This window comes from Cyprinodon tularosa, unplaced genomic scaffold (genome assembly GCF_016077235.1).
Source record: "Cyprinodon tularosa strain WSP-4 unplaced genomic scaffold, ASM1607723v1 ctg1017, whole genome shotgun sequence".
Taxonomy (NCBI): Eukaryota; Metazoa; Chordata; class Actinopteri; order Cyprinodontiformes; family Cyprinodontidae; genus Cyprinodon; species Cyprinodon tularosa.
The window spans coordinates 63,033-173,135 of record NW_024037802.1 but is presented as its reverse complement, the minus strand read 5'-3'; the positions used below and the strand labels follow the sequence as shown (position 1 = coordinate 173,135).

Genomic DNA, 110,103 nt, shown 5'->3' with positions numbered 1-110,103 from the left:
ATAGTTCAGGAATTTTTAGGATACGTAACAAAACACACAATCTGAAAATTAAAAGAAAACTATTTAGAAAACTCTCAATATAACATAACGACCAATTTCAAACGACCTTTTTCATAGTGATGCCAGAAGCTTTTTATTCCTTCTAAATACATAAAACTTTCCTTAAAATTATGAGCAAAGTAACAAAAAAATGATACAATGGCTGAAGATAAATAGATATAATTTGCAGGGAAGAGATAAAGTTATTGCATTAGCGGTCTCATGATAACGAATTTGCAGCTGAAATAAACAAAACCAACATTTATTATTTGGAGAATTAACAGTATGAAACCTTTTTTTTCATACTGTAAATATATTCACAATGGGAAAATAAGAATATTTCCGTTATAATTTCTTCAGATTTCTTTCTTTCTCTTTAAACTTAACAACACCTTCTTTTTAAAAGGCCACTTTGAAGATTTTTTCATATTTTAATATTCAAGGTCTTAATTAATATGAAGATTATAAAGGGATCTTGAGACATTTTAAAAAGTAAGCCCAGATTATGAAGCAATGATGGCAAAGAGAAGAAAATAATTTCTATTGGAGGACATTCGTTGAAATGATTGCTCCTTTCAGAGGAAAATTACCAGTTCCTATACATTGAGAAGCTTTAGCTGGAAGAGCCTCAGTAGATATTTTATTTCTCCAGCACAGAGTTCACTACTCTGTTTTAGCTGTGATGCACAGGGAGCAAAACAGGTTTATTTGTTCGCTTCTAGTCATGCCCAGCAAAACAAAGATTCTGGAACTTGGTGCAAATTGAACTGAAAATAAAATAGAATTTGCAGATTATTTTGGGTTGTACTTCATATGGGGCGCACCCAAATAATGTTGCTTACGGGCCTACTGTAAGCCTACTGTTGTGTCGTTACGCCATTGATTTCATAGCAGACTTGAAATGGAAAATGCCAGTAAAATTTGTGAGCAATGGAGAGATATTTTTCCCAGAAGACCATAATATGTCTAATTCCCATGTATGATTATTTTATTCTCAACACCACAGGAGAGGAGTTGCCATTAGGCAAAACTTGGTAGCTGCATATGGCTCCAAGATTCTGAGGGCCCCATAAAACTTCTCATACACGTATTGCTAATATAGTTATTACTGACTAGACAAGAGAGAAAAGAAAAGAAAAATAAAAAGAAGCTAGCCCTGTAAAAAAGAAAAAGAGAGAGAAGGAAAGCAGAAAGCTGCACTCAAGGTTACTAAAAGGGACTTGCTTCTCCTCGCACTGCACCTAAAGCTAGGTCCATCTATAAAATGTTATCTTACAAAGGAGATATGTTTTCCACATATGCATTTCATTGTATCCTCTTCCGCCCTGCATAAAAAAAAAATCTAACACTTTTAGATCAGTTCAACAATATACTGTGGACTCTGTCTTCCAAGACATTTATATCCTTGAGTATTTGTCCACATTTTGTCCCACAGCAACCACAAACTTTGCATTTTTTTTTAAAGATGATCAACTCCAATTGCACATGAATGTGAAGAAGAAAATAGATTAATTAAACTAAATAAAAAAAAAACCATTTTGTTAGCACTTTTTGCACCTTATTTGCTAAATAAATGTATTTATTTCCTAAATAAATGTGCAATCTACCTCTTACAGTAGTGAGTGTATTAATAATTACTGTTCTATCAATATCTTTGATAAATACAGAACATGGCATGACTAAAAATCCACCAAGACTCGGTCCTCCTCCACTTTAACTGATAGGTAAGGTGGCAGATCCCCATGGAAAGAGTGTGAGGGATTATGCGTGGGTACTGGTGGCAACATGTGACAGCAGTGACAGCATTTATGGCATCGAGCTGGAAGCTGAAGCTGGGTATGTGGTCCTGAAGGATCAGATTGTGCAAGTTATAAAGGAAGAATTTAAGCAATGTCATTCAGACCTATCTATGGTTGAAACTGGAGTTTTGTATTTAAGCATAACATGAATAATCGAAAAATCTCATGTGTATGCATGAGTGTGTGTTTGTGTATAGCGTTTATAAGGCTTCTTCAGCAGGAAGAAATGCTTAATAGAAGGTGTGAGGGGGCCCAGACCTGCCCAAAAGAGCCCAATCTTGACCTGAGACTTGAATTATTTTAGGCTGGAGTGATGAAGTCTTCAGACTTACTTGAGATTTGCATAGCAATCAGTTCCACCTCTGCAGGAGGCTAGAGGGACCTACAGTATTTGCAAAGTTCAGAGGTGTCAAAAGCCTGGTGGAAAGGAATGAATTACCAAGTTTTTAGAAGTGCTTTTTATATGCATTGCTAGCAATGTTGAATTCAGTCACAAAGTAAACAGCTAAATAAAAATTACAACACTTTAAAAGCATTGTGATTTAAATTAGACTGTAGATTTTATTTCAGTCTGGGTTACAGCAAATTAATCTTAAGCTTCATTTCAGCAAAACTTAAGTGAAAAGTCTTATCAGCTTCACCTGAACCAACTGCGATGTCACTTGTTCAGCTTAAGCCATTCAACTCAGGGTTGCACACCTCCTCTGAGGTTCCTCTGACTCCCCTTCATCCAGCTCCTGGCCTAGCTTCACTATCCCACACATATGGAAACTTTCCCCCACTTCAACACCATCTCCTCCCTCACTCTTAGACTCATCTAGACTCATCTTAGACTCATCCCGGGGGGAAGACCTCTCCGATCCCTTTTTTTTAGGTTACTCATCCAAATGAATGTTGATTCACAGCATTAAAGTCTTCTGCAGGGGCATGAGCGCTAAAGAACTGATTTCATCAATGTTGTTATCTGCTTCCATCACCTCAAACCCCACTCGGCCTTGGCAGATGGCCACTCAAACTGTGAGCCTCATTCTGTTGGTTTCTTCCTGTTAAAAGGGAATTTTTCTTTCCCCTGTCGCTACAAGCATGCTTTGTGTGAGTGATTGCAGAAGTTTTGTAACTCTACAAAGAAAAAAAAAAGCAGGTGAAAAAACACTGCATATGCAGCTGTAATTGGAGTAAATTATGGTATGCTTTTTAGGTTCATTTTAGTTTATGATTACATAATTTCAATAGGATTTTGATTTCCGATTAAAACCCCCCAAAAATATTCTATGGCTGGAATGTAATTGATAAGTTGATTTAAATATTTGTAGATGCAACATGTGAAGTCCCTTACATTATAAAAGCCTCTGTGTCACTGCCAGTTTTTGAAATAATCTTGGATCTCTATGTCGGCGCTCATTGAGGCAAAGAAAGCATATAAGCTGGAGCAAAGAGCTGGAAATATCTTGTGTGCTATCTGTGGTAATCTAGCGAAAAGTTGCTCCTTTGACCTGGAAGATTCAACCTGAGCTTAAGTGAGAAAAAGGGGGGGGGGGGGGACTCAAAATAACATCAACAAAAATTGGTTTAGTATAAAAAAGAGTCTTGGAAATAATGCTCAAGCATTCACCCTCAGAGACCTCTTTATGAAGGCGGGTTGTGGCATATGTAAGGTGAGTCCTGCTCTCATTTGTCCTGTCTTGCACATCTATAGAAGACTTGTTGAAGTAATCAGATTAGTCAGGCGAGGCCTCGCTAAACTGATTGGCTGCACGCAAGCCTCTTAGTGACATGGCTGACAGCACAGTTAGAGATCACTCCAAAGCAAGGTCGGACATACAGCCAGCTCAGTGGACCCTGAAGCACCGCACCACCCTCCCAGCACCTAAGATTCATTTGACACTCTTTTAGCAAACCTGCAAATATCAGATCACTTGCAAAGCTGGTGATAAGGCAGTTTGTAAAGCTCTATAAAATATATGAAGAGGGCTGTAAAAGTATTCCTCTATCTTAATTAACCCTACACATCAGAGGATTTGTGAAAAGTTTGACAGAAAAGTAAAAGTCTTTTTTGTGACTCAACTTTGCTATTCAGGTGAATTATTCTGGCAGACACTCACAATGACATCACTCCCTCCTTCCAGGATCACAGGATCAACGCCGTGTAGGAAAGCTAGAAGTCGTCCCTTAAAGCCATGCCAGGGTGTAATTTAGGATGGGTAATGCGGCCTATAAAGAGGCCTGTCTGTCACTTTCCACACACACCAGGAGCTGAGAAACTTCAAAACCCTGTTTTATGAAGCAGAGGTTCCCAAAGTGGGGTTCGGGACCTCCCAGAGTGTCACTACACCTCATGGGGTAGGTCGCAAGATGGTTTTCAAAATCATTGTGATATAATGCCTTAGATATATGGAGGGCCAGTCATAAAAAACATAAATATGGGTGAAATAAAAAAACTAAATGTTTCATTCAATAAGTAAATATAAGATTAATTTATTTATCTAATACATGGTTGAATATTAAATATGCTTTAAATTGTAAAATATGAAATTAAATGTCCCATGAAAGTATTTTAATTTAATTCAAAATATATAGACTGAATAATTAAATGCCATTTTTAATGAGTATTTAAATAAATCTAATTGCTTCACCGGATATGCATAAATAAACATAGAGTAACGTTTACGTGCTTTGAGTGGTCTTTTCGTGATGGTACACAGTACCATAACTTCTGAATTTTACCCTTCAGTGTACAGTGCATACCTGGACCTGCATCCCCACCCACCTCCCATTCCTCCCCATCCCTGCACAGTTTACAGCTTGTAGTCGATTTGTTGATAAATACGTCATAAGAAACCCTTTGCTTTGGTCCGAAACTTTTGCCATACATTTTATTATGTGAAGCAGAGCTGGATGATAACAGCAGAGCTCTGAAAAGTCCTTCACAAAGAAACTAAGGTCTGATTTCAAGCTAGAATTAGAACAGCTAACAAAGAATCTGGAAGAAAAAGTGAGATCAGGGGCGGTGCTAGCTTTTTGAGGGCTCTGAGCACAAATAATGTGTGTTCCCCATCACCTGGGAATAAACATTTTTACAGTATTTGTGATTTCATTTCTCTTTATTTCCAAAATAACTTCTCTGTATACAGGTGCTGGTCATAAAATTAGAATATCATGAAAAAGTAGATTGATTTCAGTAATTCCATTTAAAAAGTGAAACTTGTATATTATATTCATACATTACATACAAACTCATATATTTCAGATGTTTATTTTGTTTAATTTTGATGATTACAAATGACAACAAATGAAAATCTCAAATTCATCATATCAGAAAATTAGAATATTACTGAAGACCAATAAAAACAAAGGATTTATAGAAATGTTGGCCAACTGAAAAGTATGAACATGAAAAGTATGAGCATGTACAGCACTCAGTATTTAGTTGGGCCTCCTTTGGCCTGTATTACTGCAGCAATGCGGAGTGGCATGGAGTCGATCAGTCTGTGGCACTGCTCAGGTGTTATGATAGCCCAGGTTGCTCTAATAGTGGCTTTTAGCTCTTCTGAATTGTTGGGTCTGGTGTATTGCATCTTCTTCTTCACAATACCCCATAGATTTTCTATGGGGTTAAGGTCAGGAGAGTTTGCTGGCCAATTAAGAACAGGGATACCATGGTCCTTCAACCAGGTACTGGTAGCTTTGGCACTGTGTGCAGGTGCCAAGTCCTGTTGGAAAATGAAATCTGCATCTCCAAAAAGTTGGTCAGCTGCAGGAAGCATGAAGTGCTCTAAAACTTCCTGGTATGTGGCTGCGTTGACCCTGGACCTCAGAAAACACAATGGACCAACACCAGCAGATGACATGGCACCCCAAACCATCACTGACTGTGGAAATTTTACACTGGACTTCAAGCAACGTGGATGAAGTGCCTCTCTTCTTTTCCTCCAGACTCTGGGACCTTGATTTCCAAAGGAAATGCAAAATTTACTTTCATCAGAGAACATGACTTTGGACCACTCACCAGCAGTCCAGTCCTGTTTCTCTTTAGCCCAGGCAAGACGCTTCTGACGCTGTCTGTGGTTCAAGAGTGGCTTGACACAAGGAATGCGACAGCAGAAACCCATGTCTTTCATACGTCTGTGTGTGGTGGTTCTTGAAGCACTCACTCCAGCTGCAGTCCACTCTTTGTGAATCTCCCCCACATTTTTGAATGGGTTTTGTTTCACAATCGTCTCCAGGGTGCGGTTATCTCTCTTGCTTGTACACTTTTTTCGACCACATCTTTTCCTTCCCTTCGCCTCTCTATTAATGTGCTTGGACACTGAGCTCTGTGAACAGCCAGCCTCTTTAGCGATGACCTTTTGTGTCTTGCCCTCCTTGTGCAAGGTGTCGATGGTCGTCTTTTGGACAACTGTCAAGTCAGCAGTCTTCCCCATGATTGTGTAGCCTATAGAACTAGACTAAAAGACCATTTAAAGGCTTTTGCAGGTGGTTTGAGTTAATTAGCTGATTAGAGTGGGGCACCAGGGGCCATCAATTTTGAACCTTTTCACAATATTCTAATTTTCTGATATGATGAATTTGAGATTTTCATTTGTTGTCATTTGTAATCATCAAAATTAAACAAAACAAACATCTGAAATATATGAGTTTGTATGTAATGTATGAATATAATATACAAGTTTCACTTTTTAAATGGAATTACTGAAATCAATCTACTTTTTCATGATATTCTAATTTTATGACCAGCACCTGTAAATGTTTTGGGAACAGCCAACAGAACTAACTTTGCACCAACAGTCATACATGTTTTTCTCTTAAGATATCTGTGATATACTTAACATGAAGATAAATTAACAAAGACAATAGAATTTAAGAGGGATTGAAATGAGAAAACAGATAAAGTACAATGAAAGATACATTCTAGATGTTAGGGTAAAATAAAGAACTACGACTTACCCCATAAAGTGCTGTTAGAAAAAAGGGAAGGATAAAAATGATCTAGAAACGCATGCAACAAATAAATTGCCTCTGTACCTCTTCTTTTTAAGTTGTGCATTTGCATGAAATAATCAGAGATTTTGCTTTAAGTTAGGGACATAACCTGGAGAGGATAACACTATGAATATAGATCCTTACAGCACAATAAAATAAAAGATGTTGTACGCTTTGCATCTGTTTTGCATCTTTTCTTCAGCCTTGTATTTCTGAAGCCTGAACATGGGATTATTTCCTTATGCCTTTACTGCTTTTCACATTTTTTAAATCTTTTTCATTTATTCAAAGTTAAGTTATGCTTCAGTAGTGGATAACTGCATGTGAAATAAAGCTTTGCTATGTTTTTTTGACGAGGAGAGGTAAACAGGAGGTAGGAAGGTAGAGACATCTTGAACTTCTTGTGTTTATATGATAATTATGGAAACTGTTTTAAAACAGAAAGCAGTAATCAAATAAGGATTTATATTTACTTCAATTTTGTACTACAAAACTCTAAATCAAGGATTCGTAAATTTACACCTAGAGGTATTTTTCCAATCAGATTTTTTTAATCATTTAGGTGACAGATGCATCATTATTTTCAATGTACTATTTTCAAATACTACACAAATAATTCAATTAAAAAAGAAATGAAAACAATAACCTGGAAAACACAACCAAAGTAACGTGAGTGTTTGATCAGAGGCAACTGAAAATAACCAAACAAACAACCAAAATGGTATAAGGTTAGTAGGTTGTGTGGTTGGGGACAGGGTCTGACAAATAGAGAAGGGGGAGCAGGCATAAAAAGATTAGTTTAAGATGTGTTCTAGGGATCCGTTATAAAGAACTTTTTTCAGAGCTATAGGTGGATACTTGATCTTGATTTCCAATTCATATGAAAACTCCTCTTTTCTTGTGATTTGGCACACTTGTACACAGTGGAAACTTCAGCTGACTTTGGTTTAAGCTGCACTTACTGTATCCTGCCACCTATTGAAAAAGTATCGCAAGTGCAACGTCCTTTGTTTCAAGGTAAACAGACCAAAATGAAAAATTCACATAGTAGAAAAATGTATTTTAACCACTATTTATTTAAAAAAGATTTTTTTTAAATGGCACTCTGGACACAACCATAAATTCACAAATCCACCACTCAAACTCAGAAGTTGCTCACACAAAGAATGAGTGAGCTTGACTGCCATTCAAAAAGACATCCATGCTGCAGGACATTTGTCCATTTGTCTCTTTATCTCAGACCAGCTCACGACTTGCTAAAGTATTCGTACCCATTGAACCTTTATCTTATGTTGTTTTATGTTACTGCATATATCTTCATTATTGCATCTGGATTTGGCATAACCCAAACCAGTGCGGTCTGGTGGAGTTTTCTCCAGGTGGGGCTATAAATTCATCAATCAATCAAATGTATACTAAGTTATCACACCAGTATGTTTATATGAATGCCAACAACAAAAAAACAACATAAAAAAAGTTTCTGCAAAGTGCTTCATATGAGTTGTACCTGTCTTAATCCATGCTGGGTCAGATCCTGATGTTTGAAAAAGGAGGCAGAGAAAGCAGAATAAAGCATTAGCCTCGCTGCATGCAGTTAGCCAAGCCTATTTGCAAAATAATTCTATAAACATGTGGTGGTTTCCAAATAAAGCTGGTCTTAGCTCTGGGCGCAGGAGAGCTGCTACCCAGGAAGGTCCTACCTTTGACATTGCAGAGGAGCTAATACGCATGTACAACTTTTAACCAGATCGATGGGCAAAGGTTTTTGCGCCCCAGGGCGGAAATACATCACCCATCTGATGACGAACGAAACAGCCTTACTCCCCATTAAGATTAAATTTTTATCTTGCACATCCAAAAAATGCATTAATATATGATGAAATACTTTAATTTTATGATTAATTTATTTTTTTTAAGGTGGGGTGGCGCCCTTGTGCCCTTTGTTGGCCAGCCCCCACTGCCCCAAACCAACATAACAAACTGCTGAGATGAATGGTTTTCTACATGTGAAGTGCTGTAGTGTGAAGATCTATTCAATTAATGCAACACAATAACCTGTATGGCTCCCACTGTTGTTCTAGACTTCTCTCACATCAACTCCATAAAGAAAGATCCCATGTGGGCCATTAGTACCTTTTTCATTGCCACTAAAAAGCCTGGGGATTTTAAAACCCATAGCAGCAATTCCATACATATTTACCAGGGTAATTTCACTTTCCTGGGACTTGCGGTTCCTCTACAGACCTACAGTAGTACTTTCTAACCTACAGTAGTACTTCCTATCTTTTTCTGAGCTTATTGAGGTGTGGGAATGTGTACAACTGCAGTGCTGTGTACCACCTGTGGGGCAGCAGTCGAAGATTTCACAAATGTTGTTTGTACACCTTCAGTTGTTTTATCTTGTGAGGCAGAATTAGCCTGACAAGCCTGACTAAATAACACAGCGCGTAACTTACAAAGATGGCACAGGCACTGCGCCATAGAGGCGAGGTCACATGACCAACGGGGAGAGAAGAGTAGTGATCATCTGTCCAAATGGTCAGATCACTATAAAGTCCCCACTCAATATAGTGACTGAGGGGTTTAGGGGTAAGGGCAGATGGTCGGACACAGCCTCTGCCTTTAAGCATCAAGCAAAAGGTTTTGCCATTAGGCTTTTAACTGTTTCATGTTTTGCATCACTGTCACTAGGGTATAAAAAGCCAAATTCTACCAGATGTTTACCAGAGGTTGTATCAGTCCGCCTGGCCAGGCTAAGGCAGAATATCTCAGAACAGAGTGTAGACAGTTTGTTAAGAAACAAACCTCTTTTAAATCTGTGTCGAAGCTGGAGGTTTCTTCTTGCTCAAAGAGAGTTTTCCACTGCATGCTCGCTGCGACAGATTGCCAAAGAGTCAACAATAAATTGCAGTTAAACATCGTCACTAAGAGCTCCTCCAGGAGAAGTCTTCCCTGCAAGTCAATTACTGGATGCAATCAGCTGGTTATCCTCTATAAGACTTTGAACCAGTCTGACTGTATGATCTGACTGAATTGTTTTTGTAAAGTGCTTTAAGATGACACATGCTGAGAATTGCTTTTATGTAAATGAACGAAATGGAATTGATCTAAAGCGCCAGAGTCCTGCTGTTTGGCCAATGTCACTGATGACTCAACCAGGGTGAGCTGTGGGATCTGTAATCTAACCATTAGTCATTTAATCAATCAACCTTTATTTATGTAGCCCTTTTCAGCACATGACATGACCAAAGTGCTGTACACACAAATAATATGATAGAAAACAGAATAAAAAAAATAAAAAATGAACAACTACTAAATAAATAAATAAAAAATATTACATCGTGCTACTAAATGTTTAAAGCCAGTCTGAATGAATAGGTTTTGAGTGTGGCCTTAAAACGTCGCGGACAGTAGTGGTTCGAATGTCAGGAGGCAATTTGTCCCAGAGCCTGAGCCCACTTACTGAGAAACCTTATCACACCAACATTTGTACCTAACTAGAGGGACATTTAGAGCGAGGAACAAACATCTTAAAGGTATTTTGGCGGATGTTCACAAATTTTTCTCCAAAGACCCTCCCTCTCCACTTGAAAAGAAGTCCACATGCACAACCCTGTGCCCGCTCCCCAAAGGGAACAACAGTGAAAAGAAAAAAGGCCTGGGGAGATGTGCTGTCTTCTGAAAATGTCAGTTAAAAAGGCTGCAGTAGTATTTTGAACCAATTGAAGAAACACAAAACATGAAAAGACATTTTATAATGTTTCGGCGAGAAAGCAAACCTCTACAAGTCATCTGTTTCACCACAAAGTTTTAAATAGAAATGTCAAAGCTCTGTGGTATCATGCAGGTCTAATTTATATATATATATATATATATATAATTTATATTTATATATATATATATATATATATATATATATATATATATATATATATATATATATATATATATATATATATATATATATATATATATATATATATATATAAAACATAGACAGCCATTATTTCCACTTAAGTAAGGTATAGAAAATCAGAATATATGGACATGGGATAAAACCACATGGTGGAAACCTGGAAGCTCAAGGCATCAGTGGTGCCCATGTTCATTGGAGCATTCAGGGCAGTGACCCCCAAACTCGAGGAGTGGTTTTCAAGTAAACATAAATAATTAAATCTTTTCATGCTGTGGGATTTGAAAAAAGGGAAACCCAATTATTTATTTTTTTTATTACCGCCACCTGCTGGGCTGAAGGTGTAGTTTAAATTTCTCTTAGGCTGAATGGAGTTTAAAGGGAAATTGGAACAAATACCTATTATCGGGGGGAAAAAACACCTTCAGGTATTACATGGAAAATCTACTTTAAACCTGCAGATAGCCCCATCTGGAGCCACATATGGTACCTATATATAAAAGATTGCTGACAAAAAGAGCAAAACTTTGCTTCTTTTCGTTTGGTAAAGGCTGAACAGGAATAATCCCCACTGATGAAGGTAAAGAACTAGAGTCAGGAGATTTCTCTGCATCTAGCTTTTAAATGCTGCACTGAAAAAACAAAACTGGAAGTAGATACGTCACTATGAATGAGTATAATGCGTAGACGCTTTATCCAAAAATGATAAGGTGCAGTGAATTTAAACTGAATTATCACCTACATTGCTGTATTGATATTATGTACTAAACACAAGGGGAAAAACTGATTAGTTCTTAAAAATCAGGTCAGTGTTACATGCACTTCCAGCAAAACAAAGCAGTTCATTCTGAAGGACAGCAATCAGATGATGAGCAATTTACGCCAGGTTCCTGCAAGATGGACACCCGATTATCCTCCAGTGCTGCACAAAAGATCAGTTTGAGCTCTTTAAACTGCTGTCTCCAGCTAACTAAAGCAGATACTACAAACAATATAAGATTTTAATCAATCTAATATTTCAAATAGTTATTTCTGATCGTTATTTTTCGTTAGTAAAAGAGTGAAAAAAAAACTGAAGCTTTATAATTTCTCAAATTAACAAACATCATGTCTTTCATAAGAGTCATTTCAATATTATTGTGTCTTCAGCCAAATACTCTGTTTCTTAGCTGCTTAAAGCAGTTCCGAGTTGGCCCCAATAAATAAACAGAATTCAGGGAAAAAGAAGCAACATCATTATTTCTAATTTAATACACTTTGGAATGCATGTCAAAATTATTACATATTTGCCAAACACAACAAATAATAACAATACTATCTTAGAATCTACTTTAATTTTTTTTTTTTTTTTTTTAGCCGGTTCAGGTATTTGGAGAGGAGCTTTTAATACAATTTTGCAAAGGCTGTTGTAGTGACTGTCAAGCAGAATTTCACCATTAAAGGTTTTTTTTTAAAGGCTGATGTCAATACTGATGACATTGGGAGGAAGATTTGGGGTTTCTCCCATTTATTGATTACAAACTAAGAAAGAATGGGTCCATACATAATCCAAGGTGGCGGTCTATAACAGCAGGTTGGAAGGATGACAAATTATGGTGAGTGTGAAAATATGGTGAAGGTTAACTAGTATGTAGCTGCAAGGGAGCGGGAAAAACCCTCTGCCCTGTCACCTCTGCACCCATACAGCTTTCTCCACACTGACACTAGTGGTCATAAAAGGCAAGGCAAGTTTATTTGTATAGCAAAGTTCAGTACATGGACAAATACTAAAGTGTTCAAAGGGTTTTACATGAATTAGATAATAAAATAGAAGAAAAATAGAATAGAAAACAGAATAAAAGCAAATAAAGGTAAAAACATAAGTAAAACAGATCAAACAGTTGGAACCCAACCTTTAACTAATAATACCTCAGTTAGAAGCTTAACCTCAACAGTCAAAGGCAGCTCTAAATAAATGGGTTTTTAAATCTGACTTCAAAGATCTCAGGCTTTCAGCACTTTTTGAGTCTTCTGGGAGTTTTTTCTGATCAGTGGAGAATAGGAACTAAATGCTGCTTCTCCATGTTTGCTTCTAGTTGTGGTTAGACAGAGAAGGAAAATGGAAAATATAGGTCAGCGTGTAAACCTGCATGTAAACAAACACTGCTATCCAAACCATACAAAACATACCTAAACTACAGTTTAACCAAACACCAGAAAACAAATGGCTTCTACAAACTGGCCCTGATTGTGTAAACAGCACAATTCAACCAAGAAAAAGAAAGATGAGCCCCAAAGGTGTGTAGCCCAAAGCCTCTTCCCTTTGCTTCTCCTGCCTCAAATAGTTTATTAAAGGAGAAACATTTGGGAGGTGGACCTTTCCTGCTGTCTGTGGACGGAATTTAGTTGACAGTTTGAAAACTAGTCAATCCAGAAATAAAACTTTGAAAAACACCATAGAAAAAAGGGTACTGCTTTCATAAAAAGAAAAACTTTTTTTTTCTTTTTATGAAAAAAATAAATTCTAGTAACATTTTTCATACTTCTTTTTTGTTTTATTTTTTCTAAGTTTATTTTTTCAAACTTTTCTTCGTTTCTTCTCAGGTTGGTCTTTTCTCCGGAGGGAGTAAGCAACATTTGTATTAATCGATGCAGCGTCAGCGAGTGCCTGTGTTGTTAGTGAAGAAAAGATTATCTGTAAAATGTAATTTAAAAAGAACGCGATCCTAAAACTCAATCTGAAAAAGAGAAATAAAAAAACTAGAAAATATAAAAGCTGTAAAAAAAAAAAAATTTTAAACAAAAAATACAAATAAATTTTGCAAAAAAAAAAAAAGGGCAATAAAAAAAGTTTCATTTCTGAATTTTTTCAAATTTCCATTTACGAAACTTGTTCTTTGCAACAATAATGGAACTAAGTTCACTCCATAACGACTAGTCTCTGTCTTCAGCCTTGCAAAACACACCAGTCCATTTTTATCTAGGTATTTGTAGTTTTGCACAGACTGGTCTGAAGACTTTCGTCACCTAAAGTCAAAACGACAGAAAATAATGCCACGTTCAGACTGCATGTGATTGAAGCAGCAAAAAAGCTTCTGCTGCTTAATTTTTTTATACTTTTTAGCAATAAGGTCAGACATCCAGTAAAGAGTGTCCAGATGCGTCTGATGCTTCTGCTGCTCCTGTGTTCAATGACAGGGAGATGTTTGCTGTATTTGCTGTGATCATTGGGTAAAAAGTAGTTTAAATATATTTTTAAGTGAGAAAGTCCACCTGAAAACATCGTCTTTGCAGTCAGTTAATCCAGATTATGATCAGTGTTGCCATATAGAGTCGAGGTTTTTCAGCCCGAACATCTATTAAAAACCGTCACATCGCACAACAACCCACCCAATTACTGTATTAATTCAACACTACAGGTCGAAATGCTACAATCCAACAAAATCTGCCCAGAGTTGTTCTCCATAAACAACTCTGACCGAACTACTACAGCGATGTCAGATCCAGGGAGGGTCATGTGACACATCACATACAGTTATTAACATGTTTGTAGATGGATTCATAGCCATGTCGACTACTCTTCTTTTTACGCTTAGCAGAAAAACTACAATTAGTTTTCGTCCACAAATACTGTATGCTAAGCTTATTTTTACATAACTGAAATAATTACATTTATTATAGTTGATTTTGAATTCTTACCTTGAATGCCTATTCCATTGTTGACTATTGAACATCTGAACGCTAAACTTTTACTGAGGTGAACTATAATACAATCCATTGTGATTTGTGATCAGTACACGGTTGAATTAAATTTCCCCAATAACTGTTGGGGAGGACGGAATGTTGCGATTTCTGGATTCGTCTTTAAACAGAGCAACTTGTGAAAAAACTTTTTCAACTGGTGCATTTGATATAGGAAGGGTGAGGAGTTTAATTGCACCTCCTGCATCTTTAAAAGATTCCTCTTCCAACCAGAACGCATCCATCGTCAGCACCAGGTAAATCACACCAGATCCATCTGCTGCTAAAAATAGTAATGGAGAAAGGTCAGGAGGCCTTGCTATGAAGCAGTAATGATGAATGATTGGTGGACATAAGTTTTAATAGGTTAACTCAAAAACCGCCCTCAAAATCAAAATGAAAACCTGGTAACACTGATTACAATCCTGTTTTCAAATATTATTTCACTGTTGAACCAGCACAAAACCCCGTACACCAGAGGTTGGCTGTCACAGGGAATCCCCTTCAACAGCAGCCTCTGGCCCGGTCACCTCTTAGGGGGGGTTTCTGCTACTGTTCATGGCAGCTGGAAGGCATTTTTCCATGTATGTAATCCAAACTGCAGGTACAGTAAAAATTTAATTTTTCCAACTCCAGCAGCTGCTGCTTGTGAAGTGTGTCACGCGCCTCAGATGCTCAGGAGCTCAAGAGACGCCGCTTCAATTGCTTCGATGCGTCAAAATATGCTGCTCCTGCTGCTCTAGACGTACTGCAGGACCTTTAGATGCTCCTTGATGCGCGTCAGCCATAGACTTTGCATGTAAACCAGTTGTTTTTGTTGCTTAAGCGGGTGCGGTCTGAACATAGCATACGCCTTTCTGAACTCAATCATGGGATGCATCAGCTGTGTTAAACTTTCAAGCAATCTCCTCTGACAACAGAGTTTGTTGGATTGTTTCATCTGGCCTATGGCTCCCAAAGCCTCCTTCAGTTCAGTTCAGCTTCAGTTTAATTTTCCCTTATTTAATATTCTCGACCTCTTCCTTCCGTAGCCTGTTGTTTATTTTCCCCTCCTTTTTAGATTTGTCTTTAAATAATAATAATTGTCTTTTCACAAGGGAGGATGATCATTTTGATCATGTACTGTAAAAAAGTTTAAAAAAGAACATGTAATGGTAAAAATAGGAGTATTTCTTCCTATCCTCAAAAGAAAACAGGATTTATCAGGAAAACAAGCTTTGATAAGAGGCTTTATTCCCATAATTTTGGTTGGAGGCCTGAAGGGGTAGATTTGCTACTCTCTTAGCTATCACCGGTGTTTTATCTCTGGGATTTAATCAGAGGCGTTATCACTGGGTCGACGTTCAGACGTTCAGAGTAGGACTGTTTCTACCGGAGTGAAATACTGACAGATTGTAATGCAGCAGAGACTTATCAATGTTCCACGCTCACATCTCTGCTGCTGCTGTCTTTATCAGCGCTTGATGATTCCTGCCTTTGTTTGGGAATTTATGTGTGATTAGATGCAAGCAGATCCAGTGCAGTGAGGACAGGTTATTCAACAGTTTGACCTAAAACATCATTCCATGCAGCTGTTAAGATGCAATGAGCTGATTTTATCATCAACACATTCAAATAGGAATACAGTAATCTGATGGAAACTGCTGTATAATGTTGGATAGTAATTTGTTTGAACATTATATTTGATTAATTGAACTGTTAAAGACACAGAACCTTGTTAGAACCACTTTTTGTGTCAGCAATCAACCCACTGCAGCAATCTCCTTGAGAAACACTCAGAGGGGTGGAGAATTTTAGGGAGGAGCATCAACAGATGGTTTCCTTTTCTTGTAATTTAAAAAAGGAAAAATCCCCTTTCAAAAAAACTTCCACATTCTGCTGCAAAGAGATGCTGCTCGCTCAGGAGCTCTACCTTAAGGCGGTGCTGACTGATACTCTGGCGCTCTTTGGGGGATTGACTGTGGTTTTCTGCCTGTTGAAATTCACTTGGAAATGTTGGTGTGGACTCAGACAGTTTGTCTTATCAGAGCACTGGCAGCAGGATCTGTGGACATACGGGCAATGGGCAGGTAGAGAACAAAAAAATCATGTCAATCCGGAAAATCTTTTAGTAAAAATTGTGTAAATTCTCTAAAGACAGGTTTCCATAGCTGTTATATTTTTTTTTTTTTTTTTTTTTTTTTTTTTTTTTTTACATAATTACAAATTCATGAATGATGAGGGGAGGTTTTATGTGTATAAAACAGTTTTAGGTACCTTAACCCCACACTGTAAATCCTCTTTATGAATGCATAAGAGTGTTTTATTTCTCACAATCATTTGCTGCATGTATCACCCCTCATCCTTGTTTCTCTTTTCTGTGTATTTTTCGGAAGTATATCAGAAATTGATCTAAAATAGATCTTTGTTTGAGTTTCAAACATTACAAATGTATGTTTTTTTATAACTTGATATCTTACTAAATGAATTAATCTCTGATCTGTTCTTTATCTAGTTGTTACCGGCGCCACATCTGGTATCGGTAAAGCTTATGCTTCTGAGGTGAGTCTGCTTCTAAGTTTCAAGCGAAGTTTGGGTTTAGTTCTATTACGTGTATTTGATACATGGACTCAAATAAAATATTCTGCTTATATCATGTTTTGAGCTTCTTTCAGACAGATCTACCGGCATGGTTTCTTGTTTAAGCTTAAACAGCTCCTATCGTGTCTGTCTTTCTCCAGTTGGCACGAAGGGGTCTTGATGTCGTCTTAGTAGGAAGATCTGATGTTAAGCTTCAAATGGTTGCCAAGGAAATCAGTGAGTCCTTTACTGATGCTCTTAACATCGGATTTTTATTCAACGATAAAAAGGATTACCACACATGTGCTGTCTGCCTTAGGAAATGAGTATGGACGAAAGACTCACACTATCCAAGTGGACTTCACTGAGGGCGGCGGCATCTACTCATCCATTGCTAAGGAGCTCCAGGGCCTGCAGATAGGGATTCTGGGTAATACAGAAAAAACACACACAAAATGTATTATTCAACATTATGCACCAAGTTTAAACATTTTAAATTAGATACAATCTAAGTAGGTCAGCTGTCTTTAAAGATGAGTATCTTCTTTTGTTTTAGGCAGGTAAGTAAAAAACATTTGCAAGTGGAATAAGATTATTTACATTTATTTTGATAAAAAAAAAATGACATTTTTTTAAAGGCTTAACTACTCATTCAATTAGCTGATCATCGTATTTACCACCTACCTGCTTAAATGAAAGGCAATTACACACAATTTAAAAATTCTATTCTATTTTGTTTTTTTGCTTTGTTTTATTATTTTGTTCTACTTTTTTACATTACTAATACTGAAGTAAAAAGTAAAAAAAAAAAAAGAAAAAAAAGCATTTTAAAATTGCACTTAATTTGAGCAGATTCCCAAAATTATTAATTAAATGTGCATGTTTCCCCTAGAATAAGATATTTAGCTATTATGTACATAAAATAAGATGATGGATTTGTTTTTATCATATTAAACATAGGACATTGTATTTTATTAGCAAGTTGTCTTACTTACCTGCTCAAATCAAGGGAAAATAAACTTAAATCATTGCATTGCAAATTCAAGTCCCCAGACAAAAATGTCCTTATTCAAAAAATTCAAGAAACCAAATACTATGTTTCAGCAAGCTGATCATCACTATGGTGAGTTTATAACACTTCTAGAAGGGCAGGTTTAGAAAATAATTTCATGTAACTTTTCCTTTCCCTACTGAAATGCATTTGATTGACACCTGCTCAAAATCAAATACGAACTAAAGAACACTGACAGCTTGTAAAAGAATAAAAACTTTTGTTTAAAGGAAAATAAAGAAAGAAAATAACTCAAGTCAAATAATTTTTTAGCTCTCCACCGAAGTTATGTTTTTGTTCATTCTAAAAGGCTCGCCCGTGCGCATATTTTCTGATTTTCTATACTAAATAATGGCTGTCTATGTTTTTTATATATATATATATATATATATACATATATATACATATATATATGTATATATATGTATGTGTTTCTTAAGTTTTCAAAATACAACATACATAAATCATACACAACAATATTAAGCATACATATATTTAACAATTTACTGTATAAGAAAAAATATACTCTTACTAATATGACAATAAAAATAAAAACATGCAATAACTGAGGAAAAGAGAAGAAAAAAAAAAACAAGTCAGGGAAATTATCTGCACTGGTTACCATTTACACTTTAGGATGGTACTACCTATCCATGAAGGCATAGGCGGCATACTAAAAACCTGAGCAGGTGTCAAGGTTCGTCCTGGACTGAGAAAGATAGTCCAAAACCGATTACTACAGACTTTATTAGTGGAAGCCTTAACATGGTACAGCAGTTTCTCTAAATGAAGAATCTAAGTAGAATCACTTACCCACATTTTATTCTGAGGAATTTAGTCAGTTTTCCATAATCTTGATATTACTTTCTTAGCTATTCCATATGCCACAATCGTTTGTATAGCAATACTGCGGTTCAAAGTGAGGGAGAGTGTCCAAACAATGCAATCTGAAGGTCTAGCATCAAATTGCATTTATACACTTCAGAAAACAATTGGAAAATGTTGCACAAATATCTGAAGAGCTTAGAGCATGACCAGAGCAGATGTGTCAAGGAGCCATTAGCGGACTTACACCTATCACATTTTTAGGATATTAAGGGAAATATTCTGTGCAATTTCGTTTTCGAATAGTAGAGTCTAAGCAATACCTTCAACTGAATTAACTGGTGCTTCACATTGATAGAGGATGACCAAATCATCCTAGACCTCACTCCCAAACTGTAAGCCCAGGTCCTCCTCCCATGCAGCCCTCAAGGAGTGCTATAGATACTTTACTGGAGTGTTTTTTTTTTTAGACAACTTTTTACTTCTTAAATTTTTTTTGCAATTATCCCCTCTTTCTAGTCCTTACAGTTTCAAAATAAACTTGCTAGTTTTCTTTCATTTAAGCTCATTTTTGTTGTTGTTTGACAGTGGCTGGCTGGTGGAGAGATTTTTCCCAACAAAGTGTCACTCTGATCGCTTATGGGTTCTTCTACAACAAAAGAAAACTAATTAACATTTTTTTTACCCTCCAGACCAGAAAGCAACCAAGTTGTTTAAGTGTTTAGTAGATGATTGCTGGCTGTTATTTTATAGTTTAAGTGACAGATTATATTTATTAACAAGAGCTTATGAATCTTAAATCCCACAGTCAACAACGTTGGAATGACCTGCACGGATCATTTTGCTTATTTTCTGGAAACACCAGATGCTGAACAGGTGATCTATTTAAAGTGTCCCTGTTTAAGGCCCAAAACACTGCATGGCTCAAACTGAGGCTGTTATGTGGTGATTACAATTCTTACCCTGCTAAACAACTGTTTAGATCTATGACGCCATTTGCAAAGAAAAATATTTGATCAGTGTTTACATTCTTACTGTTATTTTAAATATATAAAGTTTTTCTTTAAACTGTCAGTTCTATTGTCTTTTAACCATTGTCATGGATGCCATTTTATGGTTTTTTTATTTTTCGCCTTTGATTGCCATTTTGAATAGATTTTAAGGGATGCATGAATCTGTTTTATTTTTATGTTTTCTTTCTGCTTTACCACTGGCACACTCAAATTCCCACACTGTGGGACAATAAAGGATATTTCTATTTATTTTTGGACAGAAAATAACTCAGATCATCAACTGCAACATGCTGTCTGTACCCCAGGTGAGTTAACTTAGAAAACAAACCATCCAAAATGTTTTTTATATCTTTATTTGCTTGTAATATTTATAAAGAGATGAACATGATGTCACAATGCAGATGAGCAGGCTGGTTCTTCCTGGGATGGTGGACAGGTATCCACAGATACATCATTATCTGCAGCTAATTGTGATGACAGGGTAAATAGGTTAGCTTAAAGACATTTGGGTTTCATCTCATCCCCAGAGGCAAAGGATTAATTATTAATATCTCCTCCGAAGCGGGCGTCCGTCCACACCCATTGCTTGCTCTTTATTCGGCCACTAAGGTATGTATCTGGTGTTTATATTAAAACAATAAATATCCAAACAGGCTCACCCGATCACCTACATTTACTTTTTTCTATACTTATGTGCAGATTTTTGTGACATATTTCTCCCAGTGTTTGCATGCTGAGTACAAGTCAATGGGAATCACTGTCCAGGTAAGATTTTACTGTGTTTATGTCATTGTCAAGATATATCAACAACTGAAATACGTTGTAGATAATTGGTTAAATTATTGTTTTATATAATGCATTTGATTTTGTGTACAAACTGCAGATATATATATATATATATATATATATATATATATATATATATATATATATATATATATATATATATATATATATATATATATATATATATATATATATATGTGAGTTACATGGTTATATATTTATATTAACTTGTGTGGTTTGTTGTATATATATATATACATGTATATATACGTATATATATACATATATATATATATAAACATGTATATATACATATATATATACATATATATATATATATGTATATATATATGTGAGTTACATGGTTATATATTTATATTTATATTAACTTGTGTGGTTTGTTGTATATATATATATAAATGTTTGTATATCTGGAGCGTTTAACAAAAGTGATTTCAAAAGGGATTATTAAAGTATGTCTGATTCTGATTCTGGAATTTAAACTATGTTTTTTTTTTTACAGTTTTCTATCATTATATGATTTATGAAATTGCAATAGATAGAAAAAATTGCTCTTTTTCTATCTTTTATTAACTCACATCATATCTGAAAAAATGAGATGCATATCAAAAATTTTCAAAAAAATCTTTTTGTTGCCTTTTTTTTAAATTATACCATATACTTCTCTAAAAAATTCTTCTATGGAAAGAAAAAAACAATAAATAAGTGAGGAGATTTGATGAGGATACTCTTTGCAGCAGAGATGGTTTTGCTAATGAGTGGAAAAAAAATTTATGTAAAAAAATGCTGAAAAATGTAAACTAATTCTGTTTAAAAACCCTTAAATTGCTCATTTTAAAGGTCTGTGCAGCCAAATTAGCACTATTAGAGACAGCTCACTACAGTTAGAATATAATCAAAATGTCTTTACAGGAAAACACATGTGATGTTAGGTCAGATACATCTCTATTGAATACAAAATGATCAACAAGCACAATAATTTATTTAAATCTGTATGACTAGTGAAATTTCGACATTAACTATTTAAACTCCTGGCTTATTTATCAGTTTAGGACTATGGACTTGGTTTCAACAGGGACTCAGCAGTTTTAGCCTGAGCTAATTAGCAATATCATAAAGATAACTTGTGTATTTAAAGCATTTATTTCTGTTAATTTTGAAAATTTGAAAAAAAGAAATGTTAATGGAAATAAAGAAAAATAAAACCCAAAAATGAAAGTATGAAAAATTACATAATCTAATGCTTAGATTATGACTTCATCCAGGTCATAATCTAATAAACATTTTGTGAATAACTTTGATGTTTTCTTATATTTAATTTTTTTTTTCAAATAATTTTTTTTTACTTTATTTTTAATTTTTTTTTTTTTTTACAGATTTCATATTTTCAGATATTTCAGATTCAGATAATGTTTTCTTTAAAAATTCCCTTTTACTGTTTCTCGGTTTAAATCCAATATAAATGTTATTGCTTATATCCATGCAGACCAATAAAAATGTGTTTTCACTCCTCAGAATTTCATTTGCAAAACCCTGTTTGAAAACAAATGCAAGCTGTAAAAAAGCTCGATCTGAAAAAAAGAAATCTGAAAATATAATTAGAAAATGTAAAATACCAAGCATTTATTTATCTATTTATTAATTTAATAAAACTTTATAACATCTTAGAAAACAGCAAAGTTACTCTTAAAATCACTTGTTTTAAGGACGTTGTTTGAAGTTTCCTTTTTTGGTTACATTTTTTTTGTACCCTATAGTTGAGATACAGTATTTTGGATATTTTAGACTTTCTGCAGCAGTGCTGATAAGAACAGTTCTCAGCAGGAAGAGGAAATAACTGCTGTAAAACTTCAATATTTTGTCTTTTTTACAATTTCATCAGGTTCTTTGTTTTTTCCTTGATTATTATGATAAACTGAAGAGACGTGCATCCTATTGAGTTAATATTGTCCCTTCCTGTTTCCTGTAACCTAACATCAGGGCTTCTGTCTCCTCAGTGTGTGGCCCCCCTCATGGTTTCCACCAACATGACACAGAACATGCAGGTCAACTGTTTGGTGAAAAGCGCAGCAGGGTTTACCTACAAGGCAGTGAACACCATAGGTCACTCCAGCTACACCAGCGGCTGTCTGTCCCACGCCCTGCAGGTCAGAGTAGAGCAGTGATCAGCCGGGACTCGTTTCAAAGCCTTTCACACCTTCAGCTGCTTCACCTTCACGTTTCTCTGTTTTTTCCAACATCCTACAGAGTGCGGCTCTCTCGCTCCTGCTGCCAGACTGGCTCCGGATGTCCACATTCTTCGTTAGGGTGTTAAGAAACGTTCCGAATATAAGGACCTATCAGAGAGCAGAATCTGAGGAAAAGGAGTGGAGCAGTGCAAAGAAGAAATAGTTTATTTTTTATATTGATGATAACATTTCACTTTTATACAAAGCAAACAAAATACACATAAATACAGACATATTATAAATTTTTATTAATTTACAGATCATCCTGGTTTTGTGTCTTATTGGTCGGTTAGCTTCCTTCAGTATTAACGAACAGTTACAAAGATGACAGAATGAGATATAACAAGCACAGCTATATTTAATATCTCTGAAATAAACTGATATAATAACTTTAACAGTATAAACCTGCATTGATGAATCCCTAATCATTCAGTCTATTTGCTGGGTTTTTTTCACTAAGCGGGGTGTCAGATTCACGCTGCACACATGGCTATTGAATTGTGCAAGTGGCACATTCTATGCACGCCTGTAGTGTAGGATTGACTAACCACTCAATCAATATTAAGTTTCTCTGTGATAGTTTCTCCATATCTATATAACCTTTGGCCGTTTCTTTGGCATCGCTCCACTTGGTGCTCATTTCAGCGGTCATGTTGAACCCATCATGTCATCATATTCTCAACTCTTACCTTAGAAAAGATCCTCCATGTCACAAGAGGCTACACAAAAAATACACTCTACATGGCAACCAGTTCTGCTACACCTGGGAAGGCTGAATGACTTCCACTACCAGTTGTGGCCCAGTACAGTGACCGCTTGATGGACTGTGAAAAATCTTGCTCAGCATATACAATTCATTCATTTATTTATTTTTCATCATTTCTTTTTTAGCTTCATATCTACTTGTTCATCTATACATTTTGTTTTTTTCTTTATATCCAACCTTTCACATAGTTGCATAAACAACTGCCAATGGCTTTGTTTCCTTTACAAATTGGCGAAAATAATGCTATTATTCTGCTAAATAAAAAAAAATACAAAGTTTTGCAACTGTGGTATTTCCATTAAATAACAGGAAAATTGAAAGATGGAACATAAAACATTTGAGGTATGAAATGAAAACTTCGTCATGGAGGGAAGGATGCAGCTTTACAAAAAAAAAAGGCTTGTTTATAACTCATCTTTTAAGGTTTTTTATTTCCCTTGTTGGTTCTTAGGAGAATTACAATTACTGCAACTGTTTTATTGAAGCCTTTTTCTGGGGCTATCAGAGCCATTTCAAGTTTATAAAAAAGGAATGTTTCCTGTTACACTTCAAGCTGTGCCTGAATCTGGACCGTTTCTGAGAAAATAATCCAGCTGTTAACACAAACAAATACTGCAGAACAGTATTCTTAAATAATATTCGATGCTGAACTGGAACCTCTTAGATTTACTTCAACAAAGAAATAAATTTGTGATATTTACATTATTAAAGAGACAAAACCAGCTTAGAGATCGGTGTATGTGACAGGGGTGACCCCATGAATCAACAGTGTAGGCCCTAAACCGTTGGTCACCGCTTCAAGCTCAGCCAAGTAGTGCTGTGACTGGTTGCGGCCAGCAGGGGGCCGAGGTAAATACAGGAAGCGAACAGCAGCCTGAGAGCTGTGCTCCATCAGCATGCAATTTACTGCAGACAAGAAGTCCTCAGATAACCCCGGAGCGTGCTCTCCCCAACGCTCCCCCTCTGGCAAGGCGTAGTGCTGCACCACAGAGTCCCACGACACAATCTTTATGGAAGCCCTGATCCTCAGCTTCCTCAGCAGCTCCCGAAACGTCTCTTCGTTGACCACCCAGCCCTGGTCACAGGAGCCAGTCTCCACGTTTAGGAAGATCCTCATCCTCGCGTGACGCCATTTGCTGGACATGTTGAGCACACAGGCCATCTGCAGCAGGAACAGGCTGCACACATCCTGGTAGTCCTGGCAACCTGGCTGGAGCAGGTTGAGAGGCCACACATCTATTATCCGCTCAGATCCGTCCACTTTGCTGTCTTTATCTTCTCCCCGCAGCTGGAAGAAGTATCTGCCGAGGCATACGTTTTTATTCATTTTAATGGCATCAGAAATTATGCCAACATACTCCTCGGGCAGCAGCCACCGGGTGCTCTCAACATGCCGGACAGGAGGGAAATGGGCCTGCAGCGAAGGCAGGTCGACCCCAAAATTGAACTCCGACTCGCTGCCTTCTCCCACAGATGAGCGACAGAAGGCAGAATCCTGCAGGAAGAAATCATCAGGAGTGCAGCTGTCGTAGAAACCTAAAATCAGTGTGTTGGGCTTCATGCCACCTTGGAGAGAAAAAACACTAAATCAGACTCCGTGTGTGCAAATAAGACAGTAAATCTAGAGTGAATCTTTTTTCATTAGTGCTACAAGAAAAGAACACAATTTGTAAATAAAAAAAAATGCAATCCAAAAATGAAACAGAAAAATGTCTTATTTAAAAAAAAAAATAAAAAATTAAGTAACTCTTACGTTTCCTCTTTTTTAACTTTAATTTTTCCACATAAAAAATATGATTTTTATGAATTGCATTCATATCAAATTACTTTTTACAGATCACATTCTGTTCACTTCTGGACACGGACTTTCCTCTTGACTGAGGAGGGAAGCCATATCTTCTACATTATCGGTCAATGTGCGCTTCACTTTGAAAGGAATGCAATTCTCCAAACTAAATCTAAAAAATAGGAACTGTAAAAAAAAAAAAATACAAAGTTTGATTTAAAAAATTCAAACATTTGAAAAAAATTAAATCTAAGAAAACTGAAAAGGTCCTCTTAAAATCGGTTTAGATTAATATGTTTTTAAGAGTTTCTTTTCTGAATGGCAGGCTATCAGGGCCCCAGCCCTGCCCTGACGGAATGAGTGGAAGATGGATGGATGGATGGATGGATGGATGGATGGATGGATGGATGGATGGATGGATGGATGGATGGATGGATGGATGGATGGATGTTTTTTCTAAATGTACATATACAAATCATGTCCTTTGCTAGCAATAATAATGGAACAAAGTTCATTCCATAACAATCTGTCAAGTGGAGGCGGAAGAAAGTTTACCAAGTCCTGTGATGCGCAGCAGATGCTGTGTTCCTTGCCTGACTGAGGGAGACAGAGTTAGATCTACAAAGGCCTTCACCCCAAGTTTATCAACCAGACTCAGCCAAAAGTTGTATTGGGCCTGCAGAGGGTCTGATGGCAGGGAGTCTGAAACACACACATTTATTTAAAAAAATATGCTGTCATTAGAGATGTAAAAAAATATTCAACTTACAATTATTGTTGATTAATGGTTTATTAGATGAAACCTTATTCCATCAGTTGAATTGATAAAAACAGCTTTAAAGGAATTTATTTAAGTGTTGTAATGTTACCACCTTGCTTTTTCCTTTTTTATGTTTATTTATTCAATAATATAGGATCAAAATTTTGAAATGAAAATGTTGTCTATTATCACTATATAACTGTGTTTAATTAATTACACACCCTATAATCAACTCAATTACATAATTCCATCGAGTCCCACCATTAATTTTTAGGTAGATTGCTCAGATTTGACAGCAAATAGATTGTAATATATAATTTAGGCTGCTCAGTGGACCACAGTGGGTAGCACTGCTGCCTTGCAGCAAGAAGGTTCTGGGTTCGATTCTCGGCCCGGGGTCTTTCCACATAGAGTTTGCATGTTCTCCCTGAGCATATTTGGGTTCTCTCCGGGTACTCCGACTTCCTCCCACAGTCCAAAAACATGACAGTTAGGTTAATTGGCTTCTCTAATTCTCCTTAGGTGTGAGTGTGCATGAATGGCTGTTTGTCTCTGTGTTGCCCTGCGATGGACTGGTGACCTGTCCAGGGTGTACCCCGCCTCTCGCCCGCAACAGCTGGAAATAAACACCGGCACCCCTGGTGACCCCAGCAGGGATAAAGCATGACAGAAAATGGATGGATGTATCATTTACACCACTAGGGGGCACATGATGAACCCTGGGAAATCAAATAGAAAATGAAAAACAAAACAATAAAAGACCATAGTCCCTAAAGTTGAATTAAAATGGCCTGCAACATGGAGAAAAATAAAATGAATTTAGGCTGAAATCAGGGATGGCTCACGACTGCTCTGAGTTCTATGGCGCTGGGCTTCAGAGAAAACTTGTATTATTATTTACCATGCAAACAGCAGTGCATAGGAAAGGGCAAAGTCAACAGGAGGCTGTTGCCGATTGCACCAGACCTTTCCAGCCTCATTAGATCTTGCTAAACCGGTTCTGTTGCCCTTAGAATGAATGATGAAAAAAATAACCTGCTGACTCACTTCCAGCACATGACCACTCCACCCGTTTTCGTAACTAAACAACCACAAACCTCTACTGTACAAATTCAGAGCAGATATTAGGTTAAAGACCAACAAGGCAACGAAACAGGAAAAAAGAAAAGGAAAAGGCAATCATACTAATTAGGCCAGATTAATACTCTTTAGCATTTATCCAAAAGATAATGATAAAATTTAATTCTGAACACCTGGATACATCAGACAGGAAAGTGGCTAAAGGATTTAAAAGGTGAGAAGGATTGAACCCCTCTAGGCCGTCTGAGGGACCATTCTGTATGACTTGATTTAAAAGTGCCAATCCAGAGCTCTCAAAGAATAACCAAGCAGCACAGAATGATGTTCAGCTTTTATACAGCATCAGGGATGAAAATCTTCAATTCATGTTCTTCTCCTCATATTAAGATGATTTCTCATAATTCCAGCATTTCCCTCTTTTTCATTTGTTTTATTATTTTTTATATCCAACAATAAATGCTCCATCACTACTAATTCACACCCTTTTCACTAGTAGATTGAAAAGCTTTTGATAATTATGTTAACCTTAGCTTCACTGTTTACATTGAAGAGAGTGAGGCTTAAATAAAAACACATTTAAAGTTTAACACAAACATTTTCATTTACAGTAAGTCTGTATCAAACTTTATGCATTTTTCTTTTAGTGCCCATCATTGCCTTTATAAAATTGTCACTTGATGACAGAGACGGTCTGCTGGATATGAAATAACAATATAATTCTAAATTAAAAAGTTAGATTAAAACCCTAAAAGAACAGCTATTAGCCTGAAGATGCTTTGCTGGCGTTATTAGCTGCGACCAGGAAGTGAAGAGTGGATGGAGGAGGGTGGATTTCCTGAACTGCAGCCAATCACAAGCAGTTTACCTTTTCCAAATGGTTCAACCCTCAAACAGGCAAAAGTTGACATGAGTGCAAAGAAACAGGTCCACACATGAGAGGAGAAAAGCGCACAGAATTGTTTACATAGAGTAGTTTGCAGGTGTGGGTTTTAAATAAAACTCTTATCTGTATTTTTACCCATTCGCCCTTTAGGCAGAATTCTGACTTCGTACATTTGGAAAAAGTAGATAATTAGAAATGTATTTGACCAATTTGCAACATGATCATTTCAAAAAGTGTAAGGAGAATTACCCAGATCTCCCAGCTGCACATGACCCAACACGTACAGCCCGCCCTTCTTCAGCTGGTTCACAAACAGAATAAGCTGACTGGAGGAGCGAGGGTTGGACACCATCAGCAGGACCTGGGGCCTCCAGAACTTCACGTGGTCTTTCCTCACATCCAGCATCAACAGATACTTCCGCACCTAAATGAAAACAAGCAGAAACAGCATAGCTGCAAGCCTGACTCTCTATCTGTGGGTGTGCACTGGCTCTGTTTAGATACCTGGTGGAAAATAAGAGCCTGGCTGATGTAACCCCAGCTGCTGGTGGGTGACCTGTAGTGGAGGAAGAGGAGGAGGACCAGGAGCAGGACGATGCTGCCTGAGGAGTATACGGGGTTGATGACGAACATCATGACCAGACAGCTGAGGATCCCCAGCAGACAGGTGTGCCATGAGAAGAGCTGGAAGGTCGGCCTGTTTATCACAGCAAGATACATGGAGAGACTCTCAAAACCGGTTCCGTAGAGATGGGGAATTGTTCCTAAGTGCACAAAGATTCTTCTCTAAGCGTATCGATTGAACCAGAAACTGGTGTTTTAGGCGAGAAGTCTGACTACACTGCAAAATCGATCTAGAAATTAGTAAAACATTCTTAAATTAAGTGTATTTTCTCTTAATTTGAGCAGGTAAATGAAACTATTAGCCATTGGAGTATGTTTTTTTTTCTTCTAAAATAAGATGATTAGATATATATATATATATATATCTATATATATATATATATATGCAATTGAAATAAGACAATGCAATTATTTTTTCTTTTTTTAATGTAAATTGTCTTGTTCCATCGACAATTAATTGACTTATATATATTTCAAATCTTTTGCAGTGTAGACCTATTTTAATGAACCCCTTACAGCTAGGTTACTGCTAGGTTAGCCCAATGCTTTTTTTGTAAAAAAAAAAAAAAAAAAAAGTTAATATTTTTACGGTTGATTGCACCCTCAAGGTGACAAAAAGCGTCATGACTGTTCAGAAACATTTTTATATGCGAGCAGAGAACTAACATGCACTCATGCTTGAAATCAGGAGCCTCCTGATATTAAATCTGCACGCATAAAATGTTCAAAATGCATAGGAGGGAAGTCTAAATGCACGTGTTCTAAGTGAAACTGCTTGTGTGAGTTTTTATTATGTGCACTTCTAGCAGAATTCTGACTTCCTATAAAACAACGTATATTTTCAGTTAGTCAGTTAATATAATTTATTTTGCTCAGTTCAATATATTTACAGTATTTATTGTTGATTTTAGCGTATTCAGTATTTTTGCATCTAAAGTGCATTTTGGCTCCTTTTAATTTACTTTTAATTAAGTATTAAACAATATATAACTGGTGTTGAATTTAATAGCAAAGTTTTACTTGCTATTAAATGAATACATCAACAAGTAGGATTAACTTTAACATTAACTTTAGACAGAAAATTGTGTTTTATCAGCATGATATGAAAAATTTGTCCTAACCACTACATAGGGCACAATATCGTGTTTTACGTCATTTTAAATGAGTGTTTGAATGTCTCGTGGATGAAAAAGTATTGGACTCGAAATTTCCCACAATGCACCTTGAAAAGTGGTGATGATCCATGGTCAGTAGACCAGCAGATATATCCCGGATAGCTCTCATCGCAAAGCATCATGGGATTGGTTTCAGTGGCAATAAATAACAAAGACTGTGCAGGCAGTGTGCGGGCAGGCGGACTCACATGACCAATGGGGAGTGAAAAGTAGTGATCGTCTGTCCAGACGGTCAGTTACCTAAGTTCAATATAAAGTCCACTATATAGTCCCTGCTCTATTTAGTGATTGATGGATTTAGGGGTTAGGGCGGACGTTCAGACACAGCCCCTGCCTTTACGTATCAAGCAAAAGGTTTTACCATTGCGCTTTTAACCATTTCATCTTTTGCATCACTGTTACTAGGATAGAAACATGTTTAAAATGATAAAACATGCTGTCTGCTCAGATTATGAACAAAATATTTCTTTACCTTTCATTTTGTTTCCACTACAGTGTGTTTATCTATACTTGAGTGAGCTGTTAGGACGTGAAACAAAAATCTTCACCAATAAATCTGATTTTGATTTTGACTGAAGACCGGAAGGTGTTTGGAGTCTCTGACCTCTGTGTCTTCATCATCCACCGAACCCACTCTGATTTTTAAACAGCTTAATTTTAAAGCCAAACTCCATTATTGCACCAATAACAGAGTGGAGCTGTAGAGTATTTAGCAATGATGAAATGCACGGGGCGTCTCCAATAAAGTAACAATGCTGGAAGTAGCTGAGAGGAATCTGCTCTTTCATGACATGCATGCCTAGATGGTAGATCTAGTGAAACAAAAACAGCATTTTAAGACCTTCAGAAGCTCTCAGTATGACTAAAAAGATAATACTGTGAATCATATTTCTGAAAGAGAATACTTGGATTTTAGACATCACATGCACAAGCATATCCAGAGGGAAACCAAGGGTAGGACAGTGGAACAGAAACTGGGATTGTATCCCTAAGACAGACCTCTTTTTTTAAAAACCAATAATATTCATGCATATCTGCATGCTTATCTAATGTAGTTTCATGTTGTAAATTCACTTCTAAGCTATGCCCGTATGGAGTGAATTTTGGACTTTTCTCTGGAGGGAGGACAGAAGAAGTATTTTTGTAGGCAAGCATGGATGTTAACATTGTTATTGGTCCAAAAGACAAAATTCATTCCATATGCCTTGTGGATAGAAACGACTTTTTGAATGTCTTAATTAGTTTGTTCTGACCACTCGAAGCGATCTTTCATACTTTAGTCCAAAAAACATGTACATCTAGTTTAAACATCAAAGGCAGTCCCTCTCAGCCGTGAGCAGCAGGGTGTGAATCCATGCTTTGCAGTTCAGCCTTTGCTGCCTTCACAGACATTATATTTGCACACATGAATGTATTACAGTAAGAACTGAGAATCTGGATCATTAATCATTCCGGGTTGTCTTAGAGTTAGAGAAACAGTTTGAGAGAAGCTGTTGTTTTCACCTGAAGTTTGGTGCAGACGCCCACTCAAGAGCCAGACAGGCCAGATCTACAGCAGCGTAGGCGAGCAGGTAGAAAACTGTCACCAGACTTGCTACAGCATTGAGCTGCCCTGCAAACACCACACACTGAAAAGGAAAAAACAAACAGCAATTCAAAGGGACTTGGTTTAAATTTATATGGAGGTAGCTCAGTCTGGTTGCATAAAACACTTTGTGAAAGATTACTGCATTCTGCTGGCATATTTTTGATATTATTTTTTCCTTGATTTGTTAGTTAATAAAACCCTTCTGTGCATATTTACCATAACACCATGTGACCAGAGGTATGGTACTGTACATATGAACAATGGGTAAACTAGGTAGTAATGGGGCTAAGCCAGTTAGCACCTCCCAACAAAGTTATGAAATAATGAAGAAAAGTCGGAAATCTAGTTTCATGAAACACAAAAAATATTTGGTTCTCAGAGGAATAGTACTGGGACAGCATTGGGAATACAGAGTTTTCTATTGCTGCTAAATCCAAAAGACAACTTACTATAAGATGCATTTCAGGTCTCATCATTGGGGAAGTAACATTTGAATGTATTTAATTGGTGTTTTTTACCAACAAGAAACTTTTTAGCCTATGAGTATTTATTCATTTAGTTTCAATATCTTCTACCTTGATGCTGTGTCTCTGTTTGCGTTTGTTAGTGATTATTAGTTTCTTTTTTTCTTGATGTTCTGATAGGAGGCTCTGATGAGGTTTGTTGACTACAAATTAGAGCTGCTACAGATCAGTTTTTTGTTTTGTTTTAATATTGTTTATTTTCGACCAAACTGAGTTGTCACTTTCCCACAAGGAAAAAAATAAACAAAAAGAGGGGAGACAGACAGACAGAAAGACAGACAGACAGAGAGATGCAGTACTTACTTGTGCCAGGCCCCAGGTGTACAGCACCGCAATCCATGGGTTCCCAGAGTTAGATTTGATTGTCGCTGGGGCCAAGGGCAACCCTGAGTATAAAAAAATAAATCCACGTGTTCTGTTAAAGCAGCTGATTAAAAAAAAAAAAAAAAGCAGAAAGACAAAGAATAATCATGTGACTTACCAAAGAGCTGATCCAGAGCGAGCGCATGGAGGATGCGGGAAGCTCCGATCATAGCACACATTGCCGCTGACAGAGAAGCACAGTATATTCCAACAGTGACAAACGGCGGCCAGATATTTATCCGCTGTAGGAACCCATAGTCTTGAATCAAGAGTGTCCTTAAAAAAAATGAAGAAAATAAAACACATTAAATCTGTCTAAATTTACTTGAATTAAGGCTGGGCTATAATGAAGTATGACTGTGGCTGCACCTATTGCATGTGGCGCTGACCAAGATAAAGAGGAGGACGTAGACAGTGAAGGTGTAGAAGACTGCTATGATGGTGCCTTTAGGGATGGAAATACTTGGAGTCTTCAGCTCCCCTTCAGACAAAGATGGAGTAAGAACAAACATCTATAAACAAGTTTATACAGCAGCGCTGAGAAATTACTGCATTGCAATTTCATCGAAAAGAAAATGGCGTTTTTAAATTAGAGGCGATCAATTTTAATCACATTACATTTAAAGGTGATAGCTATTACTCCTCCCTACCACTAAGTGGCGCACTGATGCTCGCCCACTCTCGTTCTGTCCTGTTCCGTAAATATTGGAGAATAACTGTCTCACTGGAATCTGCATTTTTTTGTACACCGTATTTTAAACACTGAATTTTTTTTTTTTACACATTGAATTCCTTACATTTAATTTTAATCTGGTAAGAAATTGCCTGCAAAAAATTCAGCTGGGAAAAAATTTGCCTGCAAATGTATCGACCTTTTGGTGAACTCAAGCCAGGGCAATCAACACTTGATGTGTTCGAGCAGCTTTTCGCCAATGAAACTAGTTCATTTGGTCACGTGACACAACAGTTTGGCATAGCTTTTTTTTCCCAGACTGAATGAAACTGAATGAGTTTTTCTCGTTAAATATAAATTACAAAAAATTGAATTACAAAATATCAGATAGCTACTAATAGAAGGCCATTAGAGGTTTTCATCTAATCCTGCTGGATGAAATAACTGAGCCGATCACAGCTAGTGCAGCATCCCTGTCTGCCAAGACTCTTGGTTCGATCTGGAAGAAGTGGCTGATAGTAATCTTTTTTTATTTTTATGACCAAAAGCTGCTCCGCTGAGTAGATTGCTTTGGCTTGAGTTCACCATACATACATAAATCACTCCAGCATATTTGTGTGAACTCTTAACTGTCAGGGCCCGCTCATCACAACTGTATGCCCCCAGGACTAGGTGCAAAACATGGGGCTGTTATTTCTTTTGCTGTTGTTGCTCCTAGATTGTGGAAAGCTTTTTAAGAACCTGAACTACGATCGCTTATTCACCTAACAGTCTTTAAATGTCAGCTAAAAACATACCTGTTCAGTCAAGCCTTTCATTCCTATCCATTCAACTGTGGATGCCGTTTTCTTTATGTTTATATTGTTGTTTTATGTTTCTTTACAGCTCTTGGAACTGTTCTTGAATTGTAGTTTTTAATCATTTCTAGCTATCTTCTAACTTCTATCTATCTTTCCTTTTTTTTTATATACATTTGACCTATATTGTCTCAACATCTTTTAAAAACATCTAATTCTAAAAAAGTCTGACAATGACTTTCTCACTTTGGCCCTATAGATGGCGGCAATATGCTCAAAAGTGTTCTGCCGCCTTACAGAAGGATATAGAGGGTTGCATAAAATCATGCATTTGAGTAGAGGTAAATACTTTTCCGTTCAATAACAGTAAATACTTGGGACAGAAGACTGGACAATAAAGCTTTCAAGGTCATGAAAGCAAAGAAACATCTACCTGCTTGTGGTTAATATAAGGGAAAAACAAAGTACAATCGCAATGTAGTTTGAAAAGCATTTTTGATTTGCTGTATTTTCCACATATGAAAAATAAAAGATGACGAGCTGTAACCTGACATATTGGCTCCAGCCATGATCCCGGTGCAGCTGGTGAACATGACTGCAAACACCGTGGCAAACGACATGACGGAGTTGGTGCTGTAGTCCAAAGAGTAACCAGCTGCACACAAAAAACACCAAAACAAAGTCAAAACCTGGGGAAAAAAATAGCTGAAGTATCATTATTGCTCCTAATCCTGACTCACAGCCCAGGTTGTTCCTCAGCGTAGTGGCGCTAAAACCCGTGTAGCTGGCGTTGTAGCGGAGCGTCTGGTTACCCGGCCCCTTGTGGACAACGACGAAGTCTTTCGCTTTCACCGCCACGGTGCTGATGAAGACGGACAACAGCGACACGGTGACCACCAGCAGGATGGCGAAGGCCGTGCGAGAGTAAATGTGGGCGCCCACCAGGCACACGAGGAGACACAGCAGGAGGACCACAGAGGAGTACAGAACGGTGTACCAGTAACCCTGAGGGAGCACCCGCCACCCTTCAGACACAGAGGACTCTGAAAGAAATCAAACAAACTGAAGCTCAGATGGATGTCTGAGGGGTGAAAAGACCGAAGCATGGACTCAACCTACCAGGATCTGCTCCAAATACATCTAGAATGGCCTCCACAAGACCCAGGACGTACTCTCCACATGCAAATACTTTGGCAAAAAAGAACATCAAACCGATGCTCCCTCCAAACTCAGGTCCCAGAGAGCGACTGATCATATCTACAGCAGTTTAATTAAGGTTGATTTATCTGGATATGAATGTGGAGAAAATAAAAATCTAGGAATAATCATTCAAACATTACCATATGTTTATAACTGGTAAGGATACAATAAGCTCCGCCGCCCTGAATAGCTCCGTTAGTTGAAATGGCACAGATGGAGAGCACTGTGAGAGATATGATGGTGTAGGCAACCACCAACATCAAAAGACCCTGCAGCAACCCTGCATGACCCACCACAAACCCTGCAAAATGGAGATCACACCGCTGTGAGTCACAGTGACTCAGCAGACTCTTCACAAACACCCAACAGTCGTCTTTATTCCTCTACATGTCTTTGAAGCTGCGCCACACACCTGTTCTCAGAAACAATATGATGCTGAACATGGAGAGGATGGTCGGGACCATCACCCCAAAGAAGGTGTTCAGCCTCCGCGGGTCCTGAGCCGGTTTCCCGGCGTTGGGTTCCTGGGGGGAGTCTGACGCTGTGCCGCATGCTGTGGTCAGGGTCAGTCCACACACCCCAGAGGTGATCAGAGGGGAGTGTTCATTCGGCATGGCTGCAAGGACCAGACAGTGGGGTTTAAATAGTTCATTAAAAGCAATTCACGCACCCATGGACTAGACAGACGCACTTACGATCGCTCCCCCATTAGAAATTTATTTTTCCCCACCAAAAACTCGTTAACTGAAAATTGTGTGGCTTATATGTTTGATGAGTGGGAAGAGACTCACAAGAGGCAAAAAGAGGAAAGAAAATATGCCAAAAAGTCAAGAAAAAGGCAGTTCGGCAAAAGCTAACGCTATCAACTCAGAGGACGCCCCGACGCTTGGGACTGACGTGAACTCAAGTGACCTAATGGCAGCGATTAAAGACCTGAAGTCTGAACTGACAAAGGACAACGGTTCCCTACGTCAAGAAATCAACCTTATGGGCCAAGAACTCAACGGCAAACTTGACAACCTGACAAAAGACATTCAAAGCTTGTCTGGCCGGATTAATGAAGTGGAAACTCGTGTGGGGCGCATGGAAGACTGGGCAGCAGAGGTAAATGCCGTGATCTCTGCCTCAGTTAAACAACAGAAGGCCCTCCAAGCCAAAGTGACGGACCTGGAGTCCCGATCTAGAAGAAACAATATCCGGATGTTTGGATTGACAGAGGGAGAAGAGGGAAGCTCGGTTTCCCAGTTCATTACGACCCTACTTAAACGTGAACTGCCACTCCTGAAAGAGGTGGATCTGAAAATCCAACGGGCACATCGCTCCTTGGCGCAGAAACCTCGCCCCGAAGATCCGCCACGGCCAATTATTATTAATTTTCAGGAATTTATGACCAAGGAGCTGATACTGAGGGAGGCTTGGAAAAAGGGGAAAATAATGCACGCCAACCGTCTTCTCTACTTTGATCATGACTACGCGACCGAGATTGTTAAGAAGCGCAAAGAATTCAACGCTGTTAAGAAAGCTTTAAAGGAGAAAGGAGTGCGCTTTCAGACGCCTTTCACAAGCATAAGGATCCACTGGGACACTGGAGTTAAGACCTACAGCAGCGCAGAAGCAGCAAGGAAAGAGCTACAGAAACGAGGTATCTCAGTGGACCCGCCACGGGTGAGGGACAGCGAACATGCGCTGGACGCCGCACTGTCGGAGCTTCTCGGATGGGAGCGGAGATCAGATCGTCAGGAGAGGAGTAACTCTACGGCGCAGAGAGCGAGGGAGAAACTGAAGGGGTTTCAGAGAGATGACGCAGAGGAGAACAGCTGAGGCTCTCTTGTAAATTTACTACATTCTGGTGAGGTAGCTTTTTCCTTGTCGGACTTCGCCTGTTAACTAATTAATCATTTGACCTCATTTTTTGATCAGGGGGAGAGATAGCAATCGTAGCTTGATTAAGTTGGACTTATAGGATGGTGTTATTTCTTTTGTTAAAATTGATTACCATCTCTAGTATTGGGCCCTCTCTAGAGGAGAGACTATACCCTCGACCCTCCAACTGGGTCCACCTGGAAGAGTTAGATCTCTTCCACTCTTGGGAGTCACTGTTCTGTTGTGTTTATTTATGTTATTTCATTGTGTTTGTGAAAGTACATACTTTTCTGGGGGAGACCAATGTTTCATTAGAAGTTTTTATATGCCAAAGCCAGGTAATTTAAAGATCACATCCTTGAATGTAAATGGCCTAAGAAATCCAATTAAGAGAAGCAAGGTGTTGGGAAAATTAAAAAAGAATAAATCAGAGGTTGTAATGCTTCAGGAGACGCATATGTCTAATAAAGAACATAATAAGCTAAGGAGGTTTGGATATTCAAACTCTTTTTACAGCTCCTGTAAAAATAGCAGAAAAAGGGGAGTGGCTATTCTAATGTCAAACACGCTGAATTTTGACCTAATTAAGGAAGAAGGAGATAAGGAAGGCAGATACATTTTAGTTAAGGGAAGACTTGATAACATATTAATCACATTTGCTTGTGTTTATGTACCTCCGGAATGTGAAAAAAATTTTATTATACAGCTCTTTGAAAAAATTGTCGGATTCAGTGAGGGTATAATAGTCTATGCAGGAGACTGGAATACAGTCTTGGACTACTCCTTAGACACAACAAGCAAAAAACAGCATAAACTGCCTATGTCAAAATGCCTCAATGTTTTACTGAGAGAATATAACCTGTTTGATGTCTGGAGGAATCTCCACCCTTCAGAGAAAGACTTTACCCATTTTTCAGCTACACATCAGATTCATTCTAGAATAGATTATTTCCTGATGAGTGCGGGGGACAGACATAGGGTGATAGAATGTACAATAGGAACCTCTGATGTCTCTGACCATAATGCGGTTTATTTAACTATACACTTAGATAGTGCTCGTAAAAACACACTGTGGAGAATGAATATTGGGATTTTGAATAACAAAACAACTATGGATGAAATTAAAGGGGAAATTAGAAATTGTATTAAAGATAATATAAATAGTGAGGTTGACCCAACAATATTATGGGACACAGTTAAAGCCACTATGAGAGGGAACTTGATTTCACGGATGGCATACATAACTAAGGCAAAGAGATTAAAATATGAAAAACTACAGGAAGAACTGAAAAAGTTAGAAAAACAACAACAAACAGCTAATAATATGAGGCTAACAGAACAATTGAAGGATGTCAGAAAACAAATAGATGCAACACTGTCAGATGAATTAGAAAGGAAACTTAGATATGCTAAACAAACCACTTATGAATCAGGTCCGAAAGCAACAAAGATTCTAGCAAGACGCCTGAAAATACAACAAACTAAAAATTGTATATCGAAGATTAGGGACCCACTGAGTAAAGATTTGACTTTTAAACCTGAAGAAATAGAAAACTGCTTCAAAAAATACTATATGACACTATACTCTAATCCAGACCCTGTAGATGAAGTGATGATCAAAAAATATTTATTATCCTTGGATCTTCCCTCCATTGGACAGGTCCAAAATGAGTCTTTGACCACTCCGATTACAAAGGAAGAACTGGATAAAGCCATTAGTAATTTGAAAAATAATAAGTGCCCAGGGAGCGATGGCTTTCCAAATGAGTGGTACAGGGTCTTCAAGGAGGACCTTACGCCCACTCTACTTGAATCTCTGAATTGGACTCTCAAATACGCCAAAGTACCCCCGTCATGGAAAGAAGCAGTGATATCAGTGATACCAAAAGAAGACAAAGATAAAACACTATGCGAATCTTATCGCCCCATCTCCATACTAAATGTAGATTACAAGATATTCACATCAATAATCTCTAAAAGGTTGGAGCATATCCTCCCTGAGCTAATAAATGAAGACCAAACTGGATTCATAAAGGGCAGGCAAACCCAAGATAATATCAGACGCACACTGCATGTCATAGATCAAATACACAAAAAAAAGCTCAGTGCAGTGTTGCTTAGCCTTGATGCAGAGAAGGCGTTTGATAGAGTTAGCTGGCCTTTTCTTTATAAAGTGCTGGAGACATTTGGCTTCAATGATCAAATTATTAGCTGTATTAAAGCTCTTTATGGGGATCCTACAGCCAGGTTGCGGATTAATGGCTCATTGTCTGGTAGCTTTAACCTTAAAAGAGGTACAAGACAAGGCTGTTGTCTTAGTCCTTCCCTCTTTGCATTATTCATTGAGCCATTGGCTCAGGATATTAGACAAAATGATCATTTGGAGGGGATCAACATAGCAACAGAGGAACATAGAATAAGCCTGTTTGCTGACGATATTATCACTTACTTAAAGAACCCAAACATAATAATCCCTAAACTTTTTTCCATTATGGAAAATTTTGGTGAGATGTCAGGATATAAACTCAATATTAAAAAGACACAGGTACTATGTCTGAATTATACACCTAGCAGTAATATGAGGAGTAATTATAAACTTAAATGGGACACAAAATCAATAAAATACTTAGGTGTGAATATCACCCAACATCTAAAAGACCTATATGAGTCAAACTATGGTATTCTAAGTGATCAAATTCAGAAAGATGTAACACGTTGGTCAATGTTGGCCTTAGATTTTAGCACAAGAATAGAGGTGATAAAAATGAATTTGCTGCCTAGATTATTATATGTCTTCCTCTCCCTCCCCATAAGGATCCCAGAAACCCAATTTTCTACATGGAATAAGGTCTTATCTAGATTTATCTGGGCGGGTATTAAACCTAGGGTAAGACTCAGAACACTCCAGTTAGAAAAGGAAAAAGGAGGACTTGCTTTACCTGACCTTAAAAAATACTACTGGGCGGCCCAACTGAGATACGTTGTTTATTGGTGTTCTCCAACATATAGCGCAAAGTGGAAGCAAATCGAATTCAATCTTGGTAAAATACCACCCCCTGCAAAATTGGGGTGTAAAATTTTAACAGATAGTAAAGAGGAGGGAACTATTCTGGGCGAAACTTTGAAAACATGGTATGAGGTCGTTAAGAAAAACAAAATTGAAGGTGATAGTAAATTATTAATATGGCCATCTCAAATGCCCAGTTTTGGCCCCAGTGGGTCAGATGATACATTTATCAGGTGGATGGAGAGGGGAATTACGGCAATATGTACACTCACTGAAGGGAAAATATTTAAATCATTTGAAAAAGTTAAAGAAGAATTCAATCTTGAAAACAGAGACCTATATCGCTACCTACAATTGCGTCACTTTTACGACAAAGAGGTTAACAGGGACCTATCAGAAGGAATTAGTGAGGTGATTATAATCTTGACACGTGCATATGGTGGAACTCCCTCAAAAATTGTATCAAAGTTGTATAATAGTCTCCAAAAATGCGATGGCAGAAATTCATTCTATGTTAAAGAAAAGTGGGAACAAGAATTCAACATTACATTAACTGGGAGTGACTGGTCCTCCATGTGTAAAACACAACAATCTTCAACCAGCTCAAGAAGATGGCGAGAATTTGGATGGAAAAATCTAATTCGTTTTTTTATCACCCCATATATAAAATCAAAACAACTTAGGCAACAACAGAAATGCTGGAGAGGGTGTGGACATGTAGATCCCAATCACTCCCATATCTTTTGGTCATGCATTGAACTGCAGCTATTCTGGAACAGTGTCATTCAGACAGTAGAGGAAATTTTATGCTTATCTATACCCCGAAATCTGAGCTTTGTATACCTAGGACTTATGCCATATGAAGTCATTGGAAAAAAAGACATTTACCTCTGCAAAATATTACTGATTGCTGCCAAAAAGGCATTGACAAGGAATTGGTTGAAACGTGACCCACCTGGGCATGGACAATGGCTGAATATTGTAGATGAACTATACACCATGGAAAATTTGACTTTTCGTCTGAGCCTTAAAGAAGGTGACTTTGAGAAAAAATGGCAGAAGTGGTCAATGTTCAAGGCCAAAACCAAACCATAAGAGGAAAAAAAAAAAAAAAAAAAAAAAAACTTTGGTAAATATGGCAACGGATGCTCCCCCCAGCTTGTTTTTTTGTTTTTTTCTTCTTGTTTTTTCTTTTGTTTTTGTATTATGAAAAAGACTAAATAAAGAGTTGGAAAAAAAAAAAAAAAAAAAAAGCAATTCACAAGTAGAATCCAGAAATTATAATTTAAGCAAAACTGAAACTAAAAACTTGACATAAGTAGTTTATTCTGAAAACCATAAAATATCCATACAAGATAACAAGGGAAGAAAACAACATGACAGTAACAGTGTCCGGGTGGATCATCAAAATAAGTGGTCCTTCTAATTGTCAATCATCCTGGTGATATGTTTATGTAAGGCCGTCCTACGTGCTCGTCCCCATCTTCACTTAGCGGTGGTGAGTCCGACATATTGGAAAAATTGAAAATCTTCTTTTGGAAAGTAAGCCTGTATTAGCGATGCAAACAGCAACTTTTAAACAGAGTGTGCACAAGGAGAAATGGTTTAATAGGTGTTCCCTCTCGGGAGCAGGTGCAGGGTTGTGCATGTGCATTTTTTGCTCTAAAGGAATAGTACACCCAAAACATGATTAGCCTTCATTTTCTACTCACCTGAATGCGCACCAGATGAAAGTGTGCATTCAGCTCGGCAAAGAACTCATGCTCTTCCTCAACACTGAAGTCCTCAGACATTTTTCTTTCGTTGTTTCTTTCTTTGCACAGGTAAACAGGACATTTCTTCTTCTACGCTTGCATTATCGGCAGAGCAGACGCTGAATGCGCACTTTCATCTGGTTTGGTCTGCCGCGGTTTCCGTAGACTCGTGAACGCGCTTTTAGGAAATCCTATACACTACTGTTTATGCTCTAAAAACATTCTAAATGACTTCGTTTCGAGTAAATTATGGACGCTAACCACTCAGGACACTTGGAAAACATTGGACGAGCAGTATGGAGAAATATTGACACGTTTTTTATGGACTTTTATGGACCTTTCTGCCTCGGGCGCCATAGACCTCCATTATTTGAATGTCAGCAGACAGCAAGAAGCCTCCCAGATCTCCAGATGCATTTGAGATATCAAAAAAGTACTCCAGAGTGTTGTTCAGCATGGGGGTGAGTAGAAAATGAAGGCTAATCATGTTTTGGGTGTACTATTCCTTTAAGGTGGAGAGGGCAGGCCATCTAAAAAATTTGCAGAATTCCTCCACAATACCTTAAATTGTTTCATCCCTAGTGCAAAGTCAGTAACTGTAGAAGAGTCGAGAAAGCAGCCTGGATTAGGCCACAGTTTTGGTTAAATCCAAGCAAGAAGCTTTTCCGTCTTAAATATTTTCCAAGTTATATTGGTAACAATGTAGTATAAACTTTCCCTAATTTCTCTAGGGATTAATAAAATTTCAGTATATTTACTAAATCAAACAAAGTAACCTGACATTTTTTGGGTAAAGTGCACTAGTAAGGATTTGTTGATACAATACGTATCATGATACCAGGGCCGTGCAGAGACCACTAAACTGGCAGGTGCTCAAAAAAAAAAGGGCACATCTTATTGCATTTTAGGACAGGATATTAACAAAGTCACATAGCTTTCAGAGTTTAATGAACAATGATAAATAACAAAATTGTGAGACATACAATCAAAGCTAAGGGAAATCTGTACATAGAACATAGAACTATGCATATGTAAAATATTTTATTAGTAATTTCTTTCTGCAGGTCTATTTTGTTATAGGAAAGTATTACAATATTCAAACCTGCAATTTAGCCAAAGATGTAAATCAGAGCTGGACCACCAGACATATTTTGTCTTTACAGAATTAAACTGTTAAAAATGCATACAAGGGCACAATGCAACCTTTTAGTGTACTGTAATCTATAAAAAGAATGTCTGCCTGGTTTGCTGTACTGACAGTGGAGATGGAGACGGTCCATTCAGAAAAGCAGAGCTGCTGCATCAAACTTTAACGTGGAACTGCAGAAAAAAAAAGAACAAAACAAACATTTTATTAATGCATGTCACCATGAGAAAAGCCTACTCTGTTTGTGTCTTAGTGTATTTTGTAAGTACCTATATACATTTTCTTCAATCTTTCCTCTTCGTTTTTTCTTGTCAGTTTCTCTTTTCTTTTTTTCCTCATTGTCTCATCTTTTCTGTGTTGAGTGAAGGTCAATGTCTTATTTATTTCAGTCTCTTGCCTTCCTTTTTCCCCCAAACTAAATCCAAGATTATGATCCAAAAACGTATTTTCCGTCATGGTGATTTTACTGTTTAAAAACAGATTTCCAACTTTTAAGCATTTTTGCTATTTTTGTTCTCTTTTGTTCACTGCAGCAGTTTTCTGTTAGCCATGTCTTTAAAAATGTTAATAACCTCACTGTGAATGATTGGCACATCCTTCTCGATTGCCAACAAAAGAAGGTCTGACAACCGATCCTCCCTGCATAAGCTGCGCAGTTTTGTTTTCACCAGCTTCATACATTATATCTATCATATATCTATCATGGTAGTTCTGGATGAGTTCTCCTTTAAGATACATTTACCTAATGCTAGAATAAATGAAATGTACATCATGCAGCAAAGGAAATTAGAAAATCAGACATATATCCATTATGGAGATGATAGGTTTTTGACGGGCGATGTGCCCCTACTGCATAAGTAATACTGAAGAATGTCCTACTATCATTAACGACACAGGGAAGCTTTTTAGTTATCTTGCTTTGCTAGCAAAGTCATTAGCTAGCAGCTAGCTCATAGCACAAGAACAACAGCCTAATGTCTGTATGATAAAAATACTGAATCGATAGATAAGAACAGCTTTTCCTCACCTGGCTCTCTCCTCCCGCTCAGTAGTTCTTCAGAGAAAGGCGCGCCGCGTCCTATACTTTCCTCCGTTTAAACCGCTACTCTTTGCTAAAGTAGAGAAATTATACAACGTTCAAAGTTTTCCGTTGTCTGACAAGTAGGAAGCCTACTCCAGTATTTTCACCAAAAATTATGTTTTTTAATTCACAAAAAAACTGTTCTGTAATAATTACAGAACAGTTTTTTGTGAATTAAAAAACATAATTTTCAATGTAAAAGACTAAAAGCACAGAGTAAACAGTGTTTTAGATCAAACAATACTGCATCATCCATGGGGCTCATTTGGTTTCACTTACATGTCTATTCAGGTTGACATTGGAGAGGCGGTGCAGACTGAAGACATAGCCATCCGTCCGATCATGATTGATCTTGCTTAGGGCCAAATGAGCAGCGGCCACAGTGTAATGTGGAATGTTCGCTACCTTTAGCTCCGCAGTTAGCCGCCTTATGTGACTGTGCGAGAGGCAAGTGCGTCGTCACCGGCAAAAGGTCAAAGGTAACAATGTGACCGGAGGGCTTATTGTATTGTTTTTCTTGCAAAAAAAAAAAGATAATAATAATTTCAGTACATGTGTCAAATAAAAAAAAAAAAGGACCAAAAGGGCACATTGGGATCATGGAGCAAAAGGGGCAGGTGCTCAAGCCCCCTTAGCCCCCCCCTCTGCACGTGCCTGCATGATACACGTGTAACGATAAATTTCCTAATGGATCACGATACATTTACAAAGATGATATATTCCGATTTTTATAATAATAATAAAGGTTCTGGAAAACCTCAGGAGATCTTGTTGTTCTGCTGCTGCTGCTGCAGAACAGCTGTATAATAGGTTCTCAGGTGGTGCGCTACCATCAATTGGCCGAGTTATATTATAAAAGTAAGAAAATTTATTTGATATTTGCCTATGAATATATTTTACATTTAAAATCTATTCGGCCAAAATTTCAATCAATACCAACTAGAGCTGGGCGATATGGCGATATATATTGTGAGGACGAGAGAAACATGTCTATCGTGACCTTTCTCCTCTATTTTTTCTATCGTGATAAACTTTTTTATTATTATTATTACTGCTAATATACATTTTAATATAATTTGTTAATATAACATTTTGCGTTTTTGCTATGCAAACTCTAAGTGTATATAACGAAAAAAAAAGAGAATAAAAAGATAATGTGTAGAGAACGTGGTTTTGCGACACTACACCGCTTTACGTCACGCGGCTTTGCACCATACGTTTGCGACATTACTGACGGAGAGAGCCTGTAAAAATTTCTTTCTGGCTTGAAAAAAAATGAATGATGGACACCCAAGAAAATGTTACCACAGCAGCGGTTACAGAGTCCGAAACGGTTGCCAGGTCACAGACACAACAAACACCACTTTTGCCCAAAAGGGGAGGCAGCTCGGTTGTTTGGTTATATTTCGGATTTCAGCCATCTGATAAAGAACAAACGCAGCCGATATGTAAACTGTGCAGCAAAGCCGTTCCAGCGGCTGATGCAAATACTTCCGGCCTCTTTTACCACCTGAAGAAAAATCATGAACAAGAACACGGGAAACTACAACCACTCCGATCAAAACAAACAAGGGATGAAAATACAGGAAGCACTGGAAAGAAATTCTCACAGCCGAAGCTTAAGGAAGCATTCGCCCAAGGATCACAATCTGAGAAGACGTCTCAGCGACACAAGCAGATCACAGGTGCTATTTCACACTATATCTGTAAAGGCATGGCCCCCGTTTACATAGTCGAGAAAGACAGCTTTCGGGACCTCGTCCGTACACTCGATCCCAGATATGTGATGCCTAGTCGAAAACATTTCAGTATGATATTGAGTCATACTGAATATGATATTCAGTATGATATATGAGTATGAGTCTCACCATCCATTTCATCAAGGACTGGACCCTCCTAGTGGAAAACAAGGTAAGTGAAAGACGAGAGAAAAACCTGGCCTTGGAATTTTATAAAATGTCAATAACAAACGAATATTAAATGATTAATTACTGCAGCGCAATAGCCAAGATTCTATACTGTTCACTGTCATGGCCGCAAATTGCTTAACTGGTGTTCTTGGTTTGGGGTTGGGATTCTCATATTAGGAAACAAGATGATGGGTAAAAAATAGGCGATGAAAGATTTTTTTCAACCCTGCCCATCTGACGGACTATGAAAATATAAAATGCAACATCGGTTGTGGTATATTGTGATATATATCGTTATCGTGATATAAAATAATCCATATCGTGATATAGTTTTTTTTCCATATCGCCCAGCCCTAATACCAACTAAGTATCTTGATATTTGACAGAATCCCTAATAAATTCTTTAGGTTTGCTCAGAGCATTGATACGCTCCAAGTGCTGCACACTGACCTAATAATAATCATTTGATATATCTCAAATTAAGCAAATACTTTACTAAAAGGTTACACAGTTCCTCTACCTAAAGAAATATCTGGATGTTTTGGCATTCATAATTAGACCCCTTCACTCAGTATCCTGCAGTAACCTACTTTGATGCAACACTTCAAATCTTAAAAGGCAATTTTTCTATCAGCTTTTTTACATGTTTTGCACTTTCTTTGCGATAGAATAGATGTTTACAAACTGAACTTTTAGTTTCTACTTTGAGACTTTTTTAAGAAAGGAATTGATCTAAAACTGTTCCACTGTAGCTCTGCATGTTTAGTGTCTCCATATGCCTGGAGGGCCGACCTCTCCCAAAAAAAGTGTACAAAATGTTGGAATTTAAAAGTGATTATGGGGAACTACCTGAACAGTTAAAATATACCAGGACTTTGTTCTAATTCTTCATCCAAAGGGTTACACTAGTCGTCCATGTAAGGTTCAGTTACATAGTATAAAGGTTTCTGTGAAAAAAAGAGGAAACTCTTTGCAGGGAAGTCAGGTGGATACTGATCAGCTGTGACCATGATGTCCTGAGGTGGAGCTGAAAACAGACATGAGTCTGTAATGGAGATCTCTGCATGAGGCTGTGGAAAAATCACAGTCAGTCTAAACTGTTTGTTGTGAATTCCCTAAATAAGATCAATAAAAAAGGCAAAACCTTTACGTAACTATTCAGCTTAACAAAAAATAAAAAATAAACAGTTTACAGTTCCTAATTTGATCATGTTACAACAACAAGCCTCAATGTACTTTAGTTAGATTTTATCTGATTAACAAACACTAAATAGTGTTTGGTTATGAAGGGAATAAATTAATAAAAATAATTATAAATAAATAATTCAATGCAAAACAGCTCTAGCTCAGTCAGATTGGTTGGAGAGCGACAGTAAACATTGATTTTTAGAACTTCTTAAAATTTCTAAAACTACTATTCCGGTCTGTACTTTGACTAGGCCACGCTGACACTTTAACCATTGTATGGTAGCTCTGACTGGATCCTCCTCTCCTGTCTAAATTATTTTCTAGCCTCTAGTCGGTTGCTCTGAATTTAGCGTCATTCAGATGACCAGCTTATCTATTCCTACTGCTCAAATGCATTTTCACATCATGTTCAGCCACTACTATGCTGACCAGTAGGGATGGTGTGTTAAAGGTTAGGGAAAAATACGAACCACATGTATTGATGATTATTTTTGATCTCTTCTGATCAGAATCTTCTACTTGAGAATAACTCCGGCTGGAGGACACAGAGGACTTGGAACTAGGGTTGTGAATTTAAAATAATTTTGTAATAAGATGCCCAACACAGGTCAGGATATGATTTATCCTCAATTAGGGTTGGGAATTGAAAAGATTTTCACGATTCCGATTCCCTTTTCGATTCTATGAAATGATTCGATTCTTTATCGATTCTTTTTTCGATTCCAATTTGGGGGAAAAAGGAGAACAAACAGTTTGATTATCAGAATCAACTTTGTTTACTTAACTATTGCACAATCTTACAAACTCAACAAGATCAAGATGTCCACAGGAAATGTGAAACTGGAGTAACATCTGTGTTTAAATGAAAAATAAATATACAAGAACAAACTTAATAACCAACAATGTCTAATAACAAATGATGGGATAATAACCTATTTTAAATAACAAAAAATACTAATTATAAAACAGTAGTAGGAAAAATTAACAGTTCTTTTGCAGAAAGATGAGCATATCTGCTTTTTCTGGAAGGATACAGGATCTTTCAGGGCTTATGGTGTCTCCAGCCGTGGAGAACACCCTCTCAGATGGGGTGGAGGAAGCCTGCACACAGAGGTAGTTTTCAGCCAGTCAGATAGCAAGGGCAGCGTATCTTGCTTGTTCCACCACCACAGTGTGGCGCTATCCCTGCAGGGGATGGAGGGCAAGCTTTTATAGAGCTGGATTTCCTGATCTACCCTCTGGGCTAAGGAAAGACGGGGCTTTGATTCACAAAGTGACCGCAGCTCGTTGTCTTCCTCCTCGAATAGTTCTTCCAACTTGCGTAACTTGCGTAACTTGCGTAACTTACGTAACTTACGTAAAAAACGTGACGTAAGTCGTGCTCCCCAGAGCCGGCGCTCTAGGCTCTGGTGCTGCGGGAATCGAAAAAAGAATCGTTCAGTGAGCTGCCAAACGATGCCATGGAATCGGAAAATACGAAACCGGTTCTTAACAGGAACCGGTTTTCGATTCCCATCCCTATCCTCAATATATCCCAGGATAGATTACATTAGAAGGAAGGCAGACACATAGATAAAAACAGCCAGAGCCTTCAGGCCATAGATCTGCAAAGGCCATATCCAGGAGAGAACATAAAGATTTAGAAAGTCAGAAACTCTCATGGGTCTGTCCATTGAGAGCCTTATGGCACAGAGAATCGACAACACGCAGACCTCAAATGAGAGTTAGGACAGTCTTGGGGATTAAAACAAATAATTGGTATATGATTAGATGTCTGGCTTCTCTAACTTCTCCTTAGATGTAAGTGTGTGTATGAATGGTTGTTTGTCCTGTTCGTCTCTGTGTAGCCCTGCGACAGACTGGCGACCTGTAATAGGTGTACCCCGCCTTTTGCCCGTAGACAGCTGGAGATAGGCACCAGCACTCCTCGCTACCCCACTTGGGATTAAGCGTGTCAGAAAATGGATGGATGGATGATTAGATGTCTATTGAAATTTTATAATAAATAAATGTGTTCCATTCCATCCATCCATCCATCTTCCTCCGCTTATCCGGGTTCGGGTCGCTGGGGCAGCAGCTTAAGAAGGGAGGCCCAGACTTCCCTCTCCCCAGCCAACAGTCTTCTAGCCCCTCAGGATGAACCCCAAGGCGTTCCCAGGCCAACCGAGAAACATAGTCTCTCCAGCGTGTCCTGGGTCTTCCCTGGGGCCTCCCCCCGGTGGGACGTGCCCGGAACACCTCACTGTGTTCCATTCCATTAACTGATAAAGTCTGCTTAGAAAGAATGTCCTTCAGTGTTGTAAGTAGGGCTGAAACAATCAGATTAATTTAGTAATCGATTAATTGTTAACTGGAGTAAAGAGAGTTTAAAACATGCCTTTAGCTGACAGAGTGACCCACTTAGAGCAGCAATTATACCCTGATTGTAAAAAATATATAAACATTTGGCATTTAATATAAAAAAAGAAGATCGTCTCTCAATAATCTCTATCCAGAACTTCAAATGTGGAATAGTTTTAGTTTCACCTGGTTTCATTTCATAAAGTCTTCTTCTTTGGCTATCCGATTATTAATTGATAAATCGAAAAAATAATGAACAGATTAATCGAATAGCAAAATACTTAGTTGCAGCCCTAGGTGTAAGGTACCACGGTCCTCTAGAGGGCACCGCTGTTCATTCTTAAGCAGAGCCTCACTGGTTTTTGCAATAGAATTAAAGGCTGAGCGGAGACGTGCTAGAGCAGAAACATAAATGGATCCAGAGTCCAGTCTGAAAATATTAACACTGTTAAATAGAGACAAGGATGCAGATTGAACTCTCTATGGTTATATTTGTGAATATAAACACTTAATAAACTCCACAGGTTCAAGCAGTCACAGGGGACTCAAACCCCAAACAACAGGGATACCAAAATAGATAAATGATCAATATCTTCGGATAAAAATATACTTTTATCTATACGTTTAATTTGATAGCTGGGAAAAATATTGCAATATATATCAGTATCGTGATAACGTCGTATTGTGACCCAAGTATCGTCACACGTAGCGTATCGCAACACCCATCCTAATACTCAACACAGTCTTTACATCTCTCTATACAGGAAATCATATGTGTGTCATACATCTTATTCATCATTTTTAATCCTCTTTACTTATTTCTATACTATTACCTTTTCTAACAGAAAATTTGTCATAGATCAGCACTGCTATGTTCCTTTTGTGTGTCTGCTTCTTTTTGCTTGAACCCCAGTCAGCCTCGGCAGATGGCCACTCACACTGAGCCTGGTTCTGCTGGAGGTTTCTTCCTGTTAAAAGGGAGTTTTTCCTCTCTACTGTCGCTACAAGCATCCTTAGTGTGAGGGATTGCCTTTAAGTCAATGAGTCGATGCAATCAGCTGGTTTTTTAAGATAGAAAACTTTAAATCAATCTGACCGGATGATCTGGTTGAATTGTCTCTGTAAAGTGCATTGGAGTGACATGTGTTGTGAATTGGTGCTTTATAAATAAACTACTGAAGTTAGTGACTCAATAGGTTCCTGTTTTGTTATACCTTGTAAAAAGGTTGATAATGTGCAAGAAAACACCTTTGCTTATTCAATCAATATTCAGGCCCAATAAATTGTCAACATATAAAGTACTTTTCTTAAAACGAGGTTGCTGTAAAACATATTGGCTCCTTTGTGTAATGGAAAGATCATCCTGATACAAGAGAAAAATGTCCGCTTATCAGTTAATTATTGGGGGATCGATTAGATCAATCAAATTTAGATTTATTGATTCATTAACAACATGAAGTCTGGTCTAATTTGGGAAAATGTGGCCCAGATTTCACAGAACCAAGAAAATCCACAGATAAATCTTCATAGTCTATAACACCTGGTGATAAACTAACATAACAATAAACTCATAATTCAATACTTGTTGTTTTTTTTTGTCCCTGTAATAAAACAAAGGCATTAAATAGCTTGTAAGTCAGTAAATTCAACTAAAACAGATACTTCAACGTTGGTTTCCTGTTTGAGAAGTACAGCTCATTCTAGTCATACCTCACTATACTCTGCTGAGTTACCTAAATATTTCATAAATTATTGCCAAGGACAGTAAGTGCTTTTCTGAGAGGCCCCAAAGGAGAACTTGTGAGTCAAACTTTTCATGTCACACTTCTTAATAAAGACTCCTGCTCACACTTAGGGGTTGGTATTCACAGTCATCTGATTCGCAGCAGCTTGTTCATTTTCACATGGGTTTTAAAGCAAAGAAAGGTCATCTAAGAGGCACGGCATCCCTCGGCTGTCCTCCAACGCCTGCCGACGTTTCTGGTTTTGATCAGCGGAGCAGGTAAAAAGGCTCAATGAGCTGTTCAGCCAAAGGAATCACATGACGTTGGACACAGCAAAGCATGTCTGATCTTGGAGATGACAACATCTTCTCCTTTCTGTCAAAATCAAGTTCAATAACTTTTTTTTCCTTGCTCAATTTTTGGAATTACTGAGGCAATATCTTTTCTTTCAAAGCATGTATGAGGAAAAAGCTGCTTTTCAAACTAGATAAAACAGGAGGTCAAATTTTTAGAAATCTGATTGGCCTCTATACTGTATAAGAACGACCTTGAAGGCAGAGTGTTAGCACTCAACCTCACAGAGAGCAAGTAAAACCTTCCTAAAGTTTACTGCTAGACGACTAACCTGCTAAACTCTACTGGACTTTAAATTGACCCATCATTTTTCTTCAGTTAGGACAAAGATAAAGCTTTCCAAACACGCCAGGTGAGTTCAGTGTTAAACCAATGAGGACTGTGTGAGATTACATCTAACAAAACATCCCGGAAAGCTTCTTCAAAGAGAGAGACACTCACTGAAACACAAGGCCGTCAGTGAAACTTGAAAGTTTTGTGTCGTTTCTGAAGGAGAAGGATCCAAAATATATATCACTTTAAATGTCAGTTCAGTTTCTAGATCTAAAACATTTTTAAAACCAACAAACTGTTGGCTAAGCTGAAGAGAAAAGAGCACAGATGAACCTAAACACTGTTAAACAGAGTGTGCACGAGGAGAAATGTGACCGTGCACGCTCTTGCACGGGTTTAATAAGCGTTCCCTCTAGGGAGGGGGTACAGGGTTGTGCATCTGCATTTTATCTTATTTTTTCGAATGGAGAGGGCGGGTCTATTCAGAAGATTCACGAGATTTACGATTCACTAAGAGGCGCACCTCACCTTCATTCTGTACCGTTGTCAGGTCTGCTAATACCAATGCTAGCCAAACCAAACATTTAAATTAGCAGTTTATAAAAAAAATCTGCAAACTCCTTTCCTTCCAAAATTTAGCACCAACTCTGAAAAGTCTGACCGATGTTCATTTACTGTCATTTTGCTTTTTGTTTGGCTAAATTCCTGGAGCTTCTACCATCAGCTAAAGCTTAAGCTCAACATACGATTCCTATTGGTGCAGAATCCTATGTTAAAGCCTAGGCCTCACAATGTATTTTGTGTATGTATTTTGGACCTGTCTAATTGGATTAAAGATTTAATCATAAACTTCACTACTGTAAACGTTCTGTGCATGTATTATTTTTCAAATATGTATTTTCTATTATGGTTTACATCATTTTATCATTACACACCACAAATGAAATGTACAAATATTTCTATTAGGCACCAACAAAGTACAAACAGAGTCAGACTGAATCCCTAACATAGAAGAAAAGAGAATAAACATAAAATACAAGCATAAATCATCAACGTATTTCACTTTCCAGTGCATAAAGCCAAGTTTTAGTTGTTGTTTCTTTTAAACATCAGAGTAACATTTTGAGATTTCCATAGTTTAACACCTGCAACATAAATACACGTTTGTTTTAACTCAATCATTGGCCGCCCCTACCATTTTTCCCCTCTAATACAGATGGTGGCAGCAGTAATACTCTCAAAACATTTTATTTTTTTTTTGGTTGATTATACATATCAATATACTAACATCAAAGATGATAAGTACAGAATTCATGCTCTTTTCAGAACTAGATTTTGTGTTATATGGGGTAAAGAGAAAATTTTGTGTCATCTAGGAGTCTTCAGTGAAATCAAAGATAAACAATTTTAATAAAAACTTATCAAATAACCAATTTATGTAGATATCAGGGCTTGTAAATATAAATTTTATGCAGCACGTTTATCGATACAAGTAGGGAAATAAAGACGATGATGATTGATTTACGCCCTGAACTCAAAGCTCAGTTTTATCCATTACACCTTTTATCTAGAAATTACGGATGTTTAAATATATGCATCCATTTGCTAGCAAAGGCTGTAGGAAAGTATAGTTTCTCTTTATTTAGAAAATATGGATGTTTTACTCGTTAATTTTTCTGTTGGAACAGTGTAGGCTACATTCACACTGCAGGCCTTGATGCTCAATTCCGATTTTTTTTGTGAAATACGATTTTTTTTGCTTTGCCGTTCACATTTAAATATATGCGACTTGTATGTGATCCCCTGAGTGAACTGCAGTCATACAACGCAAGTGTCCCGCATGCGCAGTAGAGGAAGCAATAACGTCACAAGCAAGCATGCTCAGTGAACATGGATGGTAGTGCCGGAGCGGATCTAGCGATCTTTCCCAACCATAAAAACACAATCTTTTCAGTGGTTAAACATAAATACTGCTCTCCGCATCGCATCATCATCCGCTAGGGTTGTTGTTTTTCTTGCAAGACCCAGAATAGTGACCTTTGTTGGGTATTAATGGCGTTCAGGTCAGATGAATGCGGCCTGGCCATTCAGACCCATGTCGCATTTGAGAAGCAGATGTAAAATGTCTAGATGTTCTGCTGTTGTTGCATATGTGTTGTCTGCATATGTATAAGTTGCACATGTATTTGTTGCATATGTAGATTCTGCATGTCTATGTTGTATATGTAGGTGTTGCATATATCTATGTTGCATAAGTAGATTCTGCATGTCTATGTTGTATATGTAGGTGTTGCATATATCTATGTTGCATAAGTAGATTCTGCATGTCTATGTTGTATATGTAGATGTTGCATATGTCTATGTTGCATATGTAGATTCTGCATATGTCTATGTTGCATATGCAGATTCTGCATGTCTATGTTGTATATGTAGATGTTGCATATATCTATGTTGCATAAGTAGATTCTGCATGTCTATGTTGTATATGTAGATGTTGCATATGTCTATGTTGCATATGCAGATTCTGCATGTCTATGTTGCATATGCAGATTCTGCATGTCTATGTTGTATATGCAGATTCTGCATGTCTATGTTGTATATGTAGATGTTGCATATGTCTATGTTGCATATGTAGATTCTGCATATGTCTATGTTGCATATGTAGATTCTGCATATGTCTATGTTGCATATACAGATTCTGCATGTCTATGTTGCATATGCAGATTCTGCATGTCTATGTTGTATATGTAGATGTTGCATATGTCTATGTTGCATATGTAGATTCTGCATATGTCTATGTTGCATATGTAGATTCTGCATATGTCTATGTTGCATATGTAGATTCTGCATGTCTATGTTGCATATGTAGATTCTGCATGTCTATGTTGTATATGTAGATGTTGCATATGTCTATGTTGCATATGCAGATTCTGCATGTCTATGTTGTATATGTAGATGTTGCATATGTCTATGTTGCATATGTAGATTCTGCATATGTCTATGTTGCATATGTAGATTCTGCATATGTCTATGTTGCATATACAGATTCTGCATGTCTATGTTGCATATGCAGATTCTGCATGTCTATGTTGTATATGTAGATGTTGCATATGTCTATGTTGCATATGTAGATTCTGCATATGTCTATGTTGCATATGTAGATTCTGCATATGTCTATGTTGCATATGTAGATTCTGCATGTCTATGTTGCATATGTAGATTCTGCATGTCTATGTTGTATATGTAGATGTTGCATATGTCTATGTTGCATATGTAGATTCTGCATGTCTATGTTGTATATGTAGATTCTGCATGTCTATGTTGCATATGTAGATTCTGCATGTCTATGTTGCATATGTAGATTCTGCATGTCTATGTTGCATATGTAGATTCTGCATGTCTATGTTGCATATGTAGATTCTGCATGTCTATGTTGCATATGTAGATTCTGCATGTCTATGTTGTATATGTAGATGTTGCATATGTCTATGTTGCATATGTAGATTCTGCATGTCTATGTTGTATATGTAGATGTTGCATATGTCTATGTTGCATATGTAGATTCTGCATATGTCTATGTTGCATATGTAGATTCTGCATGTCTATGTTGCATATGTAGATTCTGCATGTCTATGTTGCATATGTAGATTCTGCATGTCTATGTTGCATATGTAGATTCTGCATGTCTATGTTGCATATGCAGATTCTGCATGTCTATGTTGTATATGTAGATGTTGCATATGTCTATGTTGCATATGTAGATTCTGCATGTCTATGTTGTATATGTAGATTCTGCATGTCTATGTTGTATATGTAGATTCTGCATGTCTATGTTGCATATGTAGATTCTGCATGTCTATGTTGCATATGTAGATTCTGCATGTCTATGTTGTATATGTAGATGTTGCATATGTCTATGTTGCATATGTAGATTCTGCATGTCTATGTTGTATATGTAGATTCTGCATGTCTATGTTGTATATGTAGATGTTGCATATGTCTATGTTGCATATGTAGATTCTGCATGTCTATGTTGCATATGTAGATTCTGCATGTCTATGTTGTATATGTAGATTCTGCATATGTCTATGTTGTATATGTAGATGTTGCATATGTCTATGTTGCATATGTAGATTCTGCATATGTCTATGTTGCATATGTAGATTCTGCATATGTCTATGTTGCATATGTAGATTCTGCATGTCTATGTTGTATATGTAGATGTTGCATATGTCTATGTTGCATATGTAGATTCTGCATATGTCTATGTTGCATATGTAGATTCTGCATGTCTATGTTGCATATGTAGATTCTGCATGTCTATGTTGCATATGTAGATTCTGCATGTCTATGTTGCATATGTAGATTCTGCATGTCTATGTTGCATATGTAGATTCTGCATGTCTATGTTGCATATGTAGATTCTGCATGTCTATGTTGCATATGCAGAGTTGCCTCACTGTATCTTGCCAGTCTGCATGTCTGAAAAATCCGTGATTGGTTAGTGCCTTTGCTCTCAGCTGTTAGTCCTTGTATTGGGCAATGTTGTTGCTTCTTGTCGTTGGTCTTTGATGCCTGTTCCCCTCGCCATTACAAACAATGGAAGTAGAGTTTTTTTCATTAGAAATTACTGAAAGGTTATCTTTTCATTATCAATAGTTACAAAATATTTACATTTTGGCGGCTCTAGTATTTACTTCAGGTATTAATTAGGACAGCAAAGGAGGAAGGAGGTGGCATAGGATCAAATAGCGTTGGTATAATATTTGGGGGGGTAGGTACATTTATAGGCTTAAAACTTTAAAATAAACCCAAGGGACCCCGCCTCTGTCCTGTGAATAAATGTGTGTTCACATTGGCAGGATTCAAAGTGCTTCATTTTTTATCTAGTGTCTGAATCACCTGGTTTTTCAATCGCAGCTCAACCAACCAAACTATTTTTCCGGCACTAGCTTCGTAATAACGGATGTTTCAGACATGCAGTCTGGCAAGATTACAGTGAGGCAACATCTGCATATGCAACAAATACATGTGCAACTTATACATATGCAGACAACACATATGCAAAAACATCTAGACATTTTACATCTGCTTATTTTTGATATAAACGGAGCCTCATACAGATCCAGGTTGCATATGGGCCAAAAAAAAAAATAGGATTTGGGTCACTTCAGGCTGCAGTGTGAACGTAGCCTTAGATTGACCCCGAGGTTTCAGTGCTTATCCCCCCTTAGTGTACATTGGTTATTGCCTGGCCACCCTTATAAAAAGATTCTGGCTACGCCTCTGCATTGTTGATGCCTCTCAGCCTTTTTACGACCTTAGAAAAAATAGGTTCAAAAGGGGAAGTAATACGCAGGGACCTTTATTAGTTTCCTTCCCTGTAGTGTTGATGATGCTGGTTGCATGCTTTGCAGGAGGCCCTCAATGACGCACTGAATTTATGATGCAGAATGCGTCCATCCAAAGGCCCCCTGGAGGCCCCTGTACCCCACTTTAACTTTCCAAAATAAAACATCACTTTCGTCACGCGAAAAGAGATGCAGCTGCGGCATAAAAAAAAAGAAAAAAAAAAGTTTGCGTCTTTGAAGATGGTGAAAATGTAATCAAACACTTGACGTCTTTCTGACGCTTCAGAAGTGAAGGTCAGGAAGTTGTCGCTTCTCTACGGATGAAATAATGTCTGCTGAAACAAAGCTTCAGTCAGAGAGCAACATCCCGGATGTTTGCGTCCCGAGATGTTTTAATGAAACATAAAAGACTCACCGCTGAGGTTTGTCCACTTCCGGCTTTGTAAACTCCTTATTTCGGGGCTCCGCCGCTGATGCCGGGTGAAGCGCGCCGCTCGGCCGCGCTGCGGTGACGTTCCAGCGGGCAGAAGGAGACCGCAGGCCGGTGGAGGGAAGCAGCTACCAGCAAAGGGCAGAGTTACCTCCAGACAGCTGGATGCTGCCGAATGAAAACATACACTCCGTCACGCCTTGTCCCCCCAGTTATTTGTCAAAATGAGTCACGGAAGACCAGATAGAGCCCCATGTGACTTCCAGAAGGGGAGGGAAAAAAACATGTTTAGGTACTGCTGGTTTGGACATAACTCCGCCCCTAATTTCAGACCCACTGACTCAGATCCTTTGATACGTTTTTAACAGAATTAAAGCTGATTTAGAGGCAGATTTATTTCGTATTAGAATGGAGAGTTGTTGTAAGAGAAACTCTACATCACAAGCTCTGTAAAACCTGACTAGAGAGGGAGAACAGGTTGAAACTGCATTTCCAGTCATCACCACAAGGGGTCACTGTACAGCAACAAGCACAGACCCATGTAAACAATTTTAAAGGTTCTAAACCAGTAATTATGCTCTTTCTACTAAAGCTGTCTACAAGAATGGACAGATCAGTCTGTACTTTCTAAGCATGCTTATTTAATTCAGTGTTTGCAGCAAGATGCTGCATATCGGTCTTTTGTGGAGAGTGCAATCTAGGGCTGAAAGAATTGATCGGATTATTAACCAATTTAGTAATTGATTATCGTTAACTGAAATATAGGGAATCTAAAACATGCCTTAGAGCAGCCATTATACCAAAATTGTTAAATAATATATAAATGTTTTGCATTTATGATTAAAAAAATTTTCATCTCAAGTGGAAAATTTTAAGTTTTCCCAGATTTAATTCTGTAAAAAAAAACTTCTTTAAGGAACCTTTTGCTATCTGATTATTAATTGATTAATCTAAAAAAAAAAAAAAGATTAACAGATCAATCGATCAATGTCATCTCTTCTGCCATCAGTCATCTTCTGGCAACAGCAGAAGCTCAACAAACTCATAAAAAAGGTCAACTCTGTCCTAGGAATTCCTCTAGAACCTCTGGAGATTATTTCACAACAAATAATTTTTCATAAAGTGAGGAACATTATGGACAACAGTCTCTTCATCAGACTGTTAAACAACGAGTGTCTTCAGTAAGAAGCTTCTCCAGATCCAAGAAGGACATTTACAGAAGATTCTTCCCGTCTACAGCTATCATAACCTACAACCACTGGATGAAAACTGCTCATAAGTTTTTGCAACATTTAATTTCCCTTTGAGATTAACAGAGTATTTTCAAATTAAATTGAAGCAATGCTCTGAAAACACATTTTTGCAAAACGCAGTATATCCTTATCTTCAAGATAAAAAAACAACAACCTAAAACTGTGAGATTCAGAGTCAGAAATTTTAGTTAATTAAAAATTACAGCTTCTACATTTTCTAATTTGAATTTGGTAACGACTTTCCATACTTCATCATTACTACCTTCATTTTCCCGATTAAATCAGGATAGAACAAAAACATGAATGTCAGGTTTGTGTTTTTTATTGTTTATATTTCTCTCCTCCCCTTATAGTCATGCCTAATCCTGTTACTTTATTTTATTGTATTGAGTCTGGAATGTGTGGTAGAGATACAACCACACAGACAGAAAAGTACACAACTAAAAAGTATCAAAATAAAAAAAAATTAATAAAAGAAAACTCTCGAGACAATTAAAACTGATAAAGATGCAAGGAAATAAAAAAGCCCAAAGAAATACATCCGTAAATTAATTATTGTTGAAGTCTGGTTGCTGTGGAGACCAATCCATAAGAGAAAAACTCAAGACCAATAACTCAGAAAGTTTTGTCATCTTCAATATAATCGTTTATCATTTAATAAGGAATCTACAGAGGTTACCAAAGTGGGGGTCAGGAACCCCTGGGGGGTTAAGAGACACTAACTAGGAAGGTCGCGAAATGATTTCTATCATCACTGTGATGTAATCAACGAAGTGTGTGGACAACCCACATTAATTTAGAAAGTACATAATCGGTAATGTCCTATAAAAAAATTTGCTATCAGCTCAATCAACTTCTATAATATAATTGAATAAGAATGTTTAATTTACCATGAAATAAGTAAATGTAACATTTATTATCCAAATAAAGATTCAGTTATTAAAACATACCATAAAAGTTTAAAAGAAACAATTAAACTAATTAAATGTCCCATTAAATACATAAAATATATGAACATTGTTATAAATATTGTTGCAAGCAAAAAAAAAAATGCGAAGGGAAATTTTAAAACAAACACATTTTGTAATTGGAAATGTAAAAAAAAAAAAATGCAATCCCGCAAAGAAAGTGATAAAATGTCATAATAAAAAAAGGTTTTCATAGTAACTTTTCTAACTATTCTTTTGCCAGTGTCAAGACAAACTGTCATGAAAACTAAGGAATTCAAAAATGTAAAATCTGTAAGAAAAAAAGAAAAACAAAAAAGAAAACAACATTTGAAAAAAGGAAACATTAAATATTTTTAAAAAATCTAATCTTTCTTTATTATTCATGATTTTATTTATATTATTATAAAGTCCTTCACACTTCTGAGTGTTTACTATGGTTGCTGATGGGTCCAAATGTCCTGCAAAAACATAAATGTGCAGAAATTTCAAAAAGAACTGCAAAAACTTGATAATTGAAGAGATTAAGTGTTTATAAAAAATAAAAATAAAAAGATTTAAAGGACATCTTACCATTTTTTCAATTCCTCCAAATTCCTTCTGTAACAAATCTGGTACACGTTATCTATGGTCTGGTCCCGTTAAAGTTTGTGATAGTCTCTCCTTGATGGTCTAAAGCACATACATGAAGCTTTAGTAAAAATTCAGTTGTTTTTGTTATTTGTAGCTTTTTTCTTTGCATGTGTTTGCAATGATTTTCCACTTTGCTGTTCTTTATTTTTCTTCTTTGCAGCATTTTTCCTTTACATTTGTGTAATATTTGGTTCACTGTGTCCTCCTTATTCTCCATTCATTTTTTTCATGTCAATGACTGACACAGAGCTCGCTTTACACGTGTGAAAGCTTCTGTCCAATGCAGCACAGTGACACTACTGTGATCCCATTATTTATTTCTCTCACAATACAAATTAAAACACAACTTCCTCCTTTTTGACTAAACTGCATACAAATATTTTTCCGTACAAATATTTAAAATCCAAAATAGCACAAATGAAATGCATTTTTTTAGTGATTTATACAAAAATAAATATATATATATATATATATATATATATATATATATATATATATATATATATATATATATATATATATATATATATATATATATATATATATATATAAAAAAGATTAATACATAACATAAATCCTTTATGTATGTAAGCGTTATGTAGTGGAGCATACAATGTGTTTTGTGTGTTCGGCTTATTTTTGTGTTTGCAGTACTTTTTGTATTTATTGCAAATTAATTAATTTGCATCACATTTGTATCCATCGACCACTGTATCATACAAAAAAGTTTAAAAATAGAACATATTTTGAATATAAAATAACATTTGTGTATGCAGTTGGTATTCCAGAGGAATGATTTATCAATTGCATTGACAGGGTAGACTGTTTTTAGTAGATTAATGGATATTTAGATCAAACCATTGACCCTCAGGCTCAAGAAAGCAGGGGCTGATCTAGAAGGGGGGCATCAGCTAATCACCATTAACTGATTTGTTGCTCCCACTGGAATCACCGCTGCTGGAACAGGCAGTTATCCTCTAAACCAGAAGGTGGCAGCAGTGATACCATCATGTGGAATGTCCTACTTTTCAAAGTTAGTACGTTAACCAAAAACTAACAACAAATGATTCGCACAGCAATATACTAAGGTTAAATAATTATTAATTAATCTTATTTAATCTAATTTAATCAGATTCCTTATTAAAGCGGACTGATGCTGCATCCAGCCCAAATGCTTTGACCAACAGGAACATGCAAAGTCAATGATTGATGTGCATGAAGTTGCCTCAAAAGGTTCTGCAGCAAATATCAAGCAGCTGGAGCAGCACGTTATGAGGATCTAAAAATCTGAGGCGCTTCAGGCTGCAAAGCTGGCAGTGATCAAATAGGAAAATCTGAACTCCCATGCCACAACAAACCAATCTGAGAGAGGCTTTGCAATGTGACGTTGGTGTCCTGGTAGGTTATGAAGGGACCAATGCAAGTAAGCAGGTCATCAGACTAGGAGGAGGTACTAGTAACTCTTGAAGCGACACTCGTCACCTTGCAGATTTTTCCCTGAAGTAGCTGGTGAATCCAGACAAACCACAGATCCGTCCTCCCAGCACCTGTAAAGGCTGATTTCTACTTTGAAACTAGGTGTTGCGGTGAACGCAGAGACGTCCCCGCCCTCCTCCGCAGACACTCTGCTACACCTCTCCCAAATTGTAGGTGACCGCAGACAATCCCACAGAAAGCAGGCCTCTGATTGGTCAGCGCTAGAACACTGGGACCCTTTTACACCCTGGATCCCCGCTCTTTTTCGCCCTCATGTCCCCCCCTTATTGGAAAAACTTGCCCCCATTTCCTCACCGCCTTGGCCGTATCTAGACCCACAGCTAGTTTGTAATTTCCCCATTTTGCATTGTGGTGTGGAATGAACATAGTGCAGACCACGCTTCAACATTGAGTATAAATAAAAAATGTTTGCGTCATACCTGCTTCAAGCTCACTGCGACACACTGCTGCGGGAGAATAACCAGGCCTTAAGAGCACCACTGTTCCAAACAACCTCAATAAGTTGTTACATCCATGCTGATTTTGCTGTTTCTACTTTAGTTAGTTAAATAACATGCTGCTGTCATTTTACATATCTCTGATGTTGCTGCTACTTTCAAATATCCATTACTGTTAAAATCTCCATAGCTGTATATTGGTTATTTATTCTCCAGGTGCACAGTATTTATATAGGTAAAACACTTTGCAGCACAGTATTTTATTTGTTTATTTTTTAACTTCAGTATTATGTTATTCTTATTTTTTTAACAATCTGTTTGCTACTGTAAAAAACAGAATTTTCCCATTGTGGGACGATAAAGGAAATTTTCTAATCTATTCTATTCTAAATCAGTCTACCACTGCATAAAACTAACTACATGGGCACAAGCAATGGAATAACGACATAACAATAGGCACGTAAGCAACATTATCTGGGTGGGCCCCATATGAAGTTTTTTCTTTTCTTCCAGCACCTCTTCTTTGCTTGTTCTTTTCTGGAATCTGCTTAAGTACCTCTTTTTGGTATCCATTGTCGCTAACACATTGTACGTAACGATAATGGTTTTAATCTACGTTCTGGATTACCCATAAATCCAAGTCGTAGTGTAAAAAATAAAATACTCAAATACATTGTTCTTTAAAGATCTTTATTGTGGTTTGAAACATATTATATGAGTGTATTTTTTTTACCAACCGTCTAATTAAAAGGACGACTGTGTGCTTTGCTATTGGTGTTGTGTTTAAATGGCTCACTATCCTGTTAAAATCTGCTATGTCTTGGGGTATAAATACGGCCAGGTGCAGACAAGTTAGTGTCAGGAGGGTTTAAGAGGAATTTTTCGTACCATTACATCTGCATAGAGACATCCTAGACCACATTTGCGTAGGGGGGCAACCAGATGTCGGTGACGGGGCCCCTAAGAGGTCGGACCCCCTAAGCAACTGCAGTCTCTGCTTACTGATAGTTACACCACTGCTTCAGTATTGTGTTATTCTTAGTCTTTTTCTATAATCTGTTTGCTATTGTAAATACTACAATTTCCCCATTGTGGGACAATAAAGGGAATTTTCTATTTATTAGGTATTTTTATTAGTATTAGGGCCAAGCTAGAGATTCTTTTTTTCTTCTATTTCAAGAATAAAGTCGTAACATTACGAGAATAAAGTCGTAAATTACGAGAATAAAGTAGCAAAGAGAATAGTCATAAAATTATGAGAATAAAGTCGTAAAATTCCGTGAATAAAGTCAATACATTACGAGAATAAAGTCGTAACTTTACGAGAATAAAGTCAAAACATTAGGAGAACAAAGTCTTAAAATTACGAGAATAAAGTCATAAAATTACGAGAATAAAGTTGTAAAATTACGAGAATAAAGTGGCAACATTACAAGAATAAAGTCGTAAAAGTACGAGAATGATGTAATAAAATTACGAGAATAAAATTGCAGTGAGAATAGTCGTAAAATTACGAGAATAAAGTCATAAAATTACGAGAATAAAGTTGTAAAATTAGGAGAATAAAGTCAAAACATTACAAGAATAAAGTCATAATAGTATGAAAATAAAGTCATAAAATTACGAGAATAAATTTGCAGCGAGTGATTAAATTACAACAATAAAGTCGCAACATTACGAGAATAAAGTTTTTCAAATTCCGAGAATAAAGTTGCTGTGAGAATAGTCATAAAATTACAAGAATAAAGTAAAAAAAATTATGAGAATAAAGTCGTAAAATTACTAGAATAAAGTTCTAAAATTCCGAGAATAAAGTTGCAGTGATAATAGTCATAAAATTAATAGAATAAAGTAAAAAAATTATGAGAATAAAGTCGTAAAATTACTAGAATAAAGTTCTAAAATTCCGAGAATAAAGTTGCAGTGATAATAGTCATAAAATTACTAGAATAAAGTCATAAAATTCCGAGAATAAAGTCGTAAAAATACAAGAATAAAGTTCTAAAATTCCGACAATAAAGTTGCAGTGAGAACAGTCATAAAATTACTAGAATAAAGTCATAAAATTACGAGAATAAATTCGTAAAATTACGAGAATAAAGTCGTGACATTACGAAATTATAGATTTTATGAAAACTCTAAAATGAGGAATGTCGAGCATTATATCAAGTTATACTTTGGCTCTGGTTTGATAGATAAAGAAATGTTTTAGCTCAGCAGCATCAAATTGGGCAGGAGGTCAAAGTGGACTGAGGTGGCTGTTTGGTGGAGCTGGTTGGCCATATGGTGTCGGAGCTCAAAGCTTTCTTTCTGAAACGGGTTATGATGATGACTTCGTCCTGGTAATATTATTACTTCATTCTGGTAATAATACGACTTTATTCTCAAACTAGAAGAAAAAAGAAATCTCTAGCCTGGCCCTAATACTCTGTCGTAACATCCGTCTCTGCCTGGATACCCCTATGAAAACTTTCTAGAACCGCCACTGCATACATGGGCACAAGTTAAAGCCCAGATTACTCTTAAGTAATTTGTTCAACTGAAGTAATTTTCTATCAGCTTGGTCCCCATCCCCCCTAATCAGAAAAAACCTATCTGCGCCCCTTTTTCATAACGCAAAGTTCTGGACTTTTCTCTCTTTTTTGAAGGTTTTCTTCCTGTCATCTTTAGAAAGATCTGTTTGGAGGGTTAATTCAGACTATATGGATATTCTTTAATGTTGGCTGTTTCTTATTTGGCTGCAGTTGGCCTTTCTGTGTCGCTGCTCCGGGTGTGAGGCAGCTGTCCTGGAGGGAGGAGGCAGGCAGAGGGAGGAAGGAAGCGGAGATAACGTCACGAAGACACGGAGTAAATCTGGCTGAGCAGCGCTTAATGGACGACCCTTGATGCGGGCCGGAGGAAGGCAAAAACTGGACACACTTATTAACATTTTCTCCTAACATTAGAACAAATAAAATATGCATTCCGAAAGCGAAGAGGTGTGACGCCGCCAGGAGAAGGAGGCAGACAGCAGTAGTAGATTTTAATCCTTCATTTTTTTTCCAGAGCTCCACTAAAGCGCAGAAATGGAAATGTGTGGAGCCCTGCTCGGTTCCTCTGCCCACTGATCGCGACACACGGAACTTTTTGTCCACATTTATTTATTTTTCTTAAAGAGGATCGACCCTGAATTGCATCTTTAAGGCGTGTAAAAAAAACACGCATTTCAACCCTCCACGGCATTTCGGAGACGTCGCTCTGAGTGATCATTGAAGCCCATCGGGAGAATTAACAGGTAGCCTCCCTTTATTAAGCCTGCTCTGCGCTAAGATGGCTGGGTGGGAGGGGGCTCCATCTTTTATGGGAAATAGATTTAATAGGAAATAGGTTGATTTGTATTTTTAGATTCTCACATAGCTATAAAACTGCAGTGCTGATCATGCATCCACATCCATCTCCCATGAAGCGCTGCTTTCTCTCCCTTTATTTCTGGCCTGCATCTGGACGCTGCTGAAAGCACATCCTACACATTTACATCTGCTCCATCAGACATGCAGCAGTTTAAAAAAAAAGCCTCTGCACTCCTCTCCAAGCTGCAGATGTGACCATCCTGTTAGTCCCAACATCAGTGCATCCAGGAGGGGTGGGGTGGGATCTGTGAATTCCTGTCTTCTTGTGTTGAAGACACAAGAAGGCTAGATAGAGGTAAAGCCTCCAGTCCTCTGCTCTGCTTTGCATCAGTGCAGGAGGAATCTGCACCAACAGCCCAGATGATGCTCATAAGGAGCTAAGGTTTACACATGAGCATCTGGCTGGACTCATCCAGGCCTGATCTCTGATGTGTCCTCCTCTACCTCCACCTCCTTCCTCAGTCTTTCTCCTCCTGATTGGCTAAACGAGCAGCTGTGTCAGGAGATGGATACCCATCATGCATCCCATCCTCCTTTGGCTTCCATTAGTGCTGTGTGATCCATCTGGTCACAGGCCTCTCCAGGGAAATGTAGTCTACGGTGGCTTAATGTTCTTGTAATCTGAATGGTTACATGTAGAGCTAGATCAAGATGTTGGTGGGGCTCCTCTTCCAGTTGGGATTTTTTAAGGCCACATCTGGGCCTTAAAATGTCCAGAATAGACTTGCAGGCACAAGGTTCTCCTTAGAGTTTGACTATTTTGACATCAGTCTAACTGATCACAGATATGTGCTGCCGATTCTTTAGTCAGATGTTGCTTTTTCTTTCTCCATTTACAATTTTAAACGATAATGATAATAATGTTATGCAAGTCTAAATGTAAACAAAAGAAGCATTTATTAATAAAAGAAAATACTAATGGATAGCAAATGTCTAATATGACCATATGCATATATGCTGATACGCAAGGATGGATCAGCCTATAGCAGTGGAAGAAGAAACAGCAAATATCAGCTGACTCTTTATCATACCCGGATACTAACCCTACTAGCTAACCCTAAAGGCAAGCAGCGTGTAAAATCTAATGTAATTAGACTTTCAGAGAACAAATTGGGAGGAGTTCCTTATAGTGGGATGTAGTTTTGGGTTTCAGGGTGGTGCCGATGTTGGCTGATCCAAACAAACATACTACACAGTACGCTTTGATGCAAAAGGTTTGTACAACAGCAGGAACCAAAGACCACTTTAAAAGAGCCAAGGTCCTAAAAGTCCATCCAGGTAACTCAGAAAGTGATTTCTGGTTTGGCCACGCCAACAGAAAGCCTGTTTGAGTTCACTTCCAGTTAATAAAGGAAAATAAAAATCTTACTAAGGCCTGGGTTGGGGCTAAGTGAATGAAAGCAACTGGAAAAGACCAAGATTAGAGTGAGCCTGAGTAAGACTGTTAAAGGAGAAGTCCAGTCAGCAAGTAATGATCCATTGATCATTACTTGCTGATCATTACCTAAAACTAATATATTCATGGTGATTTAATGAATTAAGTGTTAATCAGTAAAAAAAGTAATAATTTTCGGCTCGATCACTGAGTCCGGGAGCGGCCATTTTTGGACAAATATAGTAACGCCTAACTCCTGACATCTCCAGGTAGTGATGTCACAGTGCGGTAAGCCGAGCGCCATTCTCCCCATTTTACAAACAAAATCAATGGGAGCTACTACTCTGCAATCGACAACAATTATATAAGATTTCCAGAGGACTTAACCATTGAAATTCGCAAGAGCTACAAAGTGACAACGCCCCCATGCATGGCAGTTGGATGTTGTAATACATCGGGTAAAAGTGGGGGAAAAAAGTGTTATTTCACCTTTCCAATTCATGATCCTCCACGGACAGGTTTTTCGTTGGATTGCCAAATTAAGGAGGGAGGATTGGCCACTGAACTTCTGACCAGAGAGAAAACACATAATATGTAGCCAACATTTTGAAGAAGATTGTTTTCAAGATGACTTGGATAATAGCGCGTTGTGACATTGGGACTTGCTCAAAAGCCTCCAGTAAAGCACATTCAAATGAAAATTACTCTTAATTATAAACACTTATCATTTATTGAACAGTATGTAATCCATTTCATATTTAAAGTACTTTCAGAAGTTTGAACTCTGAATATGACCGGACTTCTCCTCTAAGCTGAATACGTCTTGTTTGGAAACTGAATTAGAAACCTCTTGTGTCTGCTAATGTGATCTAATTGAGAAACCAACCTGATATTGAATGTTTTTGACATTGTATTTTATTCAATTTTATTAAATTTACTGTTAAATATATTGTGGAGAAAATTAAGTTTAACCAGTGAATGTAACCCAATCATGGGGGCTTTTGGTGAAATTCTCAAGCCCACCACCCACCTGCAGCCTCTGCACCAATAACATCTCCCTCTACAGTCCAACCTGGACTGTTTGCATTTTAGGTTTTGTTTACTATAAGCTGCAGTTTAAACTGTCATGTCTTGCGGAGGTTTTTGGAGGGTAACAAGATCCAATGATTTCTAAATGCCACAGTCCTTCTCAGTCAAACTCAGATTTGCTTACTTTTAAGTATTTTGAAGAAGAAAAGGGTAGTTTTAAGCTGCCTGCTGATTTGACAGAAGGATGTCCATCTTTTGCTTTGCAGTTTATTCATAGCCCTTTATTTGCAATTTCCATTGTGAATTAAATATCTAATCTTTAATTAGTTTACAAGTTTAATTCCTCCCGATAAGTAGGCTTCTTTAGTGTTTGCTGGCCGGTTGCCAGGCCCGCTAATGCTAATGCTAACCAAAACATCCGTTTTTAAAAGTTCAGATGAAAAGCTACAACCTCTATGTAGCTTCCGAGCCTCTATTTTTTTTAAATCGATCCAGGCCTTAATATATCATAGTATTCCTAAAACCTTACATATTGCCATTTGTGATGCTATACATTAAAAATTATAATTACTTCAAAAAATATGTATCCATGGTTACATTTTTCACCCATGGAGGTCTCCATTTTTTCACATCTGCAATGCATGCTGGGTAAATAATTAGGTTAGGTCTGGCTGGACTGAAACCTACAGAGTAAACACAGGGAGGCTAACATAAACATATGCATTTGTCGTATTGCGTTTGACTGTAAATTCAGACAAAGCCACACTGCGTTACCACCTCAAAGATTTCATGAGCCGTTATACATGACATAACTGGAAATTAAAACCTGTGACCTGCTTGTGATCTACTGTTTACTATATTAGCTAGAGCTAACACCATCAACAGATGCTAATGTAGAGCCAAAATCAAATCAGAAGATAATAAACGACTGCTTAAAGTGACAGTAAAGCATCTTTTGGTCTTTGTAGCACATCTTTCTAATATATCTAAGAAAAAGTTTTGATCCCAATGCTAACCATTAAGAGCCTCAGTTAGAAACTGGAGTTCTTTGTAGCATAGCTCTCCATCTGGGTTAGCATCTCCTAGCAGCAGCTTCTTCAGCCAACTCTCCCCTCTTCCTCCATTTGGTCCTCCTCCTCATCTTTCATCACCTCTTGTCATTTCTACATTCTCAACTATTTCAACACGCTCGGGTTCAAAAGGAAAAAGATTTAATGTTTCTTATTGCTGTTTTTGGCTGGATGGAGCTAATGCTACAGGACCTAGCATACGTCATTTATCCAGAATTCATTACAGTGTAAACAACAGGGTCCATGCGACTATATTTTATTTAAGTGTATTAAAACTAAAAGCTTACAATAAATTTCCTGCACTGTATTTACTCTTAAAATAAATGTTTCTCAAATAAAGACTATTTTTAGTTTCAGTTAAAACTGGATCCCTTTAAATCTGTAGGGCGACAGTGGCGTTGGATGTAGGAGTTTGCCCTGAAATCGAAGGATTGACGGTTCAAGCCCCGACTCCGACTTTCAGTGTCGTTGTGTCCTTGGGCAAGACACTTCACCTGCATTGTCTACTGATGGTGGTCAGAGGGCCCGGTGGGGCCAGTGTACGGCAGCCCCGCTTCTGTCAGTGAGCCCCAGGGCAGCTGTGGCTACAATGTAGCTTGCCACCATCAGTGTGTGTGCATGAATGTAGTGTAAAGTGCTTTGGTCAAGACTCTTGACTTGAATAAAGGCGCTATATAAGTACATGCCATTTACCATTCACCAACAATCAAAAGCTTGACTGATGTTCTTCCTTGTTTTGCGTTTTTTTTTGTTATTTTTGGCTTTTATCTTAGAAATGTAACATTTATCAGCTCTATCATGGAACTACTATGATCTGAGCTTAATCTCACATGACTTCAAATTGCCATTCCCATCGAAGCAGAATCCTGGGTGTCGATGTTGTCATGGTAACCAGAAATAAATATTTATATAATTATGATCCGTCAAATAAGAAATTGACCTTCAAAGTTACAGATAAATATATTGAGTTTTAAAAATTAAACACAATCATTATACACATGACTGCAAATCTTGTGTAAAGTGAAATCTTCTACTGCACCCCCTACTGGTTTGGAATACCTAAACAGCGGCTAAGTTTTCTTGCTTCTTTGGGCTGGATCTGACCGCGACACTGTTAGGACAACAGTTTAACCATGCTCCCAATAACAGGAAGCTGGTGTTTCATATCCACAAGGAGCTAGAAAAACATCTCCAATAGCAGGAGAACGTCAGTAGGGATGCCAGGGATTATCATGAGGTTGGTCTGACCTGTACAAGTCATTTTTTTAAAATGAATTTAAACCAGTTATCTGCTGCCTGGTAATAAAACTGGCAGCTGAGTAGTAGCTTAGTCATTACAGATTATTCTCCCCTGTTAAAACCAGACACGGCTTTACAGTCATAAACAGATTACAAGTGTTTTTCTCACTCTGGCTTCAGTAAACCTAAGAGATTAAAGAGTGTGCTTGACTTAATTATTAATATCCACAAATCTGGTTAAAAAAAGTGCTTTAAGTGAACAATTTTATCTGATTGCTGTATATTTGATTAAGATGACCACGGGATTATGGATTATGAGAGCATCAAGCTATGCATAATGCTTATGGGATTACACTGAATATATAGTCATAGTATACCTGCTTCTACTCTTTGGGTTGGAGCAGGGAGGCCTGGCCTGGAACCAAGCCCAGTCACCTCAGGTTAAGAAGCTCCACAGTCACCTTTGATAACGACTCTGGAAAACATTTGATCGTATTTAAGTTTCTGAAATAAAAATCATTCTCCAGTCAACAGGTTAAAGCTCAGACAATTTCCAAAATGAGCGAGCTGGAGCAGCTTCGTCAGGAGGCCGAGCAGCTGAGGAACCAGATAAGAGTAAGCCTCTTTTTCTTTTTATCAATTAGTTTATCTTCACTTTTAAGATCTGGCTTCCCTAAAAAGTTCTGTTCTGTCTTTTCCCTGCCTGTGATGCACGTTAGGATGCCAGGAAAGCCTGTGGAGATTCAACCCTTACCCAGGTAAGTGACACTGAAAATAGCACAGGAAATGGTAAATGTACTAAATGCTTATTGCACTTTTTTTGTTGTTGCCATAATTGCAACTCAAAGCATGAATTAATCACAATTAATCGATTTCTGAAATTATCCTCCACTATTTTGGAAATGAAATGAAAGAGAAAAAACAACCAGAGCACTAAAAATGGCAAACTATTAGAAGATATAATTTTACATTTAAGATGGAAAAAACATTTTTGTTTGATCCGCTATTCAGAGCACAGTTTAGCTTCACTTGGTTTAAATTCTGTAAATACTCTTTCAAGCAGATTTTGAAGATTGTTAACCTATAAATTTAAAAATAATCTACAGATTAATCGATTAGAAAAGTAATCCTTGGTCACAGGCCTAAATTAATGGGAACATTGAACTTTAATAAACTAAATATTTCTGAAGGAAAATAAAAATCTGTGTTCTCATTTAGATGGCTGCCGGTTTGGATCCCGTCGGTCGGATCCAGATGCGGACAAGACGCACGCTCCGTGGCCATCTTGCCAAGATCTACGCCATGCACTGGGCTACAGACTCAAAGTGGGACACCCAAACTTTACTGCTCTATTTGCTGCAGAATTGTTTTAATACCTCCAATTACATGTTTGGTTTTTAACAGCGAGTTTTAAATAATTTCACTAAAACTTTAAACCTTAATTTTTTGGGATCTTTCTTCTGTTCAGATGTAGACTTGTTTTTTGATTGTGTTCCTCAGTCACTGGATCTAACTTATTCATGACAATTATAACAGATAGATTGTGATTTAAAAAAAAGTGTTTGTACTGATTCAGATTTTATTTTAATTTCTTTGATGCTAGGAAACAGCGCTGTGCTTTAAGACTTAAAGTAACATGTATTTAAAGGTTGAGACGTTAAACCTGCTAGGTTTGATCAGTTTATGTTTTGGAATAGGTTTGTTACCTTTGCTTGGTTTGGTTTCTGCAGGCTCCTGGTTAGTGCCTCCCAGGATGGGAAACTGATTGTCTGGGACAGCTACACCACTAACAAGGTAAAGTCAGAAAAAATAATTTTCTTATGAGGTCCTAACTTGTCTGAACTAGTTGTTGAGTGACTCAGCCCAGCTTCAAGGCAACTATTGCAATGGTCTAGTTTCATCAGTAGGGTTTTATCTGCTTTTCCCCCCTCTAATCTCAGCACCATAGAGATTTTTTCACTTGTAAATGTTAATTTTATTTCATATAATATAAAATTGTTGTTTAAAGGTGTATTGACTCGTTATTTAACTAGAGTAGTATTTCATATTTTTGTGTTTTATGCTTTGTTTTTGCTCATTATGTTTGTAAATAAAGATCTTTACTCCTAAATGTTTGTTCAGTTAAGCAGCTGTTTAACTTATTCTAGGAATCGCCTCTGAAAAGGATACAGAGAAAAAGGTTTTTAGCCAAGCTAGATGTAGAGATGTCAGACAGACTGAGGTTATGGTGTTCAGTTTTAAGCTGCCATTCATGAATCTGCTTGTTTCTGCTTGGAGAAGTGATAAAAAGTTTTTGGTAACCCATGAAAACATGAAGCGGAGTTTTAGACGTATAAATATTCTGTCAACCGGGTGGACTGGATTCTTTTGGGAAGCAAGAGAAACAGACCTGGTGGAAGTTATATTGTTGTTAATAATCATATCTTTCCACATATAATTATCGTGTCGTCCATGAGTGACTGTCTCCCTGCCAGCTCCCTGATAAGCTTCTCTCATTGGTCGACATGCTGCATCAAGCTGCAAATTTCCCATTTTCCAGTTGCAGCATCTGATGCTTTGGACGCACCTGGTGGTCAAAGTAGAACCCCTTAACGTACTTTAAGATGCCGCCATCATTAGGGGCAGATCATCAGCATGGCAACCCCCCACCCTAGGCCTCTACCGGGTTATTTTTGCTCCAACTGTGATGTAATTCACCACCACTGGAGCCGATGGTTGTAAGTAGCGATACCATTATGAGGAAGGTCTTACTTTGACAATTTAGGTCAGGCATGCCCAAAGTCGGCCCTCAAGGGCCGCTGTCCTGTAGGTTTTAGAGGTTTCTCTGCTTGAGCACAGCTGATTCTGATGATTGTAGTTCAGTAAAAGCCTCTTAATCAGGTATCAATAAAAATCAGAGAAACCTCTAAAACCTGCAGGACAGCGGCCCTCGAGGACCGACTTTGGGCATGCCTGATTTAGGGTGTTTTCACACCTGCAGCTTTAGGTCCATCTAAACTTCAACCTGAATTTGGTTCCTTTTGGTCAGTAAAGAGCATTAATCTGCATCTTCTCCTGCATAAGACAGGTATTCCTATTCAGTGTCTCCAGCATATTATTTTAAAGCTACAGCAACGCTTCATATTCAGACACTCTTGTTTGCCAATAGTTATACATGCAAAACAAATAGAGCTTCTAATAACTGACGTACCTCAGTCTCCATCATGAAAGTTGTTTCCATTTATCTTGGTTACTACTTCAGTGGCAGGACTTACAGATTTCCCCCTGTTGTCTGCGTTTGGTCCTGAAATACAAAAAGCTGGTACAGAAAAATTAAGCAATGTATCAATGTTAAGATTCAGAGCTGCACTAGGGGGCGCACTAAACATGTGAAAACACCCTTAAAGTTAACCAAAAAAGGGATGGAAAAATACAGTAAATTATTCTCGCAACAGTATGTCATAAACAAAGAGGGCGGATAAAGAACTCATGTTTTTTTTTTTAAGAATTTGTTGTTGTTTTTTTATTAATGGGGTACAGTTTGCTTCTGCCGACATTTAGGAGTCTTCTTTTTAATTAAAGAAAAATAACTGCTGAACCTATTTAATGTATATAGCATGGAGAACCATAAATTAATTTTAACTGCGCCGATGTCCAGGGTTACCGTATGTGCTTTGTTGGGTTTAATAAACCCCCACATCAGATGTTGCAGAATTTAAGTAGGAATATATTGTCTTTCTTTCCAACTTGTGTTTCTCCGCATTGTATTTTTATTAATTCTGTTTAAGTCTGTTTTGTCAGCTGTTTTCCTGTAAACTGATTCTTCCCCCTGAGCCATGGAGCTCTGCAGCTCCTCCAGAGTAACCGTGGGTCTCCTGACTGCTTCCGTTTGTCAGCTTAGGTTGACAGTATTGTTCCCTCTAAGACTTTCAAACGGCTCGTGCATTCTTAGCACACAAGAAGATCTATGCAGCGCATAAAATAAAGTCCAAGATAAACTCTTAAATTATTTAAACTAATTACATTATTTCTGTATTATTTTGAATCTGAACCAACAATGAAAATAGGAGAATACTGAAAAAAGAAATGTAATGTAAAGAAATTATTTTTGCTTTTCATACTAAATTAATATATTAATAATAAATGAATAGGAAATACATTGATCTTTATAACCTCTGTCACTAATGATCTCAGCCTGCTGAATGCTGCCGGTGCAAACCCGCTTTATGGAATAAAACAGTTGATCTTGGACACAATCTACTTTTCAATCCCAGTTTCAAATATCACCATCAAATCAGTTTTATGAATTTATTCATTTAAGAGAAAATAAAACATCTGTGTACTCACAAACAAATGTTCAGCAAATGTCTTTATTCAGCAGATCAAAAACCCTTAAAGGTGCATAAAAAAATAATCCAACAGGAAGAAGAATATGTGGCTGTGCGAATATTTACCAACCTAGGCTTCCCCAACCATGAAACTCACCGGTTTGTAGCAGCCCTGCTTTCCAACATGCACAGTTTAAGAGGCACCTGTTCTTCACAGCACAATGCTTTTTTTTGCTAAATTAAAGTACAGGATGAAGCAGAAACATACACAGGTGTCATCAGCTCTTTCTCAGATATGGTGACTGAAGCACTTAGATGTAAGGAGCTGAAGGAAACCTCACAGCTTCTGGATATTTGTGCTACATTTTAGGCATCCAGTGCTGATTGAGAAAGAGGATTTAGTTTAATTAATCAAATCATAAACAGCATCCAGAAAGTTCTTAAATGGGCATATATAGACAACTGTTGGAGAAGGGAAAAGGATAGGATATGAAAAATTCTTTTTTTGAAAAACAATCCACTGGACTTTGTTTCCAAGTTGGAAGACGTTTGGCTTCCCATCCAGGAAGCTTTTTCAATTAAAAATGTCAGAAATAGCGTTGAGTTCGAGCCTTTATAGAGTGGACAAAAAAGAAAGCCTTGTTTTCACAATTTATTGTGCAAAAATTGAGCGTTTTAAAAACAAAGTTTCTGAAAGGTGTAACATCTCATTTCCTCCGGAGCAGGACCCTCACCGTAGCCAAAGCAGCACTCCTACATAGACTACACATCTCATTAACAACTTTTTTATTCGGCCAGATCAAACTCATAGATATTGCTTATTTAATTTGTGGGTAGCACTGTTGCCTTGCAGCAAGAAGGTTCTGGGTTCGATTCTTGGCCTGTGGTCTTGCATGTTGTGCCCTTGCATGGGTGGGTTCTCAAAAACATGACTGTTAGGTAAATTGGCTTCTCTAAATTCTCCCTAAGTGTGTATGCATGGTTGTGTGTCTCTGTGTTGCCCTGCAACAGACTGGCGACCTGTCCTAGATGGACCCCGCCTCTCGCCTGTAGACTGCCGGAGATAGGCACTGGCTCCACCGCGACCCTGGAAAGGACTAAGTGGGAGCAAATAGATAGATGGATGTAACTAGTAATGATCCTGGGTTTATAAGAAGTCTAATCATGGTGTGTGGCTTCAGTGTGAACATCTGATGTTGCTCACAGTGGTCCTCAGTGAACTCAGGGAGCATATGTGTCCTGTATGCTCAGACATGAGAAATTAGAGGGAACTTCATTTGTTCACCAATGTTCTTTAACAAACGGACGTATTTAAACTAGGATTAAATTACATGGAGGTAGACTAAGTTTTCTGATTAGAGGACTCCTGAAGCCAGTTTGGTTTAACTGGATTGTATTTAGAGGTATCAAATTACCGTAATAGGGGATGAATGCAAAGGTACCTCACACCTCTAAGGATTTTATTTTTTGTGTTGCCTGAATTTTTATAACCATATATTAAAAAGATGCAGCTGCAGTGAGGCTGAATGTGAAAAAGTCAGAAGGGTGTGAATATTTTTGCTTTTTAGCTATCAGGCTGAAAAGCTGCTTCGTTTCATCACATGACGCCTCTCTCCCCTCAGATACACGCCATCCCCTTGCGCTCCTCCTGGGTAATGACCTGTGCGTACGCCCCCTCGGGGAACTACGTGGCTTGCGGAGGCTTGGACAACATCTGCTCCATCTACTGCTTAAAAACACGCGAAGGCAACGTGAGGGTCAGCAGAGAGCTGCCGGGCCACACGGGTGAGGCGCCTTCAGCGTCTGCTTTTAGTTTCCCTCCTTTGGGATGGAACTATATTCTTGTCAGTTATTGGTTTTAGCTGTGACTCCATCAAACGGTTCCATTAAAACAGGAGCCGAGTTTCAGCTTCATGCTCAATATGAGGCCAAGGGGCCAAAGTTCCCTCAATGAAACATCAGATAAAGACAAACAGCAGTTTTCATCTTGATTTTTCTTTACAGAAATGTTTTATATATTCTATATATTTTTTTATTTAACCTAGTTAATATCAGAACTGCAGTATATAAAAAAAATATGAATAAAAATACAGACACATGAACAAGCTAAACACTGAGGCCCAATCAGGGGCCCCTCTAGTTTATCCAGTGACCCAAAAATACATATAAATAAATACACATTATTTTTATTCTTTATAATTCATGAACATAAGGTGTTTAATTACAATTGTTTTTTACTTATTTTCTTTCAAAATGATATTTTATTATTTACTTAAATTACTACCAAAGTGGGGGTTGGGACCCCCCATGGGGGTCTGCAGATGGTTTTCAGAATCATTGTGATGTGATTCCCGAGGGCCAAAATTTACCATGAAATAAGTAAATTCAACAAATTAAAGAAATTTTAAAAAGATGCTTATTTAAAAATACATAGAATTACTTTGCTTTATATTTATAAATAATTATAATTTGAAATCATTCTCTGTATTTTTAGGGGTTCTAAAAGCTGTTGCATAGTTGTTTTTTAGAGTAACAGGCTGAAATACTTTGGGACCCTTGATTTAATTCATCATTTCAATGTTTTTTTTTTTTCATCATCAGGCTGAAGCAGCTGAAAGTACAAAACCTTAATTTTCGCTGTGGATTATTCTGATTCTCACTGTGGCCCAGATTACCAAGACTATGCAGCAGACTGATAATTCAAAGCAGAAACAGGAAATCTACCTTCAAATGTTTCAAAATAATAAAACCATAAATCTAATTTTTCTTTTTTCTGCCCTGATCTCAGGTTACCTTTCATGTTGCCGCTTTATTGACGACAATCAAATCATTACAAGTTCAGGGGACACATCCTGGTGAGTGAAAAAAGAAAAACTTGCAGTTCAAATGAATCCTCGCTGATCAATGACTGACTCCCCCGCCCTCACAGCGCACTGTGGGACATCGAGACGAGTCAGCAGACCACGGTCTTCTCAGGCCACTCCGGCGACGTCATGAGCCTTTCTCTGTCACCTGACCTCCGTACCTTCATCTCCGGAGCCTGTGACGCCTCGGCTAAGCTGTGGGACATCAGGGACAGCATGTGCCGGCAGACCTTCACAGGCCACGAGTCGGACATCAACGCCAGCTGTGTGAGTGTGGTTGGGAAACAGGAAGTAAAACTACGTGGCTTCTGGTTCTGTTGCTCCTGCTCTGCTCTACGAGTCCAGAGTTTGACCATTTGTGATAAATGAGATACTCGTGACATCACCTCAGAGTGGCATGTTCACCTTCCCCACGCTGGCCAAGAGACGCAGATGATTTGGAGCATATTGTTTCCTCTTTCTTTAGTTAAAGGATAAAAATTACGTAATGATATGTTTTATTCAGGTCTCAGTTAAAACGAACACAACAAAAATTCAGGCGCTCTTTTCCAGGGTCGCATTCTTTTAGTCCTGATCCAGATTTCCAGTGTTGGTGATTCCTCATTCAATACTAGGGAGGCTAATCCTTCCCTGTAAATTAAGTGAAATAATTGCTCAAAGATGCATTCTTAAGCTTCATAAATGTAGTCATTAAACTGCATTAAATCTGCACTGAAACAGTTGATTTTATGAGCATGTGGCACATTAATCAGCTGTTTAATCGGCTCTTTGACGTGATCTCCCTCCGCTGTGGAGCGGCAGGATGCTGCCTGTCAATCTCTATTAGAAATCCCTGTTGAGGTTTGAGCCTCCATGTTTTAAAGCAACCAGGGTGAAAGTAGTGCCCTGATTGGATAACAAGCAAAAATCCGTACCGTCCAGTGAGGCTCTTAAGGGGTCTATGGAGCAGGGGTGGGCAGGGTTGTGAAGCTGGCTGCTTGATGCTGATTGGCAGAACATGCTAACAGATCAGATGGAGGGGAGGCTTTCCTCATGAGACTCAGACGGAAGGAAAACACCATCATTCAGTTAGAACGGTGATCTTGTGCTGATCTCTTGCCGTGGTTTCTGAAGTTTTTCATTTCAGAGTTCTTCACAACGGCTATTTTCACTTATTGTCATAATGATTGTGTTTCAGCATTCATTAATACGGTATGTAAGATTGGATTTAACTGACCCTATTGAGCCACCTCCTGATTTAGAGAGCAGCATCTGCCTCTGATTTCCAGGTAGGAATGTAGAGTGATGGAATCTTTGCCTTTTGGCTCAGCTCTCATTTCACCACATCAGATAAATCAGTCTGTCCACCTCCTCACCCCTCACTCAGCAACAGGACCCCAAGATGCTTGAAATCTTCCACTAGAGGCAGGAACGCTCCCCTGACCTGAAAGGGACAGCCACCCCTTTCCATTGGAAAATCAGGGAACTAACCCCTGGAGGAGCTGATCATTATCTCAGCCGCTACTCTCTTAGCTGCGAACCGGCCCAAAGAAAGAAAAAATGCTGGAAAAGCTGCAATACTGCAATGTGCTGCAAACACATAAATAATGCTAACACACCAAACACGTGAAAAGAAAAAAAATAACTGCAAGATAAGAAAAGCAGCAAACCTGCACCGCTTAACAAAAGTTAAAAACCAATAGGGAAAGACAATGATCTGTCTCTTAGGAAAAATAGAAATAAGATAAATGTATAAAAAAAAGATTCAAAGGGAAAACAAAACATTTATATCCTTCTCTTTTTCCACTGGACGGCTTCCCATTTATGTATTAATGTCAATGTGCTGGTCCCTTATGGGTTGATCATCTCCCCCTGGTGGCTTGGAGCACTTTATCTATCCAACCTTTTGAATTTGTGAAATTGTGTATTTGCTCACCTGGGCCAGCGTACTTCTCAGCGTAGAGCCAACGCCACAATTTTGAGTTTTTATTTTTTTGCTCCATAGTGAGCTCATCTTGTTTAGCAAAGAAACACGTAAAAAAAAAATTGTGCTATCCAAATTCATGTAGAAATTAAATGGTGGTTTTGCATCAACCAAAAAGATAAAAACAAATGTCCTAATCAAAAGTCTTAATGAAAGTGGGTATCAGTGCTTTGATCCTGCACTACTTCTCTGCGAGTGAGAGCAGGAAGACGGGGGCAAAGACAAAGGTCACAAGAGGAGAACGCAGCAAAGCAGCTGCAGTTGTTAAAACACACATTGTTAAAACAACCCACTACTGGTGATTCGGCTGAACGTCTAGTGTCTCATTAAACAGTGACTGATGAAAACAAAGTGAAAATGACAGTGAATCTGAGTATTATTTAGTCAGTTTTATTTCCTGATTTTTCCAGTTTAGATGTGTGTTTAGGACCATTTAGGACCATTCTCATTGAGAATGGCTCCGTTTTTTGTAAAAAAAAAAAAAAAACATAGATTTTTAACTTAATTTAATTTTTTATTTATTTCAGTAATTATTCACTTTCCAGGCAATATATATATATATATATATATATATATATATATATATATATATATATATATATAATTTTTTTTATTCAAATTGAAAAGAATGATACGTCTGAGCATTAAATGTTCAAGTTAAGGATTATAAATCAACAGAAATCTTAGTTCCTTTTCATTTCAAACTTTAAACTGAGAATGTCCGATTGATGCCACACATTTGCATGTTGCAGGATTATCACCAGATAATCCTGCAACATGCAACCTCAGCCCCTCTATTCCTCACCTATTCAGCCAGGCAGACAATTCCCTTTAATGACCCCCTTTCAGAGACATAGACAGGTATGGGGTATTGCAGGCTAACAAAAGAAGCCAAACGTCCCCCATTCCAAAGGGGTGGACCCATTCCGTCCGTTTCATTTTTCATGTTTCTTTGCAAAAACAAGATTTTTTGGGTGCTACTGTATAAAGCCTAAGACTCAACGCTATTTCTGACATTTTGAATTGAATAAGCTTCCTGGATGGGAAGCGAAATGTCTTCAAACGTGGAAACTAAGTCGCTTTGATTGTTTTTTTTTTTTTTTTACTTTTTTGGAATATGACCTGGATGAGTGAGAGTATTCGCCAGATTATCACCAGAGCATCTGTATGTTCTGGAGATTTTCAGCCAAACGCCAAACGCTGTGTTTAGACCTGATCACCGTCACTCATCTGATTCAGTGACAAACATTCAGAGCGTGTAGAAAATATAGAGGTTATTTCACTTCGTGTATATTCCAAAGGTTATTCAGCCGCTTATTCTCCGTTATTTTCCCAGTTCTTTCCAAACGGAAGCGCCTTCGCCACGGGTTCCGACGACGCCACCTGCAGGCTGTTCGACCTGCGCGCAGACCAGGAGCTCAGCATCTACTGCCACGACAACATCATCTGTGGCATCACCTCCGTGGCTTTCTCTCGTTCCGGCCGTCTGCTGCTGGCCGGCTACGATGACTTCAACTGCAACATTTGGGACGCCATGAAGGGAGACAGAGCAGGTGGGCAGAAAAGCATGCAGCTGAGGGCTTAGATGCAGCATAAAAAGTCTGCTGAATGAAGGATTCATGACAAAAAATTCAGCCATCATTAATCATGATGGAGTGAGTGAATGCGTGCCGCAAGGGGTCCTACTTAGTCCACAAAGTTTATTTATTAGCACCCCTGGTAAAGATGTAAAAACCCACAAGGAGGAACTTATTTTTACTGAAACAAAACAAGCTCAGTATTTAATTTAACTATAATTATTCATTTATTTCTAAAGTAGGATTTTTTTTTTTTTATCAAAACCAAACTGGTTGCCTTCATCTTTAAATGTATTTGAATGATTATTTTGATTCCTGCTCAACTTTATTTTAGTTAGATCATTGTTTCTACGATTTTCTAAATGGGGAGCCATGATTTTCTCTCATTATGATGTATAAATAGGAATTTTCTTGCAAGCAATGTTGGATGAAGAAGCTAAAAACAATCTTGAAATCTCACCATGAATGGCTGCAGCACAGAATAGCAACCATTGGATTTGATCTACATGCAAACTGCTAGTTTGGGGGGGTACAAGGAAATAAGTGGTTTTCTACTCGATCTGGTCTGGTATCTGTTTTAATAAGATCTTAATAGCATCATAAATTATTTGAAATTCCATGATAGTTTAAATAGAAATCAGGTAAACAGAACACAGGTCTTGGCTTAATACAGTAACTTTGAGATTTTTGTTAATGAAAAGTGCGGTATAAATTGGATTGATTATTATTATTATTATTGTGGAATAACCAGTGAAAGTGAAAAACCCAGTTTCCATTATCTTCTCAGTCCTATGACTAAAATCCTGTAGAAAACAGAAAAGAGATTATTCCATTTATGATTAGAAAAAAAAACACAGCACTGTTTAATTTACCACCACTGTTTATTTTTACAAAGCTGTAAAAATACTAGTAGAAAAAGCTTTAATAATTTGCAGATAATTATGACTGACATGTATCTGCTACTATAAGAAGAATGTTTCCATTAATCATAATTAAAGGGATCCATGACTAGAGGAGCATTTTGGCTTAAATACATTTTCATTTTTCTATTAACTTAGAAATTGAGGTTTGTGATCTGTAAAAACTAATTTATTCAAAAATTATAAATCATTTCACCTAGGGAGGTTGCCATTTTTTTGCCTCTGCAATGCATGGTGGGTAGATAATGCAGTAAGGTCGGACTGGATGGGAACCTACAGGAAGGCTAACATTAGCAGAGCTGTTTTTTTATACTATTTCTTTTGACTCGGGCAAATTCAGACAAAGCAACAGTGCATCACTGCCGCAGAGTTTGCATGATCCGTCATACATGAGATATCTGTTAAAACAAATAAACGTGATCTGCTTGTGATCTACTGTTTACTATCTTAGGTAGAGCTAATACCATTAGCAGAAGCTATTGTGAAATCAAAATAACATCTGAAGATAATTAATGACTGTTTAAAGGGACAGTCTTTCAGTCATAAAACATCTTTCAAATATATCTGAGAAAATTGTTTGATCGTGATGCTAACCGCTAACAGCCTCAGTTACAAACTGGGGTTCGTTTCACGAAGCAGGTTGAACAAACTCAGACTAAAATCAGCAACTTCAAACTGATCTAGCCTAATGTCAGAACCGGAAAGAGTTTTTGGGTTCACAACAGTAAGCCGCTATGAATTAGTTCAGTCAACTCTAATTAGGTCCACTCAGAGTTAAGCGCATGTGTGACAAGTTTAAAATGCCATCATCAGAAGAACTCCGAATAGACGAGTCACCATGACAACAGGCAACAGGAAGTGCCTATTTCACCCCACTGGAACTAGACATTTTAATTAAGACGGAGAATGTGTTTTAAAAAACAGAGAAACAGTGCTACAGCAGCAAAGGAGAGGAAGATAGCGGAGGATAAGATAGTAGCTCAAGTTAATGAGTAGGTTTATTTGAAGTGGCTATGGCAAGCCATTTTTACATTTATTAAAAGCCATCTCCCCTCTGTTGTTCATTTGTAGATTACTAAAATAAGATTCTTCCTGATATAAATCACATACCTAGATTGAACTGTAATAATATATAGTCTACATTACATTTATATGAATTTCAGAATATAAAATTATACTAGTAAGAATTAAGTTTTATATACCTAGATATGTTTATACATTTTAAGTGGCCATTCTGAAATTTATCAGCTTGACTGAATGATATCTGGAATACATTTCTTTATAGTCAAAATAATTCAAATTCTGACCAGTAACAATTGGAATATGGAGAACTCAAATTAATTTTTAGACATCCAGATTGTTTATTCTAGATGTGAGGGATGTCATTTAGTTTGAAATGGTCATTTTGACAGGGAAAAAATGTTTTTTTTTTTTTTCAGAAATCAGGAATACATATGAAAATACATATACAGTAAAAATAATACATATCAAACCAGCTTGCTATATGCTGTTCTCACAGGCTATAGGACTTGTTCATCATGTCATGGGTTCTCAGTTTGATTCGGTCTTCCATAAATACTCAGTGACTGTTTGCAGCTGCTTAAGATGTTATCATCCCAATAAATGGTCATTATTAGCGGTTAGCAGTCCCATAGAATAGCTTCAGAATGTGCCAGTAGGCTCATTGGGTTGTTTTCACTGAAGTAGTTTCTTTTCTACCCCGCGGAGCTTCATTACTCTATTTATATGTAATCTGAAAATATTTTCAGTAGTTCCAGAGCCAGTGAGGGGAGATGAAAAACCCGTCAATCATTTCAGAAACACCCAGATTACCTGCACAATCACTTAGATGGTAAAAAAAATAAGGTTGCTGCTTTGAAATTGCAAGTTTATTAATACCAGCAAAAGGTTTGTCCCATTATTGAAAGGTTCATAAATAAAAAAACAAAAACGCTTTGCTACTGTAGTGTGTTTGTGTCCCCCCTGCAGGGGTCCTGGCTGGCCATGACAATCGCGTGAGCTGTCTGGGCGTGACGGACGACGGCATGGCGGCGTGCACCGGGTCCTGGGACAGCTTCCTAAAGATCTGGAACTGAAACGCGCACATCGACTGGAAACACAAGCACGTCTAGCATCCCTGCACACACACAGTTCCTGACATTATGCCCTCCGTACCGATACTCTAAGACTTAAAACAGCCAAACAGCAACATTTTACTGTACATATTATAAAACATCGTAGGTGCGAGTTTACCCACCCACCCCCTGCACATCCTGACCCACAATGCTTTGAATAGATGACATAAAATAAACACACCTCTACATACAGAGTAAGTTTTGTTCCATTATTGCTGCAAAAAACACTTTTTGTGATTGGAAATTTTGAAAATATAAAAAATAAAATTAGGATCTAGAAATAAAACTTTGAAAAAAGTCAAAATTAAAAATGGGTTTTGAGCACAACTTGGGTTTTTTCTTTTATGTTATGCAAGTTTTTATCTAAATTGTTCTTTTTCAGATTGAATCTTATGAATGGCATTCTTTTTAAATTACATTTTACACTTCTAGTCTCTTTATATCAATCCCAATATAAATATTTTTGCTAACGTTCATGCAGACCAATAGAAATCGGTCTTTGCTCCTCATTCAGAGGAAAGCCCCAAAGGGAAGAGATAATAGGATCCGTAAAAGACAACTGGAAAGAATGCAGTTCATTAAATCCAATCTGAAAAACATCAATTAAAAAAATATATAAAATTGAAAACATTAAATTTGAAACTTTTCCTTTCGGATATCATTTTTATTTTATTAAAAAAAAAATGTTCTGTGCTTTTAATAATAATGGAACTAAATTCACTCCATATCTTCATTTACCCACTGCTGATTTAAATACTCAGCAAAACCTGTTTATATCAAATGTGACCAAATACAGCTGAAACATCAGTTGCTTGAATGAAAAAAAAAAATGTAAAAACCTCACAGGAATCACCTTTACCTAAAGCCTTTTAAACACATCTGACACCTAATTCACACATTTCAAACGCTGCTCCTCCCGAAAGAGAAGATCCCCCAACGGACGGTTCTGCCTTTGTTTACAGCGAACTTCATCTTCTTTCTGTGGTCATACGACTTCAGCACCACCGGAGGGACGAAGGAAGGATCTACAGCCGCTTCACTGAGGCTGCTCAGATCCTCTTGTCATGCTTTATAGATCTGTACGCCCAACATGCTAGATTTTAGTTGAATTTTGTTTGTTTTTTGTTTTATTTTATGTGTTTTATTCATGTTTTCCCTGTGTGCCTCAGATACACTGAAAATGATAGATAATAATCGGGTAGTTTCAAATGATCTTGGATGACAGCAGGATAAATGACAGCCTACAGAAAGCCAGTATTCAAACTTTAAATCTGTCATTGATTATTTGGAAATTACCACAGCATAACTGTACATAATACTAATAAATAATAGCCTCGCCTGAAAGCTGTCATGGTTTCTTTTGGCGATGAATCATTTTCTTCCATTTGTTCCCTGAACTGTTATTGTTGCCTTCAGCCACAAGGGAGCGCTGCACTACTTCACGTGTAGTGAGTCATAGGAAGGGCAACCAGTGAACTGGAGGGATCTGCATTCATCTAAACTTCATTATAAACATGATTTTATTGCCTTTTTTAATTTTCTTTTAGGTATTGTCATTTTTAAATCTTTATAAATGCTTAAAGAAGAACAGAATAAAATTCAATTTTAAACTGAGTAGTTATTTTTTCAGAGGACGCTTAGGGCCCTCCATGTGGTACTGCAGGGTCCCTTGTTGCCTATGGGCACCGCGTTAGTTACCCCGGTTCTAGAATGTAAAACTAAGGCTAGTCCTTCTAGAATTTAGAACTAGAGCTAGTCCTTCTAGAATATAGAACTAGAGCTAGTCCTTCTAGAATATAGAACTAGAGCTAGTCCTTCTAGAATTTAGAACTAGTCCTTCTAGAATTTAGAACTAGAGCTAGTCCTTCTAGAATATAGAACTAGAGCTAGTCCTTCTAGAATATAGAACTAGAGCTAGTCCTTCTAGAATTTAGAACTAGAGCTAGTCCTTCTAGAATTTAGAACTAGAGCTAGTCCTTCTAGAATTTAGAACTAGTCCTTCTAGAATTTAGAACTAGAGCTAGTCCTTCTAGAATTTAGAACTAGAGCTAGTCCTTCTAGAATTTAGAACTAGAGCTAGTCCTTCTAGAATTTAGAACTAGAGCTAGTCCTTCTAGAATTTAGAACTAGAGCTAGTCCTCAAGAACATAGTAAAGCAGTAAAAGGAAGAAAGTTTGAACTACAGATAATTTGACACTTGGGTCAAATTTTTCCCTATTCAGGTCAAGAAAATACTGATAAATTCCATACTTTAAAGAGCCTCCATCACAATCAACCTTTCTGCGCTTTTAATCATTTTCTGAAGCTTTTCTTTCATAAATCACACTGTTTAGGCTCAAACGGACCTGACCAATCACAGCTCTTTGCCGTCATACCGGTAAGTCTTATTTTATTGGTGCCATTTATTTTGTCCCAAAAGAACTGATTATATTGTTAGTTTCGACAAGTGGCTGCTGTCAAAGCTTTTCTTTTAGAAGAAAAGGTTTGGAGTCACATCCGTAGTTATCAGATTATAAACAGTTTCCACTGTTACTAGTTATTTAGACCCAGAGCTTTTCTGAACATCTTATGTCAATCTGAAACAACCCATTTCTCACAAAGTTAGCATTGCTAGGGTCATAATATGCTGGGAGAAACTGCAAATAATTTAAGATATAACTATATACTATTTTAGACTTTTAAGGTATTAAATTTGTAAATCTAAGCATTTAAGACCCTACGGGAGCCCTTTTAATGCAATATTTTATTGTGTATTTACATATAGGTGACTTTGAAAAGAGATAGATCGATTGATAGAGCAGTGGTTTGTGTGCAATTGTTTTAAATATCCCAGCAACTTCGAAGTACAAACATGACCCATCTTCAGGGACCCATCTTCAGCCGCCATCTGTGACGATACTGGATGGTTCTGCTTGTATCAGTTTGAACAAAAAGGCCCCCGCTTCCCTTTCCTTTAAATTCAAACTAATGTGGCAGAGATGGTGGAACAAAGAATTTAAGAAAAAAAAAAAAAAGACAGAGCAAACAGACCAAAATGAGATCAAGATTTTATTTTTCAAACAATCTGGTTTAAGACATAAATTCATTCAGCACAATCTTTTTAAAGTTTATAGGTGTATGTGATACAATCTGAAGTTAACCTCTCACAAGTAACACAGATGAGGGCACATTGGAAAAAAAAAAAAAAAAAAAACAGGATACTGACAAAAATGTATATTATGGTTCTATCAAAATCCTGATTAGGATTTTCCAATAGCATTCAAATAAGCCCCAGAATTCAATTATTTTTTTACCTGGACATGAAGTCAGGTTCTGACACTTCGTCTTAGGTTACCAGAAGGTGATTGTGTTTAGCCGACAGAAAGAAACTGCCGTTTCTCTTCCAGATAGAAGAAAATGTTTTAAACAAACAAGCCTATGTTTCTTCTGCCAAAAAGATGAACCGCACAGAGTTGAGATTAGTTGAGATATTGCTTATCAAACAAAGTCCTTTCAGGTTAATAAGTCATTCCGCTTCCCGGACCCGGCTCAGTTCTACCCGCCTCAGGTGATGCTCTAACATTTCAGGGGTAAAAACGATAAAACCTAAAAAGATGGAGTCCGGTTGTTTTATTGGTGCCTCAGGAAAACCCAACAGAACTTTTACTCGTTAAGGTGCTTTTTATGAAAACTGTTTAGGAAAAACCAGCTTATAATTGCAGACAATTAAAAGTTTGGATCTGGATGATCGGCAGGACAGATTAAGAATCTCATCATACTGAATGCATCAAAGTAAAGATTACAGCGTTTTAACATCTGATGTACAATTTGAGTAAAAAAAAAAGCAAATGCTTTAGTTTCCTTCATTTGTAAATTAAAATCACTTCCATCAAATAACTTCACTGACATAGTTCTTGAAACAAATAAAAATGTACAGAAGCCGCCATGAATAAGGTTAGCCTGGGGATTTATTTGAGGTGACGCCGACCAAATCAGACCTTTATAGACTTCAGTTTTTACAGAAATTATTCATCAGGCCTGGATTTAATTTGCTAGTTTTATGATTTATAAACCAATATATTTTTACAATTTTACACCTATTGTCCATTCTATGAAGACAACCCTCCCATTTTAAAGTCGTGGCGACTTTGTCAGAATGTAAAAGGCAAAAGTCCAGTTTCCTACCAGGTTTTCAGGCTGTTGTCTTCAGTGTTAAAGCAACACTATGCCACTTTTAGTCACCAGGGGGCGCTTGACTTCTAACTTTCAGGTTTTACTGTTTTGGAATCAGACTTTCTGATGCAGTTCAATGTAAAGACGAGGCCACATTCATTCCTCTAGATTAGAAAACTAAAAATATGTCTAATCAGGTCATATGTATTTGGTTGACCAACAATAACTGTTAGCTCAGTTAGCTAAGCTAACTAATGTCTAAGGTGAGCTCAGACTGCTGTAAAGTAGTGCCCATTCAGTGATCGTCTCCATCGTTATGCATCAAAGGCTGAATATTGACCTGAAAATCATTTAAAAGTTGTGCAGTGTTGGCTTTAACCAGTGCAAACAAACAAAAAATCCCATTACAGATTTTATTTGATTGAACTGGCCTCTAAAAAGTACATTTTAGAAAATATATTTCACACTAACATAAAAACATTTTTGTACTTAAAGTATTTAAAGCACTTATCCGAACTTCCTGACAGCTCATTAGCGACCTGAGGCCAATTAGCTGTATGTAAGGCGCTCTGAGCTGAACTGGTCTGTTCATACGATGCAGCAGCTAAAAACTTTCTGTATCATAACTTTTCTGTCTGATTTTATGCTGACAAACTCAATGACTGAGAACAAAGGGGGAGAACCTATTATGCTAAGTTATATAATGAAGTTGTGCTTTGAATAATAGTGTGGAACAGATTTCTGTACAAATGCAAACCTGTTTTATAGATGTACATTCACTTTTATTCCTTAATACTAATTTACAAATTTTATAAAATAAGCTTTTTAGAATATAACAAGCTACTCTGCCTACAAGGTTACACAATCAACGTCACTGAAGAATAAGCAGTCATTTGATCTGTGCTGCATGAATCTACACGTCCCACGCACACATACACACGCACACATACACACACATGCAGTTTCACTTGATGAGTGTGCAAAAACCAAGGGGTTTTCTCTATAAACACATGGCTATTCTCTAAGCTGGCTCCCAACGCGGGCGGATCTACAACACGTCACATTGGGTTTAAGGAACGCGTCATATCCCATTTGTTATTGCCACTTTCTGATTGCGTTTCATTTGGAGTTTATTTTTGGCGCCAAGAAGGCATCTCAGGTTAGGTTTACCTACAGTAGGGGATACACTGGATTATCTATTTTTATTAATTAAGTGCACTTAACTGGCACCGAATGTTAACCATGAAGCTTCCGTCTTTAGAGACGAGGGTCTGGGCTAAACTTTTCCTTTAGACTTCTCACTCTCCCTTCTCCAAGGCACTGCTTTAACTGTAAACATGATGGCAGACTGATTGAAAGAAAGAAAAAGTGCCAAAGCTCTCTTGTTTGTAGTAAATCTGCAGTGTAGCCATGGCACCCAAAAGATAGCTTCTCATTCAGAACGAAAGCATCGGGTTTAATGGTTTACATGCACACTGAAGGATGTGGCTTAGAAGGATATCCATTTGCAAAGCGAAGAGAAAGTGCTCTCCGTGTCATATTTATACATTTCTTCCTGTACAATAAATCCTCTATTTATATAATATTAATCTTAACTTTAACTCCAACACCTTCTGCTGTCTTTATAGCTTCCTCTCTAACAGTACATCTCAGCCTGAAGGCCAAGCTGCAGAGATTCCCACTGATTACTAATCAAGGTTCCTTCATAATATCCCAAAGGTTTTCATGCTGGTGCCGAAAAGAAGTGCCCCATTTATCCAGTCAGAGGATGGTTCGTAAAACCAGGGTGATACAACCTGCTGTAGACGTTGATCCAAACTCTGACAGCTCAGAATGCATTATTATTATTATCTTATATTTAGATGCAGAATTAAAAGCTATCTTAACCTTAGGAAAACATTAAGTTTGAAACAAGTCAGCTAACATGGTCTAAATTATAGAGAAATTTTGTTAAATTATTGCTGCAAAGAACAATCCAGACGTTGACTTTGAAAAGCTTCTGTAACAAAAAATAGGTTTTGGAATTACCTTTGCTGGTTTTTAGATTTATTTTAATATTTTATATCTGAATTTTTTTTTAATTCAAATTAAGTTTTAGGAATTGCATTAATTTCAATTTCCCTTTTACAGATTACATTTGCTTCACTTCTGTGGCGTAACTTTCCTTTATAATGAGGAAAGAAGATCCATTTCTGTTGGTCTGCATCGACGTTAGCTACACTTGCATTGGTCAAGAGCAGCAAAGTGAAGATAATGTGATCTGTGAAAACTCATTCTGAAAAGAACACACTTCTTAAAATGATCTAAAGCAGCGGTCCCCAACCACCGGGCCGCAGACCGGTACTGGTCCGTCGGTCATTTGGTACAAGGCCGCACAGAAAAAAAATTATTTTAAAAATAAACAAAACATTGGGGTATTATCTCCCCATTACATCAGTCGGTGCATCTGTGCCTCTTGACACAGGTTAATTCAGGTCAAGACTCATCCTATCTATAACATCCTATCTTTGTGAAGCGGGATTTTCTGCAGTTACAGCGACCAAAACAAAGCTACTGAGCAGACTGGACATCAGGAGCACACTTTGTGTGTCATTGTCCCGATTACGCCTAGATGGGACCAGTTTGTTTCAGGGAAACAAGCTCAGTGTTCCCACTAATTCAACATAATGGTGAGTTTTATTTTTATGCTGTTTATATTTAATTTTATGCCAGTCGTATCGTTTTATTTGATCATATTTACCCCACACTTTAAAGGCCGGTCCGTGAAAATATTATCTGACATATAACCGGTCCGTGGCGCAAAAAAGTTTGATCTAAAGATTAGAAATGTAAAAAAAAAAACATTGCGAAAAACTGAAAAAAAGATTTTTAAAAAATTAAATATGAAAAAAGGGGATTTTTTTTTTTTTCAAAAAAATACATTCTAAGAAAGCAGCAAAGTTATTCTCAAAACTCTTTTCTGATAATGATTGTTAAAAGTTTCATTTCTGGACTGCTTTTTTTATTTCATTTAATATTTGCTTTCAAAAATAGTGGGACAAACTTTACTCCATAACATTGCTTAGTGATGTATGGTAGTCCTTTTCTCTAAAGATTCTTTTAAGGTTCTGCTTTATTTGGCCTCTTTTTCCTCTGCCCCTCCAACACATCCTATGAACTTTGGCAGAATGTAAATACATATCATGTTTCATGGGTTACACCCATGTTTTCCAAAGTGCCTGATAAGCTGAAAAGAAACTGCTCAGATTTGAACTACTTCACAAAGAGCAGTTCGGCTGCTCACACAGATTCTCTCACACAGATTCACACAAACCAAACTGTTGTAGGACTAAAATACGATGCAGCAGAGTTGATCGCTGACGGCGGGTCGACCGCCCTCATTTCCTCTACCTCCGCTTCCTAACTCCGCATCGCGTACAAACTCTCCTCTTCAAAAACACTCCACAAAAAGTAGAATATATTGCAATACAATGGCATTAAAAGTACAGTGAAAATGAAGAAAACCAGTAGCCTAGTACTATTACAGAATCACTACATATAAATAGTAAGTTTGTAAACCTATGAAAGATGGATAGGAGTTAAAGGAAGATGGTTGTCTCTAAAAATCAGAAAAATAAATCAAAGCAGGACATTTTTCCCTTCCAATTTTGTTCGCACTAGAAAAAAAAAAAAGACTAAGTATGTTTATCGTTTATTTATTTTGAACCAAAATTTATTGATATATTTAAAAGATTCATGGCCTGATTGCTGTGACAAAAAACAGGGTTTACAAATATCAAGAGTACTTAAAGCCTCTAGACCTCGACTTGACTAATCTTCCAGGTCAATCTTTATACGTAGCAAGAACTCAGTGAACCGCTAAATATTAAGGAGGGTGAACAGCGGTTCATCGACTAGAAACAGATTCTAGCTCAAACCTTATTGACTTTGAAACACAGCTTTTGTAAATGATGCCCTCCTCAAACATAGGAATGTTAAACATACGTCACAATTAGAAAGAATCCAAACTAAAGACAGTAACTAAATCAAGCTAGGATATATATTCACAGTCCAGACTAATCAAGGATATTAAAATTTAAATCTCATCAGCGATTTTTTTCATGTTTATTCCAGGTAGAGTGTCGTAGGGGGTTTGAGAAAAAAACTGCATCTTAAGGAGTGTCGGCTGGAATGGATTTAGAGGTTGTTTTTTTGCTGTGTTGTTTTGTTTTATCTTGTTGCTGTGTGAGCTCTGGATGTCTTTGCTTTTTGTTTAGTTTTTTTGCAGTAGGAGTACATAAGTATGCAGGAGCTTTAGGGTAACAGTAGTGTTTGTAATTGTGTGCATGCTTTAGGGAGAATGTCGGATGCACTGGGCTCTCCGGACCCCTGCTGGGTTCTATGCACTGACCGCAGCAGTGGCCGCTTCACCAGTTCATGATGCAGTTTCTGTTCAGAGTCATGAAGTACACCTGGCTGCTGCCTCCTGAGCGCACCGAAGCGAAAAACACCTGATGAGCAGCACAGACACAAAGGGCATGATTAGCACTTACCATTGGGAATAACAGCTGACTTCTTTTCATACAACTAACCATGAAAATAAGCAAAAGTGCTGTTCAGGTGAGGCACTGGTTAGAATGGCTCAATACTGCAGGGACCATTAGCTAGATAACGTGATGTGAAGCTTTATTTGCAGCTAAATGTCTTTAAATGATTTGTACCTCCTGAACTCTAACATATACAAAATATTGACCCTTAAATTAAGCAATTAAAGAAGATGATCCATCAATGGAGTGTCTTTACCCTTAAAACAAGAAAACAGGATATTTTCCACTTACAATGAAATAAAATTGGTTATTTTTCTTTTTGTTAAATAATTTTAATCTCATTCGCCTGCTAAAATGTATTGAAAATAAGATTTGAGCAGGTGTTATAAAGGAAAGTTTATAAAGCATGATTCAGTGGCAAGACAGTTGAAAGTGCTGCACAAGTGGGAAAAAAAAGGAAAAGTACAATACATTAGCGTAGAGGTGACTAAAAGCAGTGAAAGAACTACAAAATCAAGTTTGTATAGGTTAAAGACCAAGGAAGATCAGTTTCCACCATAAAGACCTAAAAGGAGCTACAATAGAGACTTGGATCAGGAAAGGAATTGGAAACTGATCTTCACAGATATAAATCTATTGGAATCGAGACTGAGCTATAAAATTTTAACATGTAAAACAACATTAAAAGGAACCTAAACAACAATGTCTGGTTTACAGTCATGGCCTTTGTCTGAACGTACGTCCTACCTCTTAAATCCCTAAATCACTATATAGAGCAGGGACTATATAGTGGAATTCATCGTGAACTCTGGTAACTTACTATTTAGACTGGTGATCACTACTTTTCACTTCTGCTTGGTCATGTGACTCCGCCTCCCCACATGTTGCATGCACCATCCTTGTTCTTTCTTGGCCCCAAAACAAATCCCATGATGCTTTGCGAGGAGAGCTCTCCTCAGTAAGCACTCTGGGATATATCTGCTCATCTAGTGACCATGGATGATCACTACTTCTCAAGGTGCCTTGTAGGAAATTTTGAGTCTACTGTCACTACCTGATCCATAACATCAGCTCATTTGTGCAACCAGAAGCATTCAGGTCATCCTCGATTTGATTTTATAAAAAAAAAAAAAACTAAATTATGTTTTTTTTCCTCCCCAAAAATAGTAACTGTACAAAACACAATATGTCAAGTTAAATCGGGGCAAAACAGAAAGGAAACGCGGATTCTTACAGAAAGGTGAAACTGTTCGCCAGAAGCGGCGGAACAGCGCGGGTCAGGAGGACCATAAAACGCTACGCTCATCTCCTGCGCTGCCAAGTAAAACAACAGACTGACGTAAGTGGCTGGAGTCATCTGTACAAGAAGCCTATGCAGACTGGGAGACTATTACAAGCAGGCAGAGTGGCAGCCGGTAAGACATTATCTACTCAATGAAGGTTGGTGTTTGGTTTATAAGTTATTTAAAATAATTGCAATGTCCTCTGATTTGTAAAATAATGTATTGATTAATTGATTTATTGTGGAATGTGATGGGTCCTTTTCATATGCAGTAGAGATTTGGAGGTAGTTTGTATAAGTTTATTGTTGGACATTTTATAGAATTAAACAAAACAAATACTTTTATGATGGAATCATGATATTAACATTAAACCTAAAACAACTAAAATGCAGATAAACATGATTGAATTATATGTTGCCGGACTACTCTGAGCATGTTTAACAGAGAAAATGGAAAAGTATCAAAATTGTCTCAGCAAAATAATTTTTAAAGATGTGTATTAGCGTTCTTTAGTGAGTTAAGGATAGAAATAGGTAATTTTAGTACCGTACTTACATTATTTATGGAAACCTGGATGTATATCTGGTTGCACAACTGAGTTGACAGGAAGGATTGGGCTTCCGGGACGGATCGGGTAGTGACAGTCCACTACTTTTTCATCGGCTGGACATTCAGACACTCATAAACTGAGTAACCACTATATAGTGCTCTATGTCGGGGTGGATGTTTGGACACAGCATTTGTTTCCCTTTTACCTTGTCATTTCTTTCGCAAAGGAACTTCAGTCTCTGAGCTCTCTTGTGCATGAAGACCCCGTCCAGGTGGCCAGTCTCCACAGATCGGATCTCTATGGCCTTTTCCCCCCAGCCCATAATCTGGTTCGAGCAGATATGAGCTGCAAAGGATAGAGACAAATTAGCAATCAGACTGCAATTAGTTATAAAGAGGGTTGGATTTGAGGCGTACCAACAGATGTGGGCATCTCCCCCCACTGCAGGACCACGTCCTTTATTATACGTCCATAGGTGTTGACATAAACCCCTTCGTCCTCGTAGCAAAGCAGCATCTCCATGCCGTCAGAGTTGGGGAGGAACACGATCGCGTGCGGGGTCACTTGGCTCTGGATCTGTTTGGAAATGAACCACCAAGTTATGAGCTGTCAGGAGGTCTCACAACAAGAAGTAAGGCTTCACAACTAACATGAACAGGGATGTAAATATCATAGTTGTTTCCAGAGTCCACGTCGATAGCGTGAAACCCAGCGCAGGAACCGTAGATGACCTTCAACCTCTGGCCTTCTTCTACTGTCAGGTCGACCAGCACGGGCCTATGTGGCAGGTCTGCAAAAGACTGGTTTAAAGGGTATTTGGGAAGCACAAAGAAAATTAGGAGGAAACATTAAAAAAAGAACACCTTCCCTGACTGAATGATCTTCAGAATTTGATCTCATGGGAACACAGAGCCCTACCTTGAAAGCCATGAATTTATGATAAGGTTTGGGTGCCCAAGCATAAACCTCCACCGCGTTCTTTAAAGCAATCACCAGGAACTTTATCCTCTCGTATTTCACTAGGCAGAACAACAGTAAGGCCCACTGGGATTAGACAATCAATCACTAATTCACCATGCTACACGTAATCCCCGTCATCTCTAAGGGGAAGTTAAAGATGGCCGACAACCTTCTGAAACTCACCCACTTTGTAGTGAACACAGCCCTCCATTTCCCCCACAGTGGTCCAACCTTGCTTCTTTTCCACCTCCGGGTCGTTGTGGAGGATCTTATTCCTCAGCCATGCCAGGTAGTACACACGTACCTTGTTCTTCTTACCTTCAAAACAAACAAGAACCTTATCAAAGCGCTATTAAATGTGATTGGAACATGGAAGAGAACATCTGTTAAAAGTCCGTATTTAAAAGTTGGAAATGTGGAAAGCTACTGTAAGCAAAGCAGACATATTTTTATTTATTTATTTATTTATTTTTTTTGGAATGCACATTTTGCCAGCATTAAAATCGTGCTGCTCTCTGCATGTCCTCAGATGGCGTGTACCATCACTAGCCGACATTGGGGCTGGGCGATATGAAAAAAATCTGATATCACAATATAGTTAGCTATAATCACGATATATATCATACGTTTAAATTACGTTCAAAAACAATAGAGTGCATAAAAGCTACACTGATATCCATATTTAAACTTTTGGTTTCAAATTTTAATCTTTTAGTTTAACCAGCTCAAAACCTTTCTGCCATATGATGTCTATGGGTGTCAGTATTAGACCTTTAACAAGATCCAAGCAACTAAACAGGGAGGGAAAAGAAAAAAAAAAGAAAAAAACACCCCACACAATACTAAATAATCTGCTAAATAAAAAAAGGGATATTTTGTGCATGATTAAAAAAATGCAGAATGAAAAAAATAATTTGACCTCAAATTACAAAAACAAAAGTGGAACTACTGTCCAAAAAGAAGAGAATCACCAAACTGATAGCATTGATCTTTACCTGCTGGGAATTTTAAAGAAGCACAAAAAGTTTTAAATTTGACAACATTGTCAAGTTTAGAAAACGGCTGCAAAACCTCTGAAAATGACCACATCAAATCACAGGTATTAGAGCATTTCAAAAACATTTAATTAACGTAATAAATAGCGTCTGTGATTTGCCTCCATCTCTTCCTTTTTCTCTCCTACGGGATCACTTTTTCAAACGACGAGGCCAACGTCATCGGCTTCACAGCTGATTTATTTAACCTTTTAAACTGGTGTGCAGGGAGAAACTGGCGTGGAGTTTATAACATTCATTTTGCATCAGATTACTTTTTAGGTGTTGGAATAAATTTGTACTGCTACCTTTTGCAGCAATGGTTTTGCAGCCCGTCTTAAAAATGCGTGAAATCCAAACCACTGCCATATTATTGCTCAGCTGAAACACCTGTCAACCAAATTTCATTTGCCAGTTGCTGTGGTGTGTATGCCGTGCAGAAGTGTTCAGGAAAAGTAAAACTCTCAGTAAAAGAGAAGCAGACGGGTTAATTTTGTCATATGAATTTGTACTCTATGGTTGCAATAGTCATTTTCACGACTGTGTGAGGGGAAACTTAAGATACATCGAGTTATATGATATATCACCCATCATTAGCCGACATGACAAAGTTATTACATCTTGCTTAATTGCAACTCATTCTATTAAATCTTGCTCCATTACTGATTGTCAGTCTGCGTTAGCCATCCTTCTCTACTTCCTCTGCATAGCACGTTACACTTTGCACCGCTTGGTTAATTAATTTGACGCCAACTGAAAGATCACAGAACTTACATTAAAATGCAAGGCAGTGAAAACAAAGCCCAGACAAACTGCGGGCAGTTTTAACATAATGAAGCACAATGTTACCGAAGGCCTTAATGAGACCTCTGATCAGCAAACATTGAGGTAAAGGCAGCAGGAACTTTTCTTTCCATATCAGGTCAGTAAAGTTAGTTTAAGGCAGCAACAGACAAATCAATGTTAAAGCCACACTTTCCATAATTATGGACGCAGTTATGCTAGCTGGGACTGAACTCATGACCAATGCTTTTCAGTTATAAAAGCAGATGAGTGAATATAGTATATAAATGTAATATAATGCAAGAAAATTATGCATATTTTTAAAATCATGTATATAATCAGAATGAGTTTTAACATTTAAAATTTTAAAAAAACATGCTGAATGCTTTCGATGCAGTTTATCACCACACGTGTTTATGATTAATGAGGCAATGCGAGCTTGTTCAAAGCCAAGCAAACAGTGTTATGACAAAAACGGGAGAAGTTTTTGTTAATTCTTTTAACTTTAAGCCACACTTTGCCACATCACAAACCCAATCTGTGGATTCTTCTTGGCTGATAACAGGAAGCTTCTATTTCTGGTCAGCCGATTGGCCACAAAAACTAGGAATCAAAAACAAAAAAAACAAAAAGGACTAAATGGTTAGAACTGGTTCTGATAGATTAACTATTCTTGATGCTAAACCCTTTACAGGACCCAGTCAGAGACAAACCTGACAGTATCAAGTTACATAGGTAGGTTTTTGAACAGGGCAGCCTACATGGAGGCTTGATATGCAAGTGCTGAATATAAACCTGAAAAAAGGTAAAAGGCGATGTAGTCTTGCTTTAAATAAATGTGCAAATAAATGAATAATCCAAGTATAAAACAATTTGCAAATATTTTAAGTGTGTCTTATGCATTTAGTGTTTTAAGTCAAAATAACTATCTACAGCACATAAATGACACAAACACTAGTCTTTAGTACGGATACCAAGCCAGATTAGTATTGTATCCGAATGCAGTGTTTAGAAAAACATTGAACTCCTAAAAGAATGGATATTTTTAATTAGCAAATTCCTTACATAGTTCTGCACCAAGTCAGAGGAGGTAAAAGTTTTTTCTAAAACATTTTTGCATAGGAGTTGTTGTAATTCTGAACCAGATTAGCTTTTTTTTAAAACACAACCTGGAATCTGCTGCTGCATTACCACTTTGAACAGTTCTACTAATGCCTAAGTGTATAAATTAATTAACTTTCTTCCCAGATATAGTTTCAGACATCAGAAAACAATAAAAAGGAAAATTTTAAAAAGGAAACTCACAACGAACACCCTCTCTTCAGTGTGTACGCAACACCCACAACATGTATCCATATATCCAATGCAGATCAATGGAAAAATGTACAAAACTAACAAGAAGCCCCAGGTCAGATGTGGCTACTATGTATCTTGCCACCATCAGTGTGTGCATGAATAGGTGAATGACTAAATGTAGTGTAAGGCACTTTGGTCAAGTCTCCTGACTTGAAAAAGCGCTATACAAGTACAGGCCTTTTATCATTTACCTCAGATAGTAGGAAAAAAAAAACTGCCTGAACAGGGGTCTGAAGAATTAAAAAATGCGTTTCCCTCTTCAGCATCTTATAAAAACATTAAAAGAACAATAATCTCCCCGTTCCAGGTTATTTTCTAATTACCAGGTACTGGTGCGTTTTAGTATTCTTTTTTTGAATTTCCATAAAAAAAAAAAAAACGCAATTTTTGCTCTAAACGATAATGGAACACAATTCACTGCATATTTTCTCTGCAAGTAAAGGAAAGCTGATGCTAACATTTTGGCCAATGATCTCTAAATGTCCATAGGGCTTTATATTGACAACTCACTTGGTCATTTGTTGCAATCTTGGTTTCGTGTCAAAAACCGTCTTTTTGGCGCCCTCATCAGATTTGATTAGTCTACTGTGTCCGATTCTATTGGTTCCAATATAGTGATGTCACCTAGAAAAATGGAACTTAGTATTTAGAGACGGTTTTATACCTCACAGCAGCAGAGCTACTATCATTACTAAGTGGAGTTGGAACAGGAAGCTTTGGGATTTTGCTGTTGATTTTCAGGTTAGCAATTTATTAGCTTAAGTATAACTAGCATTTATTAACTAAACCGAACTATGCCCCACCCTAACACCTTTCCTATGCGTTTGGTACACCAGGCACCGTCTGATTCACAAGACAAGATTTTAAAACTGTCAGGTTTTTTGTTTTTAACTCAGACCCATGACAATAAAATCTGAGATAAAAACAGGCGTGGTACCACTGCATGGTGAGCACAGCAGAACACACAGGAATTTCATGCAAGAATTTCTGACTTAAGATTGAAAATCTTCCAAAGTCTCAAGGTAAGAGTGAACAAACATGGCCAATGAGCAAGGAGCAGTGGAGAGTGGAGCGGAAATCAGCACATTTATCTTGTCCTTCACCGGCAGCTGAAGATGATTAAAAGCTATTGTACCCGATATGGTGATGAGCAGGTTGAGCCCCTCCAGAACATCCATCTGCTGGAACCTCCGGGAGTTAATGAGTGGGTAAACTTTTCCTTGACCACTACGGTCCAGCAGCTTCAAGCCATTCTCCGTGCCCACCAACAGATTCACACCTGCAGAAAAATACATCCACCTCTAAATAACCGAGATCTTGTGAGGAAGTATTCTAATACGGCTTCCGGTAGCCTAAAAATAACAGCAAGGATTCTTTGGGGGTTTTCAACCAAAACAACTATTCCATTAAACACATCTGGTTGACTAGCTTTATTATGTAAACAGACAATTCTTTTCATTCTCACCCCACAGCGCAGCACACAGGATCTCAGAGTTGAAGCGCTTCTTGTACTTGCGGATCTCAGGCGTGTCATTCGGGGGGCGTGTGTTGGTGGGGTTCACATTCACCATGGATCCTTTCCGCACTTCCATCTTCAGCTGCTCAAATCTAGAGCCTGAAGAACAAGGAATCAATATTATCATTGAGCCCCTATAGACAGGTGAAGGTAACATATCAGCAGCAGCCTAAATATAGCCAACGTGGTTTATGTAGAATGCAAATCTTGGTCTTCACATGTGCCTCTGGTAAAAAGTTATTTGGAACGTTAACTAAACATGATCCATATAGAATTATGCTGATAAACTCAGTAAATTTAAAACAGTTTGGTTGTTCAGTAAAAAACAAATACAGGCATATTGGTGTATTTTACAAACAAAATATAAGAAATTCCAACATCTGACCTAAACTCATAAAGTCATGTCTGATTCAACAGGAGATTAAGGAACAGAGATTAGTAGAGTTATTAATAAATATAATTTAAGCATAATTGCAGAAAATGACAACTGAATGCATTTATTTACATTATGCAAAACTAAAATTCTATAAAAATTAAATATTTAATTCATATTTTTAATTTCATACCATAAAACAAGATACATTTATTAAACATGGACACACGTCAAAGGATTATACAGTTAAGTGATTTTTTTGTGTTGTTTTTTTGAACCAAATTTGAAACTCAGTGATTTGGAAACAACAATGGCTGTAAAAATTTATATTTCTAACACCAATCCCTTATTCCAGGAACTTGTAGCAACTCATGGGAAATTTCAGGAAACTGTAACTTTAAGGGGTCAACGTGTGTGTTTTCAAACATCATATCCATAAATCAAACAATACACCTGGAAGTTATGTGATGTTTGTATAAAGACTTCAGGTTGAATGCAGCTGCCAACAGCTGCAGCCATCATGTTAGGCACAGATCCATTAAATACTTGCAGACTTTGACCAGAACCTTCTTGAGTAGCTTGTTTTTACACTGAATTAAAAGGTTTCGGAAACAAAAAAACTATAAATTAATTCAATGTGGCGCCTATCTAAAACAGATTCATATTTACTCTGAGCAGACGTTTGAGGCCATTTGAAAGCTTCTGACTCACCGCTGATTGACACGTTATCCCCTGTACCACCTGGTGACTGGTACATGCCAAGATCCACAAAGGTGGTGAAGGAAGACTTGCCCGAGGCTTTCACCAAACCCCTGGACTGATACTGGTGAAGCGGAAGGAGTGCAGTATGTTATGGTGAAGTCGATAGAAAATTGATTTTGAACAAAAATTTAGAAAATAAACTCATATGGCACGTTACCAATACACAAATCATAACGGGAACAGAGAAAACTAATGGTGCTTATTGCACATTTCAAGGCTGAAAGGACGACCGACATAGCAGACATAAAAATAACCCTGGAATCAAGGCCTGATATACTTAGAAGCAGTGAAACTTGCATCATAAACAGAGTCCTTTCCTGGAGAGGAGTGAGAGGCTGAATCCGTGGGAGAATGTGACGGCTGCACCACATCTGGTAAGTTCGTGTATCCATTATGGCTCCTCTTCTCTGGGGTCTTCCAGGTAAAACAAACACACACAACTCATTATGTAATGATGACGCCACAGATTTAAATCTGGGCTGCAACCTCATAAAACATTATCAACCGGGGGGGAAAAAATTAACTACTTAAAAATCCCTAAGGACCCCCAAAAAAAGAATAGAAATGCCTTTACAATTTGAGACTATTCTAAAGGTTTCTATAAAGTTTTCATCTGACAGTCTAAACATTTTATTTTGACCAACCAGGACTTCTAGCTGTCAGACTAAACATGAAAGGAAACATCTCAGTTTTATTGAGTAACATTAAAGAAATATTTTCTGAAGCAACAGGATCTAAAGAGACCAACTGAAAATGAGCTCTGAGACTTAAACATGCAAATTAGATGAAGATTAACTGATGGTGATGAAGTATCTTAAAGCTCAGGTTAACCTTTGAGGAAAGTGTTTTACTTAACGACATAAATCCTGAATATTGAATATTCTGTAGCATTAAAGAGGGAAAAGATATCTACGTCCCAATCTGCAGTACAAGTTACATTTATAGCAGAATGTTTACTTTCTCCAGATCTCTGAGGTGAATTTTATTCATTTACAGTTAACAAAAAACTAAATTTCGTGACCAAAGACAGTCACTTATTTGTTTTCTCCAATTTTATTTGATTTTTTTGTTTTGTTTTCATTCTTTTACACAATTAAAAAAGATTTTAAAGTTCCGATATTTTTTTCAAATTTCTTTTTCAAATTGGGTTTCATGAATTACATTCTTCTCAAATTGGGTTTGACAGATTACATTTTTGTCCCTCCAACCAATTACAAATTGCTTCTCTTTATGCACAGATTAATTAATAGAAATATATGATTAATTAATGAATTTGTAAAATTTGGGGGGAAAAAAAGATTAAAAGAAACTGAAAACATAGATGTATTTTTTTTTAAAGCAAGCATTTTAAAAAGAAAATGATCTTTTAAAAATCTGAGACAACAGCAAATTTAATCTTAAAACATTTGTCAAAGTTTCATTTATGGGTTGAATTATTTATTTCAAATTTCCATTTACATAACCTATTTTCTGCCTTAATTAATACAAAACATCTCCTCCATGCAGACCAAGTAAAGAAGACAGACAAAGACACTGGCAGAGGGGGTTTAACAAGGAGTAAAAAGCAGGGGTTCTGGAAACAGTGCTGCTACACAGATTGGTGAATTTAAATAAAGTAAATACCAAATCTAACTAGAAAATTTCTAAAGAAATTTTGAGGGGGGCCACCTACTGCCCGTCTGGGTAACTGGGCCAATACGGCCCTGGCAAGTGACATTGGGGCTCCCCAGACCAACTGCTTACGCCTTTGAGGGCTGCTGAGGGAAGGAAAGAGGGCTAGGTCATGGGCAAAGAGAGCTGTGTGCCACTTGTGCTGAAATCTGGGAAATAGACGTGCACAGCATATGATGCACAAGGGTAATATGGGTTGTCCATATTGAACCGCAGTGGGTAAAGCGCAGTTGGCGGGCTCCGCCCGCCTGCTAGGAGCCCTTGCAGCGATGAAAAAAATCACCAATGGCGGGCTCCGCCCGCCTGCTAAGAGCCATTGCAGTGATGAAATCACCATTGGCGGGCTCCGCCCGCATGCTAAGAGCCATTGCAGTGATGAAATTACAAATGGCTATGAGCAATATGCCAGAATGTATGAGTGTGTATAAGGAAGAGGCTTTTATTCTGTAGAGTCCCTGTAGTGTTATTTTGAAAGTCTATCATGGATGTGCATCAAAAGATGGGTCATGCCCAGCAGTGATATAGAATCCATTTCCAAATGTTAAATCACTGGTTTTCCATGTTATTAGGTGAATAGCTGCTGTATTACAGAGTAAATGGGAGACTTTTATTGTGAAATTTGCTCTGGGGTGTGTTTTGAAAAGGTCACTAGAGTCTAATAAAAACAACCTGGAAGAGTTTGGGTCATAATGTTGAGCCATTTGCATCAATTATTGCATTAGTATAATCTAGAGGCTTTTATTTTGTAGGGTCCCTGGAGTCTTATTTTGAAAGTCCAACAGAGTTGTGTTTAGAGAAAATGTTCAGACCCAGCAATGATAGTTGATGACTTTCCAATCGTTAAATCACTCTTTTTTCCATGTTATTAGGGCAGTAGATGAAGATGAAATGGGAGGCTTTTATTTTGAAATTTGCCATAGGGTGTGTTTTAAACAGTCTCCTAGAGTCTATTCTCTAAAATGGGGTTGAGTTTGGGTCATAATGTTGAGCCATATAGGGCAATAAATATATGTAAAAAATATAGAGGCTTTTATTTTGTAGGGTCCCTGGAGTCTTATTTTGAAAGTCTATCAGTGTTGAGTGGCAAGGGAAGTGTCATGGACAGCAGTCATATAGTATCCATTTCCCAATGTTAAATCAGTGCTTTCACCCTCCATTAGATTAATATGTGCTGTTTAAAACAGCAGAGGTAAAATCTGTTTGAAGCACGGTTACCTTGACAACGCTTAACGAGCCTGTCAGTGACAGAGAGAAAAGCGCAGCACTATCGTTCCTTAGCTCTCAGGCTTTTTTGAATGGGAGCAACAGCTCCGAACAAACGACTGCTTAGCAAAAACCGTATGAGTTATTCAAAAAATTTCTTCACCGTGAGCATCAGCAATCCTTCGACTCCAACTATGCCAACTTTGGTGTATGTGTGTCATTCAGAACAATATTTATGACGAGTTTAAAACACATAATGTCATTCGTTTTTCTCCCCACTGCTGCTCCAAAACCAATGGAAAAATGCTCTGATTTTCATCGACTTTAGGTCGGTCTGGAGGGTTTTTAAGGAAAAGTATTAATCCTACCGTAATTCCGAAGACATTGTGTGAGTCCAGAGGTTTCAGCCTACAAACTGACCAAAAATGGTGACTGTAGCTCCAAATATGTGGCCGTGAGGCAAGAACAAAATGTTTTATCTTAAAAAAACGACAGCCTGCTTCACTGCAGCAGGCTGCTGCAGAAGCTAACTGTCAGCTAGCTTCCAGGTGCTTACCCTCCAAACAAACGACTGCTGAGCAAAAACCGTAAAAGGTATTTGAAAAATTCTTTCAGTGAAAGCAACATCTATCCTTTGTCTCAGACTGGGGTAACTTTCATGTCTGTAGGTCTTTCACAACCCAAAACGAAGCACAAACAAAATGGCTGATCCCACCTGCTCCTCCCTTTGTTTTAACTGCAGCACTCACTCTCACTCACCTTTAAGCTGCTAAAGCACCCCTCCGAACAAACGACTGCTGAGTAAAAACCATAAATGATATCTGAAAAATTATTTTTATCTAAGCGACAGCTATATCTTGTCTTCAATTGGAGTAACTTTCATGGCTGTAGGTCATCTACAACCTGAATGGGAAGAGAAAGAAAAAGAAAAAACGTTTCCTCACACCTGAGCTTCTAATTGAGCTAGCTGCAGCAGCTCACTGTCACCCAGCTTTCTGGTGCTTAAAATGTCCTCCGAACAAACGACTGCTGAGCAAAAACCGTATGAGTTATTCAAAAAATTCTTTCACCGTGAGCGTCAGCCATCCTTCGACTCCAACTATGCCAACTTTGGTGTATGTGTGTCTTTCAGAACAATATTTATGACGAGTTGAAAACACATAATGTCATTCGTTTTTCTCCCCTCTGCTGCTCCAAAACCAATGAAAAACGGCTCTGATTTTGATCGACTTTAGGTCGGTCTGGAGGGTTTTTAAGGAAAAGTATTAATCCTACCGTAATTCCGAAGACATTGTGTGGGTCCAGAGATTTCAGTCTACAAACTGACCAAAAATGGTGACTCTAGCTATAAATATGTGGCCGTGAGGGCGAGTTTAAAATGTTTTTTGGTCTTAAAAAAACGGCTGCCTCACACTCTAGCTTTTCAGTCTCTCCACTCTAGAAGGCTGGATTTTGCTAAAACTTTGTGGCGCTTGAGGTCTGATTATACAAAAACCGTAGCAGTTATCAACATGCCGTCTTCAGTTTTAAATAGACGAAGGATTTATCTACAAACTGAGCTTTAAACTGTTTTTCTACGTGAATGTATGCCGACACAGTGAAGTGCTGTTTTTTATGCTTTTTTTTCCTCTCCCCATTCATTTCCTATGGGAATTTTTTGCGACGTTTTCGCTAATAATTCGCAAACCTTCGGACTAATGAGAAAGTTTTATACAAGCACGCATCGCCCCATTGGTCCCGACGCGTGTGCCAACTTTGGGCCCGATCCGACGAATGGTGCGTGACTAGTTACGCGCCGAAGTTTTTGGTGGCGAGGAGAACTATAAGCTATAATAAAAACTAGAAAATTTCTAAAGAAATTTTGAGGGGGGCCACCTACTGCCCGTCTGGGTAACTGGGCCAATACGGCCCTGGCAAGTGACATTGGGGCTCCCCAGACCAACTGCTTACGCCTTTGAGGGCTGCTGAGGGAAGGAAAGAGGGCTAGGTCATGGGCAAAGAGAGCTGTGTGCCACTTGTGCTGAAATCTGGGAAATAGACATGCACAGCATATGATGCACAAGGGTAATATGGGTTGTCCATATTGAACCGCAGTGGGTAAAGCGCAGTTGGCGGGCTCTGCCCGCCTGCTAAGAGCCATTGCAGTGATGAAATCACCATTGGCGGGCTTCGCCCGCCTTCTAAGAGCCATTGCAGTGATGAAATCACCAATGGCGGGCTCCGCCCGCATGCTCAGAGCCATTGCAGTGATGAAATTACAAATGGCTATGAGCAATATGCCAGAATGTATGAGTGTGTATAAGGAAGAGGCTTTTATTCTGTAGAGTCCCTGTAGTGTTATTTTGAAAGTCTATCATGGATGTGCATCAAAAGATGGGTCATGCCCAGCAGTGATATAGAATCCATTTCCAAATGTTAAATCACTGGTTTTCCATGTTATTAGGTGAATAGCTGCTGTATTACAGAGTAAATGGGAGACTTTTATTGTGAAATTTGCTCTGGGGTGTGTTTTGAAAAGGTCACTAGAGTCTAATAAAAACAACCTGGAAATGTTTGGGTCATAATGTTGAGCCATTTGCATCAATTACTGCATTAGTATAATCTAGAGGCTTTTATTTTGTAGGGTCCCTGGAGTCTTATTTTGAAAGTCCAACAGAGTTGTGTTTAGAGAAAATGTTCAGACCCAGCAATGATAGTTGATGACTTTCCAATCGTTAAATCACTCTTTTTTCCATGTTATTAGGGCAGTAGATGAAGATGAAATGGGAGGCTTTTATTTTGAAATTTGCCATAGGGTGTGTTTTAAACAGTCTCCTAGAGTCTATTCTCTAAAATGGGGTTGAGTTTGGGTCATAATGTTGAGCCATATAGGGCAATAAATATATGTAAAAAATATAGAGGCTTTTATTTTGAAAGGGTCCCTGGAGTCTTATTTTGAAAGTCTATCAGTGTTGAGTGGCAAGGGAAGTGTCATGGACAGCAGTCATATAGTATCCATTTCCCAATGTTAAATCTGTGCTTTCACCCTCCATTAGATTAATATGTGCTGTTTAAAACAGCAGAGGTAAAATCTGTTTGAAGCACGGTTACCTTGACAACGCTTAACGAGCCTGTCAGTGACAGAGAGAAAAGCGCAGCACTATCGTTCCTTAGCTCTCAGGCTTTTTTGAATGGGAGGAACAGCTCCGAACAAACGACTGCTGAGCAAAAACCGTAAAAGGTATTTGAAAAATTCTTTCAGTGAAAGCAACATCTATCCTTTGTCTCAGACTGGGGTAACCTTCATGTCTGTAGGTCTTTCACAACCCAAAACGAAGCACAAACAAAATGGCTGATCCCACCTGCTCCTCCCTTTGTTTTAACTGCAGCAGCTCCTCTCACTCACCTTTAAGCTGCTAAAGCACCCCTCCGAACAAACGACTGCTGAGTAAAAACCGTAAAAGGTATCTGAAAAATTATTTTTATCTAAGCAACAGCTATATCTTGTCTTCAATTGGAGTAACTTTCATGGCTGTAGGTCATCTACAACCTGAATGGGAAGAGAAAGAAAAAGACAAAACGTTTTCTCACACCTGATCTTCTAATTGAGCTAGCTGCAGCAGATCCCTCTCACCTAGCTTTCTGGTGCTTAAAATGTCCTCCGAACAAACGACTGCTGAGCAAAAACCGTATGAGTTATTGAAAAAAAATTTTCACCGTGAGCGTCAGCCATCCTTTGACTCCAACTATGCCAACTTTGGTGTATGTGTGTCTTTCAGAACAATATTTATGACGAGTTTAAAACACATACTGTCAATCGTTTTTCTCCTCTCTTCAGCTCCAAAACCAATGAAAAACGGCTCTGATTTTGATCGACTTTAGGTCGGTCTGGAGGGTTTTTAAGGAAAAGTATTAATCCTACCGTAATTCCGAAGACATTGTGTGGGTCCAGAGATTTCAGTCTACAAACTGACCAAAAATGGTGACTCTAGCTATAAATATGTGGCCGTGAGGGCGAGTTTAAAATGTTTTTTGGTCTTAAAAAAACGGCTGCCTCACACTCTAAATTTTCAGTTGCTCCACTCTAGCAGGCAGGATTTTGCTAAAACTTTGTGGCGCTTGAGGTCTGATTATACAAAAACCGTAGCAGTTATCAACATACCGTCTTCAGTTTTAAATAGACGAAGGATTTATCTACAAACTGAGCTTTAAACTGTTTTTCTAGGTGAATGTATGGTGACACAGTGAAGTGCTGTTTTTTATGCTTTTTTTTGCTCTCCCCATTCATTTCCTATGGGATTTTTTTTGCGACGTTTTCGCTAATAATTCGCAAACCTTCGGACTAATGAGAAAGTTATATACAAGCACACATCACCCCATTGGTCCCGACGCGTGTGCCAACTTTGGGCCCGATCCGCCAAACCGTGCGGGACTAGTTAGGTGCCGAAGTTTTGGTGGCGAGGAGAACTATAAGCTAGTATAATACGCGGAATAAATATGTGAGATAGTAGTAGGTGGGCCATGCCTTCGGCATGTGGCCCCCCTAACTAGAAAATTTCTAAAGAAATTTTGAGGGGGGCCACCTACTGCCCGTCTGGGTAACTGGGCCAATACGGCCCTGGCAAGTGACGTTGGGGCTCCCCAGACCAACTGCTTACGCCTTTGAGGGCTGCTGAGGGAAGGAAAGAGGGCTAGGTCATGGGCAAAGAGAGCTGTGTGCCACTTGTGCTGAAATCTGGGAAATAGACGTGCACAGCATATGATGCACAAGGGTAATATGGGTTGTCCATATTGAACCGCAGTGGGTAAAGCGCAGTTGGCGGGCTCCGCCCGCCTGCTAGGAGCCCTTGCAGCGATGAAAAAAATCACCAATGGCGGGCTCCGCCCGCCTGCTAAGAGCCATTGCAGTGATGAAATCACCATTGGCGGGCTTCGCCCGCCTTCTAAGAGCCATTGCAGTGATGAAATCACCAATGGCGGGCTCCGCCCGCATGCTCAGAGCCATTGCAGTGATGAAATTACAAATGGCTATGAGCAATATGCCAGAATGTATGAGTGTGTATAAGGAAGAGGCTTTTATTCTGTAGAGTCCCTGTAGTCTTATTTTGAAAGTCTATCATGGATGTGCATCAAAAGATGGGTCATGCCCAGCAGTGATATAGAATCCATTTCCAAATGTTAAATCACTGGTTTTCCATGTTATTAGGTGAATAGCTGCTGTATTACAGAGTAAATGGGAGACTTTTATTGTGAAATTTGCTCTGGGGTGTGTTTTGAAAAGGTCACTAGAGTCTAATAAAAACAACCTGGAAGAGTTTGGGTCATAATGTTGAGCCATTTGCATCAATTATTGCATTAGTATAATCTAGAGGCTTTTATTTTGTAGGGTCCCTGGAGTCTTATTTTGAAAGTCCAACAGAGTTGTGTTTAGAGAAAATGTTCAGACCCAGCAATCATAGTTGATGACTTTCCAATCGTTAAATCACTCTTTTTCCATGTTATTAGGGCAGTAGATGAAGCGGAAATGGGAGGCTTTTATTTTGAAATTTGCCATAGGGTGTGTTTTAAACAGTCTCCTAGAGTCTATTCTCTAAAATGGGGTTGAGTTTGGGTCATAATGTTGAGCCATATAGGGCAATAAATATATGTAAAAAATATAGAGGCTTTTATTTTGTAGGGTCCCTGGAGTCTTATTTTGAAAGTCTATCAGTGTTGAGTGGCAAGGGAAGTGTCATGGACAGCAGT

At 37.8% G+C, this 110,103-nt stretch overlaps 4 protein-coding genes across 5 annotated transcripts; 2 read left to right on the top strand and 2 right to left on the bottom strand.

Annotated features, from left to right (window-relative positions):
* Positions 1–16,318: 16,318 nt before the first annotated feature.
* On the top strand, positions 16,319–23,241 carry hsd20b2 (hydroxysteroid (20-beta) dehydrogenase 2). Its single transcript, XM_038278675.1, has 11 exons — positions 16,319–16,520; positions 16,946–16,992; positions 17,172–17,247; positions 17,330–17,440; positions 19,695–19,762; positions 20,160–20,204; positions 20,301–20,335; positions 20,427–20,508; positions 20,599–20,664; positions 22,704–22,853; positions 22,954–23,241. Exons 1-11 carry the CDS (start codon positions 16,340–16,342, stop codon positions 23,095–23,097), a joined length of 1,005 nt encoding a protein of 334 aa, XP_038134603.1. The 5' UTR covers positions 16,319–16,339; the 3' UTR covers positions 23,098–23,241.
* An 862-nt stretch (positions 23,242–24,103) lies between these two features.
* On the bottom strand, positions 24,104–57,846 carry slc12a9 (solute carrier family 12 member 9). Of its 2 annotated transcripts, XM_038278759.1 has the most exons (14): positions 57,561–57,846; positions 35,566–35,769; positions 35,320–35,454; positions 35,073–35,210; positions 34,694–34,996; positions 34,501–34,608; positions 32,853–32,964; positions 32,602–32,759; positions 32,424–32,506; positions 31,512–31,636; positions 28,714–28,906; positions 28,459–28,633; positions 26,042–26,188; positions 24,425–25,266 (listed from the first exon to the last, which is right to left on the bottom strand). In XM_038278759.1, the coding sequence occupies exons 2-14, from the start codon at positions 35,765–35,767 to the stop codon at positions 24,425–24,427; spliced, it is 2,721 nt and encodes a 906-aa protein (XP_038134687.1). In that variant the 5' UTR covers positions 35,768–35,769; positions 57,561–57,846. The 2 variants fall into 2 exon arrangements, with proteins under 2 accessions (XP_038134698.1, XP_038134687.1); XM_038278770.1 differs by lacking the exon at positions 57,561–57,846 and having other exon boundaries at positions 24,104–25,266; positions 35,566–35,767.
* A 7,524-nt stretch (positions 57,847–65,370) lies between these two features.
* Positions 65,371–84,426, top strand: gnb2 (guanine nucleotide binding protein (G protein), beta polypeptide 2). The gene is made up of 10 exons (XM_038278748.1): positions 65,371–65,616; positions 70,972–71,059; positions 71,164–71,202; positions 71,663–71,769; positions 72,175–72,238; positions 76,374–76,536; positions 77,540–77,606; positions 77,681–77,882; positions 80,915–81,131; positions 84,065–84,426. Exons 2-10 carry the CDS (start codon positions 71,003–71,005, stop codon positions 84,169–84,171), a joined length of 1,023 nt encoding a protein of 340 aa, XP_038134676.1. The 5' UTR covers positions 65,371–65,616; positions 70,972–71,002; the 3' UTR covers positions 84,172–84,426.
* Positions 84,427–92,056: 7,630 nt separating this feature from the next.
* Positions 92,057–101,942, bottom strand: LOC119779176 (misshapen-like kinase 1). Its single transcript, XM_038278738.1, has 10 exons — positions 101,803–101,942; positions 101,455–101,566; positions 100,320–100,469; positions 99,990–100,133; positions 95,865–95,999; positions 95,640–95,740; positions 95,372–95,521; positions 95,138–95,297; positions 94,927–95,066; positions 92,057–92,852 (listed from the first exon to the last, which is right to left on the bottom strand). The coding sequence occupies exons 2-10, from the start codon at positions 101,498–101,500 to the stop codon at positions 92,769–92,771; spliced, it is 1,110 nt and encodes a 369-aa protein (XP_038134666.1). The 5' UTR covers positions 101,501–101,566; positions 101,803–101,942; the 3' UTR covers positions 92,057–92,768.
* Positions 101,943–110,103: the final 8,161 nt, after the last annotated feature.

Coding starts and splice junctions, on each gene's coding strand:
- hsd20b2 (XM_038278675.1), top strand. CDS start 16,340: ATGCTGCTCGCTCAGGAGCTCTACCTTAAGGCGGTGCTGACTGATACT. Junction 17,441..19,694: donor CCTGCAGATAGGGATTCTGG/GTAATACAGAAA, acceptor TAAATCCCACAG/TCAACAACGTTGGAATGACC. Junction 20,336..20,426: donor CTTCCTGGGATGGTGGACAG/GTATCCACAGAT, acceptor TCTCATCCCCAG/AGGCAAAGGATTAATTATTA.
- slc12a9 (XM_038278759.1), bottom strand. CDS start 35,767: ATGCCGAATGAACACTCCCCTCTGATCACCTCTGGGGTGTGTGGACTG. Junction 35,211..35,319: donor TCAGGGCGGCGGAGCTTATT/GTATCCTTACCA, acceptor AAACTGCTGTAG/ATATGATCAGTCGCTCTCTG. Junction 28,907..31,511: donor GCGTCTGCACCAAACTTCAG/GTGAAAACAACA, acceptor TGTGATAAACAG/GCCGACCTTCCAGCTCTTCT.
- gnb2 (XM_038278748.1), top strand. CDS start 71,003: ATGAGCGAGCTGGAGCAGCTTCGTCAGGAGGCCGAGCAGCTGAGGAAC. Junction 71,060..71,163: donor AGCTGAGGAACCAGATAAGA/GTAAGCCTCTTT, acceptor GATGCACGTTAG/GATGCCAGGAAAGCCTGTGG. Junction 71,770..72,174: donor CACTGGGCTACAGACTCAAA/GTGGGACACCCA, acceptor TGGTTTCTGCAG/GCTCCTGGTTAGTGCCTCCC.
- LOC119779176 (XM_038278738.1), bottom strand. CDS start 101,500: ATGTACCAGTCACCAGGTGGTACAGGGGATAACGTGTCAATCAGCG. Junction 95,741..95,864: donor CTGTGTTCACTACAAAGTGG/GTGAGTTTCAGA, acceptor TGTTCTGCCTAG/TGAAATACGAGAGGATAAAG. Junction 95,522..95,639: donor ATAAATTCATGGCTTTCAAG/GTAGGGCTCTGT, acceptor CCTTTAAACCAG/TCTTTTGCAGACCTGCCACA.